Genomic DNA, 139,571 nt, shown 5'->3' with positions numbered 1-139,571 from the left:
AAGTTAAATAACAAGTTGTGAGACAGCAAGTCATTTTAAGGTTAAAAATACACATTGCCTCCAAAGTTGCTATTTGACTTTGGCAGAAGACTGCTGGGGGCTGGTTTCCAGGACCATGGAACAGAGCAGTACATTTATGCCCCACACAAGACATGGTATTTCCACACGTTTGTCTCTCCTTAGGATCCCTGTTTTGCCCCAGCAGCTATGGGCAGGCATGTGCCTCCAGGAGATTTACCTTCTGGCATGGCTTCTCACTCCTTTAAAGCCCAGGTACTACAAGGCAACAATCCCTGACACTGAGCTATCCTGGCAAAGCATGGTCTGTTTCATCCTCCAGAGAGAAGCCGTCCCCAGTCCGTCTGTCGCCAGTGACTTCCCATACCCCCTGAGGTGATGAAGGCCCAGAAGCTTTCTGGCGAGACCTGAGCACATGTGCAAGTGCAAACCATCTCTGTCAAAAGCAGCTGAATAAACTGCCACGAGAAACATGAGCCTGAGTCCTGCGCTGGGCAAGAACTTTTACCTCAGCCAGGCACAGGCAGCAGACATACAAGGATGGACAAGGAAAGGGCAGAACAGTTACTGGAAGGGTGGCATGTCAGAGAGTTCCACGGGCTTCATGCTGTCAGAAGTGGGTAAGAAAATCTGCAAATGGGCTGTGGTCCCCTGCAGGACAGCAGACTACTAAGGCCCTGAAAGTCAGCTGGTATATTCTAGTTATGGCTCCATAATAGTTATGGCTCCATAATAAGAGAAGTCCCTGGCCCCACACCTCAGCACAGAAGAGATCCAGAGACCTGGAAGAGCAATTATCCATTCTGGTCTGGCTATTCACTGTTATTAGTTAGAGCAGGGCATGGAAGTCCAGGACAGACAGACAGCAGGAGGAAGCCACAAGGGGACAGAGTTTCTGCAAGTAAGTACAAGACGGCAGTACAAAAGATGGCGGCAGAACACCTTGTGGATCCCAGACTCAGCCTTCTATCTCCCCAAATGCCACCTGCCACTCCTGGTGTCCTCAAATAACCCAACAAAGCAGCTTACCAGGTAGGAACATGGTACAGGATGCACACAGACCAGGAGACATGGTCAGATCCAACATACATGGATGTGCCTTACCTCAGGGTGCTGGCCAGCCCTGCACAGGGCTGCAACCCTGAATGATGCTCCTGTGTGATGTCAGGGAAGGGAAGGGCTTCCCAGTGCTTGGGAGAGCACAGGCACATGTGCATGTGTGGCCCATGGCATTTAAGTGCCCAGCAGTCTCACTTAAGCTGCAGGAGAACCCTCAATGACATGAACACATAAAATCAACAGCACAGCATCAGTGGCTGAAACCCAAGACTGTGTGGACGCAGGGACTCTGGCACTGGCCAGTGTCACCCGATCTCCAGGTGGCCATCTCCAAACCTCACACCCCTACCAGGGAGGACAGCCCCCAAGGGTGGCAGCTCTCCAGTCACCTCCACCAAGCAAAGGAAACTGCCCCAGTTGGCACAGAGAAACTCTCCCAACCCACGGCTCGTCATCAGGCAGTTCTAAACAACTGCTTGTGTTTAAGGCTCAGCAAGAGTGGGTCTGGAGCTCAAGAACTGCAGTACAAAATGCTCGTCAGCAGGAGCAAGCCCTGGGGGCAATACACAAATTTACAGTTGACAATAACTAAAGACAGACAGAGCTCTTTATGGTACACAGATGTTTCATTTCACCTCATCCCGGTACATAAAATCATGCCTAATACATTTAAGAAACGCTCCCAGGCATTTCCCTCCTTTCCTTCCCTTCCATATGGGCCTGATCTTGTGTTGCTCAGCTCAGGCAGAAATTTTTCATCACAAGAGGGAATATATGAATTTTTTTACCTCCTTAGTCTGAAAGGTGTGCTTGCAAAGTGCTAACCTGAGATGAAAGTCACCAAACTGTTCATATAAAAATACTATTTTAAATTTAAAATTAAAAAAAAAAAACCCAAAAGCAACCAAACTTCATAAAAAAACAACCATCTCTTGTTTATTTTAGCTTTAACAATTAAAATACAGGGTGTTCAAATTCCTGGGCTGTTTATCACAATCTCACTAAACAAGCATGGATATTAGTTTTTAATGACTACCAAGACTGATGTTTCAAATGTTACCTCACCTAAGGAACAGAGCTAATGGTTTTAAACTGACAAAGGGCAGATTTAGATTAGATATAAGAAGGCAGTTTTTTACAAAGAGGGCAGTGAAATACTGGTCCAGGTTGCTCAGAGAGATGGTAGGCATCCCACCCCTGAAAACAATAAAGGTCAGGTTGGATGGAATCTGAGCAACCTGATCCAGTTGAAGATGTCCTTGCTCATTGCAGAGGGCTGGAACTAGACAACCTTTAAAAGATCCCTTCCAACTTAAACTATTTATGATTCTAACCAAAAAGCGCTGCAATTCTACCCAACAGTGATTTATTAAAAGAACACAGGATGGATAGGGTTAGAATTGACCACTGAAGGTCATCTGATTCAACCTCCCTGCTCACACAGGTCCCCTAGAGCATGTTACTCAGGATTGAGTACAGACAGCTTTTGGGTATCTCCACAAACTCTCTGGGCAACTGATCCAGTGATCAGTCACCTGCACAGTAAAGAAGTTCTTCATAAAAGTGTGGGGACTTTTCCCATGAAAAATCAGGACCTTAATACTTCTCTCAAACCTGCATCCAAGCTCTTGAGATTTGAAGCAGAACAAGAAATGGAGGCTTTGCTCTTCCTTTCCTTGTCCACCTATAACTAGAGAAGATTTTTTGAACTTAATCCATAGATTCAACATCCCATGACTTCAGCCTTCTGCTGGCAACCATGCTGATAATAAAGATGCTGACAGCAGAATGTGCTCAACAGCAGTGCTGTTGTTGAAGACAATGTGCATAACAGGCATTGACTTGCTCTGCCAGGCCAACAGCATCTATTGACATAAAAACCTGCCAGTGTCCTACAAGTTCCAGAGAAAACTCCAGGAGTGTGTTAGCTGAGTCTGAAAGGACCTGTTCTTTCCTCTTCATTCACCAGCTATGCACTTCACACATACAGATAAGAATTGCACACAGTTACCATCCAAAATTTCAGGTGGATAGGGCCATATTATTGTGTTTTTTTATGGCAGACATGATGAGCTGTAGGTTTGGCTCCTCCTTGAAAAATTTCTAGCTGAGCAAGACTTTAGGAATTGCTCCTACTATTGCTGTCCTCCTGCAATCTTTTGGCCCTTGGCCTAATGATCCAAGAATTTGATTTAGACTAGATATAAGAAAGAAACAAACACCATATCAACCCCTTATCCTTGAATACAAGCAGACTGACTGCTCCTGACCTCAAGTTTGTATGAAAGGGCCTGGCACAGCCCCCTTCTCTCATTCAAGATCTGATATTGGTGAACCTGTGTTGTGTTTTGGGTTATTTTTCCATAGCTTTACTTTTCCTCCCTCATCAGCTTTCATCAGTCATCAGGTGCCTGCTCACATTTGTATCAGAAGGGATGAGATAATGTGACATTTTATTAGTATGATGCATTTGCAGAGCCTTGAAATGAAGTTTTAAATCTGAGAAAAAAATTACTTTCTAGGCAAAAGAGGAAAGGAGCTACAATGTAGAAGGCAGCTTCAAGTCTATCCATGTTTACAAAGCAAATAAGCCCAATTCAAATGTAAAATTATGTTCTATCTTTTCCTCCCATGAAAGCCTGTTTTGCAAACATGGCTAGAGCTCTGAAAGCCAAGCTGGGCTTTACACACACACAGCAGTGTGCAAATTCTTATCAAACAAGTCATGGGACACCAGAGACAGTCCATGCACTCTTCATGGCACTTCCCCATAGCCAGAGGATGATTCCTCCACAGGTCCTAGCAGACAGGGGACTTGCCACAGATGGGTAATGATTCTTTGTGTATCCTTTGTACACTGGTCAGAAAGGAGCAAATGATGGGTTTAAGCTTTCTGACTCAGAGATATGTCCGTGACAGCTGTAGGTTGCAATAAGATCCTCTACTCTCCTTGCAGAGCTTCCCAAGAGGTTACATCTGGGGTCAGAGGCCACCTTCCTTAGGTCTAGCTTATGAAGAAGAGCAATTCTTTGTATGGTCATCTTCACAAATGATTGCAGAATAATGTAGAGACAAGCCCACACACAGGTGATTGATACCACAAACATGTCCTGGCCTGGGCTTGCCAAGGGTTTCTGTGCAAGGGAACACTGACCTAAAGAAACTTTAGGCAGCATTCAGACACCATGCAGAAACCAACTCAGAAAATAAAAAAACTAACTAAGTACAGCAACCAGTCACTGGAAGCTCAGGGCAAGTCAAACCCTTGAAAACTTCTGATGAGAAGTGACTTCATCCAAAGAGTCTCCCTGACAGTGGAAAATGAGGGTCACCCCACAACCAGATTTTGATCATGGAGGAATCCAGGACACATGTTAATTCCAAAGTTTTCCATTTTAGCATTGGCTTCAAAAACGGTGCTGATCCATGGTCCATGGATTGACCACTGCAGGTTGCAGAGACATAGACATCTGCAGTGGAGCATACCCTCTGCTCAGGACAAACACCCTGGGGCTTGGCCTGGCAAGCCAGTGTGTCCTGGGGCAGGAAACAAGACTCATTCAGAGGGGATTTTTTCAGCATTTTAACTGCCATGCCTGGGTGGTGGTCAGGGGGACCTTCCCAAGTTGAGGAGCTCTGAGACTTTCCTTATTTTTGGTGTCTTAGAGCAACAGATTAATAGCAACTCTATTACAAGCTAGGTTATAGGTTTTTTGAGGGCTTTTTTCCAGGAAGGACCAATGGGACTCTGGGACTTACAGCATCAGGAAATGTGCCAGGACAAGGGGCACATTGAAAAAGGCCATTTCAACTACAGTGATTACTGATGAGCACCCAGCACCAACACTGCTAGAGATATACCCATTTTCTCAGTTGCAGAACAAGAACATGAGGCTCAGATTACAGCAGTGGTTTGGATCTGTTCCTACCCCACTCTCACTGAGGACCAAGGAACCTGGCCTTGGAGGGAGAGGTTTGGTATGACAGGAGACAGCAACAAATAGTAACATGGCAAGAGGCTTGTAAGCACATGAGCACATTGTGATGGATTCACACACGTCTTACAAAGCGTAGAAGAGGATTTAGCTCACAAAGTTGTCAATTCATTTAACAGCTTCCCAAAATAATTTTGAATTCAAAAAAAATCAATGGGAAAAGTTCATATTTCATTGATTTTTGAAACCCAACGAAGACAAAAATCAATTGCAGCACCACGACTCTGGTTTCCCTGTTAAACACTGGCACCAAGGTGTTTTTTCCTGCTTCCTGCACCACGTGCTGACTAGTTGCATGAAAAGAAAAATATCCACGTTTCTTAAACCAAGCCAGTTCTTCCTAGAGAGGACAATTCACAGTGATTCTAGAGCAGCAGCTGGTGCTTCAGCCATGCACTGTACACAGGCTGGCTTCCTTACACCTCTTTCAAACCCTTCCTTCTGCATCCTGTGCCTTCACACTCTGGGTAAGTTACTCCCTGGCCAGCGTGTTTGCTAACAGGTTAAAGCTGTGCTGTAATGAAAAGCTTGTGGCATTGTGTTACACTGCGGATAGCACATCAGGAGCATGTAATCCCCTGTGTTGGCTTTCAGTTCCTAAGGGTCTTCCACAGCAATTCAGACTCTCCTACAGCCACCCACCTTCAGAAGCAGTGGGGTTGTGGGTGCTCAGCTTGTGGGCAGCAGGTGCTGGTGTGGCTGAAGGTGCCCCTCCCTGAACCTCACTGGCAAGCTGGCAAACAAGGCTTAACACTATGATTTGTCTCCACTTTGAGTATGCAAAATGCCTGAGCTGAAGGTCCCCAACTTTGGGTGATGTTACCAGATATCACAGCTAGAGACCTTATAGCACTGTCCAGTGGGGATAACAATAAATGCTGGATAAAGATAAAAATTCTACAATTTCCCTAAGGTCACTGTGATAATTTCCTTAGCAAAACAGCTGAGAACTACTTTTAAAAAAAAGTCTCCTATGGAATAGTGCCTCTTCCTTTACAAATCTGGGACAAAGCGAAGAGTGCCAGATTGTCTCTTCCCCCTGAGCAGTTAAAAGAAAGCTGTGTTTCCCTCCAGGAGAATCTGATCCTGGTTTATAAAAATTGGGGGGGGGGGGGGGTGGGGTGGGGGGGGGTGGCGGGGGGGAAGGTGTATGTGTGAAAAAGAACTATAAAGTAAATTAAGTTCAGCTGTTAATGAAAGGTAGCTGTTTAATTAAAGGAGTGAGCAGCTTGTGCATGGAGAGACACATCCGTCTCTAGGATACACATGGCTTCTGTCCAGATCTGGCAGGATCCAGGAAACACATATGAGATGAGTACTCCTGGTGCAAAGTCTGACCCCAGACTTCTCTGATGATAGTGGTAAGACAGAGACAGAAGTTTCCCTGGGAAGAGGCCTGTCATCGTGACACCACACAAGGCCTGTCACCTCCCTCAGCACTGAAGACTTGACTTTAAATATGTAGTTGTGCTACAAAATCGTCCTTCTGATGTGTGTCATGTTTTGGGATTAAGTAGATGATAAAACACCGGTTGTGCCTTTAAATATTAATTTATTTAGGTTCTCCTAAAAGCTGAATTTACAATAATATTATCACTTGTTTTTAAAAAGTGCACAGCCAGAAAAGGACTTTGGCACATGCAATATATACCTGTCACAGAATGGGTCAGATTGGAAGGGACCACAGTGGGTTATCTGGTCCAACCTCCCTGTTCAGGCAGGGTCATTCTAGAACACCTATATACCTATACATGCTTAGATCCTGCTGAACACAGTCCACCTGCCCTAGACATGCCATCACAACCTGAAACAATCCCACAGGATTGATTCAACAAAAGATTCCCACCCTCAGAGCAGCCAAAAGAATTCATATAGAAAGAAGCTAATTTGTGGAGAAAGACACAGCCGTGTGCAAAAAAACCAAATAATAGGGTGGTCTTCCATAGCCTGGGGTTTCTTTCTAAAGGAGTTTCTTCTACAACAATGTGTATTTTGTCCTGTTCTTTATACAAAGTCCTACATTCAGCCTCTGCCCTCTCCTCTGTCCCATTCTGTGCACTATCTCCCACCTACATGTATTTCTTGCCCTTGCTCCTCTCACCACACACCCTCTTGAAGTCCCTCCTCATGTTGTTCCTGTGGGGACAGGGGTTTAGGCGTTGCTCTTTGCCAACACTTCACATAAACTCCGAACTTGGAGTAACTCTCCCCGATAACCAATTTCTATCCCAGAACATGCAGAACAAGCTTTGCTCTGGAGATAACAGGGAGAATAACTTGGAATGGCTGAAGCACTTCAGCCTGGAGAGTCTTGGGCTGCCTATCTCTGGCTGTCAGGGCACTCCTGGCAGTGGGAAGCTATGGCCATTTTGCACAGGCTCTATTCTGTGTGGTTTCTCACATTCATTTTTGCACTGCTGACCACCTTGCAGCTACAGAGCAGTAGCTTCCAGAAATCCTAGTCACACAAGTTCTTCACAGCATTGTTTACCAAATACACCAACCTCACCCCAAAGGCCAGGAGCAGAAACAAGGCAGAAAAACCCATCCCATCTCCACATGCCACTAGGAGATTTGTCAGGGCTCACCACTGTACCAGCCACCTGAGCCACACATGACAGGAGTGACCCAGCATCACTCAGCAAAGCTGACAGCAGACAAGACCCAGCTGGCAGCACTGACTGTCTTACAGTAGAGCCCTAACACATCATCTACTTCCCACAGACTGGAAATTCCAAGCCTCTCCTTCCACCTGCCTAACTGCTCACAACTGGGAAATCAGGATTCTGGAAACTGCTACCTGGCTACCAAATTTCCCTGCTGTAGGTTAGCGAGTCCCAGAGCTATGGGAGGGACCTGCTGGTCCCAGCCCTTCCCTGGCTTACTCCAGGAGCTTCAGCAGCACCAGGCAACTCCTTAAGTGCAAGGGGGGCATTACTGATCTCCCAAAGCCCCTACAAGGGCTAATTGCTTGACTATTGTTGCAATGCTGTCCATAAGATGAAGGTGTGGTCCAGCACACTCATTATGCAGCTTATTCCAGAAGCAGTATTTTCTGGGCAAGGGAAATTGCATCCCAGGAGTGGCAGCATTACCAAGCAGCCTTCTTCCCCAGCACCACGTGGTTTTGCTCAAACTGCAAGATCAGTAAACCCTGCAGTGCTTAGATTCCCTTTCATTTGGTTCTGCTATGAGCCACTGCACTCCCCTTTCAGCTGCTGACCCTACTGCCATCATCTCTCTGGTTTCAGCTGCATCTAGAAATGGACTGAGCCCTCACTCTGTATGGCTATATTCCTATGGTAGTCTATTTAACACCTTTCTAGGGCCCCCTCAAGTACTTTCTTGAGAAGGAGAGTGTAGGGATGGCTCCACATCTTACAGGACACAGACAGCAGTGTGAATGCTGCTGAGGAACTAGGGAAAGAAAAGCTATCCGCTGCCACAGCCATCCCTAGGGAAAAGACCAATGCTCCTCTCTTCTCCACTGGCTGGGAGAGCATCTTCCCCTTGGCATCTCCGCTCTGCCCAACACTATCCTGTGGATCACCATGCCTCTAGGCATCCAGGCTGCCAGCTGTTACCTACTGTGACTACAAAGTGCAGACCTGAGTTCACCTACTACCTTTCAGAAGGCTGGCAGCAGCTCCCTGGCTCAGGTCAGTGACAGACCCACTGTGCTCCCAAGGGAGGTGAAGGGCATAGCCTCCACTTCACATGCTGTAAGGATTTTAACCCCATTCCTGTTACAGCAAGCAGTGACAAAACATGCAACAGAGCCATGAGATGACACTTATTTCCTCATGCCTTCAGAAAGGCAAAAAATAGAAAGCACCTTTTATCTAGCCCCTGCATGGACAGCTTCGTCCTCATTTCTTTATTGGTGGTTTTACAGTTTTTACTGCCTTGATGAGAAAGAGCTGTTGCCACGTGGTATGGACAGATTGCAAGAGCAGCTCCCTTGTTGGACTTGTTTGGTAGGTATATTGCGATTAAAAGTCCATTGTCAGCTTCCGTGAACAATGAATGTGTGTTCAGAAAAGGGAAAAAAATAAAAGAGAAGAGATGATGTTATTAGAAGGAGCAAAGCCTCAATGACTGCCATCACTTCCCCAGTTGCTGCTGTGTCTAATCATTTTCATAGTATATCAGGAAGTGTGAAATCACCGATTAATTTTATGACAGAGGTTTTCATCACAGAAGGTGTGGATGTGAAACCACCTTCTGAATGCAATTGCAGCTGTGGGTTCAATCTCAGCTACCGAGTCTTCCCCCTTACCCTGGGTACCACGGGGGAAGGATGAGACAAAGCTGTCCAAACCAGGTGACCACTTTTCTGTGATGAAAACAGGCAGACGAGTGCCAGTCCTTGCTATAGAAATGTCTCAGGGTGCTTGAGATACTGAGCAGGGGAAATTTCCTTCACAGATTTTTCAACAGCACACAGCAAATAAGACACATTCACATTTCCTCTGGCTCTTACAACTCTCAGCAGCAGTGAGGGCAGAGCTCTGAGCCCAGGTGCTCCAGCTGTGGAGCATTAAGCACCCAAACTCAGCCTCCAGGCAGTGTCTGAATTGTCTGAGCATTCACTGCTCTTGGCTAGGTCAAGGGTCCCCACATCTTGTAAGACCAATTCAGGAAACACAAACTCATGAACTTTGGACAGCTGGAGGTTCTGCAGATAATCCATCCTCACCCACATCCACAGCTGCTGTGGATGAGATGTGAGACCTCTCTGTCACCCTCTGCATTTACAGGGACAAGTGCAACAAGGTTCCAACCACCTTGGTGCTACTGCAGAGCATGGAGGGGGGTGTAGGGAGCTTCCAGTCCCTGGAGTAGAGTACATATGAGATAAAGCCAAATCCTGATCCTATGGAAATCAGCTGGAACTTTTTCAGTGTGAGTAGTCCACACCACTCTATGAGAGTTGCTAAAGAGCCAGGAGAAGCAGTGCAGAACGATGAAGGGCAGAAAGCAAAGCATGCTGCATCCAACACCTTCCAAGGGGAATTTCACAGAAGCAGACTGAAATTTGTGCTCTCATCAGAATGTCATAGCCACCAGCCCCCTCACAGTGCACAACAGACCTTTACTAACAACCGCTTAGTTGATGCCTGCTACTAAAAGGCAAGATCACAGACAAAGAGGTCATTGGTTTGCTCCTGACCTTGAACTGGACTGGAAGCTATTGCAGTCCCACTAGCACGGCCTGATCTTCTCAACAAGAAGAGTGCAACATGCATGAAGGCTTCCTGACACAGCCTACATCCCCCTTGTACACTGCAGGTCCTTCTCCTTGACACACCAGCCTGGCACACGGTCACCGTCCTCCCTGGCATTACCCTCTGACAGTCTGTTGTTTAATGAACCTGGGGCAGCAACAATGAGCCTGCTTCCCTGGCATGCAGTGGTGTTAGCCAGCATGAATGAAGTGACAGTCCCTCGGGGCACCTGCCTTGACCCAGTCCAGAAGGAAAGGGTTAGCACATGCAGGTGCAGGTACTGCTTGGTTTTCACCAGTGTCCAAACCAGACTGATCAGATCAGAACACAGGGACAGAGAGAAACCCTTGAGCCAGGATACAAAACTAAATCAAAGTTTTATGTGCTAGGATGAAAGGGGAAGTACTTCAAAGTCTGCAACACATTAATTTTCCTTTCTGCTGTGGTTTTTCCTTCCCCCTTGTTTTAATATGATGGATCACTTGATAATGACAGGAGATCGCTCTGACTGACATGTACACCCAGGATAAAGGGGAACAGGAAATTGGATCTGAGGCTCTGTACTGTATTTCTGTGAGTTCTGGAGCCACCAGAAAGAGACCCTTGGTCGGGCTGCTAATGTCATCACATTCCCACAGCTGCAGACATGCAGTCCTGTGTTCAATTTCCTGCCATCACTCCTTGTGTCGAGTGCACAGCCAAAGAACAAAGTATGAAGTGTATCTGATTTTAAGACATACACTCATCAGGCACAAGCTCTGGCTACAGTAGGAAATTGAACTCTTGATGAAAATGTTTTTCACCAGGGTGTCTCTTTGTCCTCTCACAACTTTCACCATTCTCTGTTGTCTGGGGCTTAAGGTTGCAACTACTGCCTCTTTCACCAAGAGAACTGCTCTAGTATTTGCTTTTCTAGCCCAAGTTTTTCTGTCCACTGTGAGGAAAGCTCTTTCAGTGCACTGAGCCCTTCTCCCTCCCTCTTCCCTCCTGTCCCAGCTGCTCTGGGCCACTGTGGAGGTAATACACTGAGCACACCACCTTAGTCACCTTTACTCTGCTGCCTCCTGCATCCTATAGGAAAAGCTCGTTTGTCTGCTGAAGGGAGTAGACCACAACAGGGCAGTGGGAGATTTTCTAATACAAGGGGAAAAAAAAAAAAAAAAAAAAATCACCTTTGGATTCAGATCTGGCCTTGCAAGAGGTATCAGAACACTGGGAATCTGTTCCTGTTGTGGGCTTTGCTGGATCCTCAAAGTCAAATCCCCTCCCTTGCCCCTCAGTTGTTGGGCATTGAGTAGGACACTTTTCTACAAGGACCATGAGACTTGCAGTTGCAAAGACAGTCATGACATGGCACTGGGCACTAAGTTCTGGATCCTACCCTACTGATACTTTGAAGGAGATAAAACCTGTTAAGTCCCAGACTGAGGAAAGGCATTGCTACTGGTGCCTATTTCTGAACTAGATTCAAAAAGCTTCATATTCTAGAGGCCTCAAAGTGCAGACCTGAGTTCACTCATCCCTTGCCATTGACAGCTTTTTGTACTTCTAGACTGCAACCTGGACAAAGACAGACGTTGTGAAATACCCAGGCAAAGCTCTTGCTCAAGAACAGCCAGGCAATCCAAAGCAAAACAGCCCAAATGTTTCATTAAAACACAGTTTTTATATTTTAGGTCTTCGGGCTGGACAAGCATCTGAACATGCATAAGTTTAAATTGCTTCCCAGCTTTGGGTGATCTGCCCTATATCCCCACAAAAGCTATTTTAATTGCCACACCACCTGGAAAAATACCCAGCAACAATGTTCTTTACCTTGCTGCGCCACCAGGCTGGACTGTACAGACAAGATATTGATGCAGCAACCTGATGTAATCAAGAGCTATAAAAGGCAAAGCAGTAAATCATTTTGGATGCAATGGTCTGTCTGTGCACTTAGCCGTTTTTTATGTTTTCCAAAACATCCAATAAACAAAATTGCATTTAACCATTAACAGTCACACAGCAATATGCCTTGCAAAGCTTGTGCTCTCACAATGGGTGGTGGTGGGGAAGGAACATGGCTTCGAAGTAGGTCAAGAAGTGTCCAGAATTAGGAATTACTTTCTTTTTTTTTTTTTTCTTTCTTTCTTTCTAGCAGGTGAGTCATCTGAAACTTCTTGCTGTTGAGCACAGCTTTTGGAAAAGGTGGCTCTCACTTCTCCTAGCATTAAAGAGTCAACCATATTCTTTACTGAGCTTTCCTACAGTGCTCTTATGACTGACCATCAAGCTCACTTAAAAGACCTAAAATGAGAGATACAGCTCTGAGGGAAGCTTGTGCAAAGCTAACTTTACAGAAAGGGAATGAGGGGTTGGGTCTGTCTCCTATACCACAGAACCATCAACCCTAAAGGGCAAGAGCTGCCTGGGCAGAGGCAGAAATGCTGCTGCAGCTTTCCTCCCTTTCTCCCAGCAGAAGCTGCAATTCTCCAGAGATGTAAGTTCAGGGAAGCTGAGGAAAAGCACACCAGGGCAGTAGCAAGAGAGTCTCTCTCTAGAGGACCAGGAGGCCAGAGTCCTCTCCACAGCACAGAAGTGGGTCACGGTCCCCTTGCTTCTCGGGACTTGGTATTTCAACACAATCTACAGAAACACAAAGCCACCTGACAGATTTCAGATACTCTAAAGTGTATTTTTGTTCTAGTCCATGAGATGAGCTTTGCTTTTCCTTTGTATCTCAAGACTCCAGTTTCCAAATAAAGAAACAGTCAAGCTATAAGGAGGGTAAATGAGTCAGTATTTCCTACCAGCTTTCAAAATGACTAAAAGACAGCTGAGAACCTGGAAAGAACCATACATTAGGCAAAAACAGAGGCATTTTCTCATTTTACCTTTGTCTACATTCCTGAGAAGGAGGGTAAGCCTCTTTCTTTACCTACCTGGCCTCAAAAATAAGACAAACTCTGTTGGCTCAGGAGAGAGAAAACCTCAGCAGTATCTCAGGCTTTCCACAAAAATTGTGGCCCACCTGAGCAGCCTCCTCCCAGCAGATTCATGGCAGATGAGTGCTACAGAACCAGCCATGCCTGCAGGTGGGTGGTTGGTGGCCAAGCGTCCCTGACAGCTGCAGAGCTAGTTTAACTTACCCCAGCTGAAAATTTTCCCCATTGGCTGACATTTAACTGCCCTGTTTTTCCCAGGATTTATCAAGAAGTCAGGCACTCCAGGTGACTCATCACCAGCTAAGCCGGAGGCAGGAAGAGCCGTCACACTGCGCAGCGCTCTGGCTGCCCAGGGGGGCTGTCAGTAAAGCAGTGACGGGGGCCTGCCCTGCCTTAACAACCTGGGCATCGGCCAGGGCAGGGCATCACTCGGGCTGGATAAACCCCTCCTGTGCACTAGAAGCACGGGTGATGAGGAGCTTCTCCTTCTGTGTTGCAACGGGGCAATGCGGCAAAATTCAGTTTCACCAGGGCACGTAGCGAGCGTTCAACTGGCTTGCACGAAACTACACCCGGATAAATAGGAAGAAAATCCCTAACCATAATCACCTGTCAAGCATCTTGCCCCTTCCGCCACTCCCCGTCGGCCTGCTCTTGATTTTCAAAGGGTTTAGCCCGAGGATAAAGCTGAGCGGGTGAACGGGAGGCAGCAGTGCCCACACGGCCCGGTGGCACGGGCGGCCAGAGGAGCTGCTCGGACAGCGCGGCCCTGTCCGCGCACGGCGCCTTCCGCCCCGCGGGCCCCTGCCCCTCCTGGTGCCTACGGCCGGGCTCGGCCCACGGGCAGCCCTCACTAGAGGGCAGCCGGATGCATTTAGAGATGGATGCTGCAGAGCCAGCTGGGCCAAAAGGCTTGCAGCCCTCCGGATGGCCGAGAGCGATAAACGGGACAACGCACGGGCCGTGCCTGGGACGGTGCCGCCGCTACAGCCCACACACGGGGCTGGGGAGGAGCCGGCCCACTGAAGCCCTGGCCGTGTGGGCATTGCATTTGGAATTATGCCGAGAGATCCAAGACAGCTCTGCCTGACATTAATATGTTTGGCACGGCATTAAAAAAGAGGAGCAAATGGAATAGGAGGCCAAAGTAGCAGCCTTGATGTAGGACATGAAAGGAGACATTTGCTATCAGATCAGAGACAAGGAGGCGCCTCTGGAAAAAAACAGCACTTGAATGGCTGCTGAACAGCTGTGTGATGGGCAGGAATTTGGAAAGAGCTGCTTCTCATTCAAAGACACACAAATCTGCCTTTCCCTGGCTTATTTCACAGAGAGTTATGCAGGAAAGAGATGTGGGATGAAGCAGTGTTCAAACAGTTCTGCTAAAAGCTGTGGAAGACTGAATTGAGTGCATAGGATGAACAATAACAAAGAAGCAACACAAAGTTTGTCACTGGGATCTCTGTACTGAAAAAAAAAAAGTGGAAATTGCTCTGTGGGGCAGGTAATCCTCTGTTTTAATAGTGGAAACTGCATTTTTAGGCTTGAGAATCAGATTAGTCCAACGGCACTTAACATAGCACTCATTCTCTGGGCCAGGATCTTTCCTTCCAGTTTAGGCTGTAGTGAGTGCCTGCTCCAAAGACATTTTTAGATATATGGTTTGATTCTCCTTAGATACCAGACATACTGTAGATTACACCATTTCGTTACTATTCAAGCTGGTTAGCACTTTAGTACAGAGAAAATAAACTGTAAACAGCTTGTTGCTGCAGAAACAAGAGTACGTACCGGCCATGATGCAGTCCAAGAGTCAAAGAAAAACCTTCATAAAACTACACAAGCCACCCAGAATCAGTACTTTCACCACGGAAATTAAAAGGTCTGAAGGAGCACAGCAAAGATTTAATTAGCCATAAACATGGAGAAGACAGCATCCAAATACCACCGGGGAATATGTTACTGCAGATAAAGAGAAGTCACCACCAGTGGAGTTGCCTAGGGAAAGCTCCTAGGGGACCATGGGATTTTAAACCTGGAAGCATCTGCATAGACAAGTGACATTTGACAGCAAGAACTGGATAGAGTCAGGTCCCAAATGTTGAGTTGTGGGAGCAACCACCCTGTGGTACAATGCATTCTGGAATGTGGCGAGCTTGCAGTAACTTAACATGCTAAAATTAATATCTTATATTTTTAACTGATCTACACTATTTCAAGCAGAAATTTTTGAGCCTGAGGCAGGGATTACTCAATGTGTTTAGATAGTGTGGCTTGTGTAAGAAGGCAGCCTGGAGGAGGTACAACACTTTTCCAAGGTTTTGTGACGATGCCAATATCAGAAGAGAGGACTTGAGACAACCCCTGCTATTTGTTTGCACAGCACACAAACAGAAAGGTTATCTCTTTCAGCTCTGCTCAGGTGGTTGCACATCTTTCTGCCCCTGCAATGTGGACAGAGGAAGAGCTGCTCACAGGAACCATGGAGTAGTCCTTGCCTACCACCACATCCCACCTGCAGTTAGACCTCGAGGAGCCCAAAGGGGAAGATGGTGGTGCAAGAGGCACCACAAAGCATCAGGTCCAGTCTGGGCAAGGGAGAAAAAAGCAGAGAGCAAGCATATATAATTAAAGGTTTTTAAAACCCAAACCAACAAACAAAACAAACAAAAAGCAAAGCAGACTATTTTTGCGCTGTGGCAAATTTGCCCTGGAAAAGCAGTACAAATGATTAGAAGATTAGGAAAAATTACCCTCCAATCTGCCTCTTCTGTGTTTAAAAATCACGTAAACACTAGATGGGTTTTAGCTCCTTAATCCCATTCTCCATCTTTACAAATACGGGTCATGCAGATAAAATGAGAAAGGTGAGAGGGGTGATGAAGGACAGTGGTGGGCATCACCAAAGTACACTCCTTTCCTGAGGAGGCAATACAGCTTTCCTCTGACTGCTGTCACGCCATACTCAAAGCTTGCCAAAATCACAGAGGGACTAGGGAGCCTCTCCCTCTGAAAAGCACTGTTGGGAGACAGCAGCATGTAGGAGTTGATGGATAACAGGGCATTGCCTGTAACTGCTACTGGTTCAGACCCATTCTTATTCAGGAGCTCTTTGCTTACTGCTGTCGGGATACCAAAGCAGAATGGTTTTCCTGGGCTCATTCTGCAGATGGGTGGATCCAGGAGGAGACTGTGGTCACAGGGCCCAGTCAGCCCTCTTTGTTCAGTCTTCAATGCTGGTTTAACCACGAGGGAGGGGCAGCTTGCCCTGCCCCAGTGCTGTCCCCTGGGATGCTGACAGAATTGGCAGGGGAGGTGCACGAGGGCTTTAGTCTGCAAGGCTGAGTTTGCTAAACACCACAGAGTCCTTGGCCAGGTGGCAGTTCTGGGACACAGCCCCGCCAGCAGTTTGGTCGAGGGCAACCATGGCCACCAGTTCCTTCCCAACCCACCCAAAGAGGGAAAGATACCTAGAATAAAGACTTTGAGTTGGAGGACAGCCAGGGTTTGGCCCTGTGCATCATTTAAATAAGTTTCTTCAGCTATATTCAGACCTCTGAAATACTCCCATGTTTTGAGGTGGCTTCCCAGAACAATGAAGTGTTCCTGTGGGTCTGGATGCCCTGTCTCTCCTCCTGTCTCCATAATACTCTGATCTCAGCAGCTGGAAACATCGCCCAGGCAGAACAAGACAAGAACACAAGTAACTTGCCTGTGTTTTTAGGGAAATGGAAGCAGGACAGCAAGCCCCAACCCTACAAATGATTATCTTTGAGTGCATAATTCTTAATTATATACTTAAGCAAAGCCTAGAGAAATTTAGTAAGTTAAGCATGTAATTCCACTTTAACTGATGGGTGAGTCCCTGAAGCAAATGCTTATGTGTACACGGCTGCTCCCTAACTTAGCCAAGACTCCCTGAGGAGCCAGAGAGGCCTCACTCGGGTGGCACTGGGGATGATTTAGCAAGGTACCAAACTGATGTGCACACAAGTGGATGACAAAGCCATGCCCCAAATTGGTACCATGAGCCCAAATCACCAAGAGAGCATCTCTGGGTGAAAATAACCCATTTTTACTGGAAGAAGGGAGGTGGGGAGACAGATGCAGGCTGAGGAAGGCTGTCCAGTCCCATTCATACACTGCAGTGGGCAGCCCTAAGGCCTCCCCATGAACTCTGCACCTCTCCAACTGCTAGCATGGCTCCAGCAGCAGTTCCAGGGGCAGCACAGAGTTTGGGGGACCATGCTGCTTCCCAGTCCAGCTCCCTTCACTGGAGCTTGCTGGACTCATGGCCTGGCTGCTCCCAGGGCTCTTCTTAGCATGAAGTTTCCATTTCTACCTTCAGTCAAGTCACGAAGCTGGATATCAAGTGAAAATATACAAGAAAGAGGAGAAAGCCAGCACCGTGGCTTAATTAATCTTATGGGTGGCTGCCATGCAGCAGGAGGAAGTGTAAACATGAGACCAAGGTCTTGGCACACTGCAGAAACAACACACTTCTGCTGCCAGTACAGTGGAGAAGGGATTTAATACAACACACAAGGGAAGAAATAGAGGGAGGAAGGGGGAAGAGACGAGGATTGCCTGACACTTTTGGGCACCTAAAGGAAGCTCTGTGACCACAGGGCCTGTTTAAAAGATTACAGCACTAATTGCACATACACATTATTCAGTAAGGAAGGTCACCTGAGCCACAGATGACACCTTCACCAAAGCACAGAGAAGTGCAGTGAATGGCCTGGGCATGTGCCAGCCACCCTCCTCAAGCTCTTGTATCCCTCATGCTTCTCTGTCTTGCAGGGGCAAATACTCAGCACTGAATAATGTGCTAAAAGCTAGTGCCAACCACTCCTCTAATGCTCACAGCTGGTGCCCCCATTTCCCTGCCAAAGCTGAGTCAGGGGGCAGAGAGTGACAGCTACAAGAGAACCCTAACCACCTGAGCTGCCTGCTAACAGCACCAAGGAATTTATCCACCGCAGAGCATCATTGTTCTGGTGTGAATAGTGTGAATTAGGTTTTGTCTTCTTAGCACTGTATGAAGGCTAGGCAAAGGTTAGGAATAAGAAGGAATTACTTCCTTTTTCTGGACGTAGCAGAGCAAAGACATGAAATGTCTAATTACAAATGGAGACACTGACAGACTTTTTCTACCTCCTCAGAAAGTAAGGAACAATTTCATTCAGGAGCAACATTAGTAATTTCTCCAAGGCCAATAGTCAGTTCAAACTAGACAGCACAAATGCTCATTGACATTTTAGAGGTGAACAGCAAGTAAACATTCATAGCTGAGCAGATACCCTGTTCTCTTCCTTGTGTTAGATATGATTTTTTCATAGGCAAAAGAAAAAAAAAAAAAGACAAAGGCATTGCTAAGTAGCTTCCATTAAGGCATGTAACATCACCTTGCCAGGGCTGCCGACCCTTTGGGCAGGAAACTGGGTGAACATCCCAAAGCATGTTCCATGTACTGGGTTTTAATCCAGCTGGATACAGTTCGGAGGGTAGAATCACCTAGAAAGAGATGCATGAGGAGACAACAAGCAGAGATGCATGAAGGAGGAAGCCACATAAAACTGAGGAGCTGGAAGAGGGAGGAAGCGTGCAGCAGGGAGGAGATGGGTCTGTCCTGGCCAGCACAAATATCACTCAGTCAATGTGTGACTCAGTCAATCCACCCTGAGCTTGACATTTCTCTCGGTAGGAGATGTCCTCTCCCCACTTTCTCTGCTCTAATGCACTGATGCTTTCATTTCAAAAGGTGACATGATTACAAGGAATGCTAAAAATACACATGAGCTTTCATTCCACACCCCCATCGTTGGTGGAACAAAACTTCCAGCTTTCCCGTTAGCCACAAACAGTGACTTAATCTGAAAGGCATGTGGGGGAACAAGACCTTTGCTTTATTTTCATTATCTCTCCCTTTTACACAATACCATCAACCAAGTCTCAGGAGTCCAGTCAAGTTGTTTGGATGACCATTAGTTAGCGCTCTCTCAGTCCAGCCTAAGGGGAGAAAACCTTTCTCCTACCCATCTTTCAATCTTCCAGCCCTTCAGCATGATGAAAGGATGGGCTACTCTAGCCCAGTAGCATCCAAGCTGCCCTTGCTATTGTCCACTTCTGCTACTCGGTGGTACTCACAGCCCCTTCCTTGGCGTAAGGCTGAGGATACAGCAGACACACAGAGGCGGGGTTCATCACAGGTGCAGCAGACGCTCCCCCAGGACACAGCTACTCTCAGTAGCTGGCCACCACAGAAGTCCTGCCAGCTGCCCAACACCCCTAGGAAGCCCTGGGGGCTAGTTCACAGGCTGGGTAAGTTGTCCTTCCTGAGGGAATAGGACACATGGATGCATAGATCAGGTGCTCCAAGATTCATTCTAGACCAGAGATGAATGCCCAGTCTCTCCTGCACAAAGCCAGCTGAGCATTTAAAACCAAGAGGATTTAAGAAAACAAAGAGTTAACTGTACAAACATTAAACTTCCCTTGCTGCAAATGTTCAATGCACTTGCTATCCTTTCGGGGAAAAAAAAAATTAAAAATCAGCCTATGGATGATATCAGACAGACTTTTTGTAGGGGAAATCTTCTAAAGGATGGGAAAGAATTTAATAAAATTACAGTTTATTCATATAACATTAGGTCACTATAAACTCTATCAAGCTTTAAATGTTTTTATGTAACATCTGAAATGTGGTGGTTTTGGTGGGTTTTTTTGGTTTTGTTTTTTTGTTTTGTCTTTTTTTTTTTTTTGTTTTGTTTTGTTTTTTTTTTCTGTAGTTTGAAAGACATATCAAAATACTAAGTTATGGCAATTCCTTCTTATGCATTAGGTATTCAAAATAGAAGCCTTAATTGCAAGCTGCAAATGCTATAAATGGCAGGTAATAAATCTCAGCAACAGGGGATCAAAAAGAAAAAATACCCAGTAACACAGTTGTTTTTATCTAAAACCAGGACACGTTAGTCTGATACAAGACCTCAGTTGTTAGAGGGAAAATCTTCCCCTCAAGTGACAGATTTTATAAAATACTTCTGTATTAGGACAACTAAGAAAATACAAACAATTCTACTCAGTATCACTGTCAGTATATCATAACTCAGAAACTGACATTGGCTTTACATTGTATTTTCAAAAGAAAATATCTTTATGTCTCTAATTTGTACATACAAAAGCACAGGAATATTCGAAGGTACTTGTTTAAATATACGCTCCAAAGGTTTAAAAATGTCATAAAAGAAAAGGGCGACTGAAAACATTTTTTGTTGTCCCCAAATTTTTGATTCTCTTAAAATCAGACATTCTTACACATGAGAAAAGCTTTTTGAGATGGACATTTTGTAGCAGCATATAAGCCTTGTATAACAACTTCATCATGAAGACATCTTTATGTACAAAGCCAGCACATTCACTTCATGTTGTAGTTATTGATCAAGAGATCATTTAAGTATACAATTTTTATTAAGGGTTAAAGAATCATTCCTTTGGGAACACAGAAGCAAGTTCCTTAGTAAAATCAAACCCAAAAATTCTCTCTACAGAAAAATTAAGCAGAGAGAAGATGACCTTTTGCTTCAACTAAAGAATATAAGAATTCATTACTTTAAGAGATTACTTTATTTAAAGAACCTTCACATGTGCTTGAACCAACTGAAACAGTTTTTCAGCTCCTATCAAAGTCAAAAGCGAACTGACTATATAATATGTGTGTATGTATATAAATAAAAACTAAGAGAGCTTCAAAAAGCCCCATAGACATCCTGCGGGGCTGCAGCCACAAGGAGAGCACAGCCTGCTTGTCTGAGTGCTGCCAGGGCCCAGGCACCGAGCTGCAGCAGCTGTGAGCCTGACAGAAACGCTGCCAGGCCCTTCCTGCATGCTGCATTCCATCTCTGCAGAAATGCAGTGCTCCCCGCCGCCGAGCAGCTCTCCCAGCACACAGGGCCACTGTTCCGCCTCCATCGCTTACCCCATCCTGCCCAAGGCTCCGCACCACGCCAGCAGCGCAAGGTAGCAGCTTTCCCAGCTCAGCTCTATTTCCTGACATGGAGATATCCCCCGGCCTCGGCGTCAGGAGGGGCAAGTGGGGCTGCAGGCTAGCGTGACACTTCTGTCTTCAGCTTCTAATGGGATAATGAAGTGCAATTTCAGGTAGTAACAGCTCCTACTCCACATCGCGGGCCTGAGGCCACGTACTCACAGAAGAAAGAAGCTACCCTGGTAAACAGATTTCACTTGGACTGAAAATCTTCAGTGTTTATTCACCGATTTGTTTTGGGAAAGCTGTTTTCTTTGGCTTGCCTGCCATTATTAATTCAAATACTTCTGCTAATTATTTGCAACACAGGTAAGATTTGCCCAGATGCTGCAGTTATCTGGGACTCACCTAACAAGAGTCACCGACTGGTAAATGAGGCTCTTCCATTAGAGAGCTCCTCGAAGTAGTTACACTGGAGCAAGGCTCAGTGCCATGAACAGAAATGAGGGCTTTCCTATCCCCTAAGGAGAGCCCAAGTGCTCCAAGGCCTGCTCAAAGCTCTTCAAAGAGACAGAGATTGCCTTCAAATTAACCGTGGCTTATTATTTGTTTCTACCTTTTCCATTTTTAGTAACAAACCAGAGTCATAATTATTAATCATGATTGTTTTGAGTGAATCTAATTGCAGTATCCCCTAAAGCATAGCAACACTCCCTCCACACCCAGCCAACCAAAATAGAAAAATCACATCCCAAAAATAGCAGCAAGAAAGAGACAGTGAACAAAACCTGGCTTCCCACAATTTGTGTCATTAGACCAGACAGATCTTTGAGAGAAAACCAGCTGAGAGACTAACACTCTGGAAGATATTGCAGCCTTCCTATCAAAGCCAGCCAGAGGGTTTTTGCAGCAGAAATCCCTTACATCCCTCTCTGTGCAAGGAGCTGGCTGGTGCTGCCCCAGAAAGTGGCTTTGGAGGGCACATGGCCAGCCCTCCCTAGGTGAAAGGCAAATTCACAGCATCCTACACGTACCTCCTCTACAAAGGACAGCTGCAGAGACAAAGGTGGAGTTTTTTAAGTGATCTCTGCCAACACAAAGACTAGAGGATATCCTACAGTTGCTGTGTTTGATGCAGGAATGCTGGAGTGAAATGCCTTTAATTGAGTTACACACAAGGTTTCACTATATCATTTTATGGTCTCTTCCAGAGATAATATATATTATTTCTGGTTCCACAAGTGAGCTGGGGAAAAACACAAAACAAAACAAACCACCCAGGTCATGTTAATAGATTGTGTATAAAAGCCAGGATTCTATAAGGTTTTCAGGCACTAAGCCTGACTGGCAGTTACTGTGTTCTTTGTGGATACTTAGCTCTTGATTTGTGAAGTTTACAAACCTAGACAAATTATCACAATATTTTAAGGTCTTCCTACATCAGAGGAAGTTTTTGCCTGGCCCCAGAACCCCATTCATGCAAGAGTGAAAAGCTCTCAAAGGACTTACTTGTGGTTATCTTCCAAAAACGCTGGGGTTATATATCCTTAAAGCATCAAAGCAATCTTTAAAAAGTAAAGAATCTGCTGTTGCAGATTAATGTCTTTAGTGGCTTTCAACAGAAGAGAATCAAGCTACACTACAATCTCTCCCACCCTAAAGCAGCAAGACCCACCTGCCTTTTGAAACAGAAGTAATTCAGAGCAATGCATTTCAGCTGTACTTGCAAAGCATGTTAAACGGGGACTTGACTTCTAAAAGCTGCCAGGTCTCTTAAAGAGCAGGAATGATAGCAGTTACAGATGGGTAAAAGTGAGGAGGTCACTGAGCCCAGCCTGCCACTAGGCCAGGTAGAGTCCCCAAAGACAGCACAAGCCAAGACTCCAACTGATACTACAACTGATCTTAGCCAAAAGGTCAAGAAATTATGATGGGGAGGGAGCTGAGGACAAAAGTCACTTACAGCTGCCTCTATGTCCTCTGCAGAGGAGATGCAGGCAAACCTCTCTGGAATAATACTTAGAATTTATCATGTTAAGCAGATGGTATTTGACTTGTTGCTCTTAATACATAATCCTGAAAGGTCTGTTGCAGTTATCTACTGTAATAATAATGCTGGTTTGCATGTTACAAGAAACCTGAAGCAGCATGTATAAAGTAGTCTCACAGGGCCAGTTTGCTGACGCTCTGTTTGTGCCCCTGCTGTACACAAGGTTATCTTTAATGGCAAAAAGTACTTTTTTATTGCTCCCTGATGACTTAGAGGAGGCTGTGGATCCTCTGACCTTATTGTCCATACAACATGAGCTTTGGCTGAAGGATGGTCTAAGAAAAACTTTGCTTTTGAAGTAGGAAAGATAAATTTCCTTATCTTCTTTCATCCAGCAGACAGGACTGCATTCAGTCCAGCCTATAATATGATTTACCCTTGTCCATGCCATGACTTTCCAGATTTTGTCAGAAAGGTAGCTTACATACCTTGCCTCTGTACTAGGCAATGCTGGGATTGCAATTTCTATCTAAACAGCAGTGTGAGACACTAAGGTATTTATTGATCATTGTAATAAGAATGTACTGGGAGAAACTTTTTTTAAGCTATCAGAAAACATATCAGATTTTCAAGAGAAAGAAAAGGTTTTGTTTGTTTGTTTGTTTTTGTGGGTTTTTTGTTTTTTTGTTTTTTTTTTTTTGTTTTGTTTTTTTTTTTTTTTTTTTTTTTTTTTGGTTGGTTTTTTTTTTTTTTTTTAATGGCAATATCAGAGCTGCCCAAATTTTCACTGTTATGGAGCTGGTAATCCTCTTACCAGAGAGTCAAGGGAGCCACACCAAAAGCACCTGCAGAGGTACACAGGCCTTTGCTGTTTCTGCAAGCACTCATCCCAAAGTTTGGTATTAACATCCATGAAAGGCAAACAAGGAGACTTCTTGGGATCCAGCTCACCCAAAACAAGACTTATAAAGGCAAAGTGAACAAAAACCCATCGCTCAAGTGCTTTCCAAGATCAGTGGAAGGGGGGAAGCGGCAGAGCACGGTTCAACACCCACCCTGGCGGACATCTACCGCTGAATGAGATGATCCCTGCACATGATGACGTAAATGTTTGCACAGACACTTGACTTCTATGAAGCTACCACATGTCAGTGGAAAAATGAAGACTCTTCCGTGTAACCTGGGCAGGCAATCACTGCACAGAGCCAGCTCCTGCTAAGGCAACCATCCTCATCCCTCAGAGGTGATTCCTGCAAGCCCCCCCTTGGCAGGGCATTGATGGCGAAGGGGTGGTATTCTCCAGAGAGGAAAATACATTCTTTGGAGCTGCGTAAATATGTGTGTTTCTATCTACACATATATTTGATATATAATGGAAGCCCTCTAAAAAACAGCTTTACAGTCATATGACAACCCATAAGAGACTTTAAGGTATTATGCATTTTCCAAGATTCAGATCTTCTGTTACACACCTTATGCAAAGAAAGCAGAGTCGTGAATCCTCCAAGGGTCAAAGAAACTTCTCCAAGGGCAAAAGAACAAGGCACAGAGACACATTCATCGACTGCTGCAGCAGCTCCTAGACCACAGCATCTCCAGGCAGAGAGCACAGAACTAACACCTGTTCTCCTCCTAGTTTCTTGGTACTACCTGAACACACAGAAAGGGAAATAGATAAAGACTGTATGGAGTATGTGGCTCTTAAAGTGGAGAGTGCACACCAGTGACAGAACTTTTAAGATCATGAGCAGTGTGTGTGAGAAAAATGGACCTGTCAGGTAACACTGCACAACCCTGTGTAGCTTCAAGGGACAAAGACTGCTCAATTTTTAATTTCTATTGTGAATAATTCATTACAGGGATAAGAAATCTTCTTGAATAGATTAAAGTTAGGAGATAAAGGTCTCCTTGTCCTATTCATATTCCAAATCATTGCCCAGCCAGCTGGGTCTGTCCATACAAAGTACAAGTTTCCATATCCAGCTTTTTCTTGTGAAGTCAGAAACTTCAGCCCACTTAAAAATGGACATGTTCTACACTGGTCCTGAAAGACACACTAAAATTCAAACATTCAAAGAAATATTTAAGATGTTTCAATTTCTGAATATTTAAAATATAGGGGGGGTTGCATTAACGGAAACATATTGTGAATATTCCCAGCTGTTTCTTGGCAATGATTTCTCTAAGCCAAGTTCCAAAACACTGTCTGTCATAACTCTTATAAATCTTCTCAAAAAATCCATATCAGGGCTGGGGTAAACTTCTAAAATTTTGATCAAACTGTATTCAAGTTCATCTTGATTGAAGGGATGATAAAAACAAAACCTACAATTTTTGCTATTATTCCAGCATAGCCAGTTAGGATGTTTGTGCTTCACAGGGAGCATTCAGCCCAAAAGGTGTGTTACAGGGAATGTTCAGTCTCATATTTTTGTGCTGAAAATATGTGTTTATCTTTAATCACATCTTTAATCGCATCTGCATTGAGATGTTTGCAAGGCGCAAGAGCATCTGTGATCGTGGGGTGGATAACCAAGTAATGGTGAGACATGAGTGCTGAACTGTATGGACTGTAGACACTTCAAATACACTTGAACATGAGTAGAACTGAAGTATTTCCATCTCGGATTGCCAATTTGTTGCTAGACAGATAACTTTAAATTATGGAAACCTTGAACCAAGCATGTAAGCAGCAGTGATGCCTTTTATTACAGTGGGAAAAATCTTGGGTTTCTTCTTAATGTACCATGACATGAGCATGCCGCTTGAATATCTAGAAGTGACATAATTTAACAGGAACTGAACAAATAAATTTAGGCTAAATTTTAGCAAAAGCAGGGAGGAAAAGGAATTCGTTTTCGAAAAAACTTCATCAGTTGTTGTAAAACTAGCACTGTCATTACCTGGCATAGCAGGATATTGAATACAGTATGGGGTAGGTCTTATGAGTTACTGAGCAGTGAAGTGCTCTGTAAAACTGCAAGAGTGCCACTTTCTGAATGCAGGTGTGCACATCTGGTGGGGAGACAGCTGGCACACCCAGCCACATGGGTGTGCAGTCATATCCTCATGAGTAAAGAGCATCATCACTCACCAACTAACAGAAGAACTGACTGGTGAACCCTGAAAGAAGATATTTTACAATCTATTTTTTTTTTTATCTGGTTGATTGACATTTTGCAATCTGTTCATTGAGAAAGACCTATTTTTGATGGATTTACTCTTATTGAGAACACTTTCTGTGAAAAGTTTTGAAAACTGTTGAAACATTTTGTGCTGTCAGTCTTCTAAGTCAAAACTACATTTTTAAGATCAGTGGTGGTGTTTCATTTCCAGAATTAAGGTACCTGACAAAGAAGAATCAAGAACGGAAAAACATGAAAAACAAAACACTGTACCTCGCCCAAATAAAAGTATTTCTAAAACTACTAGCTTGCAAAGTATTATACCTGACTTTTCATTCGGACCTGAGTATTTTTTGAGCTCAGACATTTTTCCTGAGACAAAAATAATTTTCCTTTCTATTCTATCCAGAGGGACCAGTCAGAAAAAAAATACTGTTTTCTATTACTATTTTTGTCCCTAAGCATTTTTGCTTTCTGTATTTTTTTCTTCCTACTTTACTTCCTTTCCTTTCTTAAAATGCCCTATCTACTAAAAAGCAGAAGAAAATTGAGTCTGGAACTCAAGATTCTTTGCTCTTGCTCTCCTCTTTTCCTGTGTTTATTCAGAAGGAGTAAGAAAAGAGCTATATTAAGCTGAAATTTTATTCTGCTGTACTCTGTTGAACAAAAGATAGTCCACTAAAGCCACTAAATCACAGATAACATTTCTCTGGGCAACATTATTAGGAACTGACAGCTGGAGACAGATGAAGATCTCATCTTTTAAAGAAAAAAGTACATTTAATTTCCTTTGTACATAAAATAGAGAGCACAGCATTGTGTATCTGAAGATAAAAAGAGATCTCAGTGTATGCTGGGTGCCATCCTTACAGAGATATAATACTGGTCTGTGTTCTGAGCTTACATTGAGCTTTAAATTCAAATTAATTTAGAAACTGTTCTTCAATTCATGGTAGACAGTGAACTTTAAAAAAAGAGGGTGACATTTTACAGCCAGTTCCATTAGAAAAGAGCAGCTCAGAGAAAGACTTGTTACCTTTTGGGAGTAACACTGGAAGACAAGACAGAAAGAGGGAGAATGGATCCATAAGGCAGAGAGATGGGTTTGCCCCTGGTCCTCAAGGGATCATCCTGGAAGCCACCAGGCCTCCTTGAGGTTGATACCATAATGGATTTGATACTGAACACACACAGTGGAGTTGGTATTGAACATCAAGGAACTCATCAACTACCTTGAAAGAGGCATGCTAAAAAGCTATGGTCATTTTATCCACCAGCTGAGGCACATCATGCCAGGCTCCAAATATGCTGGGTGAAAGCGCATGAATCTCTTCCACAGAGGCACTGGCAATGTATATTATGCCCTTATTTCTGAGGGACTTTTTTTGATGTATTTTTTTTTAACTTTCTCAAGGAACCTGTGACTACGACACATATACTATTCACATTTGCAATGTATAAGCATATTTCATATGTTCTTTCTGCAGCACCACCACCTGCTGCTTTGGTTGCCTTTGATTTTAACATGTCCCAAGCAGCATGGAAAACAGTGAGGGTAAAACTTTTTTTGCCTGTGTTAAGCAAGACAGTTCCACATGCAGTTAAAGCACATGTTTAACAAGAAAATATGGTCAGTCTGATTCCAGTGGTATGAAAGAGTGCTTTTGGCTCCTGGGGAGAGTACAAGTTTTAAGAAAAACATCTGTGTGGAGCTTTTGTTTCTAAGGCCAAAGACTATTTGTGTGTTGGCTGAGTCTGGTTGCAAGCCCTTGTAAGAAATGAAGGCCTGACACTAAGCAATTACTGTCCTTCGATTAAAGGTTTCTTACTTTGCTAGTCTAAAATAAGAGTGGAAAATTTTTTGTGAACCTTACTCCACTGAACGACCACTGGTGGTTTTCCACTGAAAACACTGGCAATATACAGCCCCTCTAACCATAAAAGTTTTAAGGAAAATTCTTTGACCATCTTCATGTAAAAATAGTTATTCTGCTTTCCTAAGATTTCAAATCATGCCCTTCTTTCTTTCTTTTTAAATATTTTTTTCAAGTGGACGTAGCAAAGGATAATATTAGGCTTTCCCATTTCTTGCAGAAATAACTGCCTCTGGAAAATACAGAATACAAAATGAAACTTGCCCTGTATTCAAGCTGGAAATGCAAACATAGCAAGTCAGAGCAAATGCAAGATCATCAAGAAGTACAAGGATCTGTGTAGTTATTTCACACAGCGAAAACTACTGTTTTGAGTTTCACCGATACACAGAGAAGCACAGTGAAACACGAAGTGTCCATGTAAAACATCCAATGAACACTGACCTTCAAATTTCTCTAAATTGCTGCTTCTCTGTGAGGAAATGGATTTCCTCCTCTGATTTTTGGGACTGGTCCCTGTTGGGGGCTTACCCCAAAGGAATGCCCTGGACTCCAACAGGTCTCCAGCTGGTGATGGGATAGACTTAAGTTGCTTTTGAGAAGTTTCAGCATTCTATATTCTGATCTAAAACTCCCTTCACTCATGTCTTATTACACCATGACCTACCTTTTTTGGGTACTGGACCCTTTTTCAAGACCTTGGAAAATCACTATGAGCAAGATTGCCCTCTGCATTCTGATTCTGTAAGTTTTTAACATCCAGCTGCTCCTCCAGATGTATTTAGGAATTTGAAATTCAACTGCTGTGCTGTTCAGTGGCTTTGAAAACTTTTTTGCACCACAGCAGCTACAGCTTTTACTAAGGCTCTCCTTTATCTGTTACAGCTGAACTGAGATGTTGAGCATTTTGGGTCACCCATGTATCTGCACATTCAAGGTGCTGTAGGAAAACAACTCTCATTAAGCAGGATCCACAGGGCAGATCTCACACAGAGGTCTGGGCAGCATTTTGAGCTGCAGACAGCTGCCACTGGGAACCATCCAGGCAGATACATACATAGCTGTGGTGCTATGCTGACCTCTCCCTGTCCCTGGAGACAGGTGCCCCAGATTTCTTCCAATTCTATGTCCTGCTGCTTTTCTTGTTATTGAAGATCCCAAAGACCAACCTTGCTACAGTTTCTCTGAGAGATAAACACTTTCTCCCTTACTGTCAGAACAGGGATTTTGACACTGATTTTTCAACCCACATACACAGAGACACCTAGCCAGGCTTGCTTCTTTTATTGCTAATTTCAGCAACACTGATTAGAAGATCTGGCTTTTTCAGTCCTCTCTTTTACCTTTGTAATACTGAACACCTCTCACTAAAGCCTTGTTTTCATTCTCCTCAGACCTGTGTATGCCAGCTACCAAAGAGGATGCAAAAATGTCAGTAAGTGTCTCAGACAGACAACTGTATTCAATCACCTCTGACCCCCTCCACTCACAGATGTTTAGAATTATGATTTGGGAGCTGAACAAAGTTGTCTTCAAGAGCCTTAGAGATAACTAGAAGTGAGCTAAGTGGCTTTTGAAAGCATAGTTCAAATAAGCAGACAAACTGAGCACAAATTCTGAACTAACTGCAGTTTGCCTCTACTGCTACTGTTATGAACTATCAGTCTCCACATTTCTGGAGTGCCTTCTACTCTAGGTTGCATGACAACTTAAGACACTTCATTGGCTCTCAACACACCTTTCAAAAGTATTACTTCCAACTCAGTAAGAAAACCACAGCATAAAACATCAAGCCATTATTCAAGTGCACAGCAATAAAAATGAATTGCTGAAATGGCTCTTCCTGTTTTATGGAAGTAGGTAACACGGAGAAGTACAGCTTCTGTACCAGCCATTGTAGCAACGTATCTGAATAACTTTGACCATTCTGTGTACCAGCCAAACTGTTTGTAGATAACAAGCCACCTGCAGTCTTGTCTTCAGAGCCCTCAAGAATTCATCAAGGCTACTGAGACAACAACAGGACTAAAAATTGAGAAACTGTCTATGAAAAATGCAAAACCTAGACAGAGGACACACAACGTGATGATGGATGTTTGACCAATTAGTGTCCTAAGGATGTGTGCCCACCTTGTGAAGAAGTGGCTCAGCCAAACTAGAGACACCTGTATGCACGGACACTGGAGCTAGAATCGGTAACTGGAGTTTAATGTAAACAATAAATGGCTTCTGCTGAAATCATATTGATTCTGCTGTTCAGCTGCCCAGTGTTTCCCCTGCAAGCCATTGTTGGTTTGGGGTTCTTTATAATTCATAAATGAGTCAACATTTAAAAAGTTATTAAAATAAGGCAGCATTAAAAACATGGCAGGTTTTTATTTTAGTGGACAATCAATAGATATAGGCTGTCTTCTAAATTGGAAGTTGAAGAGAAGGGCAAAGATGGAAAGTTTTTCAGCCGCATATAATTTTTTCTCAGAGACTCTAAGATAAATCCTTTGCTTTCCAGAGAGGCCACTTCAAAAGTACTTACAAATATGCCCTCAGAAATGACAGGATTTCGTGCCTAAGAAAAAGGGAAAGGCAGCGGGACCCCACAACCAGCAAACAATCAACTAAGATTGTGTCCTAAGTTAGGATATAAGAAATTGCTCCATAAAAATAATTATTTACAACTACACTTCAAACCTGCTGAAATTAGATGACCATTCCCAAAACAGTCTTTGCAGAATACCAAACTACTAAAAATACACAGGATATTTCAGTGAGTGTTTTTTTCATCAAGAAAACTGATAAGCTTAAGGGCTTCATGTGAGAGAAATATCCTTACTTCTTCCCCTGGGGGAAGGGGCTGCTTCTCCAACACTTGCTGTTCTTAGAAAGCCACGTGTTTATTTCAGGAGCAGCGCTGGTCCATATTGTGAGCCATCGTGCGAGCCTGGGAGCTGAGCACGCCTCTCCATATGCAAAGCAATGGCAGCTTCCCATCTCCTTCAATCAAAGCAGGGAAAAGGAAGATGTACATCCTCTCAAAAAAGCAGTGAATTTGCAGAGTCCACACCAGTGGGGAAAGTAGCAGTGGTGCAGCAAGAGAACACGGGGAGAACACTACCAGTGTAGCCAGAGCTCTGATGTCCTTTGAATGATCAACCTTGCAGTCAGTGGAACTGCACCTGAACTTGAATTTAAGGGCTGAAAAAGTGCTTAACAAGTTATGCAGTATTAATTACTCCTTATTTGTCATATTTGTATTTTATCCGCCTAATGACAAAACAATTAAACCAATTTCCTCCTTGTCTAGGTCTAGCACAACTTAATGCCTCTGTATTCTAGTTTTTCACTGGTTTCCCTATAGCATTTACTATTACCTACTCTTGCATTGTTCCTCTTAGTCCTCTCCTGGGTGGTTTAATTTGTTCATACTTTGATTTAGAAACAGAGATATCTATGATATTGAACAGGGAAATACACGAACACCCAACTCCAACTTTGTTCCAGATTTCATCCAAACTATTTTCCAATGGTTTTTCACAACTCTATCAGAAGAAAACATGCACAAAACATGCCTAAGATATTTCATGAGATGCTTTATGAATTCCTTTATAACTCCTTAAAAATCAATGTTATTTCTTCCTCTCGAGTGAAAGACTGGGCCTCACCACTGACAGGCTAAAGAAAATGAAGTGCTGAGAGAAGGCAAGGAGGCTACCCTAAAAAAGTGTCTAGAAGGACATTCAGATTACATTTGACACATCCTGCAGAGGGGAGTAAGGCCACATCTTTTCCAAGACAGTTCCAGAAGGATTTACATATAGGTGTCACTGAGTTTTGAAACAAGAATCTGCTGTTAATATGCGCTCTGCTGCTCCATTCCTCTGATGAGGAGTTTCACAAGTCTGTTGCAACACCTTATCAAAAGTGTAATTTCATTTGAAAAATTAAGTAGATACTTCCTCACTGAACTCGCTCAGCAGAAGGGTCCTGAATGTTAGCACAACGTCCTCTAACAGCAAATATTTAGCACACAAATACAAATACAAAAACACAAGCATTTCAGACGAGTTGAATGGAACATAAAAATGTTCTATGCACAAATATACATGTAATAATACATGTAAGGTAAGCTTTGCCACTATGTAGTGGTTCAAGAAGATTCTGCTACAATATTTACTCACAGAGAAGCAGCACAGCTCTTTGCAAGAAAAAGTTCTTCCAATTTAAACGGAGAGGTTCCAGTGCAGAGGTCCAGCTTGCATGAAGGTATTGATAAACTAATCACAGAAATTTAACCACAGCTAAACAAATGTTGTTTGACCAATTATCAGCTGACACTCAGTACATGCCTTTTTGCAGTCCCTGGATATGAAACACTAAAGCATTATTTAGCCAAAATTGGACTCATTGTTCTGAACAGCTCATATGCCTGTGGAGTCCCTTCCAAGCTAAAGAGCCTGAAGTCATGCAAGGGCTCCCTGAAGCAGCACTTATCTGGTCACACACATCTAGATGACAGCACTGTTGTTCTCATTAGGATGACAACTTCTGGTACTGACAAGTGACTCTTGAAATGTTATTCCTTGCTCAAAGAGGTTTGAACGTTAGAGACTGAAAAACAACGGGATATTCTCAGTAGAATAATCAGCTTTTTATAATTGAAAATTCACATATACAGCCTGTGGTACTGTACAGAAATGCATGCAAACAAAGAGCTTCATATAATACAGTGCCTTTTGGACTGATCTCACTGTTACTTATATATACACCAGCTGAACTGTTCAGTGCAAATGCTCCCATGTCCGTTCCTGACACTGGATTAAAAATTAAGACAGTCCAGCCTGAGACTTTGTTTTTTCAGAGGCACCAAAGGAGGCTTGCTCAGTCACTCTGTCTTGTGACGGAGAGCCTCCCGCCGTTGTTTCTGAACCGTCCTGGAATCTTCCCACACACTGGGTCCTCTGATGTTCTCCCAGTTGTCCAAGTTAGATTTTTCCAGCTTCTGCAGAAAAACAGCAAAAATAACAGGGTCACCTTGATGGATCCATGATTTAAAGTACATATGATTCCAAATTGATTTCCTTTTTCACAAGAAACTCAGTATCATCATTGTGTTGACGAACTTTCATCTACCCTGCATGAGAGGTTCAACAAGAAGGATAAAAACCTGGTAGTTATCCATATAGCTACAAAAATGACTAAGACTAATGACATCTGCTTGTCAGCAGGTAAGTAACATTTGAGGACAGGAAGCACTGCAGCATCTGAGCAAGACTGAAGATACCTTGCATTCACTTTTTCTCCTCTCACCTTGTTTTCCAGATCTGTGATTCACCTGCAAGTCTGCCAAGCACTGAAGAAGGAGTGACAAGCATTGGTATAGCTCAAACAGAAGGATTAGTAATTAGTGAGCTGAAGTATCCTGTCAGCAAAAATACAAAGCATGCTGGAAAATATTCATTACCTAGCACAAAGAGAGACAGCAATGGTGCAAACCCCTTCAATCCATGTGGTTTTAACTTGAGAGAGTTATGCAATGTTTTCTGCTGACTAGTTTCCCATAGCTCCCAGCCACCACAGACAAGCCTCTTACTAAGTCATACATGAGATGTGCTAACTGACTGAACTGTCAGGTATTGAAAAACTAGATTTAATTACCTTCTTGCCTACTCCTACCATCCCCCCTTAGAACTACCAATGACTTAGAGGCAACAAAAATGAAGAACAGGTGCCCTTCTGACTTCACCTACCATGTGCTGCAGTCAAAGAATACACACACATATTGCATCTTCACAGTCCTACTGGCAGAGGCATAGCTGTCCCTTCCCAGGACACAGACCTCAAGTCTCACATGACAGCTGTGGAATAGCACATTTGGCATGATGGAGACTGAGGAGAGGGTCTGCCCCACTGCCAGAATCAGCACTGTCCTAAGTGCTGCTAAACAGGGCAAACTGCATTCCAGTAATGAATGATGCCTACTGCAGTGGAACTTAAACCTGATCTGTGATCAAGGCCGCATCTCAGCAAACGCTGTAAAAATACACCAGAAAATACTCAACCCTGCCCTGAGCCTGTGGCCTAATTTGTCTAGTATCAATCATTCAAATAAATGGCAAACACCCAGGGAACTTGAATAATAGTTGCAGAAAAATTCAACAGCTGTAACAGAATAGACCTGATGCTATTAGTTCATGTTATGTAAAAGTTTCCTGACACTTCTACAATTTAGGAAATTGCAATGAGGTTAGTCAGATATCAAAAGAAATTAGGCAACACTCTACAGAAGATATATGAGAGCACATGCACAAACATAGCAGACTTTCACAAGGTAGGAGCGACTGAATTTTTTGTACAGTAGAGTTGGCATAGGCCTTTCTGAAGAATTGTCTTTACTACTTTATACATCTTATGCTTAGCTGGTACTTCATTTCAACCAGAAGGGATCTGAGCTGACATGGAAAGAGAGAGAAGGAAGAAAGGTATTCATCATCCCACACAACAGTAACTATCCCCTCTGACTGCAAATTCGGAATTTAACATCTGATTCTAATGGAAGCTTCAAGGAAACCACACTTAAAAGAACCTTGTGCTTTAACAGAAAGGATGAATGCTGGTTTAATTCAACAAAGCTATCACACACCTGTGAGGATCTCAACTATTCCAAAGTTGTTTGTCTCCCAAAGCCTGAACATTAATCAACTTTTAAAATAAGTACAACAAAACTTGTTGCTACATAAAAAAGTCTATCAAAAGAGACATGTGTACTGAAGATCTTTACCAAAAATTTTGTATCTTCAATTTGTCCCCAAAACTTCACAAAGCTTTTTCAGAGAGGAGCTTTCTCAAAACCAGGTAGCATTTCAAAACTATAGTATCCAAACAAACCAGAAAGTATCTTGGCAGTTTCCAGTAGAAATCATAAAGGTACCTAGAAAACACACTGGCATACACTGACAGAATAAAACAACCAAGGGTTACATGCAGTGAATGGCATTGCCTGAGATGACAAATGAGATCTATTGATCAATTAAAATATAAAGAAATAAAGGTTATAATGTATAAAGAGGAATGCTATATTTTTTATTATCATATTTTTAGAGATCATTAACGTTGTGTGTCATGTATAAACACTTTGTAGTATCTTACTGTAATTCAAGAAGAAAGCACCTTCCTTAGCACCACGGGACAGTATCTGCAAAAATTTAGTTTATGAGATAGTTATCAGTCATCAGAAGGCAGAATGATTCGACATTCCAACTTTCTGTACTGATGGTGTCCTATTTTGGAGCAACAGAGCACTCCTGCTGCATATGGATAAGCACAAGCAGGAGTATTGCCACTGTAAGGGGATGTAAAAATCTGTTCTGCAATTCTTTCCTGTTGAATAGCTCTTTGCATGTGTATCTGTGCTGGTTCTGGATGGGGTAGAGTTAAATGTTCATATTGTAGTAAATATAGGGATATGTTTTGGATTGGTGTTGAAAACAGCGTTAGTAACACAGGGATGTTTTCATTACTACTGAGCAGCTCACAGTGCCAAGGCTGTCTCTGCTTCTCACTCCACCCCACCTGCCAGTGAGCTGAGGGTGCACAGGAGGGGACACAGCTGGGGCAGATGACCCCAACTGACCACAGGGATATCCCACATCATATGGCACCATGCTCAGCATGTAAAGCTGGGGGAAGAAGAAGGAACAGGGGGACAGGAATTTGTGTTTCAAAGCAACCTTTAGATGTGATGGAGCCCTGCTCTCCGGGGAACGGCTGATCACCTGCTGCCCAAGGGAATTGGTAAATGAACTCCTTGTTTCGTTTTGCTTACACCAGCACCTTATGCTTTAGCTGTTAAACTGTCTTTATCTCAATGTATGAGTTTCCTCACTTTTACCCTTCCAAATGTCTCCCCCATCCCCTCATGGGATGAGTGAGTGAGCAGCTGCATGGGGCTTGGCTGCTGGGGTTAAACCAGGACAGTGCCCCACATACAAATGAGTAAAACCCTCCCCTTCTTGCTTGGTCACTGACACCAGAATTATTACAACAGAATCATCCCAGAATAAATACCTACATTAGATGTAGGCTAAAGACATGCACATAGCTACATTTTCAATTCATCTCAGTGATGAGAATAAGACCAGATTGACAGTCCTCTTAATTAGGTGTAGCACAAGCTGCAAAGTTACACAGCTCCTTCAGACTGCCTGAGTTGTACAGTGAGGATGCAGACAAGCAGCTAGTTCTGCTCTCAGATGAAGTTGAACTCAACATCTTTCATTCTGTCTGGCTAGGTCTTCTTAATTTCTTATTTATTTTTTTCCATTTTAGCCACTTGGACTCTGCCTACCTAACTTTATGAAGACATCACATCACGTGTTAAACTACTTCCAGCTTTTACTAAACTGAAATTCATATGAACTGGAAGGCTAAAAACTAAAAGACTTCCTTTCCCCAATTCAAATGTACTAAACACTCAATCATTGGAGACTACAATGAAATGTAATCAGATCAGCAGCACTTTTCCTGCTTGTCTCAAATAGCCCAAAGGATATTGAAAATTAGCTGTTTAAAGCAAGATCAGTATAGTCCATTAAACCTACTGATTCACTCCCTAAATCAGCTAAACTGCCTCTTAAGAGTACAGGACTGACAGAAGCTGTAAATTCAAGGAAAAAAATGCAGTTATTCAGACAGGCACAGTGAAAAAGAAAAATATGTTCAACTGCTTGCCACACTTGACTTTTAAGACTTGTTAAACAGCTTGACTGGTGGAAAGGTACCAAAAAGGACATAAAAAGATCTTCACTTCTCAATTGCTGGTTGAAATGCCTGGTTTAACCAGAAGTTATAAGCCTCTGTCAGCATTAAAATAAAATAAAATTCAAAAAAGAGTTTGAATTCTACTCTTGCAGGATAGTCTTCATGCCACAATACACAAACTGAAGTCTGCAGATATTCATTTAGAGCTATTAGTGTTCAGGCTGAGTGAATTCAACGTGGCCACTTGCAAAAAATGTTTGGTTTTAGTCTCAGTTTCTCACATGTGAAAGGAAGGATAAGAGAATCCTGTTTACTTTACAGCCTGATGAAATAAATTCTGCACTGAACACCACAAAAAGAAATAGCTCTGATACAGAGAGGCAATTATTTCCCATCATTATAGTAAGCAAACCCATTTGCAGACAAAAGATGAGCCAGAGAAAAATATCCTCATGGCTGTAAGAGGCAGTGAAAGGATTAAGCCAATTGAACAGCCTGTTTTTTAAAGGTGTTAAAAAAGCTTAAAGAGACAAAAGGTATATTGAGGAGCTCTACGATGATACACAGATGAAGAGGTACAGAATTAAATCTAACAATGAAACTGCTGTCTTGTGCATGACTGAAAAATCTTAACTTCATCATAGTACTGATATGGCTTTAGTAGGGTTTTTTTAATAACTCTTTCCCAGAGCCATCTTTTCAACATCTCATTTTCTTAATATAACTGGGTGTTACTTTGCCTAGGAAGTGACATAATTTAATATCTGCAATTAGTGATTTAGTAATCTGGGATTTAATAGCCCATGATTAGTGATTGAATCCTCAGTTTAGAAAGAAGTATTTTTTTCCAATTAAAGAATGTTAATTTTTATATTAGTAAACAAGCAAGTTAGCAAGCAGCAAACTATGGCCAGAATAAGATTGTTTTTTGTCCATTAAGGGAAGAATTGTGGGGGTGTGAAAGGGGACTGTCATATAAGCATCCAGAGCTGCTTCTCCTTTTGGCTTTGCTGAAGGCTGGCAAAGACCAGTAAAGGCTTTGTTGCTTAATTCAGTGGGATCCAATAGCATTCATCTATAGCACAAATAATTAACCCACGGTGAACTGGTTTAAGAGACTCTTTCCCCATGCATTATTGTCCCTTTAATTATGCCAATTCAACGAGGTAGGGATGTCCTCCAACTACAAAAAAACAAAACAGTTTAGGAAAATAAATTCATACTGCTTATGAACAAATCCTGTGTAAGCACAGGACTATGCAAACACTTGAACTGGCTGAAGGAAACATTGTGTGGAGAGAGAAGAGAAACATCTTTGAGTGACTCTGTCACAGAAGATATGTATTGAGAAACTGCACCATCAGTTTGTCAGTGCAACCTTTTCCCCATGCAAAGAGAACTTGCCTCCACCTCAGAGGTGTCCAGAGTTTAATTAATGTTCACAGAGTACTGTCATAGTTTTATGTGAAGGTGTTATAGTGATACAAAGTGCTCGGTAAACTAAACAATTACATCACTCAGTTAAGACTACATGATTACATAACCTTGAATTTTTAACATAAGAGAAAATAACAGGAGACAGACTTCCATCAGGAATTAGGCCTTGCCATGATTTCCTCCAAATGTACAAGCAGTTTTCCTTCTTAAAATTCAGGATCTCTTAAAGACCGCAATAAATCTCAGAGGATAATCCATTGCCATTTATGCATTACACATGCTGATCACCCAAAATGGACTTCTCAGTCCAAAAGATTCACAAGCTTTATGATAAAGTCAAGACAATGTGTGCAAGAGTCATTTGCTTTCAGTGTATCTTCTTTTCCTAAGCAAAAAATGAAATTCAGAAAGGTCCAACATAAATAATAGCATGAGTGCAGTAGTACAACTTCGAGATCAAACATCCCATATTCAGCAAATTCCACTTTTAATTAAGCAATTAAGTACATTTAGGATAGTTTTCATTTCTCTCATATAGAAAAGTTTTGTCAAGCTGTGGTTATTCTACTCCAGAAAGAGAGGTGCTGCTTACTAAGATTTATCCCTAAATTCACTACTTGGGAGACCTCGCCAAGTCGACACAACCAAGGAATTTCCCAAATCTGACTGCTTGGTCTTCCTAAGTTTGTATCATACTAAACTTTGTAACAGGATGTCCCAGTTACTGCAGCATAAGTCTCTAAAATAGGAGCAGCCACGGACAGACTTTTGGGATGTTTGCAGCATCTTTTTCAACTAAATAAAGGTGAACTTGACTGAAGGGGATGTGTCGTCTTTAGCAGTGCAGGAGACCAGTAAGAGTAAAAAATGGCAGTTCTGTTGCTGCTAAGAAGAGTATACAGACTTCTACAGCACATCCATATCTGGACCCCAGGAAGCCCTCCTGACACCACAGAAATGGTTTATTTCAAACAACTTCCTAAGACTATGAATACTTGGAAGTGTGGACAATTTTTTTACCTTCTGTATATAAAATCTGGCACAGTCTGTCCTTCTAATAAAGATTAAAAGACACTCTAATAAAAAAAAAGGATGAGGTGTACCAGGATAAAAAAATATGAGACCCATGAGTCACACATGGTGTTTTTCCTTCTGAAGAGATATGAAAAACAAGGTTTCTTATGTGAGAGGGAAAGGCTGCAATGAATACCACAGCAAAGGACTAGACAACAAGAAATGATCAGTTTCCACCATGTAACTACTAACAGAAGTCTGTGGGCATAAGAAACAACTAGAGAAGGTTTACAACAACAGTGTCAAATTAAACTCAAATCCAGGCCATTAAGGAACTACTTTAAAGTAACCACAGTCCTTCAAAATCAGCAGTCAACCTTACTAAGCAGCTGACACTTCTGAATTGGCAGGCTCAATCTCCTGCCTCTCACATGCTCCCCCTCTACCCTGGTCTCGGTTCAGGTAACACTCACACAGTTAGTGTGGATCAGGACTTATGCTTCTCAGCTACACTTCCCTGCTGATTTTCCACTCACCTCTCTTCCAGAACTTGCTTATCAATTTATATGCTAAACCAGAATGCTTTTCTCTGTTGAGAAGCTATGATTTGGGCTAAATATTAACAGAGCAATTTCAAATCTTTCAGCCATAAATAGTTTTTCAGTAACATCAATGGCTATTGTTTGATTTGTGCTGTTGGGCAATTTCTCATAGGGAAAAACATCCTCCTGTTTCTTCTCTGTGGCTAACATCCCCTTTCTAATTGATGAGGACAGTAATAGGAGTGTCATTCCCGTAACATGCCAGTAACAGTAAAGCTACTTCTCAGCAATACTGCTGAATGCACAGTTCACAAAGAACACATGGATACCTTTCATTCTCTCAGAACAAACAGGGCTTCAAATCAAATCAGAAATACTTGTCTTAGAAAGATCAAGGCATCTTTTTAAATTTTTACAAGCATGAAATTTTAGAAGGTAAGGTCTGGGGTCTTTCTATAGCTGGAAGGTATTTTGGTTTTGAACTGCATTGTGCTTAAAGACTATGCTAGAGCTGTAAGCTGGCACAGGGGGACACTGGCTCTCCAATGACTTGAGGGGAAGATGCTACAAACAAGATGTATTATTATATTTTGAATTACCAACACCATTTTCCTCAGCCTTTGAACTTCTCGGTGATGCCTCCTAGCTATTTCTGGGCAAATACCAAGTTTCACCAGACACACAATGAAGTCAGGGGTTAAACCTGGGAACTTCTCCATTCAATTTTTAGAAATCTGATTATCTAGCTAAGAAGTGTGCAAACTCCATGGTCAGCGTCCAGCAGAATCTCGTAAATCATTTTTCTGTTTGATCAGTAATCCTGTTAGGACAAGCAGTAACCCATTCTCTGACAGTAACTTGCTAAAGCAGAGTACATCTTTATAATATAGTTTGAACATTAAATAATGACGGGTAACAATAATTTGAGAAGCAAAGAACATGCAAGAATTGTATAATAATTTTTTAAGCATTTCAATTTAGACTTGATTGTCATGTGGACATCCACTGGAAGTGCACTAGCAATCACAAAATATTTCAGATCGTGTTTTTGAAATTGGCTGAAAACAGAGAAAAAAATCTAAGGAAAACAAAAAGGTGGATTTGCTTGCAAAAAGCCACTTTGCCTGGTTGCTGAGACAAAAACTTCCTTCAAAATTATCTGGTTTGCTGTATCATCTTCAGAAGGAGACAATGAGAGAAATATACACAGCCTCAGCTATGTAGCTAAATACCCACACACTACATTAAAGTTACTACACAGATATTTCATACCAAAGATCCAGCAATTCCCTACTGGAGGCCCATTAGCAAGGCAGAAGTGCTTAACACTTCCACCCAGCCAGCTGCAAAAGTTCTCCACACTGGCTGCCTGGCAGAAGCTAGCAGCATTCCTTAACACAATAAATGAAAGAATTCAGCCATGATGTGCGCATACGACTTGCTCTACTCAAACTTTTGGGGTCTTTCGTGACTAAGACAATACACAGTGTTGGCCCTAGCATAATAAGAGTTGCTCAATTCGTGTCACATTGAAAACCAAGAAAACACACATGGAATGCAAGTTGGTATTAAGGATTCTATGTTGGAGAGAGGAGAAAGGGTGGTGAGAAGAGATTATTTGTAACAGTCCCACCCATGCTGGCTGTCTGACTGACAATCACTGACCTTATTTTCCATCTGTGAGACATCAGTGTCTTCTTATTGGATAAGAAAAGTACAAATGCAACACATATGGAAGAAACAGCTCTCAGTTAAGGAATAATCCTGTGCTAAGAGATGACCAGAAAAGAATTTACAGGACTATTAAATAGAGATGTAATCCAGAAATAAAACCAGTAAAAAGTGATACCCTATGAGCTTTAGTCTGTAGGCTTTCTTCCTGCAAGAGGCTTTTCCACCAGAATTCTTCCTGTGCCTTACCAAAATCCACCTTCTTGTGCTTCTCTATGAAAAACTATGAACACAGTTTATAGTTTGAATACATAGAACTATGGTACAGAAAAATACTCATATGTCAAGAAGAAAAGGTCAAAACTATAGGTTGGCTATGGACTGTACATTCATTCAGAATAAAATGCCTAACACAAACTATTTGAACTAAAATCCTTTCCCATGGCAGTTTCTATTGATGATAAAATAACATGACTTTGTACTTCTCTACAAAACACTGTGTTGAAGACTCACAATGAAATAAAAACATAAAAGAACATTTCACATATGAATAAACTGAAATGCAAGAAACTCAGCTTGTCCCAGACACATCCTGGAGGGAAGTCAGACTCTAATGGCTAGGCTGGACAACACACCAAGAAAGAAGAGCGTGTGGAAGGAACAGAGTGATTGAAGGGAGAAGAAAAGTATCTCAACCTCTTATTTATCTCAAGCTATTTATTGTCATGACAGTCACTAAGGAGAGGTATTTTCCCAACATCTCTGTTAGCTCTCAAACAGCTCAAGGCATTTAGCCACCAGTATCTTCACAGATATGGAAGCAAATCAATTCAGTACACTAATCTGTTAAGTCTTAAACAGCAACAAAATCAGTAATCCTCTGATACTGATAATGACAGCAACAAGATACTTGCAGATTGCAATGACTGGCTCCAGGAATTTCTTTCTAGAGCATTCCTGATGTCCACACACTTGGATGCAATTACTATGTTACTGTACTGTCAGTCCCTGAAAAAAAAAAATTCATCCATTCATGCCAATCCATCCAGTTTGGCACCACAATATCTGAAGCGACATCAAACGAACAATAAGTGGCCTGAGTCCTTTTTAGAAGAGCTTACTCAAATTCTTCTTTTAAGACAGTAAATACATAGGTTATATTCCAAACAAAAAAACCTCTCCATACACCAACTTTTAATTTTTGAACTGTCCTCAATATACATTTTAATACTGCAATTACAAGTCTTTTGCTGTAATTCTCAGGACAAACAATTTAAAAACTTCTGTCCAGAGCTAATGTTGACTTTTTGTGATTTATCAAATTATAAATAGGAAACCTGTTCAGTATTAACTCTTTAAGTCAAGAAAGCAGCATTCTCTAGTCTGAGGATTTGCAGACCAGCCTATTACATCAATTAGGCTATCCTTGCAACCAGATGAAGGAAAACTTTGTAAAGTTTTACAGTTTTGATATTCTGAAACACAAAAGACTCATTTTTCTTGCTGTTGTGTTCAAATGATGTTCCCAGATATTAAGAACGGCTCATACTTCTAATACTACTATATTTTCTGAAATAAAAAATTTTCAGTTGCAATCACTTTCTTCCTGTGAAAGTATTTATATGAAAGCACCATTCTTCTCAGTACCTTTAATATTATTTAAATCTTTAAGGTTTTTTTAAGGAATTTTTTAGAGCCCTAAGTTAGTACAGTCAGCCTATTCTGCAACCTAATCTGTTCTTAAAGCTAGTTCAAAACCCAGATACCAAAAGGAAAACCAGAATTTCAGTCCCAGCCTCATCAGTGCCACACTCAGAAGTAAAATCACCTGTTCCTACATCTACCGTTCCTCTTTATATTCATACACTGAATTACCTTTTGTGCCACAACATCACACTGAAGATCAAGCTGAATTATTTATTCACTGACTCCTAAATCTTTTGCAGAGCTGCTGCTTTTCAGAATGCAGTCCACTCTGGCCTGCATTTTCAGATTTTTAAATAAATAACTTCGGCTACTCTAAAAGGTACTTTTAATGGGCCCATCAGAGCAAGTAATATGAACAGCTCCTGTCCTTGCCTTGCCATACTTCTACCATTGCAATATTTTCATATCACTTGCACATTAGTAATGATTTTGCAATTTCTTTCACATCACTGAAAAAAGTACTCAGTATTGCCTGTACGTCCCAAATCTCACAGAACTCTTTTAACAGAACCTTCCTGCCCAGTGATGATTCCCAGAGAACCATCATTCCCAGACTGAAATTTTCAGCAGCCACTGAAATCTTCCAAGCCCATTCTTACAATAGCTATAAGCCATCAGTCTAGTAGGTATTAAAAAACATCTTGTTTGATTTTTAAGGGGTTTGGAAGCACATCTGATTCAAATATAAAGGAATTCTTCCTCTAAAAAAATACAGACGTTTTTTGAATGTTGCTACTTTGCCAGCATGGTTACTTACTATTTTACATCCTCATTATTTTATTGGTTTGCTGCAACACCATCCTCTTACCCCTATCCTTGTCAGATTACTTATCAGACAGTTCTGATGCCCTTAGCATCTTTTATCAGTCTTCCCTGCTTTATAACTAACTCACTTACTGTTTCCATAGCAATCCTTCACTTTTTTTTAATTGGGATATTTTTTCCTGTACTTTCAATTGCTGTTGATTCCCACTGAATCTCACATATTTAATTCAAACTTAAATGGTTTCTTCCATAGCAAAATGTTAGTAAATTCTTAAGGAAGCTTTTATTTGCTAGAAAAACCCTTAACAACAATTTTGTATTTTGGGGTCTGATGTAACTGAGGCCAGATTTTTTAGTCTTTATTAGACCATTAATTTCACAGAAGTACAGAAATCAAGAGCTAGAATAAGGAATACTAATTTGAGACTGCATTAAATACATGGAGAGGAATGTACTGTGATTGTTAAACAACCACATTTTCTCTCATCATATTAATCAGGTTTTTTTATCTCTCTTTCAAAGAGTATTTTTGTCCTTTCAAATAAAATACTCTAGGCTTTTGTCACAGGTCAAACACTTGACATTTTTTACAGTGTGTTCTACAAAGGCCAGCTCAGCAGCAGAACTACATTCACATTAGTACCAGCATCACTAGTGGACAGAGCTGTGATTTATTAGGCAAAGGGGAGCAGCAGGGTCTAATTGGTCATATGAGGACACAAAAGTGTGTGAGAGGAATGCGTAAACAATGGAGAGTCCGTGCAATGCAAAGGTAGCTTGCTCCTCTGGCATGACCCAAGACACGAGATAAATGCCATTATTAACAGATCTGAGATACAAGAAATGTAGTACAAATTACACATGTAAATTCTTCCTTCCTCAAAATAGCATCTTGCCCAGAAACATTCCTGTATGAAATAAACTTTTTATAGTTTGAGAAGATATAATTAAGTAAATTAGAAGGTAAGAAATGTCTTTATGTTCATTTCCTCACAATAAATTAGATCTGTGATTATAACTTTTTACATCACCACAACCACCACATCAGAGACAAAATGCAGACTTCAGCATGTTTGAAATTTTGGAAATGTCTGTATTTTTTTGCAATATGCCCATAAGGGCATATATATATATATATACACACACACACACACATATATACACGTGTGTGTGTGTGTGTGTGTGTGTGTGTGTGTGTATATACTTATAGAAGAAATTATGACATTCTACAGGAATTCACTATGTATTCAATATGCACATTTCTGTAAGGACAATAAGATATTTTTAAAAGTCTTGGGGAGGGCCAAAGGACATTTGCATGTATCAGGCAACCACGCTTCGAAAGAGCTGGCATGGTATCCTCAGTAACAGCTGCAGATATAATGCTAATAACATTGTAAAATAAGGCTTTACATATCAAAACAGCAACTTTTTTTTAACTGCCCTTGATCTCTTATCACACCATATTTAGTAACAGCCACCAGTGTAATCCTTCAATGTGACCTATATATTGAATTAGAAGGTGTTCCTAAGAGCTGTATTTTGGACAAGTCAAAAAATAAAGAAAGGAGAAAAACATCCACCCAAACCCCTCTCATCTGGAAAAGATGGGGTCTGCAGAAAACAGCACTCTTAAATGTCGGCTGTAACTGGATGATTGGTTAGATTTTGTCATTAGAATACAGAGGTAACAGTGACTTAAAATCATCACACACTTAGTGTGGAGCCTGCAGAGTATGTGTATGACTGCTGGTAGTTTCACAAGTTTCACTGAAGCAAGAAATTAATATGTGCTTGCAAGTTGGTGCCCATAGTAAAGTATATATAAGTATATACTGATATTAGATTTCAAAACAATAATCCAAATCTATTTTCATTATGCAAATCCATTTGTTTTGTTGAACTGATCTGCCCTCTATCACATCCAAGCACTACTCTGGAAAAATTTCAGTCTGGGAACTCTCTACAGTTTAGATTAAGAAAAAAATAAGATTGCTTCTGTCATTTCTGCCCATCAGAAAAGAGTCTCATTACCCAAGATGGCTTGTAATATATTGTTATGCCAGATATATTTTATTAGCATTGATTTATCCATAAAGATAATGGAATTACGGTTATTTAAATATTATCCTTAACCGGTTTACTCATCTTCTGAAGAAAGAGTAAGGTATATCTGAATACAGATCTGTTGATTTTGAGGTTAGGTATTGAGTTTGAGATGTGGTTCTTTTTACTGCTTGTGGTTCTTTTTACTTTTTCCTCCACATAAATAAATCAGAGCAGCCTTACAGTATATTGAATGGAAACTGAGAGACAGTAATCCCAGAGGCAATCAGAACTTAATGGATTTGTAAGTTTTGAGTCTCCATTGGAACTTTCTATCTTGTTATTCCCTGCACCAGAAATTACAATTCTTTATTGGGGAAGTGTGTGGGGGGGGGGAGAGCCCAAAACTATTTGCAATAATGGTAAAAACTAGCAAATAATTTGTGAAATTAGGCCTGTGAAAATACAAAAGGTAAGTTTTATTGTTATTTCAGACAAATCACGAAAGAGTAATAGAATAGTAAAATTTCAGTATCAAGATCATCTACTGCCATTTGGACACTTAAGTATGAGAGCAGTGGGTGCAATCGAGATCTTCAAAGGCTTGTGACAGAAATGTGGTATGGTAAGAAAACAAAAATCACTTTTCAGCATAAAGGTCAGAGAGACAGATATGAAGTATTAGTTGGACATTTGATTCAATTAATTTTAAAACATTAGGAATAATCTTAAATAGCTTTATCCTTTGTCACCTTGGTCACAGGGAGGCTTTTTCCAGTTTTTCTAACATGGCTTTTTGCAGGCCTGAAAATTTATGAGACTCTGGATACTGAACTGGTCAAAACAGGTATTTTAGAGCTCAGTAATATTTGAAGAAATTGCAATGTTGAGGGAAGAATGAACTATTTCTCTATAAAATTTTCTGAAACCATGTAAAAGGAACGGCAGTTGCTTCAAAGATACATGTAAATTTCAGAAGCAAGAAAAAACATAAAGTACATCATGCACATTGCTCTGTAATTTGGTCTAAAGATCATCTAAACTCATGCAGTAGAAGTGCCTACTTACATTCACACACACTTTCTCTAAGGCCAGCATCAGGTCTACATTTATAAACTAGGTTAACCACAGAAATAGTGAATTTATTTGTACCACAGTGCTTGACGCCTGGAAATCAAAGTAAAGCTGTGTTCAGAAAGAAGCACTATGTGTTCAAAAACCTTTCTTTACATAAAACCTTGTTTTTATTGGACATCAGTGAGTCAAAGGCAGATGGTGGATCTAATTTTAGTTAGGGACAGATACGACCCACCAGCGGCCAGGATAATCAAGGGTAGCCAAGGTTATGGGCCCCAGGCAACAAATTTATTTTACCTCATATTCAGATTCCAGTGTCACAGTGTTCTTTTTAAATTTTTCTTTCAAAGCTGGATCAACCTGAAAGACAAACAAAAACACAGCAAAAATGTTTGCTTTTAAGAATATTTTTTTTAAGAAATCTTAACCCCAAATAAACTGAATATTGGTACATGCAAACCATCCTCTCCTCTAAAGGGGTTTATGTGCCATTTGTTCCAATACCAGGATGATGAATACAGCACAAGAATCAGGCTGAAAAGGAACAGGTCAACTGCCAAATTATTAAACTCCAAAGGAAAAGAAGACATTGTTAACTACAGCCCTGCACTCGCATTACTTTAGATACTTAAATCCATACCTGTGCAGTTTAAAACTGTTAAACTAAACAAAGCTTAAATAAATGAAATAAGCACAAGAAAGATAAAATTTGGATTGTGTAATATATTATACTCCTGAATGTTGAGTTCAGTGAGTAGGTATACAATATATCCTGGGTTTCAAAGTCTAAGCATGGGTTGAATTTCCAATTTTCTGGTGAACTCACAGCTCTTTCCTAGTTTTGATTCTGTACTGACAGTGCTGGTGTTTCCTGCCACCTTTCAGGGATGCTTCTTGAAAGAACAAATCTAAGAACAGACACGTCAATGAACCACGGCAGACACATTCCATGTTTTAACTTCTGAGCCCGGAAGAAGCGATGTTCATCCCTCCCTCTGCTAAATAACATCTGTCTCCTACAGGTCTAAGAGCAGAAGCTAAGGGGAAAAAAATAATTAGCATTCTTCACGCTTAGAGAAAGCATTTTACCTTCTTCTCAAACAGCCACATACACAGTATTCAGGCACAGTCTTTAGGCAAACTAATTAAAATATCAAATAAATCCACCATGAGAAAACAATCTCATTTTTAGAGCTTAAAAACCAAAATAGATGGGTAAGGAGACTGGTAATTCTTGCGTAGCTCTACATACCTCGTACACTAGTCCAATGGCAACTAATTCAGTGAAGTTGTTACTCCTGATTTGCAGCTTCTTGATCTGAATGAAAAGGGCTCAGTAACTCTCATCACAACCAACGTCAACCATCTACCAGTAGTCTAGAAAACAAAAGGGAGGGCATACACCTAACAGAATTTGCCTGGCCAATGAGAAGATCCACCTTCATATTCTCCCCTAAAGAGTTCCTACTCATCAGAGACACTTAAAATACACATCTACTATGTGTATTGATGGGAATTGCCGTGGAGAATTTCCCTAAGCCATAATGTTCCCCTTGATTAAAGACACTGTCTGCTAGTTAGTATGCAGCCTGTGAGACCTCAGTTCCTAAGGAAGGATGCTCAGACAGGCAAGTCTAACACCATCTGTGCATGGCCAGAGGTTTGATTTCCCTATCTCATCAGCGACCTGGCCATAGAAATACACACATTTGCAACCTCCAGACTCAGTACACTTGGGACCTAAGCCAAAACATCTAAAATGGTTAATGTTTGTACCAGACACAGCTCCCACCTTCTTGGTAATTAAAAAAAAAAAATCGTTAAACAAGATAGTGTCTCTGCACTGGCCCTCTTCATCAAATAAAAAATGAAATGCTCCATCTCTGTCTTGGCATTCAAGGCCTCTGTAGAACTGCCCCTCATTAAAGATGGATTGCGTCTCTCCTGTGACCACAACCTCCAACAACAGCCATGCTTCATTAGAACAACGAACCCATCCATCACATGTGCAGAAATGCAAAGTCTTTGGGCAGCCAGGCCGGCTTGAAGCTTGCTTTTACTGAGTGGACCTCACTGTATTCAGAACTAAATGCAAACACTATTTGTTATGCTTTGTGTCCTCACAATACACATATGGACAAGGGGAAAGAAAAGCTCCAGTAAGCAAGGCAGCAACAGTTCTATTTCACCCTACATTTTCCCTTCATTTAATAATAAGGCAAAGAATCGTGGTTGAAATATAATTTTTACCTAAATAACTACTGTCAGAATTTACCCTACAAAGACAGTTCCATATCCCCATTATCAAGTTTTATTTTATAATTTTTAGTGTGTTTGTTTAATGTGTGGTGTTTGCATGGCCACATTTGTGTAAGGCAGATAGATAATCAGTTAAGCTACTGCTGCTTCTCCTTCTTTCCAGCCCTTTCCATCTTCAGATTTTCTCCTGTCTTCATTCTCCTCTGTCTGCACAAAGACAGCTAAAACTGAGACACAGCATTCCAGTTTGAAGCTGTAGCTTTAACAATAACAAAAATGCAGAAACGGAGCCTAGTTGAAATTTCTTTTTAAAAAATACCCTGTAAATGCAAAATGAACAGAGTGCTGCTTCTTAGGAAGCAGAAATTTTATTCGGCAAATTAACTTACCCAAAAAGACTAGCTAAACCCCATTCTGAGGGCAAACTACACACACATCTTAAGCTCACTCTGCAAAACCTGTTCTTTTGCCCCAAGTTCCACCAAATAAAAAACGTAAAAAAAAGAGGAGCAAGTATCTTTATCTTTTTTGTTCACCCCTACATGCATGCTGACTCACACAGAATAATTTAAACATACTTGAGCCTGCACAGTAATTCAGTCACCCGCACCTTCTAATGCCCTGAATGTAAAGCCCAGCTTTTCAAGCTACCACACGAGATGGATGGGTTACAAATTGTTTTAGGAACATACAAAGTTGAAAAAATGTGTATTATAAAGTTTTGTTTCCACCATGTCTGTGTGATGCTGTGCTATCTTTGAAACAGCACAAGAACAACAAAAAAAACCCAACCAACCAACCAACCAAAAAAAAAAAAAAAAAAAAAAAAAAACCCAAAACAAAACAAAAACCACAAAAAAACCCCACAGAATGATGCTATTTTCATTCTGAAAAGGCAGATAAACATCAATATGAGCCACAATCACAGATCATAACCAGTGAACACTTCAAACGGGGGCAGAGCCAGGAAAGTGCCCCTGCCAAAGCAGTAGCTCCGTTGTGTTACACATCTGCCACAAGATCCAAATACAAACATACATTTCGCTTCCGTGATGACTGCTATGCCAACACATACTGCCAAATGAGCTAGAAGTATTCAGCTATGCACTGGCAAACAGATCTTCAGCTAAATTATGGATACAAATCTGTATTAGTAGATATGATGGATGGCAGCCGACAAAGCCCAAATGCTGTAACAGCCTGACAGTGTCCTCTCCACCATTATTTAGGAGATACGAAGGAACAGAAACTATACTCTTTTACACTAGAGGACTCTTCTTGTTCGGCAAAATCTCAGCTGCTCCTTTAAGATCCATTTAAATTCAAACTTTGTGTCTCTAAATGTAGAACTCAAAGATGTGTGCATGTATAATTACAACGTAACTTCGCATTAAATTCTTACTGAAAGACTACTGAAATACTTGGTGCAAGTATTTAAACATGAGATGCTGTCTGCAAGGCTTTAAAAACAATACTATAAATACAAATTTTAGAGGCTTTACTTATGTTCTTTTCCTTTACTTATGTTTCTTTTCCTTTTTAGCGCTTGCAGCAAAAATGAATAAAACATTCTCCGTATTTTGCATTATACAGGCTTATCTCATATTACATCAACTGAAAGGGCAAGGGCGAGTGCAATACAGAAAAATCTCAAAAAAGGTTTAAGAATCCAGGTTTCAAATTAGAATTTTGTCCCATTTCACACTCCCACCATTCCTTCAAATTTACACTTACTTAACTTCAAAAGATTTCTAAGAAACAGACTTTAAAAATATTCCTAACAGCTAAAAGTAATAGAGGTTAAGCACAGAAACATTCTTAGAAATCTTAGTAGGCAGCTACTTGAGGCTATAAGTTACTAAAACCCTTTTAAAATTAGACTGATGCTTCTCATTTTAAGGCTGACATTTCAGTTTTTCAATTAGAACCTGGACAGCATTTCTAGGTGTTAAAAATTATGCACCTTGGGGTGCAGACAAGAGACATCATTACACAGCAAAGCAGGAATAACTTGTGTCTGCAGCCCCTGCCAAACCAGGGACTCCTGCAGTGCCCTGTGAAAAACGTACTCATCTCAGTAAAGCAGATTTTTTGTTTGTGACACAAGTATTCCTGGTACAGTAATAAACCTAAAAGTGCCACTACTTAAAAAATTCTCCAGCTAACAATTTTACATTGATACTCATTGACCACAGTTCATTTTGGCTTAGAAACAAATAATATGGGTATAGAGTGACCGAGAAATCTGTGACTGTCACTAACTTTAGCTCCAGAATAAGGAAAGGATAGATCTTCCACAAGGGAACCCAAAGAATACCATCACTACCCCTTCTGAAGTTTAGAGGCATGGAACACCTCTCCACATGGGGACAGGCTAAGAGCACTAGGTTTGGTCATTCTGGAGAAGAGAAGTCTTTGGGGAAACCTGATTGTGGCCTTTCAGTAAGGGGGGCTTACAAGAAAGACAGACAAACTTCTTAGCAAAGTGTGCAGCAACAGGACAAGGGCCAATGGTTATAAGATAAAACAGGGTAGATTTAGACCAGTTATAACAAAGAAGTTTTTTGCAATGAGCATGGTGAGACACTGGGCCAGGTTGCCCAGAGAGGTGGTGAATGCCCCATCCCTGGGAACATTCAAGGTCAGGCTGGATGGGGCTCTGAGCAATCTGATCTACTTGAAGATGTCTCTCCCCCTTGCAGGACAGTTGGACTAGAAGACCTTTGAAAGTCTCTTCCAAACCAAATTATTATGTGAAGCACAAGACTACAAAGCAGAATAGCAGTGTTGCTCCTGTTCAGCATCCAGTGAGGACCACCAAGTTGACTCACGTTCTCATTTCAGGGTAACATCCCCACTGTCCACAGAACACATATGCCTGGATCTGTAACTCAAATAGCCCATCTTCACAAGCAGTCTTTCTATGCTATAAACATTACCATTTATTTGTCCATGTACTACTATTTGTGGCCATGGGCTTTAGAGCAAACCAAGACTTGAATATATTACATCTTCTAAAACGATGGGTTCAGTTACTACACAAGGAAACTGTCAGGAGACAGCCACGTCATGAAAAGAGGATTGTGCTTTTAAAAGCCTCCTCTCACATAAGTCAGTGCAGTACATTGGATACTTGTGTCCTGGCATGTACTGACCAAATATTTGTATGCCAAAGTTTTACAGAACTGTCTCTCCAGCAAGCATTTCCAGAAAACAGTAGAATATATTTCTACTCTAAAACTAATTTGCTATTTTTACTAGAACATGAGTTTCTGTTCCTACCCTGTCTTCCACTAAATAACAATATCCCACTGTAGAAGATTTCAGCTTTGGAAATGGGAGAAGACAGTGGCCTGAATTTACTGAACATGAATTAGGATTCAGATTTTTATTTTTCCATCTTCTCCTCCCAGCATAAATAGATGGGACACAATTTTCCTGCAGTATCCACAACACAGAGAGTCCACAAAATGACTGTTTATATGAAATTTCTCAATTTGTTCTCCCCACCCATTTTTTAAACTTAAGAGTAAACCAGAATTACCAATTCTAGCTCTCCCATAGCGTATCTTCTTTGAAAACATTTATCATATGCGCAGCTCCTCTAAATGGAAAATCAGCAATCTTGAGTGGATCAGTCAACTTTAATCTTCCTTGAGAAGACTCCCATAAATTGCTACAGAAATCTGTGTCATAAATATTCTAAGTTGTGGTTTATGAGCAGAGTGAGAAGCTGTAGACAGGAGAGGATAAATCCCAGGACTCAGGAAATGCGATGTAATCTACAGCCAAGCTGAGTGCTGTTCTACTTAGGAAATTAAAGGAACAAAGCTTGTAGGGGTTGTAAGGTACAACAAGGGTTGTACGTATGCCAAGCTCTTTGGCATACAGTCTTAGGTAACAAAGAAGGGCAAGGCAAAACACACCATTTTTTGCAACTTCATTCACAACAATTCTTCAACTATATTACCTAAATATCTAATACATTAAAAAAAACACTTACATAAGGTTATTTTCTTCCCTGTGTGGGTGGTGAGGCACTGGAACGAGTTTCCAGAGAAGCTGTGGATGCCCCATCCCTGTAACTGCTTGAAGCCAGGCTGGATGGAGCTTTGAGCAACCTGCTCTAGTGGAAGGCACCCTGGCCCATGGCAGGAGGCTGAAACTAGGTGATCTTTAGGGTCCCTTCCAACCCAAACAACTCCATGACTCTGTGATTCTATACTACGTAGGATACGATCCAAGGATATTGACTGAATAGGAATACTTATGAACAGTGGGGAGACAGCTGAGACTAGATGTAAACCCTAGCTTTGTGTCCTTTGACTTTTTCATGTGATCTGCATAGAATACAGACAGTTAAACAAAAGAAAAAAAAATTTCATCTAGCCTCTGACAGAAATCGATGCAGACATTTCCAAAGGAGCAATATAAATTGTTGTTAAAGCAGCAGTTTCCAGAGTTACAGTACATGGTGAACCAGTGATCTCTCAAAATCCAAACCTTGCACTTGCTTCCAGATTGATCAAAAAAAAAGACCCACAATCTCAAACTCTGGACCAGACTTTTCATGCGATAATGTCATGGGAAATGCAATTAAAGGCTAGTATGATGGCCAAACTATCCCTTCAGCAAACATTTAAGCATATCTAGATTTCTCACATATAAGGTCAACAAAACTAACAAGGATTCTAGAATTTTCAGTTCTGAGAAGAAAGTACTCATCATTTAATTAATTTTGGTATGCTTCCACATCCAGTTTGATTTTCAGTTGTACATTTATTTATATGATTTATACCAAATTAGTGCAGTAAATCTTGGCTCTGAGTATGCTAGCATAAATTTAATTTCACAGTAAAATTCAGTACAAAAAATGCTCCTTTTGGTATAAAAAAAAGGTGTAAATTTGTGATGCCAGTATTTAGGGGAAAAAAAAAAAACAACACCCTTTTTGCCTCTAAATAGAATATACTTGACAGCTAGAAACAATCTAAAATGCAGCTTTGGATGCAACTCCAGCAGAATCAAATTTTTTTTCGTAATATTTTTTGAAGATTCCTTTTTTAATGGTACGTACCTACTATGCAAGTTCAAGCTGGAAAACTAGCATAAATATAGTTTTTAGGAGGTTTTTTCCCCCTTATGGCTTCCTTAGTCATATCCTAACTTTGACCAGAATCAAACTCTTTGTGGCAGCTCTGAAAAACGTGAAGGTCACTTAAGTTTCTGTTCAAAGCAAGTAGCTTCAAGATAGAAATCGTGAATTGGCAGCTGAAGGCAGCACGGAAGCAGTCCGGTTTCATCTCCTCTGAATCTTTTCAGTGCTGTACTACCAGACAGGAGAGGACTGGAGAGGGTGTCCTCGTTAGTTCTGTACATCAGCAGGAATACCTGTGTCCAGGCGCTCACTGGCTGCTCAGTTAGGCTCATCTGTAAACTGTTCCTGGCAGCAGTTCACCCGAACCACAGTGAAACCAAAGGGACCCTACAATATCCAAACCGCTATTTTTCACTTGGTGTGTCAGTTCAGAAACACAAAGGAATTCATTTAAAGGGAAAAGTCTAACCCGTAGAAGACCAAAGCTTCAATAAAAACACTGAAGCTTCAATAAAATAACACCAAAAAATGCTCAAAAAAACCCAGCTCCCAAAAAACTACGAACAATCAATTTTCTTATGTAGGAACAAAGACAGTCTGATCCTTCAAACATAATATAAAAACATAACACAGTTAAAACAATGCACAAGCACACCAACAGAGTAGGAATGCTTTCCCTAATCAGAGTTAAACATCTATAAATACACATGCATTTTTTTTCCTTCTCTAAGTGTCTAAGTTAATGCCTAAGCTCTACCTTGAGCCATGTGAAAATATGCTTGCTACCCCCACACAAACAACTCCAGTTCCCAGAAATCAACAGCAAGAAAATATACATTAACATTTTTTTCCTCTCTGAAAATAATCAAGAATATAAAACTAAATCAAATAGTCTGCAGTTTTTAACCTTAAAAATGGTTTGAATTATGATTTAAAAGATCATTTTGATTTACTGTACATCCCTGGTTTTTACAGAAATTTATTGAGTAATGAAACAAATTTTGACTTTTTAATGTCTTTTTGAACAGAAAGAATTTTTAGAACCCAGTGTGAACTTATCAAAATTGTTTTCAGTGGTCTGAAAATGCATTTCTACAAATAAATTACCACCAAATTCTAATAACTGCCATCTTAAAATCTACATGTGTTGAAGGAATTAACACTTCTTATTCTAGTTATCCTAGTTCCCATTGCATTTAAGGGAAAATACTTTGCACACTGACATCTAGTGAAGTTTTATAGTAAGAAGAAAAATCACATACTAATACTTTGTACTTACAAAAAGCTTTTAATTTCCTAAATCACTTACACTTTAAATTACTAGAATTCGCAACATCTTGTACATCACACAGTATTTTCTTTTGAAATATATTTTGCCACTACCTTTAGTAAATAACATGCTTACCCATCAAAGGATCAGACATTTTGATGGGTATATTACAGAAAGTTACAACGGTAAAATCTGGTGTAATTAAGTTTAAAACACAAACAGCAAAGTGTTTTTCCTTTTAAGGGCTTAACGTCCAACATCAACAAAACAATTCTGCTAAAATCAGCGGGAATTACGAATGCAAAATATTTTAGTTCATACATTTCAGATATTAATAAGACAAGTCATCTCTCTTCGCTAAGCAGCATCCAAAAAGCCTGTATTCCTACAGCCTCGCTGTAAGCACTGAAGGAAGAAAGGTTCCTCTGGGAATACCTCATTAGCCTCCTGCCCTGAGTCACCGCAGAGCTTAGGCTTGGTAGGCTGCACAGACAGCACACAGAGCCTCTGAGGGTGCAGAAATGGAGGGACTGCGGGGACAGTGTGTGAATTCTGGAGCCCAGAGCTGCCCATCTATTGCACAGGGACAAGACCCAACCTCAGAGACCTTCTACCCTCCTTCAGCTGCTCTCCAGAGAGGCGAGACGTGACGCTCTACCAGCTACAACATTCATTGCAGAACCCACTAAGGTTCTAAAGGCCAAGTTCCATTTTCATGCCTCATCGAAAGAAGGCAGTTAAGCACTGCCTGACATAACATACAGGAGTTCAGTGCTGACTCTGGGGAAATGCAGCATCTATTGAATGCCGAGCAAACCAGTAAATGCTTTCTGCAGTGACACATACTTGAAAAGAGACAGATAATGCATTCCCCCCCTTTCATTAGTTGATTTTACTCTAGATACTAGTTTAGGCTCTGCTTGTTTAGACTGCCATATAGCTAAGTCTGCCACAGCACCATTTGGCTTCAAATGAGGCTTCAAGCCTCAAAACACAAAGCAGAAGAAAGAGAAAGCCCACTTAGACAGAAATTGCACTTAAAATAGAAACATGCCTGGGAAAAAAGGCTTTCAACATTTTCTTTGTACAAATAGCAGTGATTTAGAAGTCCAGAAAATCCTAGTGACTGGGATCTGCTGACATCATGGCTTCTCAAGATGAGTCTGGAAAGCGAGAGGTTTTCTGGTGCTTGAGGGAGGTGTTGGGAAAAACAGCTGGATATTAAATTATGTTTTGGCTAAAAGCTGCCTGAAGCTACGTTACACACTTGTAATCACTTCAATTGCAAAGCAAAAATACCAGTAATTAATTTTGGCAATGTGACAGGATTTAAATAAACCAAACAGAATTCTTGGTAGTATATAAAATGTAAATATCTGAAAGCTATCAACATTTTATGTATTGAAATTAGTTCCACTTGCAATGGCATCAGAATGAGTTTCTCCAGTTAATAACATTCTCCTCATCTGAATCTAATCTTGACAATAGAACCATCATCAGGTAAAAAAAAAAAAAATGTAAAAATCGCTTCTGTTTAAAACAAAGAACTCTTTAATACTTTCACTGTATCTTGTATTTCATCACAGAGAGGCTCAATAATGTGAGGTAATATCTTAATACCAAGTCATTCTACATTGCTGTAAGCTGTCTGTGGTGACAATAAGCACTGGGCCTAGGCAGATCCAATCACTGGAAACCATTCAAAAGCATACACACAGTGTCAGCCTCAGAATGTGGCAACAAAAATCTTACTAAATCCCAGAGTTGACTCTGTTTTTGCCTTTTACAGAAAAACAGTGGTTTATATGCTAAACTGAAAGGATGTCCGAAAAAAGGAAACATACATCTCTGTCTGGTATCAAAGCAAATTCAGTAGACAGCTCTTCACAGACAAAGTAGGAAATTCATCTGAGCTCAAGTAAAATGGATTAGCTTTTGCTGAAATCTATGCAAAAACATGAACTGAACACTAGCAGCTGAACCTCAAAATCTTCAAGAATAACATGGATAAAGAGCTCATTTCCATACAATCCTTCTGGACTGAACTGAAATAGAAAACATCTGAACATCTGGTACCACCACAATACTGGGTATGAAAAGCGCTTGCTACCCTCTCATTTTTGTGCCACTCGACCAGACTGAAATTACTACCACGGATAGCTCCGAACCACGGTCAAAAAGCGCAACAAGTTCCAAACACCGCCTGCAAATAGAAACAAAGTCACTGTAAGGGTACCTGTCTGGCCATCAACAGGGAGCCAATCTGCCTGACTAAATATACAATTCCAAACCCTACCCACTAAGCAGGCCATGCCTGAAAGCAAGGTCTCCTTTAATTTAGTAAAATATACTTCATGATAAAGTTAACTGACTGGCAAAGACTTTTTTTCCTCACCTATAAGCAATCCTAAATGTAAGCCTCTCACATTCTCTACAGCACCAAACAACATTTCAATGTATTATTTTCATAAGTTTTGGAGGACCTGGGGACAAGCTCAGTAATGCATTTAGCCTTCGAAAATCAACTAAATCTACTTGACAAGGCAATTAGCCAGTTTATCATTAGAACTGAGACCCAGGTACACCTGACCTGCTCAAGGAAAAGAAAAAGAAGAAAACAATAATCACCAACATCAATTCCTTGCCATGCTGTGCTTGTGTAATTAACTTACTGAAACCAATTAAATACAGGAAGATGCAGTTATAAATAAATAAATGCTAAAATGCTAGATGAGACGACTTGATTATTCTACCAAGTTCAGTGACAGACACTAAAATAATTCCACATTCCTTGGCTGATGGGATTAGAAAAGATACCTCTTCCATCCAAAATATTCCACCAGATACTGACTGAAGCTATCCTGATTTTGTTCACACTCAAATTAAGCAGGATGTTTTAGTACAAACACCTATGGAATCAAATTCTCTAGAATACAGGAATACCTCAGGCACAAACAACAGATTAAATAAGAAATCCTTTACCTTCAAGGCATCTGCTAGTCTGCCAATAAAGTTCCAGCAAAAGAGTATGTAGGGTGGGCTTCACCTCAACTAATTTTATTCAACTAAACTTTTGACTTAAGAATAAAGTCTCTATTTAGGCTCTTCCCTCAGTCAGCTGTAGATGGGCATTCCTTGAGAAAGTAAGTCCCACTTAAAATATATATATATACCCAAAACCATAAACTATCTGCACCTTGCGATGAGGTATAGGTTCATCTCACCTGTTATCCACTGTTCAAATTCATACATTAAGGAAGGTAATTGTCTCACTGCAAAGGGTTAATAATAAAATCTCAAGCTCAGTCTCTCGACTTTTCAATCCATCTAAAGAGGACAACATATTTCTCAAGTATCTGTTTTAAAATTGAATGAAACCTATGTTGCGGCATTTCCTCTCAAACCTCCTTTATGGATTGCCTGGATACCTATCTCAAACCAGGCATTTCATTTAAGATGATGGAAAAATGCACAAAATGAAACCCTGATGTAGTACACAGCACCACAAACATACATTTAGATTTAGCTGAGCAGATACTGAAATTTCACTTCCCTATCTTTAATAATACAAAGAACCCATTTAGAGTCTTTTGAGTATTAACAGTGGTAATTTAAATTGACCTCAACATTGGTAGGGGGTGTTTGCACACCAGGAAGCCTAGAGGATGAGTCTTAATCCGTCTAAATCCATTTGGAATAAAATAAAGCAGAAAGCCTGCAGAACGCAGAAGGTAATTGAGTGCATGGGACAATCTGGGGCTGGCAGCAGTAGCATTAAGTCCATTAACTGTCATCAGAATACTGTGGACTTTGCCACGATGACTTGGCCTATCCACATCATTCCCTGAAATGGTTAAGTCCATGAAATTTTGGTCAGACTGAGGATCTTGGGGAACACCAAGGTGTAACAGGATTTCAAAAACAGTTGCTTATCCACTAAGAACTGTAATAAGTGTACCTTGCAGTTTTCAGTCAATAGAAAAGTTTGTGGAAGAAAATCAAAAACATGCCTTTTCATCTTGCTACCTATTTCAGTTAAATTCTTAGTATCTTTGATGGCCTTTCAAACAGAGCAAATACTAGTTTTTAACATAGAAGCAGGTTCTCAAAGAAGACAAGTCAGCTTGCAGTAAAGCAGCTTCATCTAGTAGCTCACAGTATGTGTAACGATGGGGACAATCTGCTGACATTCCACAAATCTAAGTAAAAAAACCCATACGATTTGTGTAATTTTAAACACGTATTCAGAGGTTTAAGTGATTTTGTTTTACAATTTTCACCTCAGATGAAATATATCATTTAAAGGAAAAAATGATGCAAAACATACAGAAACATAACATTATTCATAAACCATACTAACATCAAGCTAAACATTGAAATTACATTTTATTCTGTAATGCTTCTTTTTTCTGAAACAAACTAAAGAAATAAGCCAAACTTCAGCTGGGGCACAGAAATCTTGTCCAGATGGGCTTTATAGGCAGGCAGAATGGAAGCAATAACCAACAGACAATTTCTACTGCACTACTCCAGGACACGTCCGTATGTGCAACTCCCATAGACATACCTGAGGCAGTTCACGTAAGGACAGCAATATAAATGTGCCAGCCAACAACAAGGCACGGCCTTGTCCAGTCACTTTGCACGTATATCGCCTTTTTGGGTGGACACTGAACCTCATTTAAACACTGTGCTGCTGGAGTTGCAGCCATCTCAACTCAACAGTGTGAAACCCTTTGCAGTACGTGTGTGAACAGAGCAATGCTTTGACAGCAACACAAAAGCATTCTAATAGTTTAGGTATGTACCACTTCTTAGCTATACACTTATAACAATGAGAAAATGCTGGACTGACCTCCTACACCTTTGTGGGGCAAATGTCAGATGTGTTCTCGCTTGACATAAAGGTCTCATGCAAACCGGTCAGTTCTCTGCTCCTATTTCTTCCCAGCTATTCCACCCTGACCCAAAACACTTCAAGTAATGGATCCCACTTGAGGAATATTTTTAATACTCATATGAATTTAAATAATTCCTTTTATTTGAATTAATTAACTTTCCTATTTCCTATGTAAAGTAGAGCAGCATTAATTACCTATATTCTACAGACTAAGAAAGCGAAATAGGCAGAGAGGAGTTCTGTGGTACAGGAGGTAGCTGAAGAAATAACCTGAACAAGATGGATATAAAATTTCCAGTGAGATCAGTGGGTGTTATTTAAATCACGTGCTGCTGTGGGTCTCCTGACACCCACTCAGGAGATTAAAGACACAAAGAACAGCACTAGAGACCAACCAGCAATATTCTAAACCTGTAATACTGAGAATAACCAACCAGACAGTCAAGGTGCTAACACCACTATCAAGCCCCACCATGAGAATTGCTGTAAACCAGAAAAGTCAGAGTGCCATAAGCAATCATATTAAATTTCTTTTCTCTTTCACTTCTCAATGGACAGCAAGGTTTCCAGAATAATCTTCTACACATCACATGTGCTCTTTCCCTCGATTCACGTTCCAGGATCATAAAATGAAAGCTGAGGTCTTCACAGTTACTTAATTTCTTGAACTAGTACCCTAAGACAAAGCAAATATACAATAAATGAAGATTCACAATGGCAACACTAACACTCTACAGGTGTCAATAAGCAATTCTTCATGGATAACTACATGCCAGTCAGTTGGTCAAAAACTAGCTAAGAAATTTTAAAGGCAATCTGCAGTCTGCATAAAGCAGGCTTTACACTCCTAGTGCACTCACTGAGTATGCTTCCTACCACCACCACTCCTTTAATACTCTTTCTGGGTTTACAGGTTTATTGCTCATAGAGAATGGTGAAAGAACAGGTCATGAACTTTCATTTTCATCTGGATTTTAACTCCTGGAATGCAATGCAACAGTTATACATATTTAAATGCACAACTGATTTGAGGGCAAAGCTCCGGGAGAAGTTGAAATTCTATCATTTTGACTCTTTATTGCCTCTGCTTTCTACCTCATTAAGACAGAAAACATAAGTATTATTTCTTATTCTACTTTTGGGGTGCACTCACTTTGCACAGGACAAAGGAAAAATGAACAGGGTCTTCACAGTTCGTAAATAGATAACTATGTAAGACACTATTGTACATAACCCACAGCAGGAAATAATCTGCAGGCTTCAAAGGCTGATTATGTTTTGTTTTCTAACCAAACGGCATAGATTCCAGCTTTCTTAGAAGTGCTTCTGCAGCACATTACTCTGGAGGAACTCATTCAGTCCTATCCTATCCCAAAAAAGTCTGAGAACCTGCCTTGCAATGATACTTCTTCAACAGAGTCAATTTTGAGCTTAAAACTTCTCTTACTCTAAATGGTTTGATGATGGGGGGAAAGCACAAACTTTTCCAGGTAGTTAAAACATCACTTCCCAGTAGCTCTCCAGTAGCTATTAGCCAGCAGTACAGACCACACTTCATGTTCCAAGATTTATATCCAAAACTAAATCTGAATGAACAAGACTCTACAACATCTGGAATGGCAACAATGGGTGCACAGTATAGAAAAATAATTGATTGTTATATAGTTAAAAAACCACATTTTCTGTATAGTTAATAGAAATTACATTTTCAGTAAAAAAACATAAATTAAATAAACACCTCCAATACATACACAAGAAAAAAGACAAAGAAAGGGCCTAGTCTTCCACTTATGAATAAAGGCATTTGGAACAATGCCTATACAAACCTACTAATTTCTTCTCTGTTAATTCCACATGGTTTTTCCATAAGCATACCTGGTTTTCTGTAACCCATTTTGATTTGCATAAATTCTTCCCATAAAGTGGACAATTACCAAACCTAATTATTTCTCCATTAATGGAAATTTTTGCAACAATAGATAATAGAGAAATCCTTGATTGGTATCATGAGAATTCTGACTAACATAAACAGGCATTACATCAGTAAGAGCCTCGGCAAACTTCCTTTAAATGCAGGACATTAATTGTGCTGAGGGAATATGACTGATCTAAGTATCCTGAAAAGATAAAACCAAAATGGTTGTTTGCTTTTGCAAGAGATGAGCATATCTGAGGTCCTGATATTCAAAGATGAAATAAATGGATGAACTATCTGCTCTTTAGATACTAATAGCCCCTCTTCAACTGCAGCTCTGGACCCTGTCTCTCTCCCAACCCTAATGCTAGCCCCAGTCCAATGCATCACAACCAAATCATAATCCCTCAAAGGTCTAAACCACCATTTTCTCTTGAATTTTAATACCTTTATCAGGGAATGTCCTTCAAAAGTCAGTTTGACATTAATAACACAGTCATTGTTACTAATGCAGCTTTTTCCATTAAGCCACAAGAATGCAAAGTGGCAGCTAGCCCCCCAATCACTTAAACACAGACTACACAGCAGCAGTTCTACTGCAGCACTGCCTTGGAATATCACTGTTCACAAGTTACAAGTATGGCTTCCCTCTAAGCACTGTGTGAAGTTAAGAGTGAAAAAGGAAAAGAATAGGTACTTTTGAAGGCAAAAGATCATAGTCTGGCATCTGAAATGTATTAAGAGATTTACCACAAAATGATTGTTTAAGTTTTGTCCTTTTAGCAGTTGAATTTGCAAGAAAACAAATTTGGGAATCATGCCTACAGAAGGTGACATACTGGAGTTTGCACATCCTTTAAATATAATCAAAAAAGACAGGCACTTGGGTGTTACAAATCCTACCCTGCTTTAGGATTTGTGTAATCCCCATTTTTTTAGCAATAAGATATAAATAACAATCCTACCTTTTCTGATAGTAGGACTATGAAGTTTAATTCATTCAAATTCTGTGACAGTCTTTTGAGCTCCTTCTATTGAAATTGTTATTTAATTAAATATTTTTTATTATTCTGAAGGAGCAGCTGCAACAAAAAAAAATATTTCTTTTATTGCTTATAGCACTTTGCATGTAACTGTCCAATCCCCCAATAAGAGCACTTGTCCATCTGTCCCTGTTCTGATAAGGATTTACAATAGCCCAACTGTGTTATAAGAGAAAAGCATCAGGATTTTAACAGCACTTTTAAATTACTCATATTAATGTTCTTTTCCTGAGTTCCATGTACATTTTAAACTAGATTTTTTTATCCATTAAAATACATTTTAGTCTCCTTTTCTGTCTTATTTAGTGAATTAGAATGGCTTTCAACACTATTTTTATGGACATAAAAACAGAAATGAATGGAACACATTACTTTGATTTGTTGGTTTGATTAGGGCTACAGACAAGCCCAAAGTTGGTTTTGCTAGTTCTGAGGCAGTACTCCACTGTTCTTTACTACAATGTCCTCTACTCCTGAATAGAACTGGAAGGAAAAGAAAAAGAAAACACAAAAGAGATGCTGCAGACTTAAGTAATACTGGTTAGAGCATAACTCAGAAGTCCTCTTTTAGCTTTCTGGAGTTTAAGAACTCCTGGGTGAAGCAGCTACCACTCAGAGCTTTCATGTCCTACTGACTAATTCAATGATGCTTCCCTTGATTATAAATGCTGGGACAAAGAGTTTCATATATCCGAATTAGCACAACCATTAATAGTGTTTTTCTCTGAGTTGCTGTCACACTGCAGATCATGGGGGTCAAATGCACTACACTGAGTATGAATCTGACCGGAAAAAAAACACCAAAAACTAACAGGAACAAAACAGGCAAATTCTTGCCCCATTGTGATCCCCATCTGGTTGGAGAAAAACTTAAAAGGCTCCAACTTGTCCTAAAAGGCTAGATATTATAGAAAAAGGTTATCCAGAAGATAGCAGTAGAGAAAAGATTTGTAAGATTACTCTCCTTGGTCTACAGGAGACCTGAGCAGGAGTGGGACACACGGTACATGGAAGGCCACAGCAAGGTATGCAACACAGAGAACAGAGAGGAGTGATTAAAGTAATTTACATGGTCCACAAGTGTCTAAGACAAAACAAAGGGATCTCCAAACTCTCATCTGCTCAGGATCTGAAAGATTTCACCAGTAGAAAGCTACAGCATCCAGAGTCCTGCATGGTTTTTTTCCTATAAAGGGGCATAGAGTCTTCAAGACAGCTTTGTGCAGCCTCCAAGTCAGCAGCTCTGAGACCAGAAAATCTCTCTGCATTGCAATAGCAGACCTGCACATTACCAAACCACAGAAAGCAAGCCAATATCACTTTCTGCTGAACTGACACGCTCCTTTCAGATCATTTCACATGCAATTTGGAACTAGTGTTACACTTGGAGGTGTAAGAAGCACTAGCAAACACACTCTCTCCCTCAGATAGAAGGTTTCAGGTTCATTTTAAAAAAGGCTCCTTATATACAGGATATTCTGACACAATGGATAAAGACTAGCTCCTGTTTCCTTCACAAGGCTTAAAGAACAGGATGTAGCACAATGTCAAAGCTCTCAGTCAATGCAAAGCCAAGCCCCGGAAACCATCTAACATTATATGCTCTCTGCCAAGTATTATTTGAAAACCGAACCTTTTAAAATATCAGTTTTCTTAGTCTAAATTGGATGCAGTACCCTTGTAGTAACCTCCTCCTAGTCATGTGGCACTTCCCTCTGAGGATTCAGAATTGCCACTTAGAATCAACCAAAGGAACAAAATGCTTCTATTATTTATGTTGATTTTTTCACCGATGGCAGTGGATTCATCATCATGTCAGCCCCTTTACTGTTACCTACTCTGCCCACTGCTTATGAGACACAGCTGTAGCTCAGGGCCAAGCAGTGAAAGGCAAATCCCCTACACCAAGTCTGTTTGTCCAATCAATTCTTTAGAAAGCATCACGGAAATGAAAGGAAATGAAAAGCAAAGCAAACCATTTAAACTACCTTGCCATGTAGGTTGTGAACATCGTATCTTATCTGAGCAAATTCACGGAGTCCAAAAGATCCTCCAATGAGATAGAGCTGAAAACAGAATGAAAACAGATGTGTTAGGACTGTTCCGGAAAAGAAAGCTTTGCACACCTACAAAAAAAAAAAAAAAAAAACAACTCTGCTGTTTTTCCAACAGGAACACAAGGAGCTGAAGAAAATAATACTTCAGAAAATAAGTACAGGTGTCTTCTTCCACTCTCTGAGCCTGGATTTCACATATTTCCTCCTTCATACAAAGACAGCTGCTACATGACTCAGACTTTCCAGGGACTTCCTCTCCTCTTACCCCTTCTTTTCCCTCCCCATGTGGTTTCCTGACACAGCAGCAAAGGAACCTTTACCTCACTGCCACAGGTTTTACTCTCATAAATTTTCAAACTCTGTGGGGAGAAAACAATGCCACACTGACTTACTCTGATGCTGAGGGTAACAGATCTAATTAAGCTTCTGAACAGACCCCGACTGTAGCTATAGTTCAATAACATATTATCACCCAGGCTAAGAAATCATATCCAGCACACCTATCCTTTTATTACTCCTTAGTTATCCTGCAATTTCCTCCATGCCTGTGAAGCTTAAGAATAATAAAGGGAGAAATGGGGGTGCTTCATATCCACATAAGAAATCATTATATTATTCTTTCTTGACAGAGTGATATCACAAAACTGTGTATGTATTTTTACCATTAGAAATGGAGAGACCATCCAAAGATCAAGTATTATTAAAAAAAAAAAAGAAGAGACTTGAAAATTAGCTTAGAAATCTGGCTACTTTGTGTGGGAGTCAGGTCCCTTGCTACTGCTCTGACCTCACAGTGTCTGCTGTTCTCTGTTAATGCAGATGCATAGGAGGCCAAAAGGCTTCACATCTAGAGATGCACATCTAAGGAAGGTGAAGCAGGAGGAAGCTCTAAGGACCTGAGTGAAGGTAGAAGAAAAAACCAAACAAAACCCACCACCACCACCCTCTTTCATCAGGCAACTTTGCTGTTACAGTCCTTCATTATAGGCTGTTTTCTACACACTACACACTTCCTACGTATTAGGTTTGCAGCAATGGCCTGTGTCCAAGAATTGTTATAATTATGCTGTGCAGGTAGTCAAAGTGTATGTTCTTTCCAGAAAGTGGAAGTTCATGTCACTGTGGCAGCAAAGAATTAGAAATTAGAAACAAAAACCTGCCTTCTACACTTCTTCATTCTCAAAGTTGCAAGACTGCATTATTTCCCACCAAGCAGGTAAAATTACTCACAACCACATGTGACACACACTTAGATGCTGATGAGGTACAGACTGGCACCCCAGAACTGAGGCACTCTGTCCAAAGAAGAAACCCTCCACCAATAGCCAGGAGTTAAAGGTTCCAGAGCCTCTTCCTGGCCCTTTCAATAAGCCTTAAAATCTAGCTGATAATAAAAACCAAATAGATACAAATTTTGCAATATGAACACCCAGTTGTAGGCCACAGACCACTGGTTTCTGAAAACCAATAAGAAAATCATCATATGGTACCAAGTCCAGGGACTAGAAATATGAATGACCAAAAACTGGATGGCATCATACTTGTGCCCTAACTGTTTCAAGGGATTAATGATGATCTTGCAGATACTGAAGCATTAAAATACTTAGTAGAAAAAAAGAAATGAAAGAAATGTCTTCCTCATGCCGGTATTTTGGTAAAAATAAATAACAAAAGCAAAAAATAAAGGGTTCAAAATGGTTAAAAAGAACTTGAATATTGTTCAAGATTTATTCAACCAAATCAGAAGATTTGTCAGATGAAGATATGGTAGCACATAATGCTGAAAATCTCAAGGATCAGAATGTAATTGAATTTTAACATGGTTGACGCCTCAGCATAAATTTTCATCAGCTGATCTTCTTTAATTCCTAACAAGTATTATGTTAACTTACAGCCACTGTGTTAATAAACTTTAAGTCCTAATAAACAGAAATCTGAAATGCTATAGACAAGTTTGTGACTGACACAAACCAGAGCTTATTGCCTTTTTTTCATATTAGTATGTTGTCAAAGAATGTCTACAGCAAGGCAAAAGCAACTGCACTAGAAATGGTTCAGTTTTTAAACCAGGCAGAAAGCAGCAATTACTTGTGACATCAATTAAAAATTATTTTGCCCAACAATAAACTTGCATGGAGTATATCCTGTTATGAGATGCAATATGAACAATGGGAAGACTTCGGCTTACAAAGCCATGCTGCAAGCTAAAAAGGAAATATTACATTCTTTAGCTTTAAAACGCTGTAATGTACACTGCAACTATGAAAAATCAAGTTGAAGGTCATTGCATGAAGTAAGTCACGTGCTACTCACTTTGTCTCACCACATCCTATCACTTGTTTGACAGCAACCATCCATGACACAGTGCATTTTACATTTGTAGTTACACACAGTAAAGAAGCTGATACACAATACCTCTCCTTTCCTGTTTTGGAATTCAGAATTTAGCCCGACACTGCAGTTTTACTCACAACAACTTGGTACTATTAAGAGGAAAAAACCCACTTGATTTGTGATGTACTTTTGCTCTTCATACAGTAGAAGCAGCGTAACAAGCCCGGCAAGTTGGCATATTTAACTTCTCAGGCACTACCAGTACAGTTGCCTTTACATTTCCAGTACTGCAATGGCTGATTTATCTTACCATGAAACATCAGTTAAGCTCCATCAGAGACAAAGCACATTGATGCTGTAAGAAAGTACAAATGCTGCTGAAATATTACACAGTGGAATGCCGAAAGGTTAGGACTAAGATTAAATAGTTTTGCAAAGTACAGGATACACAGAAAGAATACAAATATGTTTACGAGTCCCCTTGACCAATGTTCTAAAGAACCAAAGATGATGTCTGACTTCACTACAAAACCAGACCAGAATCAGTCATATTCAGCCCTTATTTAATCAGCCAACAGCATGTCAACAGAGTCAGCTGACAGCCCTGAGCATGAATCGCTCTCATCTACACAAGCCAGAGCAGCAGTGGACAGCTATTCAGTCAATTACCTTCTTGAAAACTGTGTTCAAAAGCCAATAAAAGAAGGTATAAATGAATTTATGCAACTGTAATACTATTAAAGGTAGCAAAGGACTCAGTGACTGACAATGCATGGAGTAGAAACACCAGTCGTGGCTTTAACTCTTCTGTTGCACTGTGAGGGAAGATGTTCTCGCCACCAACATTTCAGCTGGCTGCATTTACAAAGTGAACCAGCAAGAATCACCAGTCAAATTAATCAGAAGCAGAGTAAGACTCAAAATTTCCAGCACCATTACTGGCTTGTTGGCTTTGCGTATTCTGCATGTCTCACATACTTTTCTAGTTCCCCAAGCTATAAAACAGAGATAATCTCTACATTCTTTGCAACACACTCTTCACACAGTTTAAAAAAGCACTACAATGGACAAATTTGCCCAATGTAGCCCAAAAGCAACAGCGAAGTCCAGTATGTTCTATCCACTAGTCCAGGCACAAAAAGACAGTAGAAGCTATTCAGGATGCCATATAAATGTAAGTTAGGTTGGCAACATTCTAATGAAGTCAGGATCAAGTGCACTCTCCTGTTAACTGAAGGGGGAAAATAATGTCAAATATAGTAAAAATTAACCTCTTTTTCATTACAATTTTAGAATCATACAGATACTTAATATACATGATAAAATATTAAGGCACTGGATCTGAAGGATACTCAAGCTGGAAAGTTTATAGATACATGGATTCTTTGTGAGGGAACTATTCATTTTATTGGCTTCACAATGCAGAGAAAAAAAAAACATTATGTAGTGAACATCATCTATCTCGTTCCTTGAATGCTCTCAGAAGATTGATGAATTGATAGTAACTTCTCATTTTTTCCTTTACGCTTGAAGTTTAACTTAGGGAGGCAAAGATCATTAACCATCCTAGTTAGCCAGCACTTAACACCAAAGCAAAGAGCACTGCTAGCACGACCCCCATTCAAGATCCCACACTGGAGTATTCCTTTATGTTTCAGTGAGTACACAAAACCCCCCCTACAATGTTGTAATGCAATTATGCATGCATGGAGGACTTGCATGTTCCAAAACAAAATGAAAGATAGGATGTGACATAAGAGCACCATCTGTCACATATACTCAGCAACCTCAATAAACATTTTATGTAAAAAAATGACATAAAATTCTCTTTAATAACATTCTTTGAAAAATTCTATTTGTTCTCGTCTCCATCGTGAAGTATGTTATGCAATCAGTTAGAGATGGCTTCAGACTGATCCCTTGAACCACGTCTTAGGATGGGAAATACTTGTATTTGGCACCAACTACAGTGGGTGGTCACTGAGGGCTCATAACAGCAGAACTTAGGACTTACAGCAGATCCCCTTTTTAGTTTTCTGCATAATCTAAAGCAACCAACTTCACTTCACTGGGTTAACAAAATACTAAGAAACTGCTTCTCTGGCAGCACCAGCAATTTGCCCACGTTTTAGGCATCTCTGTTGTTAGAGAAAGCCATTCCTACTACAGTACCAGTTGTGAAAGAGATTATTACAAAGTTATAAATCCCTAAATTAACGAAATTACAATGTTTTATGGCGGCAACACAGATCATGCAGTGGTAGAAAATGTTATGATAGGTATTCAAAGAATGAACATGGTAATTTTCTAACCTCTTCTTCAAGACTGCTGCTACAGAACTCTCTGGCCATTCATCAGGAGCTTCAAAACTAGAGCAGTAGTGAATTATTTTAGCTCAGTTTGCAGTGATCAGAGTAAAAAGAGTTTTGGGGGGTCCTTTTTAAAGAACTGCCAGATGTTCAGTGCAAAACTGGTGAAAGATGGCAATTTGACAGTCCAGAAGACTGAAGTCTCTTTTCTTTTCCCTAAATAAAGCAGCAGGGCAAATTGCCAGTCCCAGAAAAGACCAGGCAAGTCATCTTAACCTGAAGCGCCCCCCTCTGCCAGCTCTATCTCTGAAAAGTTTATTTCCCACAGCCATTCCTGCACTTGGCTCTAATGCTCAAACTGCAGAGAAGAGAGAAAAACAGTGCAAAGCCTTCTTAGAAACTTACTAAATCCTCTCCTCACCCTCAATGGAAGCAATAAAGGGTCTACCGTTACTTCTTGTCTAAAAAGAAATGGAAATAACTTTTAGCTCACACCAGAGGTGTCCTTTGAGGGAAGACAGAAACCAAAGCTGCATGCATCCATCAGGATTTATTTCATTCAAAGGCACATCAAGTAAGAGAATGCTCTGGCTTAATGCATATGCTAGAATCACACCTTGTAGAAAGGCTGAACTGCATTACACTCAAAAATGGATGGAAATATAGCAGTAGATGACCACATGGATACCATGCTGGCATTCAGGAATAGCAGCTGGTATAAACTGGAGCCAATTGTTACTGACTGATAAAGCGGAGTGTAGTTTGCACAGGGTGTAGAACATGTGCAGAATATTAAACTTGGCCCAAGGTATCAGATTAATTGGCTCAGTAAGAGAATGTTCAAAGCAATGATTTTAAAGATTGCGAATATGAATGACTAAAGGCCAGAGAACAACAAAAAAAAAAACCCTGTCCATAACTTTTCAATCTTACTATTCAATATTTTATGAGAAAATAAAACTTTTGTTTGTTAAAATGTTCAATTCATAATAGGTTTTAAACCAAAGAAAATGCATGTAATAGAAACCAATCTAAGACTAATGCGGAAGAGATAGAAACCCGTATGTTCCTTGATGTGAGCGTGAGCAAAAAAGGGCATTTTCAGCCACAGCATCGTCATTTTGCATTACACACATTGCTTGGGCTGGTCAGACAGCGAAGGAATTTCACTCTGCAGCTGTAGCTGTTTGAAATCCAAGTCTGGTCGGTCTGAAGACCACCTTCATTTTCTCCATAAGCTTCTAAAAACAAAATTTCAATTCCTTATTAAAAATTATCATTTCCACAACTCGAGGTTCAAATCTAGCCAAGGTAAACTACAATGAGAAAGCGTTTACATCTTGTGGCAAGCTGGTGTTCTTGTGAGGTGCTAGGCCCTGCTCAAAACTGCAATAAACTGAAACCTGCATGAAAGAACATAAAAAGGAACCACAAGAAGTGTTATTTTCCTATTACTAATCCCGGACAAGGAATGAAGTTTAAACATGCTGTAGAATAAACATGAATCTTACACTTTTACCATTGCAATCCCTTGAAGAAGTGGGAGACCTAGGGCAGGACTAAACACACAGTGAGAACAGGTAAGTCTGGACTTCTTTTTCTCTTCTGAGGCTCAACAGAGAACCTCAGACCCCCCCAGGTGCCAGATTAGTCCACTCTAACAGCATTAAATGATGCAAATGCACCCTTTATGTTTTGAAATGAAACAGAGGGAAAATCTGAAGTACAAAAGAATGTCTACTTGTTTGTCATGTATATCTGGAAAACTGTTCTAAAAGATTAAAAACGGAAAATTTAAGGTTTTGATTCAAAAGGAAAACTCAAAAGGTTTAAGATCTAACAGCCAACTAAAAGATGGAAGTCAGCTAATTCAGAATGCACCAACTGGACTCCACAGAAGCCTATTCAGCCTGAACACTCTGCCTTCCACAGGAGCTCTAACAGCTCCAGGGCTGGTTTTGTCAGGAACAGCTCCACACTGTGGATTCAAACACACACGTGAACAGGAGATGCAAAGCAGAAGCACAGCAGAAATCCAAGACATATCTCACTACAGGCTTAGAGACCCAACGTGTATAATACAAGTCTGAAGCACAAAAACAACACTCTGTTATTCACTGATTGGGAGCAACGGCTTTTAAATTTTAAAAATTGTTTTGTATTTATTGCTCCTCTAGGCTGCAAATGGAATACTTGTGACTTTTACACGCAATCACAATTTATCTACAAATACTAGAAGTCAGAATTAGCTTCTCATGGATGAATGTTAACTTCTATTCATCTCACAAAAATGTATTAACATTTAAATCTATTGTTCTGCATATGTTAGGTTTTTATTGTAAAGTTACATAAAGTAATAGATATTAATAAAAGTCCTGCAATCCAGTATTATGAATTGTTCAAGGCAATAACGGGAAAGATGTTAGCAATAACACTGACATATCTAAAAGTGAAAAATGCTGATTGCAGTAATCCTTCTTTAAACAATATCAGAAGATAATGTATTAACAGTTTCTACTCATAGACACTGATAGAAACAATAAGAACTCAGAATCATGATTACTCCCAAGAAAAACTGTCCATATTTCCAGTGTTCATATCATCTTTTTACGGGCAGATCCTCCAGAATCTGTGGGGAAAACCAGTAGGGGATATGCCTTGTATTTAGGATACCCCAGGACTCCAAACTGAGCAGGTTTTTTATGAAATTAACTAGAAATGTTGAATTTAAAGAACTCTATGAAAATTTAACCCATTAACCCTGTAAACTTTGACTTTAAGTAACTCACAGGATAACAAAATATCATTTCATATATCTGCAAAACATTTCTGGGCATCACTCCTTGCTCCTAGATGACCCTGACTTCACACCAGTGAACAAAACTAATCTATGGACATGTAATTTCACGTCCTGATGTCTAGAAAAGTTGTTTTGGTTTTGTTTGTCAAAACAACTGGCTCATTAATGAGAGCCTGAGATGCCACTGACCTTCTCTAATGGTGCCTAGAAGCACTGACCACGTTGCTACAGCACAGCTAAGGATTTGTTCTAATCTGACCTTTTTCTAGTCCTGTACATGACACGCACTCTTGGCACTCCTTGACAAAGTGTTTATCAAAGTAAACCTTCACTGTTCAGGGCAGCAGTGTAGATGGCATTGTAGTACAGTCTGTGCTAATGATCACTAGTGGAAACAAATTTTAGAAATATATTTATTCACAGTAAAATCTTTCACTGCTCCAAGCTACCTGTACCTCTTTCCTTTGGCAAAACTAGGCACACCATGTAAAATACCAAAGACGAGATGAAGAAGGAGAAAAGTACTTGTAAAAGCAGTCATTATAGGATGAGGGAGAAAAACCCACAAAACCCCTGAAAAATGAAAGGAAGTCAAAATCTACAGCAATAGGTATGGAGAATGTCGCAACATAGTGCAAATCTGAAAATCTGCATTACTGTACACACAGTGTGATATACTTATTTTAGGTGTGCGATAAAAAAATCATCAAATGAACCACAGACTATATTTTCTTTCTGCTAGAATGTCACTTCAGATACTCAGAACATAGTATTTTCCTTGTAACATACTGACAGAACTGGAACTGCATCTATACATTCATTTTGCAGCTTGGAGTTTAAAAAATCCTTGCCTAGAATCAAATGGAGACACAACCACAAAGGCAAGTCTTGGCAAGCGCTGTGAGCATATGAAACAATAGGGGGGTTTTTAACACGTGTTTTACATTTGTTACTACTTTACAATTTTGAAATCAAAACTTATTTCCTTAATGATATAGAGCCGTCATTCAAACCTGTTGGAAAAAAATAACTTCCAGCAGACCTCAAATATTCCAAGTGCACCAGAGAGGTGACCTTACATGTTCAGTATCCCATAAGGAAGGTCTGATGCTGGATGCACCAGCTGCAAGACCAAGGAGCCTTGCTCTCTCAGGATCTTACAGAAGAATCTCTTCAGCAATGTGAAATTTACAGACACATCCCTTTTGGTCAGGGAGAGATGATGTGGAATATAAAGCAGCAGAAACTGAAGCTCTCCTTTTATAATAGATCCATGAATGCTGAAGACCTGTAAATTAAGCTTCATGTAATAAGGAAAGAATTGCCATGATCCAAATAGCAGAGATGTCAATATAGGTGACAAAGATGTTTAAGTTATCACAGAGGTGGCACAGCCTTCTACTGCCCCAGCAAAATTTAGACACACCTGTGAGGCTGCTGGAGTTAATCCCAACATCTGCACAGATGTTACCATCTTCAGAAATGCTTTGGGACTACTCACTTGATTGCATTCAAGCTGTTGAGACATTCCATACCAGGTCACTACACTCTCTCCTGCATGCCTACTGTTTTATGCCACACAGAGACACTGCACAGTTTACAAAGTTACAGAAGAAATCACAAATCAAGGTCTCCTGCAGGTTTAAGTCCTACCCCCTACAATTTTGTTGGTGCTCACGGAGAAACACTTTCAGCTACTGAGAAAGTAAGACTGACAACTGTGATTTAGACATCTTACTCTGAAAACTGTAGTCAGTATGAGGTTTAAAGATCAACCAAGAAAATTCCTTCTCCACTGAAATATTCTAACAGCCCCAAGACCAAATAAATAAATAAAACCTATCGGGATAATTTACACTAAAAAGTAAGAAATATTTTAAAGAGGTATTTGGGGAGGAGTGTAATGAGACACCCATCTTTCTTTGAATTAGGATCTCTTTAACCTTGGAGCCTTAGCCATTTCAGCACAGGGATTTTTCATGCAAATATGCAGTATAAAAAGGCAAGATATGAAAGCCATTTGATTTTTTTTCCCAAAAAAGCAAATACAATATTGATGAAAAGTTGAGCAGTACTGAAGAATAGTCCTGCATCAGTCTAGAGAGGAAAAAAAAAAATTATGTACAGAACATAATATTCTAACTGAAACCTTTGGTTTCAGTATTATCAACAAATTTAACTGAATTTAAAGAATTGCAAAGGCATGCTCCTTCTGATTCTTTGCCTAGATTCACTTTTCATTCATTTTTGCTGTAATTGATCTTTTAGCTCAATTTTGTTCAGCTTCAGAGATGCCTTCAGAGCTCTACAGACAGCTGGGTAACTGACAATTGCATGAATTTTCCTTTTTCTTACTTCCTAGGAAGCCTCTGGGCAGCAAGTCAGAAACATTCTGAAGTATTCACAAGGGAGAATAATTTTAAGGCAGGGAGACATGAAACCCTGGAAAGAAATATAATAGAATATTTCTCTATATAATATTGCGTCTGGAGGGAAGACCTCTGTTGCAACAGGAGCAGAATGAAATTAAGCAGTACAAAGTCAAAAAACTAGTCTTAAAAATTCCTGCTATGACCTATGGAAAACCTTGCAAAAACACTGGGGATGGCCAAAAGGACAACCACAGGCCTGGCCTGGGATGCTGAAGTCCTGGCTCAAGCACTGAAGCAGAACTGAGACAATCAATGCCACTGCTGCCACATGGTTGTTTAAGCTCATCTTAAAAACCCTAGTTTACATATCAGAGTGCTCTTTCCTAAAAAAGAGCAGTATTTTCCTAACACACAATCATTTATTTTGGGGGTACTTTCCCAAGTGATGAAAGGCAGTCCCCACCCTCAATGTACAACGTACAGAACTTTGCAGACTTTTCTAAAACTCAATTCCTTCAAGCATTCCGTAAAGGTGGAATGTCAGCTTCATCTTTTATGCTGCTTTCCTCTAGACTTTACAGCTCATCTTCATCATCTCCAGAATGGCACCACAGAGCTAAAAAGTTACTCCAGCTAAGGACTGAGTACACAGGAAGAATCCTATTTCATGTCTTACTCTACTTTTGACAAGTTCCTCCATCTTGCAATGACATTTCTCTTTTTTCACAATATTACAGCCCACATTATTTCTACAGGACCTACCTTACCTCCAAAGATACCTTTTAATCTGGCAAGCATGCGGCAACTACCTTTTATAGTATCTTTTTAATCCTTTTGAGAACTAAAAAGATATGAGATATATCTTTGCCCTACTTCCCTGAAATGCAATTCTCACAGGGAAGACGTAGAAAGTTTTATCAAAATCAGAATCTTGTGTATTAGTTGAATCTCCTCACCTACCACACCAGTTAATCTGATATACTTATTATTAAAAAGCAGTGGTGAATTTTTTTCCTCCACTAGGTCACCACCTCTAAGTATCTATTATTTAATCACACAGTATTTACCCTAGGCCTTCCACGGAATTAAAATTGAGCTGGAGAATATTAAACTGCCTGATCTTCCCTGATTCTGGAAGAAAAGTAGCAAGCTCCAAATAATTACATAAACAAAAGCCCCATAAGCTAAAACTACATCCAGCCTTTAACATCTAAGCAAGGTGTTATTAAACTGAAGAACACTGTCAGAGCACTCATATATGAAAAATCTGAAAACAGTATAAAATTGGTCTAAGCATGAAAGCAGCACAGTTCTGGACAGCCTCTCAGGTACACATGCATTGCAAGCAGGATACCCAACGAGCTGTAACACTGTGTTTGATCGCTGCTAGAAAGGTGTGGTAGGCAGAGTTTGCGTGCATCAGCGGGGAGCGGAGCTGCTGATGCAAATAATTTCATGTGCTTGTGGTATTATCACACTGTTTTGTTTGGTTTAACTGTTTCGATTTCTTAAAATGCCTTCAACAATATTTCGAGAAAAGATACTCCATTAATAACTTCCATGAAAGTACTCACTCTAGAACAACTGCAATATACCTTTAAAATAATGGCTTAAACTTTTTTTAACTCTAACAAGTGCCAATGTACTTCTTGGGTCCACTCCATTTTTCCAAGGCATGCTGCTGAATATTTGAGGAAGATGATACCGATTTCTCTAGCAGCTTTATTAAAGTGTTGGAATTATCCTTTGCCTTATTCTTTACCCACCTTGAAATTTGTTTACTTTTTGCAAACCAACCGTATAGATGGATGAGGAGACATGAATTGCACAGACAGAAACCACGCTGGCCTTGGTGCTGCTTTTGTCTTCCTTCCTGAGTTTTTATACGTAAGTGCATCTGAGTTTTTCCATTTCCCCCCTTCATGAACACAGGTACCCAGGACAGAGAAGTGCAACCTAATGTGCACTACCTACAGAGGTAACGCGTCAAAGGGAGACTTATAATTTTGTTTTAATCCTTCGATATTATTTATCTTTCCTAAGCTCAACTACTCTAAAAAGTTATGCCTCGCTCACCACTTTGAGCACAGCTGCTGCCTACAGCCCATCAACTCACTTCAATCAAAATCTTTCCACTTATTTAGATGTGCAAATTATCAGACCAACACTGCCAACTGCAGTTTAAAATCCATTGAAAAGCTAAAGAAATTAAGACAAGAAACACAAGCGGTGTTTCACAGGAAACAACACCGAACCCAAAACGAAACCAAACCACCAGCACACTTCATTTTCCCCAGCTGCCAGTGCGGAATACCTTCAGGAGCGCGTTTTATAACGCGACCCCGAGCTGCGAAGGCCCCGGGCGGCGCGGGCAGCGCGGCGCCTCTCCGCGGCCGCGGCCGAGGAGGGGACGGGCCAGCGCCCACCGCCAACGCGCCTGCGCCTCCGCCCCCTGCCCGCCGCGGAGCTCCGCCCGCCGCGGCCCCGCCACCGCCCGCGGCCGCCCCGCCGCGCCGCGCCGCTCACCAGCAGCGGCACCCCGAAGGTCATCGTGCGGCCCTTCCATAGCCTCCGCAGCTTCTCCATCCCCCGCTCCCGCCCCACGGGCGCGGCCCCGCCCTCTCGCCTCCGGCCCGGCCCCGGCGCTTCCGGCGGGGCGCGGCTCCGCCGCCACGGCGGCCCCTCCGCCGAGGCACCGCGCCCGGCCGCGCCGGTTCCGCCGCCGCGTCGCTGCGCAGCGGCCGCGGCTCACGCCCTCCGCTTCACAGATGGCCCCGACACTCACACCCCTCACGCACACCGCCCTCACGCCTTCCTTCCCAGTTCGCTGATGAGCACGGTTGAGCGGGCCTAGTCACGGGCTGTATCTTTTCATTCTGTAGCCTGCTTTTCTAAGGAAAGAAGATTGCCGACCGTGATCATCTCTTTTTGTGCACTGTTATCCCTTGTCCCAATCAAAATAAACTAAAAAAAAGCCTTTTCAAAACAAAGGTGGCTACAACAGTGCTAGTGAACGGCCTCACTCTGATATTTATAGCCAGTAGTCCTTCATAGCTGCTAGGAATTAAATGCGCTGTGCCATCCACCCCAACACGTCTCAGCTACAGCCACACGCGTGCTGTTGGAGTGCTGACCTGTCGGACAAGAGCGCCCGTTCTCCAGGCATAGGCTGCAATGGTTTTATGTATCGTTGTAGCCAGAGGTTCTGCCCTGTCCTGGTAGCCTGTGGCAATCGCAGAGTGGAGACAGGAGAATGTCAGGTCCCCTCTTGTTTGCTTCTGAATCACTACACAGCCTTTCCACGTTCCAAGTCATTGCTGATGGCATGCAGGGCAGGGACAAAGTGGAACAAGGCACCTGCTGCCTCAACTCAAAGGGCAGTTTAAAAACATTTGTACATGGAATATTGATGATCCCTTCCTTTGGTCTTCTCTGTTAATCAAGGAAGTGGTAGAGGTACTTTATTAAATTTTCTGACCATCTTAATAAGATAGCACATATATACAAACTTAAATGAGAATTAAACACGTATAGTAAGATAAGCTAGTATTACTGCCATCCAATGTCCACTGATTTGTTCTGAGAGGCCTACCAGTCTAGAGAGAAAGAAATAGAACTGAAGAATAAAATAATAACATAGCAGGAAATTACTATTTCTTGAGTACCTCAGTAACACAAAGGCAACATGGGTCTGAATTCCAGAGATGCAAACTCTCAGAAGGGAGCAGTGAGAGCAAGAGAACAGGTCTGTCTGTGTCCATCCCCATGCTGTGCTGAGCCTGGGATGAACTCATCACATGCCGGGAAACCGGCACACCCAGGGCCTCTGAAAGCACAACTGTCTCTTCTAAAGGGTTTGAGAAAAATAGGCCTCAAATCACAGACTTCTGAAGAGGAAGGCAACTGACCAAAAAGAAATCAAAAAGAATATGTCATGAAATTAAGGAAGTTGCTACTATAGATAAAGACATGCTGAGAAAAGAGGTTATTACTTACTTCCCTCCTCTTATGCCCTCCCTAGACACAGCTTGTTTTGTACCTCTAATATTCCAGTGTTAGGCTAACCTCACCTCCAGTCTTACTGTCCCACCTGAATACTCTTAGGTCACTTCTAGAGACGTAACCTACAGCTGCTGATGCTCACATGTAGAATTGGTGCCCTCTCATCCCAGCTTTTAAAAGGACACCAAAAGGCCTGGCTGTAAGAAGAAGGGTTAAGAGTTTGTTCCACTGCGATGGGGTGCTCTTGTTAAGATTCACATGGTGTTCTTTTGTTTTCACTGATAACTGATAATTGTGGTATTTACAATTTTCCACATGGTTATGCAGAGAAAGCAGCAAGAGAAAGTAAATGTATAACTAAATACAAATATGATATATAATAACAACAACAATTTTGTAATAATTGGAAGGATCATGAAAATGCCTAAGACAAACACACTGTGCCAGAGATGAACAGTAAATTAGGATTTTAAAATGTCTTAATGTTTAATAATCTAAAATGATGTTAAATTACAGAGGTAAAGCCATCATCAATAAATATTTTATTTCCACAGTGTCACTTTGTTCTTTTCATTATTGGTTTGATCAGTCACAGAGGGGGGTAGGGTGAAACAGTTTGGGAGATTGGAATATATTCTGGGTTTGATTTACAGCAGAGGTTTGATGCCTCTTTGATGTGACCCCTACGGTCTTAAACAGATAGACAAACATAAAAGTGGGTAAACAAACATCTGGGGGTTTTATGACATTCACAGCTTGCCCCAAATGTTGTCCCCAGTGCTTCAAGCACATATTTATGTTCCCAAGTAGGCTAAATGTTGTTTCCTTGTCCAGGTTACCATACAGCCAGTTAAGCATTTTTTACTTTGTGAAGTACTGTGAGAGGGTATTCTGTGTGAGATGTGACTCTGGAGCCCATATCCTAGATGTATATATGATGCTTCATCTGAAGGTCAGGCGTAGAGCAGAAACACGAGGTGATGGCTGTCTGGCTTTTGTCACAACAAAGGGAATGAGGTGTTTCTGACTGCAGTTTCCCTGGCCTAGACAAATGCTCTGGGAAAGCCTCTTCTCACTTTCCCCCTGAGAAGGACCTTTAAAATTCATTGCACATAATGTGCTGCTGGCTGTTGGCAGAAACCCTGGGAACTTCAGACAAATGAAGCTTGCAATGCTGCAATGGTTTAGGCTGCAATCACCACGACTGCAGGGGAATACAGAGTGGAACAGTACATTGTGCAATACGGTTTCTGGGCAGTGGCATGGAGATCATGATGGAAATCTTATTAAACATCCCTGGGCAAGCCATACTAATCAAGATTAGTATTGGACTGGTTACTGGGAGCTGCAGAATTGCTCACAATGCAGCACTGGCTGTAGGTAGCCAAGGTTAATAAGGAGCATGACTTTAGTTCAGTACAGAACTTGCAGCAGTTTGTACAGAGGGTGAAAATAAGAGGCATGTTGTAAGGTTTTGTTGCCTAAACACGCATCACTTCAGGAGGCAGTGGAGCAAGGCCATCCTGTGGGTTACATTTCCATCCAGCAGATCTCTCCAGAGCCTCCTGCTCCACCAAGGGCATGCACATACAACAAACCTTTAAACATTGTCTGTGCAGATATGATGTACATCATAGCTGAGACCTTCAGCCCTGAAAGCACACACTCCTGTATACCTGAGCTAAAGAAACAGCTGGTTCGACTTAGCATGCATTTGCGACCAAAAAGGAAACCACCACCATCTTAAGAGCTTGTAGCTCTCTCTGGGCGCAGGGTGGAAGTCCTGACTTGGCAGTAGCTGTTGAGAGCAGTTGAGAACACCATTTCTGAAATGGCAACTCCCTCTCAACACACTGCCTGTTCCTTTTTCATCCTTCTTTGTGTAGCCAAGAGAAGTTGCAAGGGAGAGACGGGGCCTGGATCTCCCCGTTGATTCTTTCCTACACTTTCTGACTAGAATTCCTAGTGAGGTAATTGAGTGGAAGAGTTAGTGTACTTGTCCTTTCCTCATTCTGTGCTTTCTCATCAGCTGTCAGAATTAGCATAAATACATCCAAGGACCAGATTCTTGTCAGGAGCCAGCTTGGAGAGGCCAGTGAGCCAGCTGTGCCCATTTCTCATTTCACTGAAATAGTGCACACAGTGGAAGGCACCATGGTGGCCCATGCATTGGAAGGGTCATCTGTGCTTTCCAGATGTGGCCCTAAGTTTCCCCCTCCACCTCCAAAAAGGGAGGAGAAAGGAACCGGTTGACATTCTTTGGGTTCACCATTTGTTTTTACCTTCTTGGGTTGGCTCAAAAATAGTCCAGGGAAGGATGGCTCTGAAGCCATGTTTCATGTCTGTGAGTGCAGGAGGAGAATCTGAAGGAAATACTGACCTTCCAAACAGATTCACTCTCCTCTTCCTTGTTCTCAGGAAGGCCATTTCCCCAAATACAGCCAGCAAATGTCAGCTACGAGAGAGATTCCCCAGGAAATCTGGGGGAAAAAAGGAAACCAGAAACACTGCCTAGGATTAGGAAAACTGAGAGGGGTCTGTGCCAAAAAGCACCAATATGGTCAAGTCATCTCTGCATCTACTTAGTAGCTGCCTCTAATTACCACAACCTCATTCTCTTTTTGACCCCAAAGAAAAGCCACAGTAACACATTCATTTTCTAGGTTCTTTGTTATTATTTTCAAGAGCAGGACAGTCGTTCAAGCTCTTAAATTTGAGTACTGAAAACAGGTGGTTGTAGAACAGGAGCACCTTTCATTTGTCCTTCACATGAGTTAGAAACCTGATAATTACAAAAGGGATGGATCTGAGTGGAATTTGTTGCTGGTCTAAAAGATGAGAAGGTTGAGTTCTGGCTCTGGTTCCTTCACTGGTTGTGGACAGGTGAATTGTCATTGGGGAAGGGAAAACCCAGCCAAAACAGAGAAGAGAGTGCTGGGCTTAAATGGGTACAGGGAGAGATAAAAAGATAAAACAGTTCCAGAGAAGGAACATCACAGTATGTGCACTCTGCCCATACACATGCTCTCATGCCTGAGAGAGTCAGCAGTTCTCTGTAGATCAAGGATCATGGAGGCCCCTGGAGGAAAATACAGTTTAGTCACCACAATCCTCAGTTCTGTGTTGGGCTTCACAGTCGTTTTGCCAAGCAACTGTAGTGGCAGTCCTTGGAAAAGGGACTGAAGCAGAAAGGGTCTTCCCTCCCCTGTGTTGTCTGTTGGAAAGAGAAACCAGTGTGTGCGGAAGGGTGTGAGAAATAAATAGAGCAAGAGAGCAGGGATGTTATTTGGGGGCAGCCTGGGCAGTTTAGACCCGTGTATGTCTACAGGTTCGCGATGTGCCTGAGGCTGAGGGGGCTGCAGAGGTGGAGGGGGACTCCTCATCCGTTGTGTCCCCTTGTTCCTCCTTGTGGAGGCCAAGGCTGATGTGGCTCTGCAGGGCTGCTGGGGTCAGCCATTCCTTGGGGAGGCAGCTCTGGAGGAAGGGGATGCACGAACTGAAGTAGGCCAGGCGGTTCACCCAGCGGGGGATCTCTTTCCCACATAATATCTGTGGAGTAAACCGAAAAGAAGCATGGTTAATAGTACCAAAACAAGTGTAGAGGCAGTGTCAACCCCATCTGCACCACCACCTCAACAGGGCCAATTCCCTGTTGCTGAGAACAGAAAGGAGCATCTCCTGCAGTCAGAAACAGCTGTAACTGCCAACATCCACACAACTGCCCAACATGCACAGGGACCCCCGCCAGCCACAGGCCTTGTCAGCATCATAACAGACACCGGGAAAAAGAGTCCATGGCCCTCAATGCCTCTGGTGACTCTGTTCTCCAGGCAGTCCATGGGTAAAAGAGCAGGCCTGCCGGGGCTTCTCAACCAAGACAATGACATTCCTTTAGCAAGTAGCTCAGAAAGTCTGGAAAAATATTTAAGCTGTTGCTGGCCAAACCTTGAGACGCCCAGAAGCTGAGTGTGACTAGGTAGATGGAGATGCCTGAGAAGTTGTTATTGTTGCTCCCTTTTCTTCCTTGGGCTGACACAGTGGTTCAGTCAAATTACAGTATCTGGGGGTCTTTTCCTTATCCTACCATACCACTCTCTAATTTCTCCTCATATGGCATTTCCCAATATGAGGAAAAAAGCAACAAAACAACCACTCCAACCTAGGTCATAAGTATCTCTGAGAAGCATCCATCATAGATGCTCCTGGAACTGATTTGGATTACACTGTGTTAGCGCAGATACTGTTTTCCAAGATCATATCAAATTCAGCACAATGAAACAACTTAATTTATAGTGCAGACCCTTTCTTCTGTAGCATTTAACCACACAGACATACAGGTGCCAGATTTTAAAAGCTGTATCTGGCTTAGACCACATAAAGTATGTTTCCCTTTACATTTTACTATATTCCTTACCAGGCACAGAAGAGACATGGGGAACTGATCAGCAGGCATGCCTGAAGAGCCCATCTTTAGTAAATTTACTGCCTGGGTATAGGGACCTAGACTGGTATACTAGAGCCTAAAGTCTTTAGCAGGTTTAGGAGTCATAATACCTGAATTCTCCTTCCCTCCCTGTGTTGTTTCCCATGGAGCAAGAGAGACGGAGAGGAAACTCCACCCCACAGACCTTCTCCCACAATTTACATGAATTAGTGGTTTCAGGGTTGTCCATACTCCACCTTCTGCCAATTCTAAATTCCTCTACCCTTCCTCCCACCCTCTTTCTGACTAAAACCACACTTAATTTAATACTAAGTACTGCAAAAACTCAAAGGGTGTTTGTCTGGAGTCCACTAGGAAGATGATCTGGTGAGAAGTCTCTTACTGGCAAGGTAATGTAGGGCTTAGAGGTTTCAAGAATTTTTCAGGGAGAATGGAACCTTTTCTAGAGGATGGGCTGTGCTGTGTTACAGCTGTTGCAGCTGACGAGCAGCTGGTCCTTCCTGCATATGGCATGGGCAGAACGCTCCATGTCCCACTCCAACAGTCACCTTGAGCATAAGGGAATTAACTTGCTCCAACAGTGTGGCATTTCCAATGAGGTGTGGAGAAGGCAGCAAACCTGTGACTCTGCTAATTTGACTACAGAACTCACTTTATTTTGACACGCATTGTTTAAAAATCAATGTGTGAAATTGGAGACATTATCATTAGGTATCAGAGAATGAGCAGAGCCATTTAGCTGCTAAAATTACTTGCAAGCATAGACTGTTCTTTACCTAATATACTCCGAGGACTTCTATTTCAGTTCTTACCAATTCTGCATTCCACTTAACCTTAGACACAGCTAAATTAATCTATTTTTGAAATTTTTAATCTGGGGACAAATACTTTATTAACATTTTTTTATCTCCATCCAGATTCCCTGATTTCCATTGCTAGAGCTATTGCCTGAGCCTGTAAGTGGATAACCTCTCCACATATGCTTGAGACTCATTCATAGAAAATTTGCTGATCCATTTGTTTCTCTCACCAGACATATCAGACAATTTTCACAAGAATACTGTTGAAGTTTAAGACTGTATTTTGTGTGTTCTACTCAAACATTTTGACCTACACTACACTACACTACTTTGACCTGAGCCAAATTTACAAATTGCACTACAATTTCTCTCAGATTTTGTAGCATTCCTATTTCTTCCTCTTCAAGAACTTAGGCAACATATTGCCATAGAAGATGACTCAGATTAGGCTCCTTATGATGTATGCATGCATGTGAGTTTAGTTCTTAAGCAGTTTAAAGTTTTCATAAAGACTTCCTCCCAGATATTATTAGATAGAACAACTAAACCAGGGTATGATTCTTTGGAAAATTAGCTGAAACAACAGAACACCATACGGTAAGATGGCCTGAAATGGAAATACTGTTTTTAAGAGTTGGGTTTATTTTCTAAGAAGATCCCCTAGCAACTGAAATAGCATTTCCCAATGTGGAAACAATTCTGAGATGTTTGCCTTTTTTTTTTTAATAGGAGCTTCTTCACCCAGAATGAATCAATAAGGCAAGGAAGAGCCAGAAAAAGAATGAAGATGTGTGGGCATTGGGCCACCAAGCAACAAAGGGCGGTTTGTGGGGCTCAAGAATAATGATGAAGTCAAAATGGTTTCCCTTACCTCAGTCTTGCTTGTCACATTACCTCTTGTCAGTATAGCCTCATTACTATTCCACAGCAGAACACAATGTTCAGTAAGAGCAAAAGGGCAATGGCAGGGAATGCTACCAACACTACAATCTGCTTCTGTGTTTTTCACTCCTTGCCATAAAGCATATTGTGCTGGAGCATCCAGCAGTGCTTAGCTAATGGAGAAACATCAAATGAGCCTGGCTGCCATGGGATTAAGCCAACTAAGTTTAAATAAAACAGCACAAGCAAGATGAAGTGGGTGTTTTCTAATTGCATATGAAGTCACAGAAAAATCTACCTACTGCAGCTCTTGTGAGAAATTCTCCACTGAAAACCACTCACTAGAACAATAAATTCAGTGAATGCTGTTACCACCCATTGTTTCCATCAGCAGAACCCTTTTTCAGATGTTTTTAGAGTTCAAGATTTCACATGGGTTTTTTTCTTCCTTGTCAAGGAAGTGGGGTTTTCTCTGTTGAAGGAGATGAACTTCTCTGTGCTAGGTCATGTACTAACTCTGACAGGAGATGTAAATAAATAATAAACTGTTACAGGTCAGAAATTGCAGCAAGCACAAATTCTGATTGCCTGAGAGCACAGGTCTCGCTTCAGGCACTTGGGCAAAGGCTGCACGTACTTGCAGCTTCCACTGAGCAGCACCTGCTGACAGAAAGCCAACCCTCCCAGAGCTGCAGCTTCTTCTGGGGACTCTGTAGGAACTGTGAGTGACCCGGCTGGCACCTGCAGAGTCAGTGGAAAGAACCATCCATGGCTGAAGCCAAATGGGACGGTTTGGGTGCTTTTTCTAGGCAATGTCAAATCCACACCAGCATTTCAATTCATCAAGAAACAACTAATTCGGGATATGAAAATATCCTCCAAGCATTTTAAGCTGTATCACTTAAACAGTCACTGGATAAAATGTACAAACTGCCCTGCACTCTCTCCCCTTCCCTAAGTGTCCTAGGAGCTACCTGTCTCTGCTGGGCAAGGCTTTAACACTTCCCTGTAAAGCTTTGTGGTGGGCAGGGGAACAGCCTAGCAACTGGGCAACATGGGCTGAAATGCCATCCAGCAATGGAAGATGCTGAGTCCCCTGCCTTCTAGAAGACAATGTTATCCATGTGCTGCATTTTGAAAGGGTTTTTGTTCTATGGGCATGTGCTAGACATTATCTGAGACAGTCTAACAGGCTGAGCCCCTTTCAAAATATAGAGAAGAGCTGATCAGTTGTAGATCCTAAGAGAAAGCTCTCAAATGTAACAGGTTCTGTGCTGTGCTGGATGATGCAACTGGACTGGATGACTGAAGCTTGAATTATACTTCAAGCCATGCATAGAAGTATAATTCAAGGCACTGAGAATATTTTTTCTGAGCCCTCTCAGTGGCACCATGTAGTGCTCCAGTCCATGAAAATCAAGATGAACAGAGGCAACAGAGCATTGCTCAAACAATACAAGCCAATTATTTCAATTCTTATATTCAAACTGAGGCTTGGAGAGTTTAATGCTGAACATCTGCTGAAGCACCCACTGCCTCTTCCACTTAGCAGCTTTGCTAAAGATGAGGTGGCATCCACATGGGACATGTATCCATTTGAACTACTGTACAGAATTCCCCTCGGTGTCTCTTAGAGAATGCACAGGGGTTTTATTGGCACCTGAGGAGTCTATACAAGAGCAAAGGCTTTAGAACTCCAGGGGAATCATTACAGTATTTGCATAGAATGGCTCCTGCAAGGCCTACACAGTCCAGCATAGATTATCCTCATCAGAATTTCGGATTAAGGCCATTAGGTACAAACCAGCACATCTGCCCAGGCGAGGCCTGCAGGCTATGCTAGAGCAGCCAAAACACCTGTGTAGAAAGAGAAAATGGCAATTCCATCTATGTATGACAAATCCAGAATAAACCAGTAACCCAATGCACAGGGACACCTTTTTTGCCACCTCACAAAAACTAACCTGGCAGCATAACTGCCCAGTGCTAGCAGAGCTAAGGGAATTTGAGTGCATCAACAAGGAACGTACCTATAGCTCTGCACTCCAATCACCTGCTGCACATAGGGTGCACACTGGAAATAACATTTCTGAGAGAGAGTGGACATAACCACCTTTACAACGCTTCTGAAGGTACAGTCTCACCTTGGAGTTGGCATGATAGGATCAATTGCTTGAAACAGATTTATAGCATAGTCACTGTGCAAAAATTACAGTTTCTACTCTGGGGAGTTTAAGTAGCCTGTGGGAATCAGCAGACTAGATGAAGTGTCACTGGGCTGTGAAGCTGCCTGCAGCACACGTTCAGCAGAGCCAGGAATGGCCTGTGACTCAGAGAGGAAAGGGTATATATGAGAAACGGTAGATGAGAATAAATGAGCTCAGTAATGAAGCTGTGCTCTGGGAGGTAGCAATCTGAGTCAAAGGCAGGAAAGCAGCAGCTAAGTCAAAGGAATTTTAAATTATTTTAAGCAACTGCATGAAATGCCCCCATTCTCCTGTGCAATCCTTTTTTGTTCTGCACTGGGCAGGGCATTGCAACTCCTACAGGTCTTCTCCAGGACCGTGTTGTAAAGCAGGGGTATCATCTGCACCCTCTATCTGAGACTAGCCAGGAGTGAGGAAAAAAGGAAAGCATTGAAAGGAGGGACCAATACCCACTGTCTTGCTCCCCTTGCTCCTCCCTCCCTTCCCCAGGCTACTTGAAAGCATGTCGGTCACCTCTGCGGACATGTGGTAGAAGGGCAAAGTTGCCTTTTTGCAGCAGTCTGTGTGCACAGATGATGGGGTAGGTAGTTCTGGGTCAAATGAGACAGCTGGCTCATGGCACCTCAGCACTCACAGCACTGTTTCAGCTTCACTGACCAGGCCACCAGTGGAGAGACACAGTGGCTGCAATTGTGACATCTTGTTGAACCACATTCAGAGTTGAATTCTGAGTGGCATCACTGATTAGCCATGTACCAACACTGGAGCATGGCAGTGCCCTCTTGAGCATGAAGGTCTTTGTAATGAGCACTTGTAAGTACAGCCAACAGCTGCAGGGTGATAGGGTAGGTAGCAAGTGGCCTCATACTGAATGACTATTTGGGGAAAACTGAGTATAATTGAGTCTGGGCTTGTTAATGGCATTTAAAATAAAGAATCTCCCACCAAATGAATGAGCAACTGCAATTCATTCCTATTATCATGATGACATGAAAAGGAATTGCCTTCTCCTAGCAGATGCTGTGTCAAGACCAGTGGCTGAGAACAGCTGTTGCTTAACAAGGTCATTCTTTTGTATTGTGGACATGCTGAGCATGACCAGGATAACCCATATGCATAGAGGGACAGACATTAAGAGTGTCTGTTTTTCTTGCATAGAAAAATATTTCCTAATCAGAAAAATCTTCTGTTTCAGTCTCAAGGCTTGTTTCCTAACATTAGTGAGAAGATGGAGATACGGTGGGAGGGGAGAATACAGGAACTCAGAGAAATGGAGAGAGATGCTCTGTATGACAGTGTTTGCAGGAGTTCTAAGCAATAGGTTCCATTCTCAAAAGCCTTTCAACATATTCAAACAGTTCATTACACTCCTCACGCTTTTCATGTATCATCAGGCAGTGGTGAAAAGGACAGGGGGATTTTTTGCCATCTTCATTCATGGAAAGGAGGCACTGTTCTCAGGCATTTGCACGCACACAGACTCAAAGGCTCCATGAGGGTATGACTAGGAATGAGCTCCCCAGACAATGTGAGCTAACTTAGCTCCAAGGTATTATGCTCATTTCTAACAGATAAGGAAGAAGAGGTTTCAGTTTGGTAAGACAGATGCAAAAAAGCAGATAAAATAAAATAGGTGGATAAACCCACCACTTTTACACCAGCCCCAGAGAGTTCAAGATTTTTTTTTTTTTACTCTTATAATATCTTCACTCTTTAAATTATTTTTTTTTTTTTTTTTTTTTCTATACAGATCACATTATAGGGAAAACCTAAAATAGGTGCAGAGGTATATATTGTGATATATTGTGACAAAATTTTTCAAAAATTGAAATGATGTGCTAAAATCTTGCCATTTAGGGGGGCTGATTTCTGTTTCAAATTACCTGCCAGCTCATATTATTCTCCTGCACAAATAGATAAATGGGGAAAGAAGATGGACTGAGAGCTGAAAAGTGCATATAAAAAGTTATCCCAGTAATAATTTTTGTTTGGCTATTCAGGATAGCAGGGCTAGAGAGGTTAACAGTGGAGAAAAAAATAAAATTTTTAGAAGCCTTCATTCTAAGGAATTCCCAAAGACTTCATAAATTTCAAGTTATGCACAACATACACCTAGAAATGTTGTTCTACCACTGCAGAGATACCACATCAGGAATGCAATACAGCAATCTATTAACCACATGCAGGCAAAACTGTGCCTGCATACAGGCAGAAGCAAGATGAAAAATTGCATCCATCTGAAGCCATGAGAAGAAATCTATGGGTGCAGGGCATCTTTATAAATAAGGTTATTTTAAACACATGTGGCAGCTAAAAACCAGAAAACAAACACAGCCTGTTCTCCACAGAGCTAACAACGTTCAAAGGCTGCTGCAATGAAGCAAGTCTTTCCATCAGCTTCACTGAGGACTGACTCAGGCACCAGGAAATAAAGCTTTCCTAATGTTCTTTCATGTCCTGTGGCTGCTTGTTTGTTTGTTTCTTCATTTTCTTCTGCCTTTTATGTCTGTTGGGAGCATTGTCTCCCCGCCATTAACAGAGAACACACAGGTTTTCACTCAGCAAAACACCTACCTCCTCTGCAACAGAGGCAACTGAAAAGCAATTGTTGACTAAGGAAGACATCAGCATTATTTGTCTACTTAGGATTTGCTAAAGATTGGTTTATAAAAGCTTTTGCTACTTTTTTTTGACTCTGACTCAAATGCCACCTGAACCTCCTTTCTCTGGTGTTTAATCCTTTCTCTGTGATAGCTTTCACACTAAGGAGAGCTTCCTAGATTTTAACAACTTGATGATAAGAATCACATGTACCTGGGGATGGACCTGGAAAGCTTTAGTCTTGAATTATTTACTGATGATTTAAAAACTGCCCTCATTTGATCCTTGATTCAGCAAACCTGCCTTGTTTCAGAGAATTTGCTGAAAGTCAAGCTTCTCTGAAGAAAGCAGGATTTTGACGTAGGTTTGTTATGTGCTGTCAGTTCTGTTGTGGCTGAAAAAGGATGGGTGAATATTCAGAGAGAAAATAATATGTACTGACTACCATCTCCTGTCACTTCAGCACAGCTCCACACTCTCCACAAGTAAAATACAATCCCTCTCTTCTACCAAAACTCCAGCCACATTGACAAAGGACAGCTGGGACAGCCACACCATCAGGGAAGTACCAAGCTACCAGACCAAGCTGCGTAGCCAATCACAGAGATATCTCTGCTGCACTGCAGTCACAAGAGATGCATATTTCCTGCTATCACACTAATAGGCAACGACAGTGTCTCCCTCTGCTATTATCAATAGGACAGGTCTCTACCTATAATACTAAGGAAGGGGTAAAGAGCCCCTAGCAACCATCCCAAACCCAATGATCTGCCTGCAAGCAAACTTGGTTGCACCAGGATCATCCCCTGCCTCTCAAGGAGTTTCAGGTGTGTGGCTTTACCACGCATTTCCATCTGGCATGCAGGTTTAATAATATCCCTAAAGTGTCAGCATCAGTTATGGGTATGCTAGATGCCTGCTGCAGTCCTCAGTAACCATCAGGATCCACTGTGCAGACTCCTTCTGTTAATCTTCAGGGTATATCCCTTTAGGCTGATTTGAGAGAGTCCTGGTGACTTCAGGAGACTGCAAGCTATTTACTTCCCAGGCTGAGCATTGCAGTGCTGCAGCTCCAGGACTCTAGCTGCAAACTATTTGATTGGGACAGGGTTCATAATCCCTGCCTTCTAGGATCCAGGGATCCTCATCTAGGATGCTAAAGAATTTTGCAAGGCTGATCTCAGCCACCTCAAATGCATAGAAGATTCTCTTTCCCTCCTTTGTCAACAAAGAATAGGCCCAGCTCACTTTATCAATCTCCAGATGTATTTTCCAAGGCCACTTCAGCCCAAGCACAAGATCACCAGCTCTCCAAAATAATTTTCTCTTTCTAGAAACTTCTGAAAGTTCTTCAACTTCAAAATGAGCTTCTAAAACAACAAGGACAAAATTCTGATTTAGGCCTCTCTCTTCTCCTGCTGAAATGTGTTATTTCTCTGTTCATGTAAATAGTTAAGGTAGGACAGTTCCCACAGGAGAGGCTGGGGGATTCCCTGCTTCAAAACATCTAGTGGCTGATATTCAGGAGAACTTTTCCTGAAATGTAGGACAAAAAGGTAAATAAATCCTTAGTCCAGCTTTTTCTCCTGCACCTCAGCAATCTTCTCTCTTTCAGTTACTTGTGAATGGGTAATGTTTCATCAGCTAGAAGTTCTGTTTGAACCCACAAAACATCCTAGCAATAGTTTTATTAAAATTATCAGATCCTTCTAAAAGGCTCTGCTTTTGAATATCTGCTTTGCTCCAAAAATCCTAGTTCAACTCTAATAATTAGTTAAAATTTTAACCATTTTCCAGGTGGCATCTTTGAGCCCTGTCCTTTAGATCCACTCATTTGGATCAAGAAATGCTGAGCAATAAGGACACATTTACTATTTAAAGCAGTAAAGTGGTGAAAAGGATCAACAGGTACAAAAGGATGCTGGATAATGAAATACCATTCTGTTTTCCCAAAGAGTTTTTAATTCCTGAAATCCAAATGACCTTAAAAGGCATTCTGAAGAATGATCAAATTTGGGTACTAACTTCACAATTGGGTCTGATCTTTTTTAATGCATTTCTCTGGGTATAAGAGAAAGACAGATCATTTGTGAAGCGAATAGGATTTTTTGACTGTGCTTCATCACCCCTCAGTGATGTAGTGGGATTGTGCTTTCATAAACTCTGAGGGAATTCATACTAGACCATCCAGGCATTTCTCAGGGTATACAGGGGGTCTTGATCTTTCCCAGTACTTAAGATAAATTACTCATACAAACCGAAAACAGATCATTCCTCTTTCAAGAAGATGAAGGAAGATGTGATACAAGAATAAAATCTTTTGCCACTCCCATCCTCAGGTAAAGCTCCAGCTGCCTCTCAATTAATTTCCTAATTATAATGAGCATCAACTTCATATGTTAACAAAAGGCCCCATAAGACCCACTGACTTCATTGCTTTACCACTAGGTAAGGCTTTTGGGGATTAAAAGGGGCAGCCTTCCCTGATGCTCAGAAGCCACGCTGCTTTGAAATTATGTGCTCTATGTCCTGTAGCAAGGTGCTGGAGGGTTTCCTTAAATAGGGATAGTTGCTTGGTAGTAATCACATTAATGAAAGGAGGAGGAGTGGATTCCTTGAGTCATTTCACTTATCTTCCAGTTATGGTGCTGATTCAGAGGTGTTTTTCTCCCTTCCTAAAGCAGTTTGTCCTTTTCTGAGATGTGTTGTAGCAACTGTCATCACTCTGGTAAGAACACAGCTCCACAGCTTATTTAGAAAACTTCAGAAGCATAGAAAATTGCTGGTGAGAAGTCAAATGAGTTGTCTGCTGTTTGTGAATGAGCTAAGAAGCAAAAGCTTTTTCAGAGTCCTTAAGATCCAGTGACATGTGTGATCCTTACACTCAGCACTGAGGAATATCACCAGACTGGAGAAGAACCTCAAAGCAGTAAACCTTAATCCTCCCTCTGATCCTCTAGTTGCTGCTATCTCCTGTGCAGAAGCTGTCCTCAGGCACTGTACACTCAGCATATGCCCACCCATCCAAAGGGCTCCTGTTCTTATATGCCCAAACTCAAACCATGTCAGTCAACATTTCACCTTTACATATGTTTGGAAGTACAAGCTGTGCCAAGTATGCTTTTGCCCCACTTAGGATCTGCCTTCCACAAGTCCAAATTCTATTGTAGGCTTGCAGGGAAATCATGAGCCATGCTCTTGCACTGAAAAGAGCCTTCTGACAGCAATTTCACAATTCCCTGTGTCTGCATGCTCCTACCCTTACTTATACCCAAAGAACAGACTTGGTGACAAAGTGTGTAACTGCAGGTCTTTCTTGGCACCTCACCTTTCGTGTGGCCCATTGCTGCAGTGACCAGTGCTTCTGCAAAGCAGTGGCAAGGATAGGACCTAAGACCTTCAGGTGCTTGCAGGGGACTTACAGTACAGGACTTTCTTTGAGTTTGGCTTTTCCCTGCTTTTATGTCTTCTTTAGAGAAATTTGTAACTTCTGTCCTTTTTCTATCTCACATCTCCGTGCCCTAAAAGAATCAGGAAATTCAACATTACGGAAAGAACTAATTATTTTAGCCTTTTTTATTTTGTTTGTTTTAAAATGTTTTACTAATGTTCAAAACCAGTCATTTTTTTCCATCTGGCAGAGTTTAAATAGCCTTTTTCATCAGCCAGGACAACTCGTAAAGAAGATAAATATTTTGCAATTACTTGAAGGGCCCTTTGAACGTATTGCTGTAAGTATACATTGGGGAGGATTGCAGGGGATTGTTAGGAGCAAAGTAACTTGAAACAGATGATCAAACAGAAGCGCTTTTTCCAATCTTGACATAGTCCTAACTGAATTCCCCACATGTGCATAACTTCATCAGAATGAAACCCCACTGGAGTACTGAAGCACAGAATGGTACATAAACTCAGAACAGGACAGGAACTTTGGGATCTGATGATGATGACTTCACTGATTTTTCTTTGCATAAATTGTAGGCATAAGTCCCCCAGAGGGATTGCCCATCCTCTTGGAGACTTTCTACAGAGCACGGTACTACTTTGTTTTGGGGACTCTCAACACGAACAACATGAAAAGGAGTGAGCTTCTTGCAGGCAAGTTGCTAATCCCAGTTGATGGATGTCTTCATTTTAACCCACAAATCATTTGCTTAAGAGGTTTATAAATACAGGTATCATGACATGTTGCAGGAACCAAGTGATTGAAGCAACCCTGACTAGATTTTGACTGCTTGAATCAAGGTCCTCTCCCATTTCCACACAGACGTAGATGGTGAGGGTAAAGGGAGGCTGCAAAGGGGTATAAAGTGGTGTGTATAGAGTGACTTTAAATTGGAGCTGGGCAAATGCACAAGGAGTGCATCAGATTTCTTTCTTATGATTTTCCATCAGGAAATTCTGCCCTGCTTTACGTCAGAACTTCCTTCAAAATTAATTAAAATGCTGTGCAGACACTTAGGCTTTCTGGTAGTTCTTCACTTCTTGAATAACCCGAAGTCCCTGGTGACGAAGAATCCACCAGAAGAGACTCCTGATCATGCAGCATGTTCATTTACTGAGAAAGCTGCCATGAAATGGCATTAGAGGTGAAGTCTGAACTGCTGCAGCATTCTTTGTTTTCTTTCCAGAGGAGCTGCTTTGTGAGTAGACCAAGCCATGCCTCTTTATTCCAATAGCTGCTCATTAAAAGTCTATAGAGAACTGGCAGAGCAGGGAGAGATCTAAGTCTTGAGGAAGTTAAATATGCTTGACAGCATGCAGTAGAGAATAAGGAAACTTCAGAGCTAAGTGGCAATGAGAGAATAACAAAGAAAGCCCCTTGCAGCTTACAAGTGATGTGGGCAGGAAGTTCAGAAGACTCAGAAGAGGTGCATGGATTCAGGGAGAGGCTCAATGCCACAGCAGCATACAATGAGGCTGCAACTGTACTGCAAGGTGAGTTTTTTCAGAGGTGGATAGTAGATCAAAGGCATGCTCAGTGGTTTAAGTACAGCTTAGCTGCCCATGCTGGACTTCTGTAGTCCAGGGATTCTTCAAGGTGCATGGCCAAATGGCAGAGTCACAGTCACAGGTCATACCCCTAACCATCAGCATCAGCCTGCATGTAAATCTTAAAGACTGTTACCAGTTATCATGGTAGGACCCAAGGCATGATCATATTAAATGGGAATTTGACAGAAAAACTGTTTCCTAAACAGCTGTAGATAGAAGATTTCTGAATGGATGTTCTATTTGTTGAGAGAACGCAAGTAAAAGAAAAGAAAACAAAAAAGAAATCTGAAAATAAAGCCTGGTTTCAGCAGTCCTTCTGAGGATGAGGAAACTGTTCTACAATTCCTGGCAACTGGATATGTGGCTGTTGTCGCACAGCATGATCCTGAGGAAGCTGATCCAGGAAGGAGAGCCAATCTTACATCTTCTTTCCCTTCCCTCTGCAGAACTGTGACCCCAGCCAGCAGCACACGTGGCTACATTTACCCTCAGTCTATATGACCAGATGGCATTATCCTCCCAGCCCATGGCCCTGCCACAGGGACAACATCTGCACGGAGACTAATTAGCAAGCCCACATCCAGCAGAGGAAATTAGGGTGCCTGAATACAGCTCCCTAGCACAGGGCCTACAACCAAACCTCAAGGCCTGCCAGACAGGCAGGCCACTAACACACATTAACTCAGACATCACCACTCTGCTGTAAAGTTCTGTCTCTGGTTCTGCATGCTGAAACAGAGTAATACAAGCTAAAAACCAGATAACTAACACTGGCAGGTGAGAGAGCTGTCATCAAAAGATTTCAGAGCCCTTTTTAAGGAAGCAAATAACCCAGTATGCAAGGAGTGGGATACTTTGGCACAGCACAGGGATGTGACCTGCCTGGCATTATGCAGAATGCTCAGAACAACCATCTCCTTAATGTGCACAATGGTTTGTGCCTTTAAGCAGAAAAGCCTAAAGGACTGTTGAGAGCAGAGCTGGGCATTCCCTCTTTCATGTTGGGCTGAAAGGGCATTGTGATACCTATAGCATTACCTTTCAGATGGGCTACAGCAACAGAGAGATCAAGAATTTGCACACAAAATCCTTGGCTCTTTTGTTTTGTTTTGTTTTTTTGGTGCCTGTAATGAAACCCCAGTTCCAGTGCTTCATTCTGTTGAGCAAAATTTCTACACCTTTTCTTTTAATTCTTTGGATAATTTTTCCAAATTATTGTCTTTAACTGTCACATAACATGAATACGCCATAATAGATGCTAAATATTTTTGTTGTCATTGTTATTATTATTCCCTCACAGATGACGAGTCTGAAGAAAAGAGCAGTACCAATACTAAAGAGACATATCTCAGAATTGAGTTTTGGATGCAAATATAATTTCTGTTTTCTGGCTATATGGTGACACATATCTGCACAGCCTTGTGAGCCAGTCATCATGTAGCCAGCACGTTCTGTGCACTGTGAGGATGCATCTTGTAGCTCTACATGGAAGGGATTGTAGCTTCCCATTGGGGTGATTTGGGGTTTGTTTAGTTTTAATGGGAACAACAGGAAGAGAAAAAAATCTTTACTTTACCGACTTAGGCTGGGAAGCAAAGAAAGCATTCAGATGTTGAGAACAGAAACTTCCAGTTCTGCTTTCAGTTCTGTCTCAATAGATTACAAGTAGACTTCCTCCAAAGGTCAGAAGTATCCCAAGATAAGCTATGCCACTTCTCACCCAGCTCCAAATTGCCAAAATGACTGTACTTACCTATTGTAAGGCAGCCACACATATTCCTCACGTTTCTGACTGAGACTTATTGAATGGCTAGGACTTTTGCTTAGTGTCATACCACCAGCTCTTTTTATAAGAATTTCAGCTCCCTTTTCTGTATCCCCATGCTAGAGACCATCCAGGACATTCTGCTCCTGGGCCTGCTGTCCAGCTTCTCCGGGTTTGCATTTGTTATGCATTAGGGAGGGTTGATAAACACAGGTATATGTGAAGAGCAACAGCAACAAAAAATCCTGCTTGCCCATGAAGGGCTTATTTAAACTGACATAAATCTCGAGAAAATTCCGCTCCTAGGAGCAGAAGTGTCAGAATCAGCCATTCAGGCTTTTGCTTTACAATCTAGACAGGTTATGGGGCGATGAATGAGCACTCTGAATCCACCAAGAAAGCTCTTGCAGGAAAGCTTAACCCTAAACTCCACTCCTATAAAGACGCCCAGGGAAAGCATATTGAAAACCAAATTTAAAACACATCACTAGTTTTTCTATAAGATCTCTTAGTTGACTTGTGTTAGGAAAGCTGGACAAGGAAGGGACAGTGAAGGATACACTGATGTGTAGCAGTAGAATCAAGGGAGAATGGCTTGGAGTTTATAGCTTAGAGACAAGACAGACATTTTACTTTCCAAAGTACATAGTAAGCAGTGACTTTATTTCACTGCTGCAGGTAAAGGATTTTGTTGATCTTTTCCTAATAATCCCACAGATTTCTCCTGAGTTGCCTTCATAATTTTTAAAGTTCTTATTCTCTGTTTTAGTAATTTGATATTTGATTCCGGATTAGTAGTGTGGCTTACATTGATTTGCTCACTGTACTGCTTGGAACTTCATTCTCTGTACAAATTCAATTCCTTCCTGTTTGTTTTAATTTGCTAATATTTGCAGGAAGGAGTCTATATATAATCAATAAGGATGGAACCAAAGGAGTTGGTGTTCGTAAGAGCCTAAGGAGGTCCCTTGTAAATCAATTGCTGGTTCTCAGACTCACTCGGTATTTTCTTACAAAATCACACAGTACTTTCTCCACACATCTCACTTGGGATCAGTGATGGGCTTGTTAGGGGATGAACAGACACTTGTGACAAAAGAGGTTATTGGCATAGGACCCTTGCCCCATACGACGAAGAAAGGCAAGAGATGTGCAATTAATTAGGATGGGGATTCCAGAGGCAGAAATTAAAGTTTCACTGTTACAACAATCCTACCCTATCATGACAAATTATATTCTCTCCTTGAATTTGCTATAGAGCAAGTATGGAAAGAATTTTTAAGGAAGGTCACTTCCATTTTGTGCTTTTCCCATCTTCTTATGGCACTGGGTTAAGATCTGGAAATCAGATTTACACAAATGCTGAATATTCATACCTTAATTGAAACACACTTTAACCAGCTCATCTGGGAGTTGAGGAGGAAGGCAACTTTCCCCCAAAATAATCACATCTTTGGGAATCAAAAATCAGATACCCCAAACCAGCAGATAGATGAAATAAAATTTGTGTTTCTCTGAGCTTCAGTTGTCTTTGAATAGAAGTAACAGCTCTGTTATAATAATTTCTCAAAACTCACAGTGGTTTTGAGAACATGGAAGTGAATAAGCACTGAAGATGTCTATAAGAAAATCAATTCTTTTTTAATAGGTTTGGATGGTGCAGATTAAATAAAGAACACCCACTCTCTGAATTGTGCAGATTTGTTCCCAGAACACTGATAAACCATGTTTATGCCTTTGCAGATCATACACTGTTATTTATGTTTGTTATAAAAATGATGCTTATATGCATGCTAAGCAGGTCTATCCTTTCAATTCCTGCTCAGTCCCTCTTCAGTGAACCAAATTACAAGCACTCCTATTTTCCCACACACTTTAGACCAAACATGTCTAAAAAATAAACCTGCCACATGTCTACCTCCTGATCCCACCCCTTTCAACTGCAAAGGGCTTAAAAAGTATTAAGGGCAGAGAGAATATTTGGCTATGGGTTCTGACCTGGCAGGTGTGCTGACCCCAGGTCCCTTTCTGTGAACATTCCTACACAGCTGAAGGAGTAAAAAACAAATAAATAACCGCCGTTTGTGCCCACCTCAGCCAGAGCAGAAGAAAAGTGATTACAGTTCTTGTGCATCAAGTGGTATGCATTTCCTTTGTATTCCTTGCCCAGCTCTTCCATAATCTTATCCACGTCCTCCTCTGTGAAGTCTGTAGTGCCCAAGGCAATGGATTCTCTAGTTAAAAACAAAACATCCAACAGGAAAAACAGAAAGATACAGTGAAGAGTGTGATACATACCAAGGGAGAAGGAAATGATCAGATGTTGGCAAGAAGGACAGGCTTAAAATGTTCCGGTCATGCATATCTGAGGCTGTCAGAGACTCTCACTAACAGAGTGGCACAGTAATATCCACAGCTTTTCCACAACGCAAGTTATCACAAGGCAACAGCCCTGAGATCTTCTTGCTCACCACCAGGGAAGTCTCAGCTCTGGGCATCTGTTCCTACTCTGCCCATCATCCCAGAAGAGAAATTCCTATTACAAGGGAGGAGATGTTTTTTTCCACAATCAAGATGGTCCCCTGGGCCAGGAAGGAGCAGACTGAAAGCTTTATGCAGAAACCTACTGCTTCTCCCGATATTCACTCAGTAGCACTTGCTCTACAATGGCCCTCAACATAAACTGGTGGTCTGGCAAGGTCAAGCCCCCCTGCCACAGACATTTCCTTGACCCACTGTCCCACAGTCTGAGCATCTTGAACAACACAAGGATGCAGCATCCTCTCAGACAACTCTAGCAGCCAGTCTGTGCCTTGTAACAGAGCAGCAATAAGCACACGCGATGACTTCAGGTACTCTGTGCAGTACCCACAGATAGGGGGTACTCATAAAAGGAGAAGGCTTATCTTTTTCCCCTGTGCATTTTCTCTGTGTAACAGGCAAAACTGGGAGCACAGAAGATGAACAAAATGGGAAAAGAGGACTGCAATCATTTTTTTGGAAGTGTGCTCTTAATCCCTGACAAACGCAGTTCATCACTGTTCTGTGTTTGCTTTACACACTCTTTACACACACCTCCAAAATCCCTGCAGGGCTGCCTTTGAATCAGGATCATGTAAAGGATGGCAGTGAGGGCACTTATGAGGAGAGTGAAAGGAGGATCCAGAGGACAGAACTTCCCTGCTCCCCTTACACCAATGGCTACCAGGGGCAGAGGGGAAGATGTAGAAAAGGGCCCTTACTTGAATTTAAAGGTCTCGCCAAGTTCTACCGCACTGCCAGGTGTGATCTCGAAAATCCCACTGAAAGGGTAGGGATGCCCTCCATAGGCAAACTCTGACGAGGAAAGAAACAGACTGTGAGTAATTGCATGAATGCCATGTCAGGAGAACGTCTATGGCAGCTGTCTGCATGGCTCAACATTAGCACAGGGGCTGGGCTGTTGCCAAAATCTGTTCCAGCCAGATTCTGAAAGCTGTTTTCGCTGCCTGGTTACCTCTTGGACTGAGGATGCCCTCACAGCCTCCCTCCATGCTAGCACTACTGCCTTCCCACAGCACCAGGAAAACTCTTCAAGTCTGTCACTGTCCCCATCCAGGTATCTTTCTCTCAGTGGAAAGTTCTGCATTGAGGGCATCTGGATAAACTATGAGACGCTGCCAGTGGTGCTACTGAGCTGGAAGAAGCCGTTTCTAGAGTATCAAATCTTCCAGAGGGATTTACAGGCAGTGAGTGGGAAGTCTTTGGAGGAAGCCAGGCTGATTTTACTCTGCTGCCTCAGCACACAGGTCAGGCCAGGGAGTCCCTCCATGTCACACGGGCCACCCTGCATGGCCTGTGAAACATGGCCTGTGATCCTCACGGTGTCACACAGGCCATCTCACAGGGAAATAGCACCACAGGGGTTCTGGCTACTGCATGGCACTACCTAAAAATACCATGAGTGAGTAGCCAAGTCATTCCCATTTAATGCTGAAAAAGGAAACAGAGTCTGTGATGCTAGTTCATCCTTCCTCACACTAGAGATGTTTTCCAGATCCCTTGAATTTTGAAATGGGTGGCTCTAATCAGCTTGTGCCCCATCCAATTTCAAAAGTGGTACATGACATTTGCCTTTCTTTGTAACTTTTCTACTTCAAATCAACAGTTTCAAATATCTGGAAACTCAGATCCTATGATTTCTAGACCATACACATTCAAAAAGAACTGCTGGAAAAAAATATTTTTTTCCAACAGGGAATGAGCACAAATGCATCTTCAGGCCTTAAGACAGCCACTAAACCACCTCTCTTCCCCCTCCCTCATTTCTCCCATTCTCTGTCCCTCTCCTTCACTACAGAATGGCTTTCCAGCCTTGCTCCTCCTATCTGCCATCCTGCTGCACACCTGCACAAGCTGTACAGGCTGCAGTCACAGGCTGAATAAGAAGGACTGCATGGTTCATAACAGAACGGCACGAGTTCCTCCTAGACTCCACAATGGGCTCTGAAAAGAGAACTGGCTGAGTTTTTCAGTTTTTATTCCTCAAAACATTCCTTGCCAAAAGCTGTAAGTTTGGGGTGCTTTTCCATATCAGACTAGCCATACAGTTGTTCCCATGTTCTACAGGTAATAAAAGGGAAGTACTTCATACCTCTGCCGTAGATCTCGATGCCGGAGTGGAAGACACCAATGCCCAAGGTGGAGGTGTATTCGTTTATCCAGTACTACAGTAAGAGAAAAGCCACATTGGGAAGCATTAGCGGAAGAGAAACACATGATCTTGGTCTAGGGTATATCCCTCGTCTCCCCAGCTCGTCTTAAGGAGAAGAGTGATTTTGAAATTACCTTGAGACAAACAAATTGAGTCTCTTACAGACCAAGAAGCGGGCACTGTGTTTATTCAGCTGGATTGGATTAGCTCTCCGAAAAACGCTCATCTAACCCTTTCCACCTAAGGTACTAACCTGTATTAAGATACAACTGGACCTGAACCTGCATAAACCCAGCTGCCACAGGATGCATGATTATTTACCTATTTTCTCACCTAATACCTGACAGTGAGTCAGTTTTACCAATTCACTTTCCTTATTTGATCTTCAAAATCTTCTTTAAGAGAATCCCCAATTATTTTCTACATACCTTGTAACATCACCTCTCAGCACCCCTACTTATTATGAGTCTGGTTTTAGGCAAAGAGATCATAGAGGTGGAGGATTGTTGCCCCTATAGGCCAGAGAAATTCCCAAGAGGAGCTGTTAAGTGACTCCAGTGTCTGGAGCCCAGCATTCCCCCGTTACATTTAGAGCAGAGAAACACTGCAGTCCAGTGCATGCGTGTGATGCTCCTCAGCCAAGCACTGCGCAGGGCCTGTTTCCACCACACCGTGAAGGACAGTGCAGACACCCAAACAAGTCCCAGCTAAGCTAATTCCGGAGCGGGAAGCTGTACAGCCACGCCAGGGCGATGCTGCAGTGGAGATAATTAGCCCTGCTCGGCATCAGTGTTTATTAGGTCAGCTGCAGAGCTGCACTGCTACAGAAATGATGTTTTCAGGCATGAGGAAACTGCCCATGCCTGGTTTATTTACAGTTCACTTACAGCTGCTGTGCAATGAAGATACATCTTCTAGTAACACAGAGCAACTAAACTCTGGTTCTAATCTACCTCTGCGAGGAAAATGAGTGTTGTTCACTTGTTCCTGTACAAGGACATGACAGGTTCATTAAACTAAAACTCTCTTCTGGGTCTGGTAGCAGCTTCTTGTGGAACCAGAATAAGCTGTGCCTTCCCTGTGTCTGGTGTCAGTGAGCTCCCATGGGATGAGTAAGAGCCCCTCTGCTGTCAGGCAACCAGAGGTCTGGCACACTCCACATACTGTGCTTGCACTACTTGCTTATGTATTTATGATGACTGCAGTAGCTCTGTAAATCACCTGAGAATGTTTTCTGCAAACACTGCTACTGTGAAAAAACACAGTAGCTTTGATATGAAAGCCACAGTCCCAAGCCTGACTTAATGTATGGCTAATCTTGATATCTTAAACCCTGTCCCCAAAAATGCTTGCCTCTAGCAGTACAGCAGTTCCATTTCCCTCCAGAAAAGGCTGTAATGGTTCTTGTTCTTTGTGATTTTTTTTTATCCCAAATGATGTATTGTTGCAGGAGGGCAACAATACTCTCACCACTCTCTGCAGACCTTGTGTAACCTCCATTTACTTCTTCACTTGAATTATGCAAACTCTTGTTTTTAGGGTCAGGTAGCTCTCAGTCTCTGCCAGTTGGGACAGTACATTAGCATTGAACCCTGGGTTGAACACCATGAACGGTATTTAGGTGCCTTTGCCTTCTGCTGCCCCTCCCCACAGTTCTCTGTTGCCCAGTTACCTGCAGCAGGAATATCCCTACTCTGACTGGGGGAGGTCACACCTGACACCGTAGAACAAAAGCCCCCGTTCAGTTCCTGAATCTCCCACACCTCACAGAATCATAGAATCTTTAAGGTTGGAAAATACCTCTAAGATCATCAAATCCAGCCATCAACCTAGCACCATCACCATGTTCACCACTAAACCATGTCCTCAATGCCATATCCCCTCCTTTTTTAAATACTTCCAAGGATGGTAACTCCACCACTTCCTTGTATAGTCTGCTCCAATGCTTGACAATCCTTTCTGGGAGGATATTTTTCCTAATATCTATTCTGAATCTCCCTTTACACAATTTGAGGTCATTTCCATCCCGTTGTTGCCTGGCAGGAGAGACCAACTCACCTCACTACAGCCTCCTGTCCTGGGGTTGTAAAGAGCGATCAGGTCTTCCCTGATTGCTCCCTGAGCCTCGTTTTCTCGAGGCTGAACACCCCCAGCTCCCTCAGCTGCTCCTCACAGAACTTACTCTCCACACCCTTCCCCAGCTCTGTTGCCCTTCTCTGGACCTGCTCCAGCCCCTCAATGTCCTGCTTGCACTGGTGGGCCCAGAACAGGACACAGGATTTGCGGTGTGGCCTCACCAGTGCCGAGTACCGGGGGACAATCACTGCCCTGTCCTGCTGGCCATGCTCTTGCTGATCCAGGCCAGGATGCCACTGGCCTTCTTGGCCACCTGGGCGCACGCTGGCTCATGTTCAGCTGCTGTCACCAGCACCCCCAGGTCCTTTCCTGCCGGGCAGCTTTCCAGCCACTCTTCCCCCAGCTTAAAGCACTGCCTGGGGCTGTTGTGACCCAAGTGCAGGACCTGGCGTTTCACCTTACTGCAGCTCATATGATTTGCCACAGCCCATTGATCCAGCCTGTCCAGATCCCTCTACAGAACCTTCCTACCCTCAAGCAGATCAACATTCCTGTCCAACTTGGTATTGTCTGCAAACTGACTGAAGGGGCACTCATGGGTTAACTCCTCAGATAGTCTCAGTGAGCTTCAGAGGAGCACTTGTTTCTCAAGTCCTACTGAAACAACTCCCAGATGATATGGTAAGTAGGTTGTCTTCTTCCCTCAGGCTGAGCTATTGTCTCACAGCAACAATAAAACATGCCCAGGTTGTGCCAGCTGCTTTGCTTAGAGAAGTGGCTAATAGGAAGAGAAGGCAGACTTTTTAAATTAGAAAAACTCTTGCTGGTTATCAAAATCAGAGCTATCTGCAGAGCCTCATCTGCGTCAGGCTTTGTATTTCGAACAAGGAAGTTACACCGAAAACCACTTGCAGCTATAGCTTTTTCTTCTTCCGTATTAAAGGTTATGTTGGATCCAAACAACAAATAATCAAACAAGCAAGAAAAAAACCCTCTCCTTGATTGACTGCTTGTTAATGTTCTGAGACTTGACCACCTCACACACACAGAGCACTCTCAGATCACAAGCCTGCCCTGTCCCCCAAGCACTCTTGTTTGCAGCACAGAATTTCAGCCCCTGCAACCCATCCTGCCCAACTCCAAGAGCAGAGAGACAGGCTTCACAACAGCTCTGAAAGCACAAGTGATAAGGAGGCTCCTCCAGATATACAGAAGAGAGGAGCAAAAGTGTTCCTCTGGCTGATGCCAGGTGTTGCAAGATTATGACCATGACACAGACCTTTCTGTACTTAAATAGTGTGTTTTTCAGTATTAGTTCCTTTGAATGAGCTAGTATGGACTGAACTGCAACAGCCTCAGCCATACCTGAATTTGAACTGAACAGAAGCTATCCTGATTTAGTACTTTCTTTCAAATAATTTCAATCACACCAGGGTGTTATTGGAGCGGGGTCTGATTTGCATCTTGGTTCTCTTGATACAATACTGATATGACCTACTAGTATGACCAAAGTGCAAGGCAGCTCTGAATCATGGCTGTACTTGTCCCCATCTCACCCCTGTCTCCAGGGTGCGGTAGAATCTGCCTCCAGTGTGTGACTGAACTCGCAGTGAACGCCTCACAGCACTTGGGCACAGCCCCCGGCTTGTCTCGGGAGGAAGCTATGCTACAGTGAACATGTCAGTCACTTGCTGAGCTGGAAAAGAGAATCCAAGCCAGATTTGAAACCAGGTTTGTACACACATGCACGAGCTGGCCTTGTTTTCCAAGGGGTTTGCAATTCTGAGCATAAGAACAACAGCAACAGTCAGCAAATACTCATCTCTGGAGTAAATTGGTTATTGCTTAGATTAAAAACAAAAATCTGCAGCCTGTTCAGTCAGATGAAAAGAGCCAGAGAACTGAATACAGCCGTCTCTTAAAGGGAGTTGTGATTCATGCTTGCATTGCACACTGCCTGGAAAATTGTGCCCTAAACCATACACAGAGAGACCTGGAGCATTCTTTCTCATTTCCATCTTCAACACAGACCAAGAACAGCTCAGATGACAACAGAGGCAGGGATGAAGGCTAACCAGGCTATAATCACTCCATAACAGCAGCAGATAGCCCAGGACTCAAAATTCAAACCCAGAGAGGAACCTCTGCATTTAGTTTGTTGTGTATCAGTTAACAGCTTTTAATGAAAGTCCCTGATGAAGTAGAATTTGAAAATTTTCAGATTTTATTCAGGTTTTCCCTGATTTTCTGTTGGTTTGGTTCAGAGATCAGGATAACCAGTGAGATAGTTCAGATTCTGGGAGACACTCTGAGTTAGTTCTTGTGCTATTCACTTCATTTATCCATCACACAGAGGCGGAAGTCTTAACCAAAACAGTGAACCATGCCCTAACTTTCCAGAAAAGAAAGAAACTAAAAAGCTTCATTATATTGATACGTGTCTTTTAGGTCTAGAATGGAGAAGCGGATGATATGATACTGGCAGATTATATCATCCTGGGAGTTTTCAGAGCAGGAGTTCCCAGGAACTCGTGCCAGAAACATGAGTTTCCAGACAGAAGAGGCCCATCCATGTAACCACTAACTTCTGCCATCAACTAATAGTGTACTAATACTGTACTACAACACTGAAGTTTCTGTCACTAACTCTCTCTTCCCTACTTCATTATTTTCCATGGAGTGTTACCAAAATCTTTCCTGCATCAACGTGCTGAACAGTTTAACTAAACAGCTCACCAAGTGCTGGCGACAAGACCTCTTCTATGAGTATCTCAGATATTCTGAGCACTTGATACTTTCTCTGAGCAGCCAACACACTGGGCAAATATTCTGTTTATCACCTCAATACTGACTGGATATTCCACTCCACCAGATCCTTCCTTCCTTCTGATCTATATGAACACATAGAAAAGAAATCCACCAGTTGTTAATTAGATCCAATTTCAATAAATAGCTGCAAACTCAGAGTACCCAGTGTCATAGATCCTTGCCGAGAGCTCTGCTCCTCACCAGGCATCACACACAAGTAATGTCTGCACAGGATACCAGGCTAGGGGGAGCTTGGCTCTGGCTTCATCTAGCACTCTGATGTCCAGGTGTGACCACACACTACTGTGACTGACACACCTTTACCAAGGATGGGTGCAGATGATGAAACAGTAATAAATTTGTCCATATCTCTTCTCAAAGCACCATCTGCATGTAATTCAGAAGGATCACTTCTTTTCCCTGTGAGTTCACTGGCAGAGCTTTGCTTCTAGGAGAAAGGAAAAAAAAAAAAATCAATAAAGAATGATATTTAGACATTGGTAGGGAGCAAGGAGCATGTTAAGGGACTCCTGTCAACACTAGTCCATGTCCCATTAGGGACCGTCTACCCTACCTTTGAGCTTGATTTTAATCCTTTCCTTCTTGAGGGCCACACTGTACTTGGCCCTTTAGAAGGACGTCTCCTCTTTATAGGATGGGGGATCTGGCTTGCTGAAGAGACCCCTTGCCTCAACAAATCCAAGCAGAGGACACCCAGGGCAGTGCTTGCCCCTGAAGCAAAATTACCTAAGCAGCCTCATGAAGGTGTGCAGAGGACTGTGTGCACTATCAAATACACTGCTCAGTCCTATCTCAAACACCACGAGAATGCTCTGCAATGTTAAATCTCAACACAAAAGGCAGTCTTTAAAAAGCAGCATCAGATTGATGCACAAGACCAGCTAGGGAACATCAAAGTAATGCCTCAGCATGATGTCCTGAGATGCATTGATCCAGAAATCGAGAGCACAAAAGATAAAACTGGAGGGGAAAGCTAGAGAACAGCATTTCAGGAAACAAGTAAAATGCCAACTGTTTACAGCATACAGGCAGCAGCTTCAGAAGTTTGTTTTCCCAATACAGCTTTCTAAATCAAGATCCAGAATCTTGGGCACACAGAGGAGGAAGGAGAAGGCCCATAAAAGACCACAGATTATTCCCCAAGTAATGCTTGCAGGGGTGAAGGAAGCTTTACTTCAACTACAGACATGCAGGACAGGGAGCTTCCTGCAGATCCAGGGCTCTTCAGACATACTGCAGCAGTGCTCACTTCTGTTCCACGGCCCCAGGCATGCACACAGTCCTGCAATATGTCCCAGTCCTTCTGCTGTTCAGCCCTTCTGCCCTGGAGCTCCAGTGATAAAAACTCACTATCACGTGGGGTGACATCAAATTATACAGCATGGCTACTATTAGCAAGTTCTGTTTTGCAATTGGGTGTTACCCAAGCTCATTTCAGTTTGACCCATGTCTCTTACACTCCATTCTCCAGGGATCCAAAGCCTGTATATTCATCAAGTCTAAAATGCTATTTTCCTAATAATACTGTGAATACCGATTAAGTGGGAAAGAGTTTAAATACGTGTGGGCAGAGCAGCAACTAAATAAAGCTTAACAGAGTATTGAGGAGTGATGACACAGACCCGTCTTTGGCCCTTCACTCCTGGGAAAAGCTGCCTGGGTGGGTCCTCACTCCAGCACACACAGAACACGGTTGTTCCCAGCTGGGGGATCATCTCCTGTGTCAGGTCCTCTTCACTCGGCAAAAGCTATCGATCTGCATGTCATGGACATGGGTGTAAAAGCCAATCAGGTCACTCAAATCCGATCAGCCAAAAGCACCTGCTTTAGTCAGGTATGTTAACTTTCAACTACAATTCCAGACTGTGTTGAAGAAACAAAATGCTGCAGTAAGGAGGTCTGTGTTTACAAATAGGAACAGCCCCCAGTTGCAGTAGGTGATAACTTTAAAGTATCAAGAAAAAACAATTCCCAGGGTGTAGGCATTGGCCTGCTTGCAAATAACCAGACTGGCAGAACTGATTAAAACTCAGGAACTGCAGGTTTTCTTCCAGGAGAGCATTCTCAAATACTGAGAAATCTGCATCTTCAATGCATCAAGAGACCTTTATGTAGCTCTGATGAGGCAGGGATACAGGGTGACACAAGGACCTCACTTCATACTCGTATTGGGACAGAACTGGCTGAAGAACAGACATCTGAGGAGCAGAGTCACAGAAAGAATAAAAAAACAAGGCATCCTTTGGCATGCAACTGCCTCTGCTCTGCTGCATTTTGAATGAAAGGAGCTTCTGCTAAAGATACCTCTCCACCCTTCAAGTTAATATAGTCTAATAGAACAGGAATTTCCTGGGAAACCACAGTCTGATACTCAAAACTGATACTGCTAAATGTATTGCCTCATGCAAACCCACAGATACAAGGAGAGACCCAAGGCAAGATGCTCAATTGCAGCCTTGAGAGAAATGAGAGGCCAAGCCTCTGTGGGGACTGCAGCAGCCAATTCTGTCTCAGCAGGTCTTCTATTTCAGCCAGGTTCTGCTCTGCAAAGGATCTTTTCCTCTCAGATTGGGCTAAATACGTTCCTTGGCTGTCTCCTCAGAAAGAATTTCTTCAGAGTTTACTCTGGCTTTTCAGACATTATTATAATATGCATCTGAATGCATGAGCCTAATGCATGAGCCAACTATAAAACCTTTACAATCAAGAAGCATAAAGAGCTTATTTCAGAGGCTTCCAAAATGCTCTGTGTGGATTAAAAACTGATGCTGCTGCTGAGAGAGATTGGAAATCTACTTATGCTTGAATGTTGTGACGCAATGCGATTTTACTGGAAGAATATGAGGACAGAAGAAAATGTTAATCACGCTGTGGAAAGGAAACAGCAAACATTTCAGAAGTTAACTTTTGCGTATATTCAGAAAAAATTTAATTGAAAGTCCCAAAAAAGATTTAGCTGTGACAATGGGGCACCTCCAGCGTTTCCACTTACAGCCTCATCCTATAAATGGTAGGCACAGTTCTAGCTCAGTATACTGGTATTACTTGAAGTTTCTTACAATTTTCTGCTTTCTCCATTACTGTTTACACTTTCTACCCTGTTACACTGCTGGCAGGTGTTGTCCTGAGCAAAGCTTCCTTCCCGCAGCTACATCTGTGAGGTGTTTGCAAGCTTACCGCTGTGTATCCTTGCCTCAAGGCACGCACATCTGAAGATGCTATTCAGAAGGCAGCTGACCCGCTGTGCTCTGCATTAAATACAGTTCTCCTCTTGAGGAGAGCCAACACTCATCCAGCTCATGTTTCAGTGGTTCAGTGAGAACCTGCCTTACCAATGGAGACACAGGGCAACTTGCTGGCTAAAATAAACAAATATTTTCTGTCCCTGCAGAATGACCATCCCTGTCTCTTCTGTTTGTAGGTTCACACAAAGCCAGCCCACCAGGCCAAGGGTTTGTCACACCAGTCATGACACTAATGGCCCATCTTGGCTGTCTGTGTACAGAATAGGATATCTATAGTAGACTGTTTACAGCCTACCAGGATCAATATTCCACTTTCCCAACCTCCACCTGTTTCCCTAAACTTCATTGCTGACTGTGCCAGAAGGAGTCAGCTCAGTGAGCCAAGGTGGGACTGGGGACATCAAACAGAAGTCACTGAGGGAGCATGTGCCAGTGCCAAGAGCCTGTCCCACACAGTAAGCTTATTAGCAGCCCTGAAGAAGGATTATCCACGCTACTGCACACCCCCTTTACATGCTGTATCCCCTTCGTTTGGAAGACTTTAATGAAAATCTTCATCTCAAGCATATAAAGCCAGAAAAAAAGCACATCCATTTGCAGGATTACACTGAAATATATTTACTCATGGAATGCGCCCAAGAAACTCACATGTGTTAGAAACATAAGGAAATGATAATACCTTTGCCTTAGGTGCATTCACAATGACAAATTGACAGGTATTGAAAAAGAACAGCAACAAAATGATTAGGGAAGTGGCAAGACTGATATATAAGAATTAATTCAGGAGAGGTAATAGCTTGGCAAAGCAGTGACTGCAAATGACAAATCTGCAAACATTTGAAGGGCTGACATGAATTATGGGAGAATACTTCTTAAGAATGATACAAAAGATTCAAGTAGGAGCAACATACTCAGTTTAAAAAGAAGCGAGACTTTGACTAAGTGCTTAGAAGTTTCCTGGCAGCATAAAAAGAACAAGAAAACATTTGTATGACTCAAAGCAAGATATTGAGAAAGCCTTAGTGTGCCTGTGCAAGACAGAGAATTGAATGGTCTGAAATGTTTTGCTCTGCTTGTCAAGGAGGCTGTTAACATTCTCAGCTGAGCATATCTCAGATGCTGCACACCTATCTGCATTGTGAGCTCTCGGTCCAGACTGTCATTAAATAAGCTCCCCATCAAAGAGGATTCAGATGAGTTGAAAAATAATGCAAGCGAGATAAATACCCAACAGCTTGGACAGGAACTCATCAGGAGCTGTCTGAAGCACAGTGCAGATGCTTTGGCTCTGGAACTAGATTGATCCTGGCATATCTGGTGGGGTCAGCAACGTGGCCTTGGGGCTCTCTATCCTTCATATTGCAGAAAGAATGTAACTGAGAACTGTAATAACAAATAGGGCTATTAAATGATTTTTCAGATGTGGAGTAATGTGGAGTAATGCTGCGGCCTTGCTCAGACTAAGAAACATTAACATCTCCTTTTCCTTGTTGGTAAGGATCCTTTGATGTCCTCTATGGACCTGTAGCAGTGTTTCTCTCCAAAGAAGAGGCTAACCCCACCCTGATGTCCAGCATTACAGAGAGAAAACAGACATTCCGTGCACTCTTCGCAAATGCACTCCAGCTGACACATCTGTCCTGCCTAGGCCAAAGCATCTGCTTTGTTCACAGTATTGGGCTGCAGGTAACATGCACTGAACAGCTGATTGACAAGCAGCTGCAGCATATCCCTGAAGTGCTGAAAAGCACAGTTCATCTCTGCTTTGGCAGACCATTAGCAGAAATTTGAACATCGGTCTTTCAAATCCAAGATGCACGCCCTAATCAACAGCCACAGCTTCTCCATCAAAGTGATGCACGCACATGTAAACAGCCCAGCAGAAGAGAGTGAGAGACTGATGCCACCAAATGAACCAGCAGCTAAGTCTTTTCTACCAAAGCCTTGTCTAGATCCCTGCTCAGGTTCCTGAATTTCTCTTCCATGATAGCAAAATGCTAATATGACACTGATTCTTCCTCATTGACTTGCCCTCCTTTGGAATGTTCCTGTCTGAGTCAGCACAAATACCTACTTTTTGGTTAACCCAGGCACACCAACAGTCCATGCCTGACCACCTGAGGCAGATTTCTTGTGATCTCTTCTTGGGTTTCTAATGAGAACATCCAAAACACTAATCTCTTTCAAGATACAGTATAGTTTGAAACACCCTTCACCATGCTGTTTCCATTCATAAGTACTTCAGGAACAAAGTATTACTCCTCAGGATCCAATTCATAGCCACAGCCTTCAGAGCCTTTGAGGGAAAAAATTAATACCTATGACCAAAAAGTCTGTCTGCTCATCCTGTTTACAAGGCTTCATGGCTTGGTGGACTGGGGAGCTCACTCTTTTTCCTGAATGGTGTTTTGTTTTCTGTTATCCTCTGACAGTGGCCCACACCTGTCAGATGATCCAGACAAACATATTCAATCTTCATTTCATATCATAAGCCTTGATTACCTATCAAGATCATTCTGCCTTTTCTCCTAACCATATCTAGCTGGTGGCAGAGGAAGGAAGGATCATCTCCAAAATTTCTAGGCTGTGAGCAGCCTGAAGGAATGGGATGCAATGGACTAACAGTAAAGCCCCTCTTGTGACACATATGATCTTGAAAATTTTGATCAGCTGCATGCAGGCCATTACAACTTTCTTTTGTCAGTGATAACTACCAAGTGGAAGGAATACCCATATTTGCACTGCAATCAAATTTATTAATGCTTTCACCAAGGGCAACAGCCTCCTATATACCCAGGCAGGGATATCTACTCTCTTTATACCAAGAAAGTGTAAGAAACTGGTTAAAGTAATTTCTGACTTCTACCAAGTTTCTACATAGATAACTACTTGGAGAAGACTGAGGTAACAACAAAGTAATTGCAACTACAGCCATCAGAAAGGGAGAAGAAGTCCATTTATGATATCACAAAAGGACCGTGTGCACCACAGGCAGTGGAATAGTTTTTTTGTTCCATCCCATTAATGCAGAGCACAGTAACATTTTTTTCAACCTCTTGTGTAAAGACCTAAGGTAGACAGGAAACAACTTCAAAGAACTCTGTAGGCTGGCAGAAGTACATTTGTTAGGCAAAAGCTGACGTTTTCAGTAGAAAAAAAAATTAAAAATGAGAGGCACACAAACATTAAAGGAAATAAAATTATTGCCCAAATTAAAAAAGAAGAAGAAAAAAAAAAAATCTTGGGTTCAAACAGGAGGTGGAAGCATATTTGAACATCCACAGACAAACTGATGAGGGAGAGCTCCATAGCTAGGATGCCAAACAAGAACTTGAGAGGTATTCCCTGCTCTGCTATGGACACACCACAGATTTACTCCAGACCAGGTCAAAACTGAAATTTCATCAGCATGATACTACATTCACATTCAAAACCGTGATCCTCCAAATTCTTCTTTGAATTTCCATTTACCCTGAAGGGTTTAACACCATCATTATCAACAGTCTGAATGGAAGACCTTCCCATTCCACTACAGTGTGAGCTCCACACTCAGATAAAGAGAATCCCCAATAGAGACAAAGATCCCAGCTCTCCTTTCAAACACTGATTGTTTGCTGCTAAAAGTCCACAAAGTAGGAATCACCGCAGGGCAGCATTAACAACTCGTAGCCAGGAGTTAAACCTACCCACAGGTGAATCTGGATCCTTACAGAGAAGTCAAAAAAGAATATAAGATTCCCCAGATCTTCTCTCTGTGCAGGGGCTGTGTAGAGTCAAAATTACATACTGTATAGGCCTATAAATTCTCACTCTGTCTCATTCCCATTCACTTGCCAAAACCAGTTGTGCCTGTCCTGTGAGCCAAGAGCAGATCAGAAAAGAGCAGGGTAGGGCCTGTTTGCACTAAGGAATCTATACTTCATGCTGGCTTTGGTCACACATATTCAAAATACCTCATAGTGTCCATGACAGAAATTGACTGTGTGACACTAACATTAGTTACCTATAGAAAAAAAAAAAAAAAAAAAAAAAAAAAAAAAAAAAAAAAAAAAAAAAAACCAATATTTGTCTCCAAGCTTCTGAGAAGAGAATCTATTCTGCAGCATAGATGGGGGAAACCCTTTTACAATGTGAGCTGAGATTTTTTTCCTGGAGAGGTTCCAGGGCCCTTGCCTGGCTGGCAGGGTGCCTAACCAGCTTAGCTCAGAAAAATACTGGGAGATATAGATTCCTGCAGCTGGCGACCTGTCCTTTTACCCTACAGTGTTTGTCCTGTCTTGGATAAAATTGTTCAAATACAGTGCCAACGTCATACAGTGTCTCATCTCTCTGCACTTCATACAAGTAAATGCATATGTGTTTATTTTTGGCATAATTGTATGCTCTCTGCTCTTCCAGCACAAATACTGAAGAATCGCATTGCAGTGATATCTGCAGATTAGAATTTAAGGGATAAAACAGAAAGCAAGGAACCTGAATACAGTAATGATAAAACGCTGCTGTGCCATGGAGATTGAAATACATCTTCCCTCAAAACCCACTTCTGCTGGTCTGAAGAAGGGAAAAAAAAAACAAAACAAAACAGTAAAGCAAGGAACATTTCATTGAGAAGAGAACTGTCTCAAGGAGGGGTAACTCTATAATCCACCTCAATGCCAAAATGGGTTGTTGGAATAGTTATTGTCGACAAGGCACAAAACTGATACAGAAACACCAGAGAAGTTCAGACAGAAAATTGTTTATAACCCGTGACCCACAGGCTTCTATGATGAGTGACTGTAGCACTACTTAAAATGACTAAAGACAGTTAACATGAATAGCTTAGGAAATGAGTAACCATTTCTTATTGTTGGCATTCACCTATTGGGTGCTGACAAAGTGTTTTAAGGATACTTTTGTTTCCCCCATCTGAAGATGTAACAGAATGATTAATATGTGCAGCATGCCACTGTGGCTGGGAACAAATTAAAAAGCTGTAGGAGTGTCTTAACTCTGATGTAATGTGCTCTGCTTTGGTTTGGCTGAGGGCTACAAGAGGCTTGGGTTTTGTTTGGGGTTTTTTTGTTTTGTTTTGGTTTTGTGTGTTTGTTGTTGTTGTTTTGTTTTGGGTTTTTGTTTGTTTGTCCCAAGAATTCCCTCTGTCTTTATTTAATGAGCAGCACTGGATGCACAGCTCCAAAAGCATTTAATAGCCATCCCTTGCTAAAAGACAAGTGGCTGTCAGGAGCAGTGCCTGGCTAAGAGTTATCAGCATTTGGTACTATGAAGATACAGTTTTGTGTGCAAACCACTTCAGATTAAAATGCAGGGACAGCCTCTGTGCTTGCTTCTCCCAAGGGTCACACACACACACACACCATTGCACAGGGTGAGGCACAAACCTGACAGTGAACCTTCTTTGGAAAACACTAAGTTGTCCTTTCTTTCTTTCTTCTCCTTAGCCCCACCTCACAAACAGCACAGCATGTGCTGGACTAGCATTCAGGCTGCCCTAAATACTTCATTTCTTCTGGGCACAATAGTAATCTTATACTTGTATTAAAGCAAATCTTCTGTGCTAGTCTGCTGTATGTTGCATACATCTAGAAACAGACCTGAAATGACCCAAGAGATTCAGACAACTGCTTTCTTCATGGACTTGCATCTTACAGTATCTCCGCAGCTGAAATGTACCCAGTAAGACTGGGAATTGAAGGAGAAAAGGGAAGATAAGGAAATACTTCAATAAGACCAGTGAGGAGAATTTGCCTTATGTAACAAGTTTCCCTGGGAATATTCCTCCCTCTGTATCCTCCTCACCACCCCCATTAGTATTTATTTCTATAAAAATCTGTTAGATACCACGACTACAAATTGGCTCCTATTTGCTTCAGTGAAAAGAGAAAGGGTTGTGTATTTATACTATGAAGTGCAAATGGTGTTGTCTTCCAGAACCCTCAGAGAGCTGCCAAATATTCCTCCTGCATGCAGAGTGGACATCTGACCTGAACTATGGCCAGGCTGATGTAGGAGACAGAGGTAGGCAACGTGATGCCTCACCTTGCTGACAACATCCTCTAATACCAAGGACCTCTGCTCTCAGATTAAGCTGTCTTCCTAGAGTGGTCCTTCTAAGAAGCTTCGAGATGTCCAGATATCTATTGTAGAAAAATAAAGCCTTATTTGGCCTTAGGAGGTGGGCCACTGTCAGCTTTCTCAAAAGCAGGTTGCAACTCTTTTCTGGAAGTGAAGAGGCACAGTCCAAGCACAATCCCATTTTGATTACTATCTAAAATAAGAGCACATGCTCTTAATAGGACACTATACACAACCCATATTCCATACTGACCCAGAAATTCTTCTCAGGGAACCAGAGACCTAAAAAAGTCATCACCCCTCTTTCCAGAGTGATCCATAGTGCACTACAAGGGCAAAACCCCATTCAGTTGGTCTTAGCTTCGATACAGACATGACTTGCATAAGTGATTAAGGGTATTTCAGTTCCCTTGAGTTGCTTTTCTGTAAGTTCACTCATGCAAGCTAAGGAATACAAATGGTCATAAAGCCGTAAATAAAGCTAATTATCCAGTAAACCAAGAGAAAATAAAGATTTCTATTCCAATATAGCAGGGAAGTAATCTGGATACTCTAGCAATGAAAGTCATGTAGGTGATGAATGGATAGGTCTGAGACCATTCAGTTCCCACTCCATATATCTGCCTTCTCCTGAGTTAGATGGATGCATGCAAGAGGTAAACAGATTCATCAAACAAATAAGATCAGCAGCCCAGCCTGATATATTTCATCTTACGTGAAAGTTCCATTTGCTGTATGAAGTACGAGTTCAGTAGCATTTATATAATTCATTTTACTGTGCTTCCCTTTAACGCCACAATAATCTTGTTTAGCCTCTCCTACTGGAAGAGACCACAAAGGGATAAAATCCCCAAAATAATATAAAACTGGGCATCATGACCAAAGGACTGCTTGCCTGACTGGGAGATCTCAGGAGGGGTTAGTGTCACCAGATGGAGTTCATAAACCAATCTCTCTTCACATGCTTCCTATCAGATCTAGATAAGAAGTAGCTTGTAATCTCTTTAGAGAGAGAACTCTTTCCCTGGCTCCTATTTACAAAGTGTCTTTGTGAACTATGATGGAATCCCGGTTCACGGCTGAGGCTCATAGTTGATATCACAAATGAATCATTAACAGCAGGACAAGGCAAACACCAGCATATTGTAGGCGGGAGAGTCTTACCTCCTTCCACAGGAGAACACTGAGAAAACTTCACAAGCAAACAGGACATATTTGCTCACGCACCACACATGCAAACACAAAAACAGTCTGTATGTGCACAACAAAGCCTTAGAGCACAGCAGTGTTTTAACCCTCTGATTTCCATCAGCTGGCCAGCTGGCAATAAGCAAACATGTCCAAGGCTGTGTACAAAGCCAAAAATCAGTCTCCTTTCACATATGCTATTTTACTAATCAAGCCTAGAAACAAGCCCAGTATTGCACCAAAGGTGCAGCACGGCAGATTGGTCCTTGGCAAAACTCCTTATAGGAACAATTTTCTCCTAATCATCCTCTTCCAGAACATGGTGACTTACACAGGCGTGCTGCTGAATCCCTAGGAATGCCTTTGCTTTTTGTGGTAATAATTAACTTGCTCAGAAGACAGCGTTCTTCAGCAAGTAAACTACAGAAGGTGCAAATTTTTTAGCTCTCCGCTTACTTTATCCTCCAAAGTGCATTTGTATGTGGTGAACAACGAGAGCAAACGCACAGCTTGGTTTGCTACTTTGCAGCAGCAATGGCCAGGAAACCAAGTCTGAAAACAGGGCTGGATAGAGAAAAACTAGCCAGCAACACATCTTTTTTCCTCTCTCTTTGTAAAAAAAGACCACCTACTATGACATGAGCTTCATTTCTGTTTTCTGTAATTGTGTAGCCATGGTTTCTACCTCACTTGAACATTAATACCATGGGGTTTGTGCACTCGTGTTTGCAAATTCCTTCTTTGCTTTCCCTTCCAACTCAGTCCTAGCAAGGTGCATACTCCTCATCTGTTTGATCAGATGGCACTACAGAACGGATGTGAGCAACACCAGCCTGGTGCTGAACTGCTGTGCTGGTGCCAGTCCTAAAGAAAAACACTCATGACAGAGAGAATGCCAGCTAGATTCAGAAGAGAGATGGGATGGAGAATAACATGATTCACAAGTGAGCCTTTGGAAGATGGTTGAAGTAAATAGGAATCAGTCTTGAGTTTTAAAGCTTTAAGAATAGCCAAGATTTTGGAAGCATTCAGATGCTCTGTTTCTTCAGCATGTGGAACTGCTTGGCATTGTGGCACTCAAAGCTTAGTTCAAGTGCAGTCACAATAAAGATTTAGACATCATGAATGCACAAATTAGGGGTAGGAGAACCTGAGTGTCCAGCAGAGAGCACTGCAAACAGCACTCTTACTGATCATTCCTCATGCAAATTGTCTCAGGACCCTGCCCTCTCAAGAGAAGATGAAAACATTTTCACTTTTAGCTTCCAGACAGACCTAAAATAATAGAATAGCCTCTCCAGTAACGTTTACTTCTTCAATCCTTCCTCCAGCATGTCAGAAGAGAAGTCTTGAGGGCCAAGAGATAGCAAAGCTGTAAAAGGAGAACTCAAACCTGACACCCACTGTTGAAGAAAAAATAAATTCAGTCTTTCCATTAGAGTTTTCTTGTTTCCACCAAAATAAAACTGGTGAGATTCCCATGCTGGAACCTCCCACTTTTATTTTTGTAGAAGTAGGAAGACTGAGGAAATCAGAAGAGGACTTAGCTTTTCACCAGTAGGTAGGACACCTAGAAGCTACCAGCAAGGGCTGTTAATAGAGAAGGTTACATTTGCTCAGGAAGACTGAATGGAAGAAAGAGCCATAGAGGCCTAGTAAAGAAGCAGAGGTCAAGCTTAGAGAAGCCCCAAAGCTAAATTTGTGTGAATGTGTTAGAAGGAAGTGTCATATATGCCTGTGCTGCTCCATCTCCCAACTGTGGCCACAAGCAGGCATTGAGGGAAGAATAATGAAACTGGGTTAGATGGATCCTTGGTCTGAAACAGTCTGGCCATCCTTATGTTTGTGTGTTCTTTCTGTGAGTAAGAATAAAAACATGGAAAGGAAACCCTGGAAATATAAGGAGGGGAGGTGTTTCAAAGATGAGCTTTCATCCGTCTGAAAGACTGGGCAAGCCTTATGAACCATGGAAGAGAATCTGCCTCACGTTTGATAGTCAGAATACAATCTAAGCAAAGGTTTTGAGCTTACACTGTAATTGCCCAATTAGCTCTTGTGTGCAAAAGGGATTCTCTTCTATTTATTCATATCCAACAGGGCAGGAATCCAAAGCTTTCTGCCCACTGTGGATTTGCTCTTCCAATTCATTAGGATTAATTTCTTCTCCACCCACACAATTCTCTGAATCTCGTCCTCCCCTCCTGCCCCACTGCCACCTGTCAAAGTTGTAAAGATGACTGGTACTCCTTAAAAGCAGCACAGAACATCTTTATCCATCTATTTACTGGCAGATGCTTTCTCCCCCCTGCTCCTTTGCTACACTAGTTCTTTCCAAAAGCCTGCAGTCTGTCAAGCTGTCCCCAGAGCACATATGTGCATGCAGTGTTTAACCACATCACCTCCTGTAACCCCAGTGTTCTTATCCCCCCAAAATCCCAGGTAGCATTTTATTTTGTCAAGTACCAAGTTAAACAAGAATATTTTCATCAAATGTGGCCATCAAATTAAATGATAACCTATGTAAAACAGGTCAGCATAAAGACTTCAGGCTTGTCTAGAGCAATTGTTTTTCTTTCTAAAGCAGAGGATAAATTTTGGTGGATTAACATGAATGTAATCCTGTTGTCAAGTCATTGGGCAGAACTGGGACTGACTGTTTCTCCTTTACCTCCTCCAATCTCAGTCCAAAGCTTATACAGAGTAATGGAGGGGAAAGGGGGCATTAATTGTTCATACTCTGGCTCATTTACCCCTGTTTACTAAGTGACACCTTTTCAGAAAGCCTCTTGAACTGTATTACCAGAGATGCTCTGCAAATTAATCGGTTTGGAAAGAACAATCTCTGATCCTGTTGGTCACAGTATGACATGAAATCCTAGAAGTTTTCTTTCAAACAGGAAATCATGATAACAACAGAGGGCCTGCACTTTCATTTTGAAAAGACTGAGTGCTGGAAGAGTGCTTCTGACCCACAGTTCCCTTCAGTGCTGGAAGCTATCTGAACTCTGTCAAAGGAGAGCACAGGTAAACTGGGAAGCCACAGTAAAACACTTTGCTTTGAAATGTCTATCACAGTCCTTAAAAAGAAATCAGACCATTTTCAGCAGCCACAGCTGGAGAAGAGTCAGAGCAGTCTCACAATCCTAACTCCACATCAAAACCCAAGGGACTGCACAACAAGTTACCTAACCACAGTCATAGAATATCTCAAACTGGAGGGGACCCATAAGGATCATTAAATCCAACTCCTTGCTTCTCCCAGGACTATCTCAAACTAAACTATAACAACTAAAAATGTTGTCCAGATGCTCCTTGAGCCATGTGAGGCTGGTGCTGTGACCAACTCCCTGAGGAGCCTGTTCCAGTGGCCAATCACCCTCCCAGTGAAAACCATCTTCCTAATGTCCCCTGACACAGCTTCATTCCATTCCTCGTGTCCTGTCATCAGACAAGTAAGCCCCTCTGCAAGCCAGTGCCTCAGCTGCAGGTTGGGAATAACAGCCTTTTCCTTCTCGGGGGAAATAATGGCAAGTGCACTAGAGAAGACTGAGAAAGGATCACGCCCTGGAGTGGAAAAGGCTAAGAAGATCCCTTGGGTGTCCTGTTCCAGCCCCTGCAACAGCAACACAGCATGGAGATCCATTTGCTTTAAATTGTCAAGTACTATCAGCAAGGTCCAGAGCACAGAACTGCTCAGGGGGAGCTAATGTCTCCTGTCACAAAGCACAGCACACAGCCCCCTCATGCTACATTGTTTTCTTACCCGCTTCTTCTGCGTCTTCCACCCCCCGAACAACATCCACCACACTGCAACTTGCGTGTTTGCAATTCGCACACCACCATCTTGAGTTGTCTGGGCTTTCCTGACAAAACTAAATGAATAGCAAATTGAGTTCTATCTTTCCCTCCCCCTGACTTCACTCTCCCCTTGCTTTTGTACATGCTGAAGTGAAAAGCTTCCTCTGACTCAGATTTCAGCTGTCACAGATTTCAGCAGTTTTCTCCTAGGAAGTCTGGATGCTAATGACAGAAATAGCAGCTGTCTCTAAATACTTCATCTGCTGTCGGTGGTCAAAGGGCAGGAAAGGCCAAGGCCAGGAGCAGGTGTGGTGGGTGACTGCTTCAGAAAATCCCCACCCTCACCAGGCAGGCTCTGGTAAGAAGGGATTGGGACCACTACCCCCTGACTGACAAGAAGGCCAGTGAGAGTTGCCAGGGCAAGCAGGAAGGATGGAGCAACAGGGCATGTGCTCACCTAGACACAGGTCAGGCAGCCAGCAGGATGCAGGGCTGCAGCCCCTCAGCCCACAAACCCTGCTGCAGCTTCCCATTCCGATGGGAATCATGTCCACCTGGGCAGCTACATCCCAGGTGCCAAAAAGCAGTCAGAGTTTTAAACAACCAAGCATCCCATAAATCTTACAAGTGAGATGACTCAAGGCAAATGGATTGAAATGGCTTGCTAGAAATGCAATTGAGATGGGAACTAGGACTAAAGATTGGGTATTTCCCTTTCTCAACATCCAGAGCTTTACTCAAAATGAAGGTTTCATTGTTCTCAGCCAGAGACCAAGGACATGCTTTGTTGGCAGCACGACACAATCTGTTTAGAGCTTTTTGATCCCCACGTGTTCAAAGCACTTGTACTTCCCACAAAACGTTGAACACAATGTTATGTTTGAACTGAAAGGAGGAAAAAAAAAATCTCCATCTATTACTACATGTAAGTAAGAGTTACATAGTATCTTAGAAGAGAATGAAGGGTGAGTTTGACCCTTGCTGTACTAATTATTGATAATCTACAATCAATTTACTCAGACAAAAAAGCATCCCATCAGATCCACTATCATTTCTTTCACTCTGCATGAAGATATCCTGGGATAAAAGGAAGGATGGAGGGGAACACAGAGGTACCTGAGGACCTAATCATATCGTAGGGATCCTAAAGAGCACAATTTAAGTCATGTGCATCATCCTATCTTAATGGGTTCACTTACCTGCAACACCCAAGGCTTTCCACAGCAGGATTTTAAATGGTAGCAGGAAAGTGTCATATTGCCTCAACGAGAAATAAAGTGCTGGTGCCATTCCATTTCCACTAGAATTGTCCCAGCTAGAAAGAGCTGGGTGTCAGGATCTCATGTCTGAATATTCCCAGCAGTAAGAATTGCCTTGAGACAAGTTCAGTGATTTTCTTCTTTCATGCCTACTCTTTGGTCTATCTCTTGTCCATCTCTCTTTTAGAATAGCACAGACGATGAATCAGAGCACAGCTAAGACCTAGAGCTCCATACAACCTCAAGTGTCTCTCTGATTCTAAGCAATGGCAAGCAGCAGCATACCACAGAGAGGCACAACAGCCAGCCAGCAGTCACAGAAAATCAGTTGTGCCACCCAGGATTTAATAGCCCAGTAGGTATCTTTTGGGGAGCTAAATATTGAGGTAAGTTCCTAGTAGGTAGGGGTTCATACTGGGCACTACACCTGTAACTGCAGTAGCATTACAGTTCTCATCACACGCAACGGTACAGCACCAGTTCTGTTGCCAGACCCATGAAAGGAGCTTCACTTTCTCTCGTATTTCCCAGTTTGCACATTTATTGCCCCTGCAAGTACCAGGTCATCGGGTGTGGGCTCAGATGAGTTAACTATCACTTCTGGGTGCTTAAATTCTTGGACAGAACATCAGCTTTACAATAATGAGTGGCAGAACACTAAAACTTTCTGACTCGACTGATAAAACAGTTCTCCATGCCTCATGGGCAATTCAGATGCTTGACACGAGGGATATTGTGATGATTAATAATTAACTGCTGGAGTGACTGAGAGCTCAAGGACAGATGCTTCCCATCTGCAATCTCCTAGAGCTGAGGCTGCACTTTTCAGGAGGGAGGGAGGGAGGGGAACTGGTAGGGTGAGAAGGTGACAAGGTTGGTGTGCCCCTGGAAGTCAGCGGCCTTTTCAAGATACTTTGTATCTCCCGACACAGGAGAAGGTATTATCCTGCACTTCTCCAGATGGCTTTCACTATCCCAGGCACTGGGGGACCAGGGCAGCAATGATCCCTGCCAGTTCCTGGTGTTAGCTCACCTAAATGAGATACATCATTAGAAGCTGCATTCATGTATTTAATAGGCTTGAACATCAGCTTTAATGAGACACCTCTGAAATCTCAGGAGAGGTAACAGACAGTTTGAAATATGCTTCAAAGTCCTCTGGGTATGAGAAGTAAAATCCAAGTTCAGAAGTACCAAGTACAGGATTTTTAAGTACCTGATGTGTTAGAGACTATTACATTGTTCTTTACACTAGCTTTAAAATTTCATCTGCATAAATTTCTTTGATCCATGAATGGTTTTAACTGCATTAAAATTAGTCAGAACAGCAGCTGCAATAGGCACCAAACTGCATATCTCAGAGTAATTACGCATTACAAAGGGAATCCTTGAAGCATTTCAATAACATGCCCTGTTACAAACAGCACTTGAAAAGCCACAGATGGACGTGTGAGCCTCCTAGCATAACTTTACTGCAGAGATGGATTTGGATGGTAGGATGTCACTTGTACTCCAGCTTGCTTCCTGCTTCCTTGCCTTTCCCTCAAGAGTAGAGGGTGATTCAAAGAGCATTGAAAAAGTTTTAGTTGGTCCTGTGCAGTTATAAACTGAAAAAGAAATGTATAAGGAGTCTCCTTCTCCCCATGCCCATTCTTTTTTACCTCCTAATTCAGCTCTCTGGTGACATATTCCTATTAGCTCTGCCTGAATAAAAGGGACAGAAGAGTACATGCTCAGCAGTCAGGGGCATGTGTAACCAATCTAATTAGCACAGTGCTGGGATGAATTCCTGTCTGTCCTCCCTTGTCCCCCAGGGGTGTCCTGCCTGTTTGCCAAGGCCTCTGGCTGCCATGATGCAGAGCATCTCCTGCCAGCAGCACTCTGCCCAAGGGAGGAGACAGAATTTGACCCAGGCAATAAAAACAACTGAAATTTTTGTGGATCTGTGTGGTTTGCATTTTTTTCATCCTTCTAGAGGCTTTTGCTCAACAGAAGTTTATATCACAAGACACGTAAGGGAAGAAAAAGGATTTATAGTATTTCCTTTCTTCTGGTCCCAAGAACACCTGAGCTTGAACTGGACCCATTTAATTTGCCCCTGTTTCTTCTCGGCTTACACTGGAATTAATCTGTTCTATTTCAATTCAGTACAATCTATTCCTCAATGCCCAGTCTCCCAGTATTCTTGCAGTAGGCAGCACACAAGGCACAGTGCTCCAGCAGTAGAAAATAGGTCTATTCTACATCCCAAAGAACTGCCAAAGAGAAGATAGCCAGCTGTCTTGGATAACGAGCAACCATAAAAATTAGAGTGAATAAAAGTACAGCAAATGGCACTGCAATCAAGAACAATGAATGTTAGAGCTGGAGACAGATGGTGGGTGGATTTCAGCTTGGGACATGCATTTTTAGCTCTGGCCTCCACAGATGTGGAAATCTTCAGCACTGCCTTCCCCTCTTTCCACAATGTCTCCAGCACAGGGTTGCTCTAAAGATATAATAGCCCTTGAATTCTTGGTGCTGGGATAGATTCAGAAAAAAACTTCCTCAAGTAACTGAATCTGCAGGCTAGGTAGATAGGTAAGGAAGAAAGGGCAGAAAATATCCTCTCAGCACAACATCTGTCTAAAAATGCTCTGATTGAAAACAAACCAGTAGGAAAAGGGAAGAGCAAGGTTGACCTCTTAATTCCCAAGAGGAACAAGTGCTTTCTGCTTGTACCTAATAACCAGGAGCCCACACGCTTGTCCAGGAGGGTACAAACCAACTTTCTAAAAACCTCAGCCTGCCAGAAGGAATTTGACTCTCCACATACCTCCAAGAGAAGCAGCTCAGTTGCCCTATCATAGTGTATAGGAGTCCAGCTTTCTTATTCCTTTGTGGTGAAGCAGTTTTAGAATTCATAAAGTAGAAAATAGATTCCTTTCATATAAAATACATGCTCAGTGGGCCACAGAACAAGTGTGAGTAGCACTATAGCTTGGCTCCAGCCTAGACAACCTTCTGGAACAGGTAGGATTCACTGGAAATATTCACTCTTCTGCAAAGTGAGCATTTCAAACAATACAGACATTTCCTGCTGTCTGCTTCTCTGGCAAACCTGTGTGCAGAGGCAGTTGTATTTGAGTCCCCCAGGGATTTTAACCTGGTCTCTGTCACGTCAGATGCATCAGCACACTAAATGGTAGAAGCCAAATGCAGAACTGGTACTGTTACTGCCCCAGCACACAAGCAGCACTCATGACAGAATCTCTGGGTGTCAGGCCGTCTCAAATGCCCTAAAACAGTCAAGACATCTCTTCAAAGTTGATAGCTACAAAGGAGGATCAGTGAGGGAAAATACCTCAGCCTTTCCTTAGAGAAATCCAGAGGTTAGCCAAATATCCTAAAATGTCCTTTTATATCAATGCTTCGCTAGTAGAGCCTTTTATTTTCTAGATAAGTGATTTGCTAAGAAAGCACCCAAGCCCTGCCTGAAAATACCCACACCTAGGCTTCTTATTATGCAACTAGAGCAGATAGCTGAGGCTCTTGCCCCAGCTGCTGCCCAAGAGTAGAGGTTAATGACTGAAGTAATGACTTATCAGATTAATCCCATGGTTAACCTCTTGCTCCTCTCTTTTTGTCAGTTCTCACATTCCCCAGACTAGTCCAGAGCTGGGGGAGATGACAAATACAGGGCAATTATAAAATCATCAGCTCCAAGTAATCCCAAACAGAGCAAGAAACACAGATGAATGAAGAACAGAAACCTAGAAGAACATTGTTTACCTAGGGAAAGCTAACCTATGCCAAAGCCTGTAACGCAGTCTGGAAGGCTGCACTGGGCTCCTCATGCACTCTGAGCCCCAAGGCAGCAATCAGCATCTAGGAAGCTTATTTTCTTGCACAAGGATCCAGTATAAGTCACTCACTAGCAGATACTGAAGAGAACAGCAAAGGGGTTGCTAGTTCCTTGTGGGTTTAAGTATGACCATATGGAAAGCAAAGTAACAGATCCATGGTTGAAGGTTCAGCAAACCATGTAATCAACAGAGCTTACACTGTGCCAGGTCCTCCCTTTCCCAGAGATCTGGATCTATCAGGAGTCACGTGGCATTCAACTCATGTGTTGACACACACAATGAAGGCACTAAACAGGCTGAAATGCTTTCAGCATTTCTAGCATCAGACACTTGATTCCATAGATCAGCATTTCTACCTATCAGAGATAATTTATTTCTCCCAGATTTTCTTCTTCCCTCATCATTGCTTTTCCAGACACCTTAAGATTAATTGTTTAAAAGTTAAGTTACCAATTAAAACAATTTTCCAACCTTAGGATGCAATCTCATATTTTCCTCTAAGATGAGAAGTCTCACAGATTCACATGCTGATAGATAAAGCTCCGAAGTGAGGAGATACCTGCTTTCTCTGCTCTGGATCTTTCACACTCATAAACATCCAGTGTTTACCTAGAATGGTAGCAAATTTTTTTTTTTTCCTGTCCTAAGAGTTTGAGTCCACTTGTTAGAGAAAGAATCATTAGACTTGTGAATTTTGGTTTTTTTCTTCCCCAGCAAAAATATAGATTTTTTTTTTATAATTGATTGGTCTCTGCATCCCTCCCCAGCTTCAGCTACATCATCTTAGCAAAATGACAGGAACAAGAGGGACTGAAACAAACAGAGATTTAGAAATAAGGGCAACCCAGGTCACTAACATAGCTTTCAGCCCTAAGACACCCATTTAAATTCAGTTCATTGCACTAATGCACAACCACATACCTGCCGATCACCACGCTTAGAAATGGATCTGACAGCTGCTCCAACTTAGTAGCTCACTAATGCTCAGCTCTCCCCTACAGAAGCTCCCACTGCATGTATAACTCAGTCCCTGTGGGCTGCCTGAGTAGGAAGCTGGATGTCCAGCTGAGCCATGACACCAGTGCAGCTCAACCTATACACTAGGGATGAGGCACAAAAGCCAGAAGGGTCTACTTTGCTACTGCCAGCATAAATTTATTTGTTAGGAGAATGACAGTCTCCAGTACTGTCAACACATCAGCTTTCATCAATAGTAAGAAGGGTTTGTTTGGTTTGGGGGATTATTTGTTTGTTTGAAGGAATAGCCAAGTAAAATTAGGAACCTTGACAGCCTAGTGAGCCAGAAGCTAAATCTTGCTGACAGAAGTGTCATGTTCTAAAAGGAGTCTGCCTTTCTGTAAGGGGAAAGCCCAAAAAGCACCAGAGAAAAATCATTGGAAACCAACTTCCATATGGTTTCAAGAGGAAACAATCATTTCTGTCAGAGCTGCTCAGAGCCAGGCCAGGGGATTGTGACTTTGCCTATTGACTGGGTTAAAGAACAGCTTCCAGTAACAAACAGCAAAAGTAACTCCGGATCTTCTGTATCTCTGGGTTAGAGCTCACCTTACTTTGAGCTCCTAGGCTTACACCTGAAATCCTGCACAGGAGTCTCCTGACTCCACAGGAGTTCAGGCTGTCTTGAAATGAGTGCTTTAGAGACACCAAGTCAGACTGTCACCTGCAGGAACCAACTCAAGAGCACTGATGTGGGAGCTGCAGGCTAATGACAGGATCTGTGAGGCTTTGCTCCAGAAGCAGAGTTCACACATTTTTTAACACTGTGTGTTATAAATATTTTTTAGCTTTCCTAAGTTCTCCTTAGGTTTCTTACACTTGCTGATGTAAAGGAGAGCATGTTGTGGAGCAGTTTTCCCAAGGCAAGCAGGACTAGCAGAGGTGACAACCCCAGTGTTGCCCCGGATGAGTCAGCTCAAGTCAGTCCACTGGGCAGCAGAGCACTGCTTCGGTGAGCTTGCTGATGGGGTAAGTGCCGTGGCTGGAGAGAGCAATGCCCTGTGTACAGCCAAGGGACAGCTCTTCAGACACCTCATCCATGAGCATACAGTAGCCAGTGACAGGGCTGCAGTGCTGGAGATCTGCAGCAACATGGACAGGTAGCAGGCTTGTCACCCTGACAACATCCAAACAGACTGCTCCCCCAATGGATCTCCAGGCTGTTGCTAAGACAACAAAAATTCACTTATGCATAAATGGGCATACTTCATCGCTGGACTTATTAACTTGGGCCATGCCACTTACTCTTTATCTTCTTAATTGATTTAAATCAGATGACATGTTTGGATTCCTTCTTTTTGAAGGAAAGGGCTCAGCTGCAGCTCAGTGTAATAGTTTTTTTTTAATCTTTTCTTCCTCCAATTGATTTCCTCTCTCCAAAGACACAAGAGAGGAGAGATGTCTAGTTGCATTTCGTCATCTCACAGGCTTGAAGCAGGCACTGACTACAACACAGTGCTCAGCATCACCAAACTGCTTTTCTTGTCCCTCTGCTCCTGCATTAAGCAGGGCAAGGGAGCAATCTCCCTCTACTACCCTGCTTGAGGTCAGCTTGTTGTCACTCAAATGAAATTTATGCAGCCTAGGAGGAAAAAAGAAGCAGAAAAAAAGCCTAGTTTTCCTCACTTGCACACACTGCCAGGCTGCTCAACCTGATTTATTTGAAACCTCTAATGTACAGCCATCAAATTTGCCATAACACCTTTCTAATTTTTTTTTTTTTTTTTTTTTTTTTTTTTTAAGTCAAGAGCATCTGCACTGGCAATTGTTGTATTCAAGAAAAATGAAGCAGTCTGGACACACCTCTCATATCTTGGGCTCAGGACTCTGCTGTTACCCAGTGAGAGCAGCTTTTTCTGCTCTCCTCTCTCATTCTCAGCAGTGGTCTATTTAGGCTCACTGAACTTTAACCAAGACTCTTCCCAGAGAGTTTTTGGGCCTAAACCAGAAAGTATCATAATATGACACAAGAGGGATTGTGAACCTTCAACCTATTATGCAGCATATGCATAGTTGAATAATCTAAACACGGTCCTACCAAACAAACCAAACCAAACCAAAAAAACAGCAAAGAAGGCCAACTCAAAGCTCGAGGAGGAAGCATAAAACAAACAACTGAGAGCTGCCTGATCCCTCACATTACCACCTTTGAGCAGCACTATGTCTGACTACTCCTAGAAAAAAAGAGCATTTAGCACTCCTGTGGGATACCCTATAGCACTGTGGGCCCCTGTTAGCTCACCATTCTGCTTTGTTATCCAGTAATCTGTGCCTGATATGGTTTGAAGACAGAAGAATGAATAAGAATCTGGATAAATGAGGAGTCAGTGATAAATTAAAATGCTAAACACAAAATTTTCCCCTTTTTCTTCAGGAATTTTAGGATTTATCTTTGAGCTTACCGCCACAACAAGCCTGTGAAGAAGATTAAAACAGCCCAGATTTTCCATAGCCAGTTCTTATTCTTGGAAGAGGGAATTCTTATGAGTTTTGTGACTGATTACAGAAAAAATAAGAATATGGTACAACTACCATGCCCTTCCAAGAACATGGCAAACTTTTGAATGAACAGTGTGTTTTGGAGAACTGAAATGATTTACATTTGACTAATAATTTTGGCCAGAGATAGCTCAAAAATATTTGAAGGAAAATGAAAGCATTTTATATATATATATATATATGTATTAGTAGTTGCCAAGGAGTTGCCAGAATTTAATTAAAATCTCCCAAGGGCAATATTCTGCTTTTTTCTCTCTGTTTGTTCAATATGTTCAATGTGGTAACATATGAAGGAGGAAAAAAAAATAAAAAAGTCCTAGTGACTGTCCATTACTTAATCTTTCAAGACCACAAGTTCTGCTATTGACTTAGAGCAACCATTCAGCTAATCACAGCAAGAAATTTCACAGCTATCAACTTACTTGACAAAAAATTCCCCTTTCTCTCCATGTGGCTTCCTGGAATACCAAATAGACTCAGGTGATGCTGTGCTTCTCCACACACAGCAGCTCACAAACAACTAACAAGCAGCACAGAGATGGGGCCACCACCTGCACCAGGATTTTTCACTCTTCTGACTCAGAGGACTAAGAGCATCTGAGACTTTCACCTACAGTATGCACAAACACATTCACATTTTTTTCTGAGTAACTAGACTTATTCTTTCCTCCAGAGAGATAATGAAATGCTCCATGATCTAGTCAATGCTTTAAAACAATCACTTCACGGAATGAAGTGCTTGCAATCCTGTTGCTGTTTCTATAATTGACTCAAAGGCTCCTTATGTACTGAAGACAGAGGCACAAAGCATCTCTCGTCCTTCAGTCCATCTACAGTGACCTGAACATGATTTTCCTCATCAGAGGGAATGACGAGTAATGTCAGTGGAATCAGTGTGGGACAAGGCTGAGTAGGAGAGCCCCCCTCTCATTCAAACAGACCCCACATCACTGCTCCCTGACTCCCTGCTGACCAGGGCTCTCATTCTCCTCTGCAGGGACTCATTTTCCCCAGCAGAAGGAGTAAGCAAAATTGCCAGTAGATCAAACCAACAGTTTTGTATGTTATCAGCTGCAAAGACAGGGGAAATTCAGGACAACCTGAGCTGTAATAAAAGAGGGACAACAGTGATATGAATATTTTTGCCTCTAATATGATAGCATGAATGTGCTATGTAATAAGCTGAAAATATGAGAGCCTCCAAACTTGAATCTCTGCCAAGCAAACTATTTTTAATGGAATATGTTTAGCTTGTTAAAGATTTAAACCCAGGAAATAATTGCAGTTACTCTTCTCCCTGATTGAAGTAGGCAACATTTATTAATGTACAGTGACTAAATAAATTATTCCAAAGTAAGCCACAAAGACTTAAAAGTGATGAGGGAACAGGATAATATCCTGACTAAAAAAAGTCAACCCTGTGCCTGTGATCTAAGTAAGATCTGTTCCATGATAAACAGCTTATTGCGGTAGACTGGAGGGAAGAGAGATGCAAGTTATGAAAGGGAATTTGATTTGTCCCTCTGAAGGCGAAGTGGTAACTGACTAATCTGTCACAGATTTTACAGACCTAGTTATTTCCTGCAGGTCTGCAACCAGCAGCTGGCTTAGATTAAGTCCATGCAAGAGCTGAATTCAGACTGGCGAAGAGATTCACCAGCGATCAAACCCATGATCCATGTTGTTACTCTGTGTTCACACTTACACATTAAATCAGAGTTCAGTATCCTGAATACCTACTCTGTCCTAACTGAGCAGCAAAGTCCACCTGCCCTGTCTGTTTTGCAAGTGTCCAGGTGTTCACAAGCTCTTTGGCAAGAGATAGGATATAACCACCCTGTGTGCTGGGGGTGAAGAAAGGTTGCTTTTGATGATAATATTCAGAACACTTGGAATACCCAGTGATTTTTGCTCCATTATTTTATGCTGAAGAAAACAAGCCTACAAATAGATCTACCTGCTTAAGCAATTTGTGCAAAACACCTCATTAAATAGAAGCACTTTTTTTCCTAAAGAAGCCTGCTACATATCCAGTGGGTAAAAGGATAAATGGCTATAATCTTTGAATACACAAGACTATACAGAGTGGGTGTTTCAGAGCTGCACAAAGCCCATAATTGAACTTCTGCCCTAGGGATAAGTTTTCCTGCAGTGTAAGTGCTTCCAGTTGCCATACGGGGGTCATGTTCTTTGTCAGGAAAGCAGAGCTTTACATCCAGTTAATTGTTGTTCCCAGCTGTCTTTTTTTGTAGTTGTTGTTGGGTTTTTTCCACTGAGGCTAGTTTTCCAACAGTCATTCAAGCAAATGTGCTCATTTCCCAGTTCCCCCGCAATTCCCCACCACAGTGTAACAAAGTGCAGATTTTGCATGGCTACATTCCAGGCTTCATGGTGTTAAAATCATAGCAGCAATGAAAAAGCATGTACCCTCAACAGTCATAATGTAGGACGTGAGCTACAGGTGACTCAGTGGTAGTCAAACAGATGCTGTATGAAAATAGGATGGTTTCTGTGTACAGACTGATTAACCCATGGAGTTAGTACTTACACAGGAAAGATTTCTATGGTTTGCTAAGCAGCAAAAACTACTCCATCTGAAGTAAACTGGTGACCTCAACTCTGTTCACTGAGTCTGGGCATCCATCTGAGAACACAGTGACCATGATCGGCAAGCTCCTTCTGCCTTAATTATGTAAAGCTTCATCTTTCATGTCAACCAATCAAACATAAAAAGGTAAAGACCACATACATCCAGTATTTGGATCTCTTCAGCTCAGTGGTGAAACATTCACTGATTTGGGATGGATCAACACTGGCTGAGAGAGGAAAGCTTAGGACATAGCCTGCTGCAGAACAAACCAAAAATTTGCAAAGAAGCCAGTGGATATTATAAAAGTACAACACAACTCCTTTACTTTCCTCAAAGGATTAATGATAAACTCTTGTGTGTGCATTTGCCATGCAAGTCCCTTGTTATCAGGCACTAGCTACCACCTATTTTGGTTACCAAACCTGTTGTTGAAGAATATCTTGGGGGAGTTCACAGTTCAGGCTGCTAAGCAACTGACCAACAAACACTCAAGACCAAAGTCTTGGGAAGGATTTTACACCAACTTGCTCAATTTTACCAATAATAGCTGTGGAAGAAGCAGCTTCAGTCCAGTGTACTTGTGCTTTTTGGACTGCTCACCAATGCAGATACAGGCCTACCTAAATAACCATTACCACTCACTCTTTCCCCAGAAAACAACCCACCTGTTTTAGTTCACAAAAGATCCCTTGATCCTTATGATAAAAAGACATTTGACTTTAACAGCAACCCACTCCTAATCTCTTTGGTGTCTGTTTTTTGGATTTCCCCAGCAGGGAAACCCACACTATTCTGTGGGTTTCCTGGTAAAAGTTGTCACTGTCTGACGATAAAAAGTAAATGTATGCTGTAATCTTAAAATCCTGGAGCTGGATATTTAGAGCTCAGTCAGCACCTGGGCCTTGTAAGGTTGCATTTTCCCCTGAAAGGTTCATTACATTTGTTGAAAATCTGAAAACTAATTTTTTTTAATCATTAGTTGGCAATCAAAAAACAAAGGTGAAAGACATAATCATCAAAACGCTCCTCATGTGAACGTGCCTCTCCTAAGATTCTGTCAGACCAGCTAGCAAATAGGCTGTGCCAAGCTGCCTTCTCTTTGGGGGTTTGTGCCAAGATTTGGACCTTCTGATTTGCTAGCACAGAAAACACCCATTCACATTCCCCCTTACAAGAAGAGGTCAAAGAAAACCACTTGCTACCCTGTGAACTCTCAGGAAATCTTTGCTGAGCAGCATGTGCCCATGCCCCTTTCTGTGCTGAAACTTCATCAAACAATTTCTTACTCTTGTTGTTGTAATTAACCTTCAGAGAGAATTATTAACTACAATCTTACCCATATGAGGAATTGATCCAGATTATTAGAAATTATGTCCTTACTGCAACTCTACAGCTGTTTCTCCTTCTTACAAGAAATCCTGACCCCCACCCCATAGCCTGATAATGCTTATTCACTCAAAATTAAAGGACAATTATCTCTAACACAGACAGAGGTGATCATATTTTCTTCCTTAAGTAGGGCACTGGAAATTAAAAATTCCTCACTCATTGCTGCTCCTGAAAAATCCTGCAGAAAATCTGGCACAATACCTATAATCTGGCCCAATATGCTAAACACTAAAAAAAAAAAAACCAAAACCACCACAGGGTCAGCATCATCTCTGACATGAGAGGATGATAGGCTTGGATGAGGAGTTTGGGCCAGGGAAGAGAGGGAGGGAGAGAGAATCAGCCTCTTTGGAGATCTGTGCTTGGCTGTCCTCTTTGTACAGTTCCTGCCCTCCAAGCATGAACTCCCACCCAGGCCCACTGCCCCCCAGTCAGTAGTGTTTCATACTCACCATGTCATAAACATTCAGAATCACTGGTTCATTTGCCATTGTTGATTGCAGTAGAGGCTGGATTAAAACCTTTCAGTCCCTGCCAGATGTATATCGATGCCCCCAGGGTATGCTTTTACCCTGAGCCAGATAGAAGAAAATGCCTCATCCTACAGTCGCTGAAGGAAGAAGCATGGGGAGAGGAGGAAAGGAGGGAATTCTCACGGCTGGGTGTGCGTGTGTGAAGTTCGTTGCAGGGAGGCAGGAAGGCCTGGGTTGGGTTTGCTGGTTGTATAGGGTTTATTTCAGCCGTCCACGCCGTGACAGATCCAGGGTTTCTTTCTAACTCTGTAGTGCACCTCGAGGTCTGTAGACTCATACACCACTGTAAACAGGCACCGTCCAAGCTCTTAAATCCCGATCCACGGAAGACAGATTCTGAACCCAAATACAAGCCCTCTTCTGGCACCGTGAGCAAGGTGGGTGGCAGTGCTTGCGGGGAGATTTCTCGGCAGAGCCGAGTGCCGCTACCGCAGCGGGCTGCCAGCAGTACGCAGGAACCCGGGGCACCAAGGCACGGAGCGAGCCTGGAGCGGGCGCCGAGCTCCCTCCCTCTCTCCCGCCGGCGGAGCGCGGAGGCACCCCGGGATCTGTCCGCGGTGCTGGAGTTGTTCCGCCCGGAGCCGGGATCTGTCCGCGGTGCTGGGGCCGGTCGGTGGGAGCCGGGATCTGTCCGCGGGGCTGGGGCCGGTCGGTGGGAGCCGGGATCTGTCCGCGGGGCTGGGGTTGTTCCGCCCGGAGCCGGGATCTGTCCGCGGAGCTGGGGTTGTTCCGCCTGGAGCCGGGATATGTCCGTGGGGCTGGGGCCGGTCCCGCTTAGGCACTCGGTTGAGGGCTTTCCGGCCCTGGCAGGACATGGTGAAGAGGCTGTGCCGAAGGGATTCCAGCGCGGGGCTCGGCGGTGGGAGGAAGAGGAGGAGGAGGCTGGCTGCCCCCGGGGCAGAGAGAGGATGCCGCAACCCCCATCCTGCCCACGACGTGCAGGCAGACCTGGCGTCGGCGCCGAAGTTAGAAGGCAGTTCCTCGCTGGAGATGACGCGGGATTAACCGGACTGGGGCTGGAGGGAGGAAGATGCCGAACAGGAGATGCTGCCGGGCAGGGGAGGGGGCCAGTGCTGGACACCCCAGCTCTCTGTGCTCTGCTCTCCGCAGGGCCAGTCCTTATTTCGCGATCAGCTCGTCCCGAACCGGGCAGCTCCTGCTGACTGACAGCCGAGGGAACCTACCCCGTCCTCTGCTGGCTGGATGCATCGCTGCACGGTACGCGGTGGGAGGGAGGGGAAGGGACCAAGCGACTGGGCAGGGCGAGTAGTTTCACTTCTGGCAGCAGCAGGGTCTGGAGTTTCTTCCTGGAGCTACTTTACACTCGTTTTAGGACCGTGAAGCTCTGCAATGTCTTGCCAGCAAACACTCTAACCTGGATGCGAGAATCAATTATAAAATGCACTGCGGTAAATTCATGTTCTTTTTGCTCCTCCTCTCTGTTTAAAGGGAGTGCAGTCTGTGATGGTGCTGGGAAAGAGTGCAGCTGGGAGAGGGACAAGGGAGTTCCTGCTCCGAGAGATTTGCAGTGGTGTGGAAACTAGCACTCCGACCTTAAACGTTCATACACAACAGACTCCTGAAGCAGGAGAAAAAAATAAATAAATAAAAGCAGGGATGACCTCATCTGAGTTGGAGGCGTATCTGAGGCTGAGGCTCTCTGGCAGCTCACAGCCAACCAGATCTGAATGAAAATTGCAGGGAGCCTGTTACATCAGCAAAGCCCAGCATGCCTCAGCCCTGTCTTCAGCCACATGGGAACCATCCTGTCCGGAGAAGGGATCACTTCCCTTTGTCAGGAGTGCAAGGACAACACCATAGAGTTGCAGCCTTGTAAAGGACTTGTTAAACAGTGTGCAGGAGAATTTCTAGTGAAGGCAGGCAGTAGGAAAAGGAAGTCAGTCCGTGTCCTGCATAGCTAAGTGCCAGCCCAATAAAGTCAGACATAAAATTTTTCTCTAGACATTGCCAAAGGAGATCCATAACTGCTTTGCCCTAGTATGCATTTTGAAAGTGCAAAGCCACAGCTCAGGCTTGGGCATGATGCCTCTCACCATGGCAGGGACCCCAGCACAGTAATTTCATCTGGACTAGTCATTCCATGGGTGGGCTGGAATGTTTCACACACATGGTACAGGGACTTCACCAGCACTCTGACATCCCCCCCATCCCTAGCTCTCCAGCCCACCAACTCAAACTGTGCCATTAACCATCCATCTCAGCAGCTTGAGTCTGAAAGAGCAGTTTATGCACGTGAGTAAAGGTGCTTCCTCCTCATTACTATCTCAGAATCCAGATACTCCTCAGAGGATAGACTGAGCCCCCACTGTCATTTTAAAGGCTATGGAGCAATGGAAATCTTCCTTTGCAAGAAGCTAAGCTGCATCATTCATGCCCTAACTTGTGAGACAAACCGCCTACTGAAACCCAGAGGCTCCTGCTAAACTGTCACAGATACCCTGAGACTGTCACTTTTGGATATGTGTCCTGCTCTAGACATAGTGATGTTTTAAAGAGACTTGAAAGAAGAGGAAATAGTTGATATTAGACTGATGTGACTGGAAAAGAAAAGCAGCACTACAAGGTCTTCCCACACTTACCCACATGCTTTTTGCTAAATTAACTCCAATGACTGCAGTGCTCAGAGTTCATTAAAATGAATTAGAGAGTTAAACCAGACACACATTCCAGAGATAGACATCTGTAAATACTTAGGATTTGGGAAAGGTGACAGGCAGCCACAAGCTTTGATGTTTGTCCTGTAAACATTCCAAAATTAATCACTTAGGGAAAAAAAAAAAAAAAAAAAAAAAAAAAAAAAAAAAAAGAGACCAGAATTCCACTTCTAAACTTTAGAAATAGGAGAAGGGGGAAATTGAAAACGAAACGTGTCTTTAAACTAATCATATTGAGATCAAAGTGAGTCTAAATGTGCATCTGTTATTTAAAGGACTTTTGCTGTAGGAGGGACAGTAAATGTCACTTGCACATTAAGACCTGGATTCTCTCCCTCTAACTTGAAACAACTGTGAGAACTACATTACAAATGTCATTGCTTCGGGCTCCCTTTTCTGCCTCTTCACAGAAAGAAGTTGTTGCACATTGTGACTTAGCCTCATCAGTGTTTCAGTGATCCTTTGAAAATTCCTCTTTTTTTAACCCCATTCTATTCCAGACAACTTCTTCTATCTCCAGACAGAATGGATCAGCCTGAATTCAAAGAGCTCATTAATATGAGTTGTTTTACACTCACATAAACTCTTCACAAGGCTTGGTTTGCTCTAGGCTGTGTTGAAGATTTTCATCAACAGCTCAAGCTGATACCAATTGAGAAAGTGAACTGCTCTGTTTTAGGAGCATGACTACAATCCCACAGATAGCCTCACTGCCTACAGGCACCAGAGCCCATATCTTGCATTGTAAAAACATTACAATGTAAATGAATTGCAAACACAGAGGAAAGGGGGATTCTTCTTACTACTCATTAGAGCAGCTGGAACTAGAGCTTTGGGTTGTGTTTTGAATTCTTCTTTTAAGCCCTTATGCTGGTTTTAGGACAAAGCATGCACGTTTTTTCATACATACACCTAAAGCTAGACAGCATCTTCACTCACATTTAAGCATCCTGTTGCAAGCCCAAACTTTCTCAGATTCTCCACATTCCTAGCACCCCCTTTAAAGGATTCACGTATTTGAGTTTATCTGTGGTCATCCCCACTTACTATTATGGTATAAGCATGTGTGCATCCTCAAGGCTCAGTGTCTAGAGGAGACAATGTGGTATTACTTATGTTCTTTAATTAAGAAAGAGGTGAAAAGGGTTAAAAGGAAATTAGTGCTGCTACCCAATATGGACTAAAAAACCAAGAATCAGCTACAACCTTAAGGAATTACCTGGTACACTAGGCAAGGCAGTCAGCAGCTGAGAACTTCAGCCACCTCCTCTACGTCCCAGTCACAAAAGTGGCATTGCTGGGCACTGTAAACAGAGCTGAGACATTCCACTGAGGGCAAGAACAAAAAACCAGCAGTGCAACAGAGAAATAATGGCTGCATTAGAGGTGATGGTCTGTCTCCTAGTTTGTCTACTTATGTTGCTATTCAGGAATTTTAATTTAAATTAACAACTTACTCTAACCTCATGCACTTTCAAAGGCTTAGAAGCAACCCAGCAGTCAATGGGGCTTTCAAGCATGTTTCACAGCAGGGCTGTCCAGTTTAAACTTCAAGACACTTAATGGTCTTCTCTCCACATCAGGTACATCACCCCTGGCTGTCCATTATAGTTTTTGGCAACTTGTCATTTTGAATTGTATAAAGTGCTTCTACACATGTCAAGTTGTCATTATTATCCCATTCTGAGTACATTAGTCAAGACTATCCTTTTTAAAGAAAATATAAAATAGTTGAAAAACTGTACACAGTATTTTTTAAGATCTCAAGAATGGTGGAAGATATGTGAGAATGAAAAAGGAGTTGCAATTCCTGCCTTCCATCTACAGGAATAAATCATCACCTGGACAGGTGCTGCAGCTTTGTAACTTTATTCTGGGAGTATGAGAGGAGGTGTTTTGATGAAGGAGTTTGAAGGAGTTTAATCTCACTTCTAACTGAGGCAGTTGCATGTACCAGGGATCTGCCGGATTCTGCTCAGACCTGAGTACAGGCTATGGGAAAAAATGGTGAGAGAAAATCAGCACAGGATGCCAGCAACGTGCTTTTTCCTTGTGTAAGGCAGCATGTGAAATAGTTAACTTCTTATTGCACCACAAAGGGAAAGAACAACACTCAAATTGGTTTACTTCAACAATTTAAAAGATTTTGTCCAAGACTGTGGGGATTTGTAGCTCAAAGCTAGGTGTGTGTTAGTAGAAAGGGGAAAAGGTTAATATTTGCATTGAATTCCTCATTGAGTCAATCCTGATTTTACATTTCATCTCCCTTCTCATTGCAGCTACACTTCACAACTTTTTAATATAAAGCTTTTTGTCAGGAAGCAATGAAGGCTGACAGCTCCTAACATGACTGACAGGGCAGGGTCTCTGTCCTACAGGCCATGAGCAAGGTGTGCAGGGCAGGCCTGCAGTTGGCCACCACATTCAGCCGTGAGTCCAGATCATCAGGCAAGTTTATAAGGATAAGACAGGTCTAAGGTTAAGCCAGGACATCAGCCCAGGGGTTGGGCCCAGCAGAGCAGAGCTGGAAACCAGGTTCCTCTCTATGTCACAGGGGCAGGGACTTTCTGGCCCCAGGCTGGGCTGAAATG

The 139,571-nt window shown here is 42.0% G+C and overlaps 2 protein-coding genes across 3 annotated transcripts; both read right to left on the bottom strand.

The window, feature by feature from the left end:
* Positions 1-28,377: 28,377 nt before the first annotated feature.
* Positions 28,378-78,191, bottom strand: LOC120753842 (cytochrome c oxidase assembly protein COX16 homolog, mitochondrial). The gene is made up of 4 exons (XM_040066578.2): positions 78,100-78,191; positions 65,690-65,767; positions 47,514-47,576; positions 28,378-33,199 (listed from the first exon to the last, which is right to left on the bottom strand). The coding sequence occupies exons 1-4, from the start codon at positions 78,157-78,159 to the stop codon at positions 33,083-33,085; spliced, it is 318 nt and encodes a 105-aa protein (XP_039922512.1). The 5' UTR covers positions 78,160-78,191; the 3' UTR covers positions 28,378-33,082.
* LOC120753840 (deubiquitinase DESI2-like) lies at positions 47,527-135,499 on the bottom strand. Of its 2 annotated transcripts, XM_040066571.2 has the most exons (7): positions 134,225-135,499; positions 101,903-101,975; positions 100,512-100,605; positions 99,362-99,503; positions 81,956-83,124; positions 65,690-65,767; positions 47,527-47,576 (listed from the first exon to the last, which is right to left on the bottom strand). In XM_040066571.2, the coding sequence occupies exons 1-5, from the start codon at positions 134,261-134,263 to the stop codon at positions 82,882-82,884; spliced, it is 591 nt and encodes a 196-aa protein (XP_039922505.1). In that variant the 5' UTR covers positions 134,264-135,499; the 3' UTR covers positions 47,527-47,576; positions 65,690-65,767; positions 81,956-82,881. The 2 variants fall into 2 exon arrangements, with proteins under 2 accessions (XP_039922505.1, XP_039922507.1); XM_040066573.2 differs by lacking the exon at positions 100,512-100,605 and having other exon boundaries at positions 99,362-99,501.
* Between the last annotated feature and the right edge of the window lie 4,072 nt (positions 135,500-139,571).

Source organism: Hirundo rustica, chromosome 6, assembly GCF_015227805.2.
Source record: "Hirundo rustica isolate bHirRus1 chromosome 6, bHirRus1.pri.v3, whole genome shotgun sequence".
NCBI classification, from domain to species: domain Eukaryota; kingdom Metazoa; phylum Chordata; class Aves; order Passeriformes; family Hirundinidae; genus Hirundo; species Hirundo rustica.
Note: the sequence above shows the minus strand (reverse complement) of the source record. Positions and strands in the feature narration are given on the sequence as shown.

What these genes read in the sequence shown, in the direction of transcription:
- LOC120753842 (XM_040066578.2), bottom strand. Translation starts at nt 78,159, where the DNA reads ATGGAGAAGCTGCGGAGGCTATGGAAGGGCCGCACGATGACCTTCGGG. An exon ending in CCTTCGGGGTGCCGCTGCTG is followed by an intron (nt 65,768 to 78,099) that starts GTGAGCGGCGCG and finishes TTCTGTTTTCAG; the next exon opens with CTCTATCTCATTGGAGGATC. An exon ending in TTCACAACCTACATGGCAAG is followed by an intron (nt 47,577 to 65,689) that starts GTAGTTTAAATG and finishes TTTGTCTTTCAG; the next exon opens with GTTGATCCAGCTTTGAAAGA.
- LOC120753840 (XM_040066571.2), bottom strand. Translation starts at nt 134,263, where the DNA reads ATGGCAAATGAACCAGTGATTCTGAATGTTTATGACATG. An exon ending in TTCTGAATGTTTATGACATG is followed by an intron (nt 101,976 to 134,224) that starts GTGAGTATGAAA and finishes CTCTTACTGTAG; the next exon opens with TACTGGATAAACGAATACAC. An exon ending in GGCGAGACCTTTAAATTCAA is followed by an intron (nt 99,504 to 100,511) that starts GTAAGGGCCCTT and finishes GTTTTTAACTAG; the next exon opens with AGAATCCATTGCCTTGGGCA.